Source organism: Leiobunum rupestre, chromosome 6 (assembly GCF_980474605.1).
Source record: "Leiobunum rupestre chromosome 6, qqLeiRupe1.1.hap1, whole genome shotgun sequence".
Taxonomy (NCBI): Eukaryota; Metazoa; Arthropoda; class Arachnida; order Opiliones; family Sclerosomatidae; genus Leiobunum; species Leiobunum rupestre.
In genome coordinates this window covers 50,534,787-50,676,246 of record NC_143389.1, presented here as the reverse complement: position 1 = coordinate 50,676,246, position 141,460 = coordinate 50,534,787, and the positions used below count along the sequence as shown (strand labels likewise).

The 141,460-nt window shown below is 37.7% G+C and overlaps 5 protein-coding genes across 17 annotated transcripts; 1 reads left to right on the top strand and 4 right to left on the bottom strand.

The window, feature by feature from the left end:
* Nucleotides 1–42,150: 42,150 nt before the first annotated feature.
* Nucleotides 42,151–83,777, bottom strand: LOC149941388 (uncharacterized). Of its 2 annotated transcripts, none has more exons than XM_090178449.1 (10): nt 83,759–83,777; nt 63,058–63,109; nt 50,385–50,581; nt 49,251–49,363; nt 49,049–49,164; nt 47,599–47,677; nt 47,325–47,475; nt 44,385–44,505; nt 44,162–44,307; nt 42,151–43,690 (listed from the first exon to the last, which is right to left on the bottom strand). In XM_090178449.1, the coding sequence occupies exons 3-10, from the start codon at nt 50,553–50,555 to the stop codon at nt 43,403–43,405; spliced, it is 1,185 nt and encodes a 394-aa protein (XP_090034575.1). In that variant the 5' UTR covers nt 50,556–50,581; nt 63,058–63,109; nt 83,759–83,777; the 3' UTR covers nt 42,151–43,402. The 2 variants fall into 2 exon arrangements, with proteins under 2 accessions (XP_090034575.1, XP_090034574.1); XM_090178448.1 differs by lacking the exon at nt 83,759–83,777 and adding an exon at nt 80,557–81,016.
* Nucleotides 83,778–86,086: 2,309 nt separating this feature from the next.
* LOC149941387 (tectonic-3-like) lies at nt 86,087–88,903 on the top strand. Its single transcript, XM_090177047.1, has 4 exons — nt 86,087–86,321; nt 86,401–86,622; nt 86,904–87,464; nt 87,530–88,903. Exons 1-4 carry the CDS (start codon nt 86,228–86,230, stop codon nt 88,792–88,794), a joined length of 2,142 nt encoding a protein of 713 aa, XP_090033173.1. The 5' UTR covers nt 86,087–86,227; the 3' UTR covers nt 88,795–88,903.
* A 41-nt stretch (nt 88,904–88,944) lies between these two features.
* On the bottom strand, nt 88,945–94,537 carry und (methionyl aminopeptidase und). Its single transcript, XM_090177048.1, has 4 exons — nt 94,435–94,537; nt 89,842–90,870; nt 89,587–89,782; nt 88,945–89,521 (listed from the first exon to the last, which is right to left on the bottom strand). The coding sequence occupies exons 2-4, from the start codon at nt 90,811–90,813 to the stop codon at nt 89,199–89,201; spliced, it is 1,491 nt and encodes a 496-aa protein (XP_090033174.1). The 5' UTR covers nt 90,814–90,870; nt 94,435–94,537; the 3' UTR covers nt 88,945–89,198.
* Nucleotides 94,538–100,608: 6,071 nt separating this feature from the next.
* On the bottom strand, nt 100,609–122,872 carry HUWE1 (HECT, UBA and WWE domain containing E3 ubiquitin protein ligase 1). 11 transcript variants are annotated; one of them, XM_090180091.1, is made up of 54 exons: nt 122,739–122,872; nt 121,294–121,402; nt 121,136–121,234; nt 120,948–121,067; nt 120,727–120,887; nt 120,588–120,666; nt 120,344–120,532; nt 120,214–120,285; nt 119,958–120,155; nt 119,739–119,889; nt 119,365–119,531; nt 119,009–119,304; nt 118,562–118,788; nt 118,317–118,504; nt 117,983–118,252; nt 117,474–117,773; nt 116,838–117,014; nt 116,398–116,643; nt 115,153–116,337; nt 114,911–115,092; nt 114,669–114,846; nt 114,506–114,601; nt 114,186–114,431; nt 113,772–114,125; nt 113,546–113,713; nt 112,859–113,479; nt 112,632–112,794; nt 112,405–112,563; nt 112,203–112,345; nt 111,883–112,143; nt 111,083–111,815; nt 110,953–111,020; nt 110,843–110,891; nt 110,412–110,788; nt 110,084–110,198; nt 109,881–109,973; nt 109,326–109,672; nt 108,805–109,263; nt 107,954–108,737; nt 107,672–107,893; nt 106,839–107,602; nt 106,603–106,769; nt 105,952–106,200; nt 105,007–105,890; nt 104,361–104,773; nt 103,869–104,049; nt 103,567–103,803; nt 103,255–103,510; nt 102,658–103,193; nt 102,316–102,586; nt 102,020–102,125; nt 101,532–101,831; nt 101,286–101,476; nt 100,609–101,204 (listed from the first exon to the last, which is right to left on the bottom strand). In XM_090180091.1, the coding sequence occupies exons 2-54, from the start codon at nt 121,336–121,338 to the stop codon at nt 101,102–101,104; spliced, it is 14,646 nt and encodes a 4,881-aa protein (XP_090036217.1). In that variant the 5' UTR covers nt 121,339–121,402; nt 122,739–122,872; the 3' UTR covers nt 100,609–101,101. The 11 variants fall into 11 exon arrangements, with proteins under 11 accessions (XP_090036217.1, XP_090036219.1, XP_090036218.1 ...); XM_090180093.1 differs by having other exon boundaries at nt 110,873–110,891; XM_090180092.1 differs by having other exon boundaries at nt 110,953–111,008.
* An 816-nt stretch (nt 122,873–123,688) lies between these two features.
* Nucleotides 123,689–125,364, bottom strand: Alg10 (alpha-1,2-glucosyltransferase Alg10). 2 transcript variants are annotated; one of them, XM_090178526.1, is made up of 5 exons: nt 125,167–125,364; nt 124,908–125,087; nt 124,814–124,844; nt 124,629–124,726; nt 123,689–124,557 (listed from the first exon to the last, which is right to left on the bottom strand). In XM_090178526.1, exons 1-5 carry the CDS (start codon nt 125,344–125,346, stop codon nt 123,721–123,723), a joined length of 1,326 nt encoding a protein of 441 aa, XP_090034652.1. In that variant the 5' UTR covers nt 125,347–125,364; the 3' UTR covers nt 123,689–123,720. The 2 variants fall into 2 exon arrangements, with proteins under 2 accessions (XP_090034652.1, XP_090034651.1); XM_090178525.1 differs by having other exon boundaries at nt 124,629–124,844.
* Between the last annotated feature and the right edge of the window lie 16,096 nt (nt 125,365–141,460).

Genomic DNA, 141,460 nt, shown 5'->3' with positions numbered 1-141,460 from the left:
TAGCCGGTTCTGTACCCTTACGCAGTTTTGTTTCCAAAACACCAATAAAGCGCAACCGCTTTGTCGACATAACTCTTTCCAACTCATGCCACTTCTGCTCACTACCTCCCTGCATGTTTAGGAAGCCAAACCAAAAAAGCTGTTGCCATTGTTCCTTCAGTTTTATATTTCTGCGCTTGCCTCTTTTTCGCTTCTTCCGATTAAAACCTCTAGGGGCTTGTATAGTGACTTTGGCAGTATGATTTGCCTCGTCTACCAACACTGCAATATCCTTCGTGTTTGAACTGGGATATATAATTTTATTTCTTTCGTTGTTGTGATGGTAGGCGTCAAAATTAGAATTAAATCCAAAACATCTATCTTTAATTTGTACTTGAGGGTTATTTGAGCTATATTTAAAATATCCATCGTTAATTTGTGTTTGAGAGCTATCACAGTTAAAATGTCTATCTTCATTTTGTACGCGAGAGTTATCAGAGTTAGAACTGAAGTATCTATTGTTATTTTGTACTTGAGAGTTATCACAATTAAGTATAATTAAAGTATTATCACTTTGGGAGACATAATGCCTATAGTTTTCTTTGGCACTTGAAATACAAGAAGGAATAGAATTTTTATACGAATGTTTGTCAAAGCTTCTGCGGAGAGGTACAGTTTCTCCACATACTGAGGGAATAGTTACTTGCTTATTAAAGGGCAACACAAGTGGTCATGCAGGGGGGAACTATGTTTTCTTCAACAAGCCGTAAGTAGGTTTTCCAAGGATGATTTTATACAGCGCAATTTCGCTCTCACTCGCGAATTTTTCGATTTTCTTCGCTGAGTTAGCTCGCAATCAACGAACCCAGGAATTTATTCCTAGCTTAATTTATTTATTATGGAGAAAAGAACTGGGTTAGTTTCCGAGAGTTGGACTTTGATATTTTCGATTTAACAATGTTGTGGAATAAAATTATTTGTGAATTGAATATTTTTAATAATGGAAGTTGAAACAGTTAGGCCTTGGACGCGGTAAATCTCTGCCGATAGCCTCACATTGGATTAAGAAAATTCAACACCACACACACTCCTATATCCCGTCTCTCTTAAATATTTTAAAACCATGAAGTATCAGTCCCTTTGATATTTTATTTTGTAAGTTTAAATTAACCATGGATCAGAAATTAAACATTTATAATTTCCATATCATTATACCCCGACAGAATATTTATCTTTTTTTATTACATTTATTTTGTAGAAGTTTAGGATCCGATTTGTCGGTAAGCACGGAGACTTCACTTTCCTCGGCCATTTTCGCGACTAAATAATGCATGGATTTTGCGTAAAAACCGCGAGAGGCGCATTTATACAAAATAAATTCGGAAAATATGGTTCTGCTTTTTTTACAGAGGGAAAGGCTATGGCAGATAGCGCATGCGCAGTCGTTCTTTTTATCTTTAAGATAATTTACCCCCTGCATGGTCACTTGCGTTGCCCTTTAAGAGAGTGTGGAGAAAAATAGGTAACTAGGTTGAGGAGGCACCCTGGTGGGCTGTCGGGTGACAGCCCTCTGACCCATTTTTTGATTCAAAAGCCGTTTGTGTGCGAAGGTCTTGTTGTCCTTTACTGTTTTATACCAGCCTGTTCTGATTGGATCGGTGTCGTTTGAGCTGAGAAGCTAATCGCTCAACCAACGGACGGTCGGGTACAAATGCCATGTCTCCTATAGCCTCATTTCTAGCATCTTTCAACTTGCGAAGAGCATGGAGAAGCAAGTCACGATTGGATTCAGAATCAATGCACAATTTTACAGGCTTTTATGCTAACAACTCTAAATGGGAGTGGCTCTTCCATATCAAGTGTACAGCATCCTCAGTCGATTGAAAAATATCTGAATTAACACCAAATGCAATGATATTGTTAGACAAATTATTTAACGAATCTTGCTCTTCTGTCACCAACTTTTTCTCTAACTCTTTAAATTTACTGGTAAGACTTGCTAGAGCTTCTTCATAAGGAGGGGTAATTTTGTCCTTGAGGCGCGCTATCTCTAGCCTTTGAGATTCAAGGTCAACCTGAAGCTTGTTGATCGAAGAATCAACTTCTTTTAGTTTTGAGTCGCATATTTCTGCATTGGTGTTTATCTTAGTATGGACTATATCAATTTGACTGTCTGTATGAGTATGGTTTACCTATATCCCGTCTCCCTTAACAATTTCCCTATCATTATACCCTGACAGTTGGTGTTGTATTTGTAGACCCCTGCTCCACGAACAAGAAGCAATGTTCATACTACAGGGGTGACAGTGTCAAGATGGTAAGATAGTCCTTATCTAATATTTTAGTGGTAATGTAGAGATTCAGTGCATAAATTTGGCGGGAAAAGTTGAGGTGCAGAAGTTAGCGGGGAGCGATTGAAAACCATAATAATTAAGATGAAGTGGCGAGCAAGAATTGGGAAGAGCGTCGTCAGACAGTTGCTACGCATCAGTATCGCTAAAACTGTGGTAGGATGATTCCGAGGAGATATCGTCGATCGGAGCGTGAGCAGAGATGATATCCTCAAAATTAATGATGATCCGTCGCATGAGAGAACGGAAAGGTTTTAGATTGTTCTTAGTGATGAAAACAGTCCCTTGTGGGCTGAGAAAGTGCTTGCGGTGTCCCTCAGTGAGAGGACAGACCGTTAGGTAGTGGGGTGCATCTGCGATCTCCGTACCGCAGTAACAGGAGGGTTCCGCACAGTGCGAAAGGTTAAAAAGATAGGCTGGGAATTTTCCATGCCCACTGAGAATTTGGGTTGTAAAGTAATCAGTGTCAGAGACAAAAGAATCCACTCTGGAAATGAGAGCATGGGTGAACCTGCCCTTGGCAGAGAGGTCCCATTGCTGTTGCCATCGAAGCACAGAAAGATCCCGAAAGATCTTCTGATAGTAAGTTCTGGTCAAAGGTAGGGTGATCGTACGCCCGTCGCCCAGCGCTCATTACCGTGGATACCCACGTGAGCCTTGATCCATGAGAGCTTAACAATATCGATTCCGATAGTCAGAAGTAGGTGCTTAATTGCGTGACCCAATGAACTATCAGACTTTGGGTTACGAACAGATTGAACTGATGAAAGGGAATCAGTAAACAGAGTGACGGGAGCAAGAATCATCTCCTCTTTGACCCAAGTTAGTGCTTGAGAAATGGCAAATAACTCAGCTTGGAAAATATCAGTTTCCTTGTTTAGGTGAAATTGCGCCGAGTAACACTCAGCACCGTGCCAGTAGACCACAAAGGCACAACCGACATTGGAATCGCATTTAGATCCATCGGTGTAGATTTCATAAAATGTACCAGCAGGGTCAGTAGTAGTACAAGGTAGACCGATCCGGCTAGCCGGGTGATCAGTCCATACATCATGAGGGCGGAGCAGATTGCGAGGAGCAACCGTCACGTCGCAGTGAGTAGCTGGTGCGCCAATGTTGAAGAGGCGAAAGATGGAGGCCTCACGACTCGGAACTAAGTCGACTGGCTCCAAACGGGCCAGTACCAAGAGAGCATCCGTAGATATGGTTCTGTAAGCCTTCGTAATGCGTTGCGCAAATATTCGCTGGATTGTTCGAAGTTTCTGGACTAGTTTTATATTGCCAGTTTCTTTCCACTAGGCACCAGGGGCATATACTATTATTATTTCTATCCCACGTTTGTATATCTGTCGTAAAGCGGCCCCAGTAATCCCCCAGGTTTCGTGGGCATACTGGGCAATACTTTGAGTAAGGGCCGCAACTTTTGATTGAACCGCCTTGAGGTGAGGCAACCAGCTTAGCTGATTGTCGATTATGACCCCAAGGAGCTTGATTTGGTGGACATTGGGAAGTGGATCGCCGCCTAAGCGGTAGATCGGTAATCGGTCAGGAGCGCCCAGACCATGAAAGGTCATACAGCCAGCCGTCTCCGGAGAAAAGGTGAGCTTATAAGTTGTGCTCCAATTGTTAAGCAATTCTAGGGCAGTGTTACCATAAGATTCCATATTTCGTCTGGAAAGGGCACGAACCAACAGAGTAGTGTCATCCGCGAACGCTAACGAGTCGCAGGCGTCTGGCAAACGTAATCGATTACGACGTTCCAAAGAACTGGTCCCGCACAGGAACCTTGAGGAACGCCCCTAGTGACAGGGCGGAGAAGTACAGAATCCGTAGTATACTGCAACTTGTCTTTCGGAGAGAAAACTCTCTAAACAGCCATAGATATTGGCCGGGCAATTGGCGTGCTTAAGCCTGTGGAGGATGCCAGGAATCCATACTCTGTCGAATGCGCCCTTGATATCAAGAGATATTAAAGAGACATAATGTCCCGTTGCGATACCCTCCTTAACGGAGGTAACAATAGTGTTCAGAGCATTGGTCGTGGATTTGCCGTGGCAGAATCCGTATTGCGCCTCGTGGATGAGGTCGTTAGTAAAGAGGTGAAAGTAGAGACGTTTAGTAAGAATCTTATCCAGAGTTATCCCCAACACGCATAAGAGACTAATGGGCCGGTAGGACGACGGGTTGGAGGGATCACGACCTGGCTTGAGTAGCAGGATAACGTGAGCGATTTTCCAATCACGAGGAAAGTAATGAAGAGCCAAACATTAAAAAGATTCAGTAAAAGAGTTGGCATAGCTCGAAAGAGTACTAGTACAATTTCAATAGAGAGCCCGTCAAGACCCGGAGCCTTATGTAGTGGCATGGAGTGAATTACTGACTCAAGTTCAGATAAAGTGATAGGGACGTCATCAGACGTGTCCGGAGGCGTGCTTGAATCTAGTCTGATAAACGATTGATCATCAGTTTCGTTAGCAACATTATCGTCGATAAAGAGTGCGCCGAGGATTTCGGCGCATGTGTCATTAGTAGTCTCGGTGAGAGTGCCATCAGGTTTCAACACTGCCTGTAAGGCACCCTTACACCTCAGTTTGTGCTAAGCCATTTTGTAGGGTAAGGTAAATGGATTCTTAGCGTCGACAGCCGAGCAAAAATCTCGCCAGGACGCTTGCTTTGAAGCGTTCATAAGTTTTTTATATATCGCAATTTCTTTATTATAAAGTGTCTTGTTCTGAGCTCGGAGGAGAGGATCATTGATCCTTTGAGCTCGCCTCCGTAGAGCACGAACCTTGCTACGCTGAGTCGTTAACTGCGGGTTCCACCACGGAACAGACTTCAAACTGCGACCACTTTTCGGACGCATGTGCAGGTCGCAAACCTGGCGCGCAGTGGTGGTGTATTCAGATACAAAAGTATCCAGATCCATCGTAGTGGAAATAGGATTATTTTCCAGGCTTTGGAGCGCTACGGTGGCCGAAGCTTGAAAGGCTATCGAATCAACCCTTTTGAGGTTATACTGGTGTTTTCGATATTCGACGTCCAGTGTGGGAACTGTGTCAGAGTGGATTGACCATTGAATGTAGCGATGGTCACTGAGCGAAGGCTCATCCAAGACCGCCCAGTTAAAGATAAGAGGGACGAGGTCGTTGGACGCAATAGTTAAGTCGATCCAACGGGAGCGACCGTTTTGGAAGAAAGTGGAAATGGAGGTACGATCATTTTTAACGTAGAAATCCGTCTGATTTAAAAATTCTATGACGGTATCCCCACGGTAGTCAGAGGGTGCTTTGCGTTGAAATCACCACAAATACATTGCTTAGAGGTACTGTAAGACCGTGAAAGCTCGGTTACTTTGTCCAAAATAGGACAGATGTCCTCAGACGGCGGACAGTATATACTGAAGACAATGAGACTCGTAGAGCCAGTCGCTAGGTGAGCAACAGAAATATGTTTGTCCGTGTAAAGAACCACTACGTCATAGGTAGGGTTAAAAACTGCAATGCCACATTTAGCGTCGGGAGCATGACAGAGACGACAAGCCAAGGGAAAGCCCAAGACCTTCGAATCCCGAACCATAGGTTCCTGGAAGAGTAGAACATCCAATTTGTTGTTGAGGACGAACTCCCTGGCGGCCGCCGTAGCGGCCCGGCAGTGCGCCAAATTAAGCTGGGCGCAATTAATCATCGGAGGTGCTTAAGAGACGAGTTATGGAGAGCTTCCTATTGAGGGGGCTTACCATAATCGGTACGTAATTTTCGGAGTTCGACCTCACGTTTGAAGAGAGGGCAATTGTTATCGACCGATTGATGAGCGGTGCGATACTTAGTATTGCTGGTTTTGTTGTGCTCCGTGCAAGCACGGCAACACTTGGTTTTGGACTTGCAGTCCTTGAAGGAGTGTTCCTCTCCACAGTTATTGCAGAATTGGGTTGCTGAGCCCTTGAGGGGGCAGTCTTTATGCTGATGGCCTATCAAACAACATTTAAAACATTTTGGTACATAAATATATTCCTTGACCGGACAATTAGTCCAGCCAATGAAGATTTTCCCCTTCTCAATGAGGGCCTTGTAGACCTCAGGGGAAGCTTCTAGTACCCAATTAGTGGTACGTCTACCCTGTCCGTAGAGAGGGTATTTCGCTGAAAGATCCTTAGGATCAAAGTTGAGTTCTGGATTTTGTTCCAATAATGAGGGAACAACTTCCGGCAGTTTGATGCTGTTTTCCACTCCAAGGAGTAGGAGTTTGGGCTTCGCCAAGCTGGGTTTGCGCAGCCTGACCTGGTCCTTGAGTACTGGGGAACGCTCCACGGAGTCCCTAAATTTGACGGCGTCCTCCGCAGTAGAGCATTGGACCACCAAAGCGTTACGTCCCTTACGGACTGATTGAATGCTTATACGAGCCGTGCGTGGGTTCAGCTCTTTACGAACGGTGCTCTCAAGGGTGTCAACAGAGACGTTGGCATCTTTGTGGGAGATCAGCACGACGTGGTCGTTGATCACCGTTTTTGGGATAGATTTTGGAGGACGTGGTGCGCAGGGCCGGCGGATAATGTCGGTATGGTGGGTAGAAGTACCCACCCGGAATTGATGTCATCAAAGTCTGTACTGTGGGGATAGAGCCACGGCCATTGTCACAGAATAGCTATGTTTCCACTCTCCTCGAAAAGGTTTTACAAAGAATAATAGAGCCATGCCGCCTACAAAATAATTTGCACAATTTTCCCGGGACTACGTATTTTTCCTATCCCCTCCTTGATGAAGTTAGTACCGGCCACAATTAAAAATTCGTCCCTGAGAGAAGAACCGCTTTCCCGGTTTTTCCCCACCTTCTTCTTCGCCCGATTGTAGGAGTGAGTCCGAGTAACGTTGTGCAGTGAAAATTCAGTTCCTGGTAAGTGGTCAGTGACACTTTTCAGTATAAAAACTGCAGAAGTAAATTTGTAAAATAGGTTATTAAATATTAGCTTTTAATTCTAATGAGACAAGCGTGAATAGTAAAACGCAGTCTTCGCAAAAGGGCAAATCACAACTTAAGCATAGACTTTTGACAAGTTTTTTCATTTCCTTCGCGTCAATCCCCTTTCTATTTCTGAAAATACGGTAAAGACTGACTTATATCGGGAAGTGATGCGGAAGTTAAATACAACACTATCTTTATCTCATGCTTTAAATATCAGTGCTGTTGAAAACTATGCACGCGGAACTGCCCCGATTGAAATAGGTTGAAGTAAATCATCAAAATCAAAATTTAAAAATACATAAAATGACAAAAGCATAATTTTCATAAGTGTATTTAAACGTTAATGTTTGTCGTCATTAGTCTCTTTGTATCAAACATTTATATAAAATAGTTATTAGGTGTTACATTTCTACCTCGTGTTGTGAAGTAGGATTGATAATTGCATACACTATAGCTTTTAGAAGGTAAACGATAGTAAATGTATATTACATATATGATATTACGTTGATTATTCGGTTAGTAGTGGGCTCTAATGTAAGTGTTCAAATAATAAATAACTGATTCTCCCTAAACTGCTTATTTGACACCAAAGCCATAAAGTTTCCATTTATTTTTTAAATAATTGTAATTTAAATAATCGATGCCTAGTTTCAACATCTTCTACCACAAGTTGGGGTAGGAAAAGTACCCACAGTTGTCAGTACTACGTTTTACGTTGTCTCTACCTTTCTATATAATTGAGTTTAAATATTAGTACCCAGATCCTTCAAACATCGTTACACGTAGCCATATGAATTTTAATAGCTACATGAAATCACCCGTCGAAATATTTGGAAAAATTGATGAATCAGTTCATTTCCGAAAAGGCAAAGCGCAGTACAGTTTTTGCATTGCGCAATTAATACTATGTAATAATAAATTTGAATAATACTAAACTTTTGTAGTTTTTACCTCTCTCAATTTCTCTTAATTAGTATTATTATTATCTTTATATGTAGGATAACCCAATAAACCCCCCCACCCTTCGTCTGACTACCCACCCGAGATTAACACGATCCGCCGGCCCTGCGCCCATGTTCATATTGACATCCAATTCGAGGTCGTTAGGATGGCAATTTATATATCAAACGATAAGAAATCAAGTAGCCTCAACAGCTTTTGTATTAGTTTGCCTACCCGAATACACCGATGTGGAACTACTCCGTTACTAGCTCTCAGTAAAATATTCCCCAAAGTGATAAACTTATGGGACAATATTAAAGACTTACGATTTCACCAATGAATGTTTTATGAAACTTAAAACTGAAATAAAGCTAACAAAATATTCAGCTGTGCCAGCAATTTTTTTACGTTAATGAGGCTGAAAGAAACACTTCCAGAAGCACTTTGCTTCCTAAAATTTCTGGAATTTAATAAATATAATATATAGTTATATATCAGGATAGCTAATCCACAAGCGCTTTTTAAACCATCAATGATTTTGTCTTAGTCAAATCAAATAGGATAAATCAATTATTGACCCTACGAACGTGCAGGGCCTGCTTGGTGTTTTGCGGGGCCAGGGTTCGAAATAAACTTGCGGGGTTCTCGACTTTCCGATTTCATAACCCCTATAGCCTTACCCTCCCTTTTACCCCCGTCATTTTATTGATCAAACATTGCACTATTTTAAGTTTCTAACATTGGAAGACATTAATTTTATTTTTCATAGTTCATTTACAGTTGTAACAGTTACCCTTTCAAATTGACATCTAGATCTTTTAGCAGAAAAATCTTTTATTACGTCATCACACTCTAATGATTTCGTCACTTTATTTTCGATTGACAATAAGGCTAGTGATGACAGTCTCTCTTGGCTTATAGTTGATCTTAGATAGTTTTTAATTAATTTCAATTTTGAAAATGATCTTTCTACTGAGGCTACTGAAGCTGGAGTGGTCAACAAAATTTTCAAAGCTATTACAATATTAGGGTACAAATCAACCATGTTATTTTTAGTTATATAATTTAAAGTATCAATAGCTGTGAAGACTGTTACAGGAATAACATCTTTAAACAACTGAAACTCTACAAATAATTCTTCTCCGTCTACATCGTCAATTAACGTCGTTTCAAGATTTCTACAAGAATTTTGTAGATCTTCTTCCGAAATGTTTTTTATTGCACCCCCACCGTATTAAATAAAAAATGCTTTTACCAAAGCAGTTGGAAGGTTGATTTAAGGGGTAGTTCGGATCTATTAAGGCACAGATATTGGAAATGTTTTAGAATTAAAGAGTTATTTTTTTGAATTATTTTAAAAAGCAAAATATATTTCTAAAATAATTTCCATCAATTTTTTCTCACCTTTTATATATTTTAAAAACCTTTCCTTAAATTTGAGCCTTGAAACTGTAACAGTAAACTGAGAAAATTTTAAATTGTAAAGGAGTACGCGTGTTTAGTTCAGAATTATGTATATTCTAATAGAAATATTTAAAATGAATTTTAAAATCGGCCGCCATGGATATAAAATTGGGCTGTGGGATAAAAAATTCGAAAGAAAAAGACATACTACGAGCTGAGTTATGTTGCTTGATAAGGCACCATATTTTTGAAACGCTTATTTTTGGTATAGATTTTCAATGCTATAGACGCAGTGCTTCCATATGCGGGGAATTTTTCCTTTTTCCGGAATTTTTCAACCTTTAAAAACGCTAAAAGGGAATAATTCAATTTAGGAGGGAAAACGAGGAAAACGATGGAAATTTAATAAAGGGTCATTATAAAAGTAATGAAAGTCACGATCTAAATATCTAAAATAATTTTGAGGATATGTTTATGCAAAATTATTCAAATGTAAGTAATTTTGTAATAAATAAAACCTTAAATTTGGATTCATTTTCAGAATTAATCTGAAGGCTCAAATTTAAGGAAAGGGTTTTAAAATATATAAAAGGTGAGAAAAAAATTTATGGAAATTATTTTATAAATATATTTTGCTTTTTAAAATAATTCCAAAAAATAACTCTTTAATTCTAAAACATTTCCAATATCTGTGCCTTAATAGATCCGAACTACCCCTTAAATCAACCTTCCAACTGCTTTGTTAAAAGCATTTTTTATTTAATAGCTGTCCCTTTGCTCTGCCTCACAGGGCATATTTTGCCTAAAATTTATAAATGAAAATAAAAGCCGTAAGCAAGAATGTATTTATTTATACTCAGGGAGAATGAATATGTCGAGATTATTTTTAGCGTTTCTCCAATCCCACCCGTTGGGGCCCCCGGTATTCTCCTCCGCTTTAATAAAATCAAATAATACTGCAATCTCATTGGTTCTTAAAAATTACGTTTTTCGACGCGATTAACGCTGCTGCGAGGACGCACAAAATAAGACCCCCTCCTTTTTTCCTCCCCCCTAGCGTGACGGGGTTAGGGCCTCAACCTGTCCGTCGATAGTCTCGACATATTTATTCTCCCTGAGTATAAATAAATACATTCTTGCCGTAAGTTAGAAAATAAATAGGTTTTATTTTTAAATATATTTTGAACAGACGTTATTATATTTTTTAATGTAATTTAAAATATTGAATGGGGCTGTCGTGAACAGCGAAATAAAAGACGCGAACTTTTCCGACATAAAAACCGATAAACCTTTTTCCTCTTATTTCAAAACAGAACTGGCCGTTAATTTATTTTTACACGCGCAAAATAACACCTTTTTTAACAGCAACCAAAAACTCACTTTCACGCGCGCGTGCGCTATATAAACATTTGAAAACGAATATAGGTAGATGTACTATACAAAATTACGATGTGTACAACCGAACATTCCGCCCGCCTTGAAATAACGAATTTCAAATGAGATAGTAAAAGTCCGAAAAGTTACATTTGCATACATAAATAACCCTTAGTAAACAGTTTGAATACAATTAAAATCAGTCTAGTGGTAACTGGCATAATTTAACTACGGGTCTTTTCAGTGATTTGTCAGAGGTTCTGACAGTTACGACGCGAACTTGATTGTCTTGTCCTGGATGAAGTTCAGTGATTCTTGCCATTCTCCACTTGGTTGGAGGTAAATCTTCATCTTTGAGCAAGACCAAGTCGCCGACTCGTAGATTCGGTTTTGGTGTAGTCCACTTTGGACGTTGTAGAAGGCGAGAGAGGAATTCATTTCGCCAACGGTTCCAAAAGTGCTGCAGTACTTGTTGGCCCAATTGCCAACGTGACAGGCGGTTGACGTTTTCAGAAGTGAGATCGGGTTCGGGTATTGCGGTGAGTGCATCTCCGATTAGGAAATGTCCAGGTGTCAACGCATTGAAGTCGTTTGGATCCGAGCTTAACGCCGTTAAAGGACGTGAATTTAAGCAAGCTTCGATTTGGCAAAGAAGCGTTTGCATTTCTTCAAAGTTTAGAACCATGGTGCCAAGAACTCGTTTCAGATGATACTTGACGGACTTCACCCCGGCTTCCCAGAGGCCTCCAAAATGTGGCGCTGCAGGCGGGTTGAAGTGCCAATTAATTCCTTCGTCTGCGAGCCATCGTGATACTTGATCGTTGTTGTTTGTAGAGACTATGAATTTGATGAATGTTTTCATCTCTCGATCGGCTCCTGTAAAGTTGGTTCCACAGTCGCTGTAAATGTCGGCGCATTTTCCTCGTCGAGCAACAAAGCGTTTCAATGCTGCCAGAAATGCTTCGGTGGTCATGTCACTGACAAGTTCAAGATGAATTGATCTTGTGGTAAAGCAAGCGAAGACGGCAATGTATCCCTTAAACCTGAAGTGACTTCGTCCCTTCATTAGTTTAAGGGTAAATGGTCCTGCGTAGTCGACTCCACACTTCAAAAATGGCCGAGCAGGATTTAGTCTCGCTGGTGGTAAATCGCCCATAAGTTGCTTTACAGTGACTGCCTGCTGTCGTACACATGAAACACATCTTCTGATATGGAAACGTATGGCATCACGAAGACCGACGATCCAATAACGTTTCTGTAAGACAGAAGTTAGTAGTTGAGCACCTCCGTGAAAATGTTTCTCGTGCTCGTGTTGTATTAGAAGTTCTGTTAATTTGCTCTGTCTCGGTAACAGTGCCGGATGCCTTTGTTCGTATGGTAAGTTGGAGTGGCAAAGTCTGCCACCAACTCTAAGAATCCCATCTTGATCGATGTAAGGACGCATCGAAAGGATTTTACTTTTCCGTGGTAATTCTTTGTTTTGTTTAAGGCAAGCTATCTCTTCGTTAAAACTGTTGCTTTGGACGACCCGAATCCAATGGGATAGCGCCTTTTCGTTATCTTCCTTCGATAAAGGTCCAGTAATCCTCAATTCTGTCGCATTTCGCGAATTGAAGACAAAACGTAGAATGTAGGCGGTGATATGAATGAGTTTTTTACGCGCTGAAAATTTGGAAAGGAGCGTGAAATCCATTTGATGATGCGTTACTAACGAAATAATTCGTCTTTCCTCGGATAAACATGCATTTGGCTCTGAGAGTTCATGTAGTTCTTGCGTTGTTGCGGCGAAAATAAGGCACTGCGGTCCATGCCACCAGAGACCATGATTTCCCAGTTCGCTAGCGGATATTCCTCGAGAAGCGCAATCTGCAGGGTTGCTGTCTCCTGAAATGTGATGCCATTGCGCTCTCGGTAGTTTCTCGTGGATTTCTGACACTCGATTGGCTACGAACGTTTTCCAACGTTGCGGTGGAGCTTTCAACCAAGCTAGGACGATTGTTGAGTCCGACCAGCAATGAACATCAGCTATATCCAATCTCAATGACTCCCTGATCAGTTGAATCAGAGAAGCCAAAAGTAATGCACCATATAATTCCAGTCTCGGAAGTGTGATTTGTTTGAGCGGAGCGACTCTTGTTTTCGCAGCGATCAGTTGTATTTTGATTTGTCCGTTGTTATTCACCGTCTTCAGGTATACGGCAGCTGCGTACGCTTTCTCCGATGCGTCACAAAATCCATGCAGGCTAATGTCTGTAGCATTAGCTTGCGAAATGTGCCGTTGAACCGTAATGTTTTCAATTTCTGGTAAATCGGTTCGAAACGACCTCCATTTAGCTTCAAGTGGTTGGGGAAGTTGCTCATCCCAATTCAATTTTAGCTGCCACATTTCCTGTAACATCAGTTTCGCTCGAACGGTTACTGGTGCCAACAGTCCCAGAGGATCGAATATCCTTGCTGTATCCGAAAGAATCGTACGTTTAGTGATTGAACTTCTTGACGCTGGAGAAGTAACCATAAACGAGAAATTATCAGCCGAAGGAGTCCAATATAGGCCGAGAGTCTTGACTGATTCGTCGTTCTCGATGCATAGTGGCTTTTGTAAATCCTTCATGTTGGCTGGTAGTGTATCCAATAATGCAGCTTCATTCGACGCCCATTTCCTTATTTCAAATCCTGCTTGAGATGTAGCTTGAATGATTTCTGACTGAAGTCTTAAAACGTTCTCAATCGATTCGTCTCCTGTCATTAGATCGTCCATGTAGAAGTCATTTTGTAAAGCCGAAGATGCCAACGGAAGTGTCTCTTTCACGTCATGGCCGAGTTGCTTCAAGACTTTAGTTGCTAGGTATGGCGCTGATGCGGTTCCATATGTAACCGTTAGCAAACGGTATTCGAGCAAGGGTTCGTGTGAGTTGTTTCGCCAAACAATTCTTTGAAGATCGGAGTCGTCTGGATGTACTCTAATTTGACGAAACATTTTGGCAAGGTCTGCTTTCATTACAATGCGATGTTGACGAAAGCGAATAAGGAGGTTGACCAAATCATCTTGAAGTTTTGGCCCCACTAGCAGATGATCGTTTAGGGAAACTCCAGTTGTAGATTTGGCAGAGGCGTCGAACACCACACGAACTCTCGTGGTGGTACTGTCTTCTTTGAATACCGCATGATGAGGCACGTAGTAAGATGGATTGGTTTCGATTTTTATTTCATTCGAGGGAATGAGTTCCATATGTCCAAGGGCAATGTATTCCCCCATGAACTTGCGGTACTCCTCATAGAGATTCGGGTTAACACGTAGACGTCGTTCTAAGTGAGAGAATCGACGGATTGCCATTTGTTTAGAATCTCCAAGTTTTGGTGCATCGTTTATCTTTGGTAATCGTACAGTGAATCTTCCTGTAGAGTCACGTGTATGTGATTCTTCAAAGTTCTTTTCACATTGAATTTCTGTTGGAGATAGTATTCTTCGAGGCTGGATGTCTTCTAGCTCCCAAAGATGTTTCAAATCTGCTTCCAATGTACAATGGTGGACCTTTATTTTCGAACTTCTTCCGGCCATCAGCAATGGACCGGAAACTGCCCATCCGAAAAGAGTATTAAAGGCACCTGGAAGACCTTCTTTCCCCTTGCAAATGCCATCTTGTAAGAGCTCTAGATACACGTCAGCACCTAGTAAAATATCCACTTGTCCAGGGCTATGAAAAGTTGGATCAGCAAGTGTTAAGCCTTTCAAGTGTAGACAATTTCCAGGATCGAACGGACTGTTAGGTAAATAATCCGTGACCTTTTTCAGGACGATTGCCTCGACGATGACCTCCGACGTGTTAATGATATTTGACTGAATATTCACCATGACACTGCCTTGAGAGGTGTTCATTCCGGTTGCTCCAATTCCGTCAACTGAGACGTTGAAACGTGTTCGCTTCAATCTTAGTTTCCTCGTGAATTGTTCCGTGATGAAACTGGCTTGAGAACCCGAGTCCAGAAGCGCTCGGGCTGGATAAAGTTGCTCGTCAAGTCCCTTGACTTGGACCATTGCGGTTGCCAAGATAACTTGGGTTGATCCAATTATTTCACGAGATGGGCATGAAACTACACCGGAGGTTGCCTTCGTCTTCGTTAATTCCTTCTCTTGATGTAGAAGTGTGTTATGTCGTGCGTTGCATTTCCTACAATGACCAGATTTGCAGTCATTGCTTTGATGACCGGTTCGTAAGCAATTGAAACACATGGCACTCCTCTTGACCATGTTCCAACGCTCGTCCGAAGATGCATTCAGAAAATTGGTACATTTGTATACAGAGTGTGTTTCGTTGCAAAAGTGACACGTCTCGCTCAGAGCACCATGATGAGACTTTGTACTCGGTCTCTGATGTAATGGAGGCTTCGACTTGATTGCAGTAGTTGTAGGCGGAGCTGCTGCTAAGGCTCTGGCCCGTTGTTCAAGAAATGTAACGAGATCCTCGAAAGTTGGTCTTTCGGTCCCCCTCATGGAAAGTTCCCATTGTCGGCGAGATTCTGAATCCAGTTTTTCCTTTACAAGATGAAGTAGTATGGAGTCCCAATGTTGTACTGGTTCTTTGAGAACCTTGAGCGCCCTTATGCATTCGGCGGTGGTATCGATGAGCGTTCGTAAAGCGGATGAAGATTCTTGGATGACGTTAGTTTGACTGAAGAGACGTTTTACGTGTGCATCGATGATTTCCCGGGTATTGTTGAACCGATTGTTTAAGATATCCCAAGCTTCCAGATAATTAGCGTCAGTTACCGGAATAGATTGAACTAGGAGCGCTGCTTCGTTTCGTAACGATGACTTCAAATACTGAAACTTCTGAGCTCCGGTGAGCGATTCGTTGTTGTGTACGGTGGCCGTGAAGAAATCATGAAATGGAAGCCAATCGACGTAACCACCGCTGAATGATGGAAGTTCCAGCTTAGGTAAACGTACATCACTAGCTGGTCTGACTTGTCTCACTGGAATGTTTGCTGCTCTTTCATTTGATTCAGTGACGAGTAGGATTGTCAGATCTTCGAGTCGAGCGACTAGAGGGTTGTATTCATCTTCGTGATCCGCGAAGTCGTCGTCGTCGGGATCGATATTTGCAACTACGGCATCGTGAACCTCATCCAAGTCTTTCGATAGTTTTTCCACCTTGTCTACATACAGCTTCAAGGCGACGTCAGATAGATTCGTTGCTGTTTGACCCACCGCATTTTCAATCCTGGTGATCTGTCCCTTGATAGCTGCTCTTCTTCTCACCAGAACATCCATGATGACTTATGTTGATTCGTTTACGATCGGGATATGATCGATGGTTTAAACGATTTCCAACGGAGAATCCACGCTAATTTTCACTGTCTCTCACGGAAAGATAGCCGATTCGATGATTAGTTGAGGAACATAATCAAGTTGACGAATGTATCCGGCTCGACGGACCAAAAAATGTCGTGAACAGCGAAATAAAAGACGCGAACTTTTCCGACATAAAAACCGATAAACCTTTTTCCTCTTATTTCAAAACAGAACTGGCCGTTAATTTATTTTTACACGCGCAAAATAACACCTTTTTTAACAGCAACCAAAAACTCACTTTCACGCGCGCGTGCGCTATATAAACATTTGAAAACGAATATAGGTAGATGTACTATACAAAATTACGATGTGTACAACCGAACAGGGGCTGTTCACAAATTACGTAACGTGATAGGGGGGGAGGGGGAGTTTTCGCAAGCGTTACGAATTGTTACGTGGGGGGAGGGAGTGTTCACTAAAATGTTACGTAACCCATCTTATTTTTAATATCGTAGAATAAAATTTTCATCACTTTCATAAACAGTCGCAATTATTAAAAACATAAGCATCTTCATTGGTTATTAAAAGGATTTCATACCCATGGGTATGAAGTGTTGCATAAAAATACAGTTCTAATTTCAAATGTAAATTACAAACAATAAAATTTAGTACCTGATCTTATTGTACTTTATTACCAACATATTAGTTGTTACGTACTATAATAATTTAAGGGGGGGGTCGAAATTTGTTACGTAATTTAAGAAGAGGGGTCTTTCCATTTGTTACTCTTTGTTACGAGGGGGAGGGGGGGAGTCCAAAAAGTGGTTTTTCTGCGTTACGTAATTTGTGAAAAGCCCCAATATTATCTTAAATATTTTACTTAACATTTTGAAATAATGATGATAATTGGTTATGTCAAATTGAGTTTTAATTTCCAATTAAGACTTAGATAACAAGATAATAGGTGTATAACTGGTTCTAGTAAGCAAGTGAAATATGCTAATTTTGGTAAATCTTTCACGTACGTACAGTACACAGACATTGTAAATGAAAATAGCCACAAAGGCAATTAATATGAATATATGTTATATTAAAAAACTAAAAACAATTCTAACGCGCTTAGTGTAAGTAAGCACATTTATAAACAGTACTTGAATGGTGGGTCTCCAGTCCTGTTCTGGCTGTACTACCTTACAACGGTATGGCTCGTACACTACTGATCATAAAATAACAATAATTTCATTACCATACTTCATTACTGTAATTAAAATTCCCAAAATTATTTACACAATGCTAGATGGATACACCTAAATCAAAATTCAATGATTATTTTTTTTAACTCTGTAAAAAATCAGCTGGGTAAAAAAAACTTATGGAAGAGATAAAACAAAATTAAACTAAATTTCACTTTCCACAAAATTCTTTCTGGTACTACAAAATACGTTATTTTTAACCTAGAATATATGATCGGGTTCTACCGGCTAATTTTCCCTACGAAGCAAAGGCTTAACGGTTAAATGTTAATTACTATTCAACTGCAAGTAAATTAATTACAATAATGATAATTTTAACTTAAAAAATTCTTAATTACGTTTAAATAATGAGATTTAAATAAAGTTCCCATAAGAAATGGTTTATTATTTCTTGAATAAAGTGCGAAAAACAACGTTAACTCTAAGACGAACAAAATTTGATTTTTGCATTTTTCCGGGAAACTGGATACGAGCTGATCAGTTGGCCTTCCATGTCAAAAATGGTACACTAACTCATTACAGTACGAAGCTTCTTATCTACAGTCGACTAACTTTCGTTAAATGACGGGATTCTAATACGTTTCTCGCTGAAGTTGACAGTAGCAACAAATCCGTATGACTATCTCTGTACTGTACACCAACGCTGATACATTAATATTCATTGTAGTACTTCCAGACAATAATTGTTGACAGTAAGAATAATCCCGCTAGGCATCCACAATACTGAATCTTGGGCGTGAAAATCGCTTAAAATAAAGTCTTAAAATTTTTAGCGACTCGACTATTAATTATCCTGCGCTTGGCTGTATTAATTTTAGCCATAGGAAATCGCGCTGACCCCTTAAATAAGAATCCAAATACATCTTTGTGCTCTCCGTACAGTTTAAATCTACTTTCCATGGCGGATAACGCGTTATCAACTATTTTTAAAAAATAATTCGTTTTAAATTGAGCCTCACCATTGTAAACAGTTTCATCAGGACCCTCATAACTAAACATTTTCTTTCTTTTTTTTTGTGTCCTAACTTCCCTAACAACTGGTTGAATATCCAATTCTCTTTGGCCTTCTCAACAGCATTAAGAAAACCATTATCCCGATAATTTTGAAAAAAATTACAATTTCTTCTAAATGCTACGTCCATTGCCACTTTTTGGTTTTGCATTAACTTGCTAAGTATATTAACTGTGGTTAACATTTCGTACCAAATAATCAAACTAACGATGAAATCAAAAGACGTAAGTTCTTGAATTAATTAATTTCATTGCCTGTCTTTGACTTTGTGACCTTTCATGCGCTTTAATTCTTTGACTTAAATGAACCCAGTCATCGAAGCCTTTCCCACTAAAAGCCGTCTGAAAATCGCTGAACAACTTACATGGAAAGCAAAACACGGCATTTTGCTTTTTAGAATAAACAATCCACCTCCTCTTGGATGAATCACCGTTTCTTAATTCTCTTTTAAAATACTTGACAGAAAAGCACCGATTTTCAGAGTTTTTTGGAAATTCACAATCATCAATTTGCTTGAGTAGAAGGAAAGTGAGGGTGTGGCGTCAGTCCCGGGTTCGGGTTTGGGTTCGGGATCGGGAACCGGGATTTAAGGGGTGAAATGAGGGTAAAATCGTCGAAAAGTCAATGTATTTATGGTATTCCTCGCGACGATTTGTTTTCCCGTATATCAACATATTATGTCCAGGCCAACTTGTTCATTTATCTACGCTTATCTCGAAAGATACTTGAACGTATATCTTATCAAGTTTTATCGTACGGAATTAGTTGAAATGATGTAAAAAGTGATAACCTGAGTGGGAGATTTCCTGGGGCGCGGATTACCCGGGAGGCGCGGTTAATTTGAATTTAAGAGTGTTTTGACGTTATGGAATATGGGACGCGGTTAACGTGCGCGGATTGGGGCGCGGTTAATTTGAATTTAAAACATGGATTTGAGTGTTTTGACGTCATGGAATATTCGTTGTTAAAGTAGAATGGAAACATTTTTAAACTTCATTTTAACATCATTGTAGAATGCTTGACACTTGAACCTATCTCACGAGTATTTCTTTAAACGAATATAAATACTTAATTAGTGTACTAAGTTACGTTTAAAAGAACCTTTTGTAACAATTCCAATATGTAAATATAGGTATAAGGATTGAAAAAATACTTAAAGTGGTTTTACTGATAAACTCTAAAGGAATTTAACTTTAAAGGGTATCTTAGATTATTGTTTTTAATTTTATTCAAGTTGAAAACGTATTAAGAGTCCTTCAAAGTACTATAAAAGGATTTTATTTACGAACTTAATTCATATTTTCTTCAAACTTTCAATTCGCTTTTATTACTATTTAAATACGGTAAAATATAATTCTTATACACAAATATAGTCAGAAAGATACTATAAAACACTAAAATTAAAATTAAGTTAAATTTGTGTGGATAAGATTTGTAAATATCATTTTGAAACTAATAACTTTCACGCTTTATTTAAGTCAAGCCAATAAAAACAATTACCTATATTTTAAATACGGTAAAATATAAATACATTTCCGATATGTAAATAGGTAGAATAACACTATGAAAAGTTCCTTTTTCTTCTTTTAATACGACAACACACAACTCTGATACGCAAATATATAAAGAAAATAAAAAAAAAATTACTCTACGTTCGATACGTTAAAATACATTTCCGATACACAAATATAGATAAAGAAATACTATAAAATGTAAAAAGGTAGAAAAATACTACACATTAACCATTATGAATTTAAGCTTACAACATCCTTCACGTATAGAGCATAACATATATGTTCAGAGTTAACTTGTTTCCTCGTTATCTTTATCGCATGTGTTTTAAATAGCGTATGGAATAAGTTAAGAATGTACTGAAATGGTGTATGTTTAAACCTCGTAGAATAAAGAGTAAAACATATGTTCAGAGTCGGCTTGATTACTAAAGCGAATAACACAGAGACGTTTCCGGTGTAGTCACGTAGGAAGAAAAATACTACAACACTCTCTATACTCTACATTCAACACGTTAAAATATACTTCAGAAATGCCAATATAGGTAGTAAAATACTACAAAATCTCTATACTTTACCTTCAATACGTTAAATTACATTCCAATATGTAAATATAGAAGGAAAAATACTACAAAAGCCTCTTTTCTTGGCGTTCAATATGTTAAAAAAGATTTCTGAAAGGCAAATGTAGGTAGTAAATACTACAAAATCTCTATACTCTACCTTCAATACGTTAAATTACATTCCAATATGTAAATATAGGTAGTAAATACTACAAAAGCCTCTTTTCTTGGCGTTCAATATGTTAAAATAGATTTCTGAAATGCAAATATAGGTAGTAATTACTACAAAAGCCTCTTACTCTACGTTCAATACGTTAAATTAATGATATGCCTCCGATCGAATCGTTCATTTTTTCCTATTTAAATATACGCATTTAAATTAGAATTGCTTCTAGTGTTCGGCAGTCGATTAATTTTTATCCACAAATTTTCCGATTTATTTAAAAAACGTTGGTAAAAAGAATATCATTTTAACTTATTTAATTGTGTTTTTTACCCAACCAAGCATTTATTTGAATAAAAGTGGTATTTATTTAAATAACCAATAGTTAAATAAAAATTGTTAAATGTTTAAATAATCGAAAGTGAACAAGCCTATTTTTTAAATAAAACAAACAGACTTTAGAGTTGATAAGATTTGTAAATATCATTTGAAACTAATAATTTTCACGCTTTATTTAAGTCAAGCAATTACCTTTTTAAAAATGAAAGAAGTTAAACAATATAAAAATTTGTAAATATTGTAAATATTTTTAGGTAATAAAGAAATTAAGAAATGTTTTAATTAAAATATCTTTCATTTTCTACTACATTTTTAAAAATGAAAGAAGTTTAACAATATAATTATTCTAATATAATTTCAAAATCAGGTATTATTTAAAGTACAAATGCATAATTTAGTGAAGCAATTCTTATTTAAATAATTTTATTTTATTAATTTGTGTATCTGAAATGTATTTATTGAAAAATAAGCGGGTTTTACTATTTATCACGGTTTTATATATATATATATATATATATATATTGGAATTGTTACAAAAGGTTCTTTTAAACGTAACTTAGTACATTAATTTATTTTGGAAGTTCAAAACGTATTAAGAGCCCTTCAGAGTACTATAAAAGGATTTCATTTACAAACTAAATTAATATTTTCTTCAAACTTTCAATTCGTTATAATTTGAATTTAAATGAAAACATCATGGATTATAGGTGCGTAATCTACTATTAGACCGAACGGATTAAAAAAAATACTTAAAGTAAGTGGTTTTACTGATAAACTAAAGGAATTTAACTTTAAAGGGTATCTTAGATTATTGTTTTTAATTTTATTCAAGTTGAAAACGTATTAAGAGTCCTTCAAAGTACTATAAAAGAATTTTATTTACGAACTAAATCCATATTTTAGAAGTTAGTTTGTATGAAATACTTACTAATACCTGAAAAATGGACTTTAGAGTTGATAAGATTTGTAAATATCAATTGAAACTAATAATTTTCACGCTTTATTTAAGTCAAGCAATTACATTTTTAAAAATGAAAGAAGTTAAACAATATAAAAATTTGTGAATATTGTAAATATTTTTAGGTAATAAAGAAATTAAGAAATGTTTTAATTAAAATATCTTTCATTTTCTACTACATTTTTAAAAATGAAAGAAGTTTAACAATATCATTATTCTAATATAATTTCAAAATCAGGTATTATTTAAAGTACAAATGCATAATTCAGTGAAGCAATTCTTATTTAAATACTTTTATTTAATTAATTTGTGTATCTGAAATGTATTAATTGAAAAATAAGTGGGTTTTACTATTTATCACGGTTTTTTATATATATATATATATATATATATTGGAATTGTTACAAAAGGTTCTTTTAAACGTAACTTAGTACATTAATTTATTTTGGAAGTTCAAAACGTATTAAGAGCCCTTCAGAGTACTATAAAAGGATTTCATTTACAAACTAAATGAATATTTTCTTCAAACTTTCAATTCGTTATAATTTGAATTTAAATGAAAACATCATGGATTATAGGTGCGTAATCTACTATTAGACCGAACTAATTAAAAAAAATACTTAAAGTAAGTGGTTTTACTGATAAACTCTAAAAGAATTTTAGAATTTTCTAGAATAGCAAAGTAAAACTAAAACGTAAACCAAGTTTAAAACGAAACTAATAACTGGGAGAAAGGTTGAAGTAAGTAATTTTTTTGATTTTTCGTTTTTTAATTTTTGTGTTCCCTATATTATTATAAACTAAATTAAATATAATTTTTGAAAATTTGTGATAAAAGATCTGCTCCTTCGTGTTTTACATATATTTAAAAACTCGAGATTTTAATGAATTGTTTTCAAAGCATGAAAAATATAGCAGATCCTTTGATTTTAATTGTAGTTAGTACTTAAAGCCAAGTATTTAACAAATTTTGTAACCAAGTAGATGGAGCGCCAGCCCCGTCGGTGCCTCATTTCACATTTCAGACGTCGACGGAGGCTCGGGGCACCATCAGGGCGAGGGCGCGGACGCTGGGGCACGGGCGCCACCCGCGTCTCAATGTCTGACTATCATCTCGCAGTTCCATACTGGGCTATTTGACCATCAAAATGACCAAATACACGTATATTTGAACATTTCCTTGACTACATGACTGAAAAATTGTTTAAAGCTCCATCTACTTGGTTACAAAATTTGTTAAATACTTGGCTTTAAGGCCATCTAAATTAAAGTTAGAAGAAGCTAGACAAAGAGAAATTGTTCTGAAAAATAAAATTAAAGATATAAAAACTAGCCAATAGTATTTCGAATACCAAATAATTCGACGTATTTGTTTTTGAAATAACTAAATAGTTTGCATATTTGTCAAAAAAAAAACTAAAAAAGTAATTGAAATTACTGTTAATTTTACTTGCAATAGTAAAATACTAAACCAAATGTATAATTTATATTTTATTTTATTTAATAAATTTAAACTATAATACTAAACTTTTTCAAAAAAAACTTTTACAAACAAAATTTAAAATACACATTTTTTAAAATTTAACTACACCAGCTCCAAGTCAGCGAGCGACTTTTTTTTTTTAAGTAACTACTAACTACAATTAAAATCAAAGGATCTGCTATATTTTTCATGCTTTGAAAACAATTCATTAAAATCTCGAGTTTTTAAATATATGTAAAACACGAAGGAGCAGATCTTTTATCACAAATTTTCAAAAATTATATTTAATTTAGTTTATAATAATATAGGGAACACAAAAATTAAAAAACGAAAAATCAAAAAAATTACTTACTTCAACCTTTCTCCCAGTTATTAGTTTCGTTTTAAACTTGGTTTACGTTTTAGTTTTACTTTGCTATTCTAGAAAATTCTAAAATTCCTTTAGAGTTTATCAGTAAAACCACTTACTTTAAGTATTTTTTTAATTAGTTCGGTCTAATAGTATATTACGCACCTATAATCCATGATGTTTTCATTTAAATTCAAATTATAACGAATTGAAAGTTTGAAGAAAATATTAATTTAGTTTGTAAATGAAATCCTTTTATAGTACTCTGAAGGGCTCTTAATACGTTTTGAACTTCCAAAATAAATTAATGTACTAAGTTACGTTTAAAAGAACCTTTTGTAACAATTCCAATATATATATATATATATATATATATATATATATATATATATATATATATATATATATATATATATATATATAAAACCGTGATAAATAGTAAAACCCACTTATTTTTCAATAAATACATTTCAGATACACAAATTAATTAAATAAAAGTATTTAAATAAGAATTCCTTCACTAAATTATGCATTTGTACTTTAAATAATACCTGATTTTGAAATTATATTAGAATAATGATATTGTTAAACTTCTTTCATTTTTAAAAATGTAGTAGAAAATGAAAGATATTTTAATTAAAACATTTCTTAATTTCTTTATTACCTAAAAATATTTACAATATTCACAAATTTTTATATTGTTTAACTTCTTTCATTTTTAAAAATGTAATTGCTTGACTTAAATAAAGCGTGAAAATTATTAGTTTCAAATGATATTTACAAATCTTATCAACTCTAAAGTCCATTTTTCAGGTATTAGTAAGTATTTCATACAAACTAACTTCTAAAATATGGATTTAGTTCGTAAATAAAATTCTTTTATGGTACTTTGAAGGACTCTTAATACGTTTTCAACTTGAATAAAATTAAAAACAATAATCTAAGATACCCTTTAAAGTTAAATTCCTTTAGTTTATCAGTAAAACCACTTACTTTAAGTATTTTTTTAATCCGTTCGGTCTAATAGTAGATTACGCACCTATAATCCATGATGTTTTCATTTAAATTCAAATTATAACGAATTGAAAGTTTGAAGAAAATATTAATTTAGTTTGTAAATGAAATCCTTTTATAGTACTCTGAAGGGCTCTTAATACGTTTTGAACTTCCAAAATAAATTAATGTACTAAGTTACGTTTAAAAGAACCTTTTGTAACAATTCCAATATATATATATATATATATATATATATATATATATATAAAAAACCGTGATAAATAGTAAAACCCACTTATTTTTCAATAAATACATTTCAGATACACAAATTAATTAAATAAAAGTATTTAAATAAGAATTCCTTCACTAAATTATGCATTTGTACTTTAAATAATACCTGATTTTGAAATTATATTAGAATAATTATATTGTTAAACTTCTTTCATTTTTAAAAATGTAGTAGAAAATGAAAGATATTTTAATTAAAACATTTCTTAATTTCTTTATTACCTAAAAATATTTACAATATTTACAAATTTTTATATTGTTTAACTTCTTTCATTTTTAAAAAGGTAATTGCTTGACTTAAATAAAGCGTGAAAATTATTAGTTTCAAATGATATTTACAAATCTTATCAACTCTAAAGTCTGTTTGTTTTATTTAAAAAATAGGCTTGTTCACTTTCGATTATTTAAACATTTAACAATTTTTATTTAACTATTGGTTATTTAAATAAATACCACTTTTATTCAAATAAATGCTTGGTTGGTTAAAAAACACAATTAAATAAGTTAAAATGATATTCTTTTTACCAACGTTTTTTAAATAAATCGGAAAATTTGTGGATAAAAATTAATCGACTGCCGAACACTAGAAGCAATTCTAATTTAAATGCGTATATTTAAATAGGAAAAAATGAACGATTCGATCGGAGGCATATCATTAATTTAACGTATTGAACGTAGAGTAAGAGGCTTTTGTAGTAATTACTACCTATATTTGCATTTCAGAAATCTATTTTAACATATTGAACGCCAAGAAAAGAGGCTTTTGTAGTATTTACTACCTATATTTACATATTGGAATGTAATTTAACGTATTGAAGGTAGAGTATAGAGATTTTGTAGTATTTACTACCTACATTTGCCTTTCAGAAATCTTTTTTAACATATTGAACGCCAAGAAAAGAGGCTTTTGTAGTATTTTTCCTTCTATATTTACATATTGGAATGTAATTTAACGTATTGAAGGTAAAGTATAGAGATTTTGTAGTATTTTACTACCTATATTGGCATTTCTGAAGTATATTTTAACGTGTTGAATGTAGAGTATAGAGAGTGTTGTAGTATTTTTCTTCCTACGTGACTACACCGGAAACGTCTCTGTGTTATTCGCTTAAGTAATCAAGCCGACTCTGAACATATGTTTTACTCTTTATTCTACGAGGTTTAAACATACACCATTTCAGTACATTCTTAACTTATTCCATACGCTATTTAAAACACATGCGATAAAGATAACGAGGAAACAAGTTAACTCTGAACATATATGTTATGCTCTATACGTGAAGGATGTTGTAAGCTTAAATTCATAATGGTTAATGTGTAGTATTTTTCTACCTTTTTACATTTTATAGTATTTCTTTATCTATATTTGTGTATCGGAAATGTATTTTAACGTATCGAACGTAGAGTAATTTTTTTTTATTTTCTTTATATATTTGCGTATCAGAGTTGTGTGTTGTCGTATTAAAAGAAGAAAAAGGAACTTTTCATAGTGTTATTCTACCTATTTACATATCGGAAATGTATTTATATTTTACCGTATTTAAAATATAGGTAATTGTTTTTATTGGCTTGACTTAAATAAAGCGTGAAAGTTATTAGTTTCAAAATGATATTTACAAATCTTATCCACACAAATTTAATTTAATTTTAATTTTAGTGTTTTATAGTATCTTTCTGACTATATTTGTGTATAAGAATTATATTTTACCGTATTTAAATAGTAATAAAAGCGAATTGAAAGTTTGAAGAAAATATGAATTAAGTTCGTAAATAAAATCCTTTTATAGTACTTTGAAGGACTCTTAATACGTTTTCAACTTGAATAAAATTAAAAACAATAATCTAAGATACCCTTTAAAGTTAAATTCCTTTAGAGTTTATCAGTAAAACCACTTTAAGTATTTTTTCAATCCTTATACCTATATTTAAATATTGGAATTGTTACAAAAGGTTCTTTTAAACGTAACTTAGTACACTAATTAAGTATTTATATTCGTTTAAAGAAATACTCGTGAGATAGGTTCAAGTGTCAAGCATACTACAATGATGTTAAAATGAAGTTTAAAAATGTTTCCATTCTACTTTAACAACGAATATTCCATGACGTCAAAACACTCAAATCCATGTTTTAAATTCAAATTAACCGCGCCCCAATCCGCGCACGTTAACCGCGTCCCATATTCCATAACGTCAAAACACTCTTAAATTCAAATTAACCGCGCCTCCCGGGTAATCCGCGCCCCAGGAAATCCGCGCACGCGCGCTATCTCCCACTCAGGTTATCACTTTTTACATCATTTCAACTTATTCCGTACGATAAAACTTGATAAGATATACGTTCAAGTATCTTTCGAGATAAGCGTAGATAAATGAACAAGCTGGCCTGGACACAATATGTTGATATACGGGAAAACAAATCGTCGCGAGAAATACCATAAATACATTGACTTTTCGACGATTTTACCCTGATTTCACCCCTTAAATCCCGGTTCCCGATCCCGAACCCAAACCCGAACCCGGGACTGACGCCACACCCTCACTTTCCTTCTACTTGCTTGGGTCCATGTTCGACTAAAAGTAATCTATTCTTACCCGATGACTGAACGAAGTTCTCTCTTAATTCTTCGTGAACCCTATAGTTTTCGTTGTTTATAAGTGTGCCCGTACAATTCCATTTTTCGAAAATTTCTAAAAGCTCATCCTTCTCTTTATCGGCAATTTCTTCATGCTTTCTTTTCATATACTTTCTTCCCATATCTCTATCGAGACTTGTTGATATCTTGACCAGTCGGTTTATTACAAAAATAGTCTTAGATGTATATTAAAATAGGTGAAATGATCCCATAATTTATTTGAATATGAAAAAAATATTTGTCAAAATCACTTATTTTCTAATATAAAAGGGAAATTTGCGGGGCCCCTTAAATTCTAGCTAGCGCGTGGCCGGGTGCGACCGCACCCTTTGCACCCGCATCACGCCGTGTTCAATTACTTTAAAGTTCAAAAAACAGTGAAAGACTTATTTTGGTAATGTAATGGTACCAATCGATTCTTTCTTGAAATTTATAACAGAAACAAATCAGGTTTTTGACACAAGTTTTGATAGCTCTTTCTATTAAATAATATATACGCATACATGTATAAAAAGTGTTCTTTTTTGGAGCGCGCGCTTCCTAATATTTCCTTGTCTGGTGCTTTTTTGCGCGAGCTCGACAAAAACCAAAATATGCGCGCGCTCTCTAACTTTAACTGCACGATGAATCGAACATAGGTCGTTCCTGGGGGCCTATTCTGTAAATATTCGAAATCCAATTTTCGATCGAAAACTACATTTCGAACTTCGATACCTCGACGAATGGTATTCGATAAAGATTTCGAATAAGCATAAATCAATGCAAATTGTCGAAGTCAATACCCATTCGATTTTTTACAGAATCACCCCCTTGGGTTTATTGAATTATTATTTGAAGTTCATACCGAACAATTCCACCCATCTGTCACGGTCCGGCGTCATGCGGTGCAAAGGGTGCGGTCGCACCCGGCCCCGCGCTAGCTAGAATTTAAGGGCCCCCGCAAATTTCACTTTCATATTAGAAAATAAGTGATTTTGAAAAATATTTTTTTCATATTCAAATAAATTGTGGGATCATCTAAAATTTCTAAGAAACCATTAAACGAGCGGGTGACTATTTTTGTAATAAACCGGTCCCGCAGCGTAGTGGGCCAGCGGCCCCCCCCCCCCCCCCGCTGGTTTATCGGTATTTCACACTTTCAAGCATTTAACGGAAAATTCCTGGAAAATCCAGTTATAGATAAGGTAACAATGCAGGTGTCCAATGACCATTTCCAATACAATTTTTTTAGTCGCCATGGCTTAGACTGGTCAAGATGTCAACAAGTCGCGATAGAGATATGGGAAGAAAGTATATGAAAAGAAAGCATGAAGAAATTTCCGATAAAGAGAAGGATGCGCTTTTAAATTTTTTCGAAAAAAGGAATTGTTCTGGCACACTTATAAACAACGAAAACTGTAGGGTTCACGAAGAATTAAGAGAGAACTTCGTTCAGTCATCGGGTGTCGAAGAATATAAAATTGTGTGACCGATTGAATCGTCGTTCGAACGCGTAACTTTGTCACCAATCAAAGTTTCTAGTGGTGATCAAAATTTAGATAACTCAGTTTACTCAGATAAGTGTAACGGCCTATTGGAAGATTCGGTGGTGAAAGTATATCTAAATGATCAGTGTGAAAGGCCAATATTGAATGATAAGAATAGACTACTTTTAGTCGAACATGGACCCAAGCAAATTGACGATTGTGAATTTCCAAAAAACTCTGAAAATCGGTGCTTTTCTGTCAAGTATTTTAAAAGAGAATTAAGAAACGGTGATTCATCCAAGAGGAGGTGGATTGTTTATTCTAAAAAGCAAAATGCCGTGTTTTACTTTCCATGTAAGTTGTTCAGCGATTTTCAGACGGCTTTTAGTGGGAAAGGCTTCGATGACTGGGTTCATTTAAGTCAAAGAATTAAAGCGCATGAAAGGTCACAAAGTCATCGACAGGCAATAAAAAAATGGATAGAAACGGAAAACCATTTGAAAACAGGAAAAACTATAGACGGAAAACTAATCAAAAGTGAATTTTTGAGGTGGAAAAATATATTTAAGAGAATAATAGAAGTTATTTTATTTTTAAGTGAACGCAATTTGGTTTAAGGGGGTCTTGTGACACTTTGTATACGCTTGATAACGGAAACTTTCTTGGGTTAATCGAGCTTCTCGGAAAATTCGATCCTATTAGGTGGTTTTTTTCGCCTGTCCCAGGACAAAAAGTGTAAACTTTTTACCCTAAAACGTTTTATTCGCCTGTTCCCTGGGTAATATTTACCCTGTCCCGAATTTTGTTCGCTTGTTCCAGAGCTCAAACGTTACTCCTCCTCGAAAGGAGGTGTAGAGGGAGTAATCTAGCTTATTTAGAAAATTCATCTGCTTAAATTTCGTTTCACGAAAACATAACGGGTTTTGAACATCTTCACAAGCTTTTAATAACGAATATCCAATTGTTAAATGCTATTTAATGACTTTAATAGTTGCTTGATGACTTAGACCTAAGGTGGTGTCTTGGGTATTAGCTTAGCTGATTATTATTATTATTAAATAAATGAGTCCTATATTGATGATCTCACCACCGGTCGCCATCTTAAAAACAAAACAAATATATAACCTTTAACCTCTAACTAGTCCCTTCTTACTCCAACTCGTTTTTTTCGTCAAGATAGAATTGGAGTAAAATGACGTCATAGGGCTACACTTTTGAACCTGCTCAAAAAACCCAGAACATGCGAAAAAAACCACCTATTATGCAAGATCATTTAGACCGCATTAGCAAAAACAAAAAGAATAAGTTTCCTAACCACTATTTGTCTCATTCAGTTCAGGATGAGCTTATAATGAGTACGGCGAATAAAACCAAAGGAAAAATATTAGAGAACATTAAGTCTGCCAGATATATTTCGATTTTATTAGTTTTTCTTTATGGGAGTGCATCCCGATTTTAGCCATAAGATGTGAAAATTAAGAGCGAGGCTCAGGCTTTAATTCAAGAACTTGCGTCTTTCGATTTCATCGTTAGTTTGATTATTTGGTACGAAATGTTAACCACAGTTAATATACTTAGCAAGTTAATGCAAAACCAAAAAGTGGCAATGGACGTAGCATTTAGAAGAAATTGTAATTTTTTTTCAAAATTATCGGGATAAGGGTTTTCTTAATGCTGTTGAGAAGGCCAAAGAGAATTGGATATTCAACCAGTTTTTAGGGAAGTTAGGACACGAAAAAAAAGAAAGGAAATGTTTAGTTATGAGGGTCCTGATGAAACTGTTTACAATGTTGAGGCTCAATTTAAAGGGGCTCCAAAGTTCGCTGGCAAAATGTGTGTAAAGTCAGTTAAGTGCGAAATTTACGGTTGACTCTGCCCGCCTCTGCCAAGGCTGAGGGAGGGGTTGGGGGGAATGAAAAGCATGCTCAATTTTCTTTTTTTTTGCCACCGAACTTTGGATCCCCTTTAAAACGAATTATATTTTTAAAATAGTTGATAACGCGTTATCCGCCATGGAAAGTAGAATTAAACTGTACGGAGAGCACAAAGATGTATTTGGCTTCTTATACGGTGGGGGTGCAATAAAAAACATTTCGGAAGAAGATCTACAAAATTCTTGTAGAAATCTTGAAACGACGTTAATTGACGATGTAGACGGAGAAGAATTATTTGAAGAGTTTCAGTTGTTTAGAGATGTTATTCCTGTAACAGTCTTGACAGCTATTGATACTTTAAATTATATAACTAAAAATAACATGGTTGATTTGTACCCTAATATTGTAATAGCTTTGAAAATTTTGTTGAAAACTCCAGTTTCAGTAGCCTCAGTAGAAAGATCTTTTTCAAAATTGAAATTAATTAAAAACTATCTAAGATCAACTATAAGCCAAGAGAGACTGTCATCACTAGCCTTATTGTCAATCGAAAATAAAGTGGCGAAATCATTAGAGTTTGATGGCGTAATAAAAGATTTTTCTGCTGAAAGATCTAGATGTCAATTTGAAAAGGTAACTGTTACAACTGTAAATGAACTATGAAAAATAAAATTAATGTCTTCCAATGTTAGAAACTTAAATTAGTGCAATGTTTGATCAATAAAACGACGGGGGTAAAAGGGAGGGTAAGGCTCAGTGGCGTAGCCAGGGGGGCACAGGGGGCACATGCCCCCCCCGAAACGTATGGTCGTACGTACAAATATTTTTATTTTTTCACTTTTTTTTCAATGGTGTGCCCCCCCCCCCCCCGAAACAAAATCCTGGCTACGCCACTGGTAAGGCTATAGGGGTTATGAAATCCGAAAGGCGAGAGCCCCACTAGTATATTTCGAACCCGGCCCCGCAGAACACCAAGCCGGCCCTTCGATTATTGGAGAAAGATGCTGAATGGGAAAGGCAAAACAAACGTTCAAGAAAGCCAAAAATATGAAAACGGCTCTTTCACCAAAGACCTGAGCGGAGCGAGTTGGAAATTAACTGGTTAATTAGGCTTAAGTTAATGATACCCTCACCCCAGCAGAAAAGGAGAAGCGGTGAAAAAGAAATCTGCGTTTCATTTGGAAAAGGAAGAAAACAATACGGCGTATGCCAGTTTGCCACACAACTTGCCCTATGTGGTAGTGCTGCAAAGAAGCTTAAGTCTTTCAAGTTCAGTTTTTTTTTGGCACACAACCCACTTTTATTGTTGATTTTTAAAAGGCGCCCAATGTTAAAACACGGGTCAAATATAATCCCATCCAAAGTCTTAACTCGCGACACGGCAACATAAGTCATTCCGAGGGCAAATTCGTTAGGCCCAATGGCTGCAACTGCTTTCTCCAGAATTAAAGGGGCTCCAAAGTTCGGTGGCAACAAAAAAAGAAAATTGAGCATGCTTTTCATTCCCCCCCCCCCCCCCACTCGGCCTTGGCAGAGGCGGGCAGAGTCAACCGTAAATTTCGCACTTTACTGACTTTACACACATTTTGCCACCGAAATTAGCGGAAGAACCCCTGTTCGTCATAGATAGTGACGACGACGATTTCGTCAATTCAATTCCGTTCGCACTAATGAGTGGAGAAATAGTTGTCAAATGTGGAGAACGGCTCGCCGGAATCGAATCTGAGGTCGAAGCCGACGTAGACGACACCATATATTTCATTTAAAAAAAAAATATGTTAACTTCCGAAAGAAATTTCATTTTAAAAACAAGTTAGCAAGCCAAAATATATCTCTCCTCGGAAGAATTGTCCCTAGTGGTATTAATTTCTCGAGATGACCCTTAAAGATATCTCCGCAATTCAGAGTTATTTACGAGGGGCTGATCACTCCGCGTAATCGGTGTACAGAGCCGTACCTTTGACTGTACTAATGGGATTACGCGTAATGTTTGAAGTCCCTGCCTTTGGCAGTGGTAATCTAAGCGTAATCCGGTGTACAGATTTTCTAAGAGTGGTTAGCCCCTCGGTTATTTACTAAAAACATAATCCCGGTTCAATCCCGCCCGGTATAAAATTTTAATTTCATTTATTCAGAATAATATAAATTAAGTAGTTACTGTTGCGAGTTAGACGTACTAAAACAATGCAAATTGAATTTAACCCTATTTACAGAGCATTATCATTTAAATATAATACGAAGCAAATTTTGTTGAAAGAAATATCTGTATTTTTCTCGCTTACGACATACTTGCCGCATCTTTAACGCTCATTTTATTTCAACACTCGCCTTTGATGAAGATACCGTAGAATAGCTATATTCGACATGTGGTAGTGGACGACTCGTAGACTCCCTGATGACGTTGTGACACATACCGCATGAAAAAGACCAATACCGTCCTATTTTCAATATCATATAATGACTCGCACACCCAGGAAATCAATGACTGCATTAGGAATCGTAGATGTCCAAATATCCACAGCAATAAAAAATGAATTAACAAGAAGCGAAAAACTTACCATTCACAAAGCACAGAAAGCCCCTTGACTAAACGACAGCTCGTATATTAATAAATGACCGTAGACGGAATAGTTAGTGCTCTTTATAAATAAAACAAACGAAGCCAATTGATGAACTGCATTAAACATCTTAATAAGTCGAGAAAACGTTTAAAATAAATTACGAAGTAATGACGACCCAGTTAAAACCCAGACAACTATGTAAACAACTCGATATTTTCTTCATAAATGAACTATTACCCTTGAAAACTAATACGCTAAACACATAATAGAAAAAAAAAGACTGAAAAACGAAATAAATTACAAAAAACTAACGGGTTATACCCTTTAACCATTTTATCTGCTGACTGCGCTAAAACAAGATTTGATCTTTAAATTTTCATACGTAAAATATTTAGACTTTAACAAGTTCACAAAAAATAAAAAACTAAGTTCAATAAACAATATATACAGATATTGTATTCATCCGTTTAGTAAAAAACCCGCCTTATCATAATGGTTCCTTTATTTATTAGATTCCCTAAGGAAGTCAATGGCTCGGCGGTGAACTATTCACATGGTGACAATGCGACCCGAGTTCAATTCCTGATCACCATCAAATTTTACATTAATATACTAAAATATTTAATTAAATATAAGATTAATGTAATTTATAAATATTTAATTAAATATAAGATTAATGTAATTTATAAATATTTAATTAAATATAAGATTAATGTAATTTATAAATATTTAATTAAATATAAGATTAATGTAATTTATAAATATTTAATTAAATATAAGATTAATGTAATTTATAAATATTTAATTAAATATAAGATTAATGTAATTTATAAATATTTAATTAAATATAAGATTAATGTAATTTATAAATATTTAATTAAATATAAGATTAATATAATTTATAAATATTTAATTAAATATAAGATTAATATAATTTATAAATATTTAATTAAATATAAGATTAATATAATTTATAAATATTTAATTAAATATAAGATTAAATATTTAATTAAATATAAGATTAATGTAATTTATAAATATTTAATTAAATATAAGATTAATGTAATTTATAAATATTTAATTAAATATAAGATTAATGTAATTTATAAATATTTAATTAAATATAAGATTAATGTAATTTATAAATATTTAATTAAATATAAGATTAATGTAATTTATAAATATTTAATTAAATATAAGATTAATGTAATTTATAAATATTTAATTAAATATAAGATTAATGTAATTTATAAATATTTAATTAAATATAAGATTAATGTAATTTATAAATATTTAATTAAATATAAGATTAATGTAATTTATAAATATTTAATTAAATATAAGATTAATGTAATTTATAAATATTTAATTAAATATAAGATTAATGTAATTTATCAATATTTAATTAAATATAAGATTAATGTAATTTATAAATATTTAATTAAATATAAGATTAATGTAATTTATAAATATTTAATTAAATATAAGATTAATGTAATTTATAAATATTTAATTAAATATAAGATTAATGTAATTTATAAATATTTAATTAAATATAAGATTAATATAATTTATAAATATTTAATTAAATATAAGATTAATATAATTTATAAATATTTAATTAAATATAAGATTAATATAATTTATAAATATTTAATTAAATATAAGATTAATATAATTTATAAATATTTAATTAAATATAAGATTAAATATTTAATTAAATATAAGATTAATGTAATTTATAAATATTTAATTAAATATAAGATTAATGTAATTTATAAATATTTAATTAAATATAAGATTAATGTAATTTATAAATATTTAATTAAATATAAGATTAATATAATTTATAAATATTTAATTAAATATAAGATTCATATAATTTATAAATATTTAATTAAATATAAGATTCATATAATTTATAAATATTTAAAATGATGTAGAATATATTATAGTACCTAACGTTATAATTTCGTAAAGGACATTGGCCAAAGCGTCGGTGGCTCAGTGGTTAGAGTAAATCTCTTGCACGCAGCAGACCTGGGTTCGATTCCCGGCCGGCGCCAATAACTCGCAAATTGATACTAAGACGAACACCGTGAACAATTGGTGGAAACCCTGCCATTGGACGTTGAGAAGTCGCATAACACTCAGCACTCGGTCCGTCCCAAAAGTCAATAAGAAGAAGTTGAAGAGAAAACGCCCGTGCAAACACAACAGGCTCAACACCCACAACCGTCATAACACGCCCTACACATAAACATTACAATTACGAAATATCCAATCAAACTGAGTTAAAAATGTCGCGACGGTGAGCGTTAACGAAAAAACACCATTCAAACCAAACCCAACCGTCGCACGGTGGTTTTGCCAACCCTTCCACAGTCCTAGCAACTGCGAACGCAGAGATTTCGAGAAACTGTATACGCAATGATTAACCTTTGCACGGAAAATGCGACGATTTTTCTCCAGCCGCTTATCGTGCCTCCCCTTCTTTTCCTAATCCCCCCCCGCACCTTGCGTCGGACAGCAAGATTTATCGGGGATACCCTCCTTTTTCTACCCACCCAGCACCCGACGTCCACGACGATTTTTCTCCAGCCGCTTATCGAGGCTCCCCCTCTCTATACCTACCCACCCAGCACCCGACGTCGGACAGCACCAGATTTTCTCAAACCGCTTATCGTGCCTCCCCTTCTTTTTCTACCCCCCCCCCCGCACCTTGCGTCGGACAGCAATATTTCCGGCGTCGGACAGCAATATTTCCGGCGACGGACAGCAAATTCCCTATCAACTTTCCACAGTGAGAGCTTTGCTCAATCAACTTTCCACAGTGAGAGCTTCGCTCAATAAAATACGAGAGCTCACGTGATTACGTTAGATTCATCGTGCAGTTAAAGTTAGAGAGCGCGCGCATATTTTTTTGTTGAGCTCGCGCGAAAACGCACGAAATATTCGGAAGCGCGCGCTAAAAAATATCACTTTACAGGTTGTCTCAATTTGCTCGATCAGGCCATTTTTCTCAAAATGTATTTATGCTAGGGTTCTGAAATTTTCAGGGTTTATTTGTTAGGTATGGAAGGCTTTGGTTACTAAATTGCAGAAAAATCGAACGATTTTGTGCCGTTTTGGAAAATTTATTTTTTCACCGGTAGGTGTCACGCAAAATGTTTCAATAGAAAAGTAGTAGGGCATAGTCGAAAGTGTAAAAATAATTTTGGTTCGGTTGAAAAGACCTATTTTTCACTGAGTTTGGAGGTCGGGGGGAAAAACAAGTTGTACTAGCAGGCAATAGCCTTTAACGAATTGTAGGTAACATGCATTTCAGTTATAAGATTTCGAAAAATAAACAAATAATAATTAGCCCAAGTGACAAATGTTTTTTAATGACTTCTACAAAATGTTTTCAAAAATGCCACCTTCTGATGCAATGCACAAATATGCACGATGTTGCATATTGCGAAATGCTCCCCGAACCATTTCTGGAGTCACCCGGCGACATGCTTCGATGATTCTTTGTCGTAAATCTTCAACGCTCGTCACAGGTGTTTGGTATACGCAGTAGCGGCGCTAAGGTTTTTTCACAGGTGGGCTAATTATTTTGTGGCCCCTAAGAATTTTGTGGCCCTTACAACCATGGAGTGTAGCTTCACTCCATTTTACAAATTTAGTAACCCCTTATACATTTTTCAGGAAGCGAGAAGAGGTCGTTTTCTTGTTGCGGCTCTCGTCGGGTTTACTGGACCCCTATATGACCTTGTATCCGACCTGGAGGGGACACGTACACGCCCGGGGTATTTCCATAAATTTACTTTCTTTTCTTTCTATTGTCCATTCAACTTTCTCTCAATTTCCGCTCCCTTCCTCCCGAATCTATCTGTTTATGGTCTACTATCTTATTGAGTAAACAAATTGATTTTGAAAGGCAATAAAACAAATTTCTAGAGATAAAGAAAATTCATCAATTAAAATATGTGGCCTCTTAATTATAAATTTGTGGCCGCTTTAATATAAATATGTGGCCCCTCTCAGAAATGCAGGGGGGCTAAAGCCCACTTCAGCCCACCCTTAGCGCCGCTACTGGGTATACGTAGTCCTTTACGAATCCTAAAAGAAAAAAGTCGAGTGGTGTTAGATCAGGGGATCTTGCATGCCAACGAACAGGACCAGTTCTTCCGATCCATCTTCCAGGAAACTCGTCGTTTAGATATGCAACCACGTCACGATATTGGTGAGGTGGCGCCCCATCTTGCTGGGACCAGATGCGTCTGTACTCGGCCAGAGGAATGTTGGATATTTCATTTTGAAGGAACTCCAAGTCGTTTTGACCGTTCCGACGATTTGGCAGGAAGAACGGGCCAATAATTCTGTCACCAGCCCACACATTTAAGCGAAACTGCACTTGGTGGCGGTGAGGAAATCCCCAGTGTGGATTCTCGTAGTCCCACATATGTTGGTTTTGACGGTTGAAAGGCCCATCTCTTCCGAATGAACATTCATCGGACATCAGTAGTTGATCGTGAAAATCCTGGTGTGCGTCAGCTATGAGGAAAAACCAATTGCAGAAGTCGAGTCGGCGCTGTCTATCACCGTCATGCAGTCCTTGGTGAAGTGTCGCTCGATAAGGATGAAAATGGTGTCTTTTGAGTGTTCTCCAAACGTAGTTTCGATCCAACCCTAAGTCAAAGCTGGCAGTCCTGACGCTCGCTCGAGGATAGGCGACGAAGTAGGCAAGTATGGTGTTTTCCATGTCGATATCCTGGAAACCACGACCACGAAACCGCGGATTGATATTACCCCAGTTGTCGAAGTCGCGGACCACTCTAAGAACCGTCGTATGACTTGCTCTGCAGTTGGGAAATCTTCGTCTAAATAACTGACTTACTAGAGTAGCATTACGACGACCTTCTTCGTAAAATAATTCTAGCATATGAGCGCGCTGATCTCGAGTGTAAAGAGGCATACTGGACAACAATCGGCCAAGCTGAGATAATGTTTTAACTTTGAAATGTAAACGCTTTAAATACTACTCGGACAATTGATATTTCACGTTAAAAAACAACAAAAGAAAAATAAGCGTTATTTTTGGTCTACAAATCTTTGTTTGATGATCTTACTCGTAACCACGTCGAAATGGAAGACGCGGTCTTTGTCTACTTTGTCTAATTAGGTGCTGAACGTAATAATTTTCTTTAACAATAACCTTTTGCAGACCTGATTATTAACTACATAGTTGAAAGCATAAGTTCCCTAAAATAAATGTACATGTGTGTTGTGATTATGTACGATTGTTTACGTTAAAGGCTATTGCCTGCTAGTACAACTTGTTTTTCCCCCGACCTCCAAACTCAGTGAAAAATAGGTCTTTTTCAACCGAACCAAAATGATTTTTACACTTTCGACTATGCCCTACAACGTTTCTATTGAAACATTTTGCGTGGCACCTACCGGTGAAAAAATATATTTTCCAAAACGGCACAAAATCGTTCGATTTTTCTGAAATTTAGTAACCAAAGCCTTCCATACCTAACAAATAAACCCTGAAACTTTCAGAACCCTAGCATAAATACATTTTGAGAAAAATGGCCTGATCGAGCAAATTGAGACGCCCTGTATATTATTTTATAGAAAGAGCTATTCAAATCTTCTGGTGCACTTTGATTCAACCAAACAGATCAGATTGACCTGTGATGCGTCACCCGTTGGGATCGGCGTTGTCATGTCACACTTGATCAACGACGAGGAACGAACCATCTCCTTCGCCTCCCGCACACTCTTATCGGCCGAAAAGAATTATTCACAGATCGAAAAAGAAGCACTTTCGTTGGTCTACGGAGTCACCAAATCCCGAGATTACTTATTGGGAAGACGCTTTAAGTTGATCACCGATCATCAGCCGTTGGTCAGTTTACTGTCTGAGAATAAACCAATCCCACAAATGGCGGCAGCGAGATTGCAGAGATGGGTAATAACACTCAGCATACGACTACGAGATTGAATACAAAAAGGGAAGTTGTCACTCTAATGCAGACGCTCTAAGTCGCCTTCCACTGCGAGTTCACCACGACGAGCCACCGTTGCCAACGGAATATGTGCTCTTGATAGATAGAATGAACAATAGTCTTGCGACCATGTCCGACGTGCGCAGAGCGACTGAAAGAGACAAATTCTTGAGTAGAATTTTATCAAACGTAGTCAATGGATGGAAACGTTCTGAACGAGAAGCTTCAGAAACCAAACCATATCACAGCAGACGTAACGAGCTCTCGACCATGCAAGGGGTGCTAATGCTTGGCCAACGAGTAGTAATACCGGAGGGATTCCGTTTGAAAATGCTGGAGCAACTTCACGAAACCCATCAAGGCATAGTGCGAATGAAGTCGCTCGCAAGATCGATGTTCTGGTGGCCAGGAATCGACAAAGAAATCGTTGACTACAGCCAACAATGTGAAACATGTCAGTCAATCGCACCAGAACCCACGAAGACGTATTCATCATGGCCCATAGCTAAATTACCGTGGCAGAGAGTTCATTGCGACTTCGCTGGTCCCATTGGAAACAAACTTCTTTTCATAACTGTCGATTCATACACCAAATGGATTGAAGTAGATGTCGTAGCCACAACGTCTACAGAAACAGTTACTCGTTCCCTACACACCGAGATGGCTCGCTTCGGCATCATTCGCACATTGGTCACGGATAACGAAACTTGTTTCAAGAGTGACCAATTCCAGGAATTCACATCTAACAACGGAATACAGCACATCACTATTGCGCCATACCATCCGCAATCCAACGGCCAAGCCGAAAGAACGGTGCGTACCGTCAAGGTAGCACTCAAGAAGTTATCTGGAAGAAACAACAGCGTCGCGATCGACGTGCTGAACGATGGTCTTCAAACTTTCACCCATGGAACGCTGGAACGAAGACTGTCTTGTATTCTAATGCGCCATAGACGTACACCCTTAACATGTGGAAAATCCCCTGCTGAGCTCATGCTCGGGAGAAACATTATCACTCGCATCGATCTCTGCCATCCTCGAAATCAACTTGTTCATGCCGAAACCCCAACAAGTGAAACCAAATTCCAAGTACCAGATCAAGTATTCATTAGAAACTATTCTCGGGGTTCGAAATGGATCCCTAGGATTGCCAACAAGAGAATCGGCAAGGCGATGTATGAAGTAACCGGCAAGAACAAGACGATGCGCAAACATCAGAATCAACTAAGGCAGCGACACAACGACACAAAGAGTCCGATGACACTACGACAACAGGTGCAACGTCAGACCTGCAAGCCTCATCGCATTGCGAAAATGACTAGTTTCCTACTCCACCATCAGTAGTAGGAAGCTCACAACCCAACATTGACGACGATGTTGCACATCGACAACAGAGAAGTCATTCAATAGCAAAGATCACGCCACGCAAGTCATGCAACCTGATCGTAATGAACCTCGACGATCAACACGATGTCATAAACCAATCGACAGATTAGGACTATAAAAAGGGGGGGGGGGAGTGGTGTTATGTTTGTATATATAACAAAACTAATTCACCTATTTTATTTCTTATCAATTATAATGTTTATCTTATCAGCGGTATATTGTTTATACACGCTGACTATAAATACATCGGGACATTTATTGTAATCCCCATTTGACTGAGTATCATAGTATGGAGACTACACTTCAACTCATCATGTATATATATTGTCATCCATAATGAGCTATTTTACACGTCTTAATCTTGTCGTGGTTATCTTGTTGGAACACAACATTAATCTAAACTAAAATAATATTAATAGCTGCCAGATTTCGCGCTCAAGGGGGGGGGTCACTTCAAAGGGCCAAATCTAATATTATGATTTGACTTAGAACTTAATGAAAGATATTTTTCAAAGTTCCCAAAAGATCCTTAATCCGACTAATTTAAAAATATAACATCAATGTTACCATCGGTATTTACGCATTTTGTAAAAAAAGGTAATTACTAAGACGTGAGCCCCTTAAACGACGTCACTGAAGCTCGCGAAAACATTTACGTTCGTTTCTAATTAGATTTAGGAAGTTGAAATTATGTTAGTTAACGCTACACGGATTTTAGCCAGAGATAGGCGAGCTACGCTCTTAAATGAGCTCCTGACATATTACAAATGAGCAGAGCGCGAGCTTTAAAATATGGTTTTCGCACATCTCGGTTTATAACACGCATTTCCAAGACCTTTTCCCTAAAGTTGCTATTTTCACTTACGGTGTTGCCGCCATGAAAATATTCTTTGGCTTTTCGCTGACCATCTTACCGAACGTTAGATAAGTTTGCTCGGGTGTGAGCGGTTCACCTTTTCCCGTCGATTACTCGATATTTTTTATCATTTAAAAATAAAAATTAGTCAGAAATATTTCGATTAGCTTCGCTAATTTTTATAAGACACTTGTTTTACATATACAAAAGTACAGATAGCGAATAGTTAATTTACTCGAACAGATTAAAAAATTAACGTTTTTCCCTTAACATAATAAAAAGTTTTAATTTCTGAAAATAAAATTTGATTAGGCCTTTTGATTCTACGTGTCCTCTCGGATTAATCCAAGATTCCACGAACTTTATTCTCAAGACTAGAGGGGAAAGAGAAAATAATGAAAAAAAATCTAATTCAAAATAATTCTAATAAACCGCTGATGGCCTGTGGAATGTTTCGTACAATATAAAAATCAAATGGGTCTTAAGTGTAAATCATTAGTACCCGTAAAATATTTTTTTTTAAATGCCGAAAAGTAGTAACACTTTCTTATAATTTAATAAACGGAAGAAAATTCACGAGGAAAGAAAACTAATCCGTGTTAGAAGTCTTTGGTCAATAATTATAGAATTACGGGGATAGAAAAGTGCGGTCACATAGAAGTGAGTAAAATTAAAAACAATTTTAGGACGTTTTCCATTTACGCACTGGGGTCGCCTTCTATTTCTATTTTGAGATTCATTCCAGCCAGAATGTATTTACACCAAAGGAGACTAAATACGCATTGTAACCCTGCCACTCGAATGAAGGGTATTAGCCTAGCTGATATTCAAGACGATTCGCGGCCACCATGCTCTAGTTTTCAACAGCGCCAATCGTCAGTTTAATGGAACGAACGAGATTCCTTGTCGATGTAATTACCATTGAAGGGTAAGCGGGTGCCGGCAGACCGCGAGGATTAATGGGAGACATATTCTTTACGCCTATAGGTATAAATAAATAAATACATTCTGGCTTCCAAGAGCGGTAAAAGGAGAAAACGTCATTAGTCTCGGAAAACATTGTATTGGTAGATTATCGCGGCTGCTGAGCGTCGTATCATTGTTTATTAATTTTATTATTTGTATATTTATCGTAAATTCACTCGTAACTTCAACGGATATAGTTATTGGCACATTGGAAAAGTGTAATTATATTATTATATTAGTTCCAACCCTTAATCCACTCTAAAGCGTCTCTTTCCCGCGATGAAAGAAACGGTGACTTCGTTATTCGGGTGATTTTGTGAAAGTCAAATAGAATCGCAATTGGTATATCATCTCACTAACGCGACTCGTGTATTTTTAGTCTTCCCCCGATTAAGATCTCTGTTGTCAGTCTTTAAAACGAATTTGAATCGGATGGTCCTTTCAAATCCGGGAATTGAAATGTCCGTTGGAATAGTGAGATCCCGGGCCTCCTCGGTGCAACGGCTCCTTGCTGGAATGTTGCGAGTAGCGGCTCCCTGGACGCGAATGGACTATGGCGTAGTGGTCGCTGCCGTTGCTGACGGATCTAGCCGTGGAGTTCAGTGTCGAACCTCCGGAGGCGTACCCGTGCTTATTCAGGGACGTCCTGGATCCGTAATGGGAGCTCGGAGCCCAACCAACCCTGTACGGGTCGTAGTCTTCCATTTCCGATGGTTCTTTCTCTTCAACCTAATTTGTGTAATTCAATTTATTCAGTACGGAACCAGAAAACGTTCAGGGAAAAAAGGGTCAAACATTAAACGCGCGAAAAACTCATTTCGAATATGTTAGAAATGAGTTTCTAACAAATACAAATTTCGAGATAAAAAGAAGGCATGGTATCGTCGTATTTATACAAACAAGTACTCAAGCTTTTAGTTGCGGCTTTCGACGCCATCTTCTAAAATAGCTGACGCTTCGGAAATTTTAATATATCGAGCCATAAAAGTATTAGTTTACCGGTGAAATTTCGTATGTCAGGACATACCACCGTACAATCTAAAAATCAAGATGACAGCCGTTTTCCGAAGGGTTCCACTCCTTCAACGACCGGGAAAATGCTGGTCCTTATTTAACTATCATATCATACGCATTCACGTTGAGTTTTATTTGTCAAATCCTAAAAGGGGGTCGGCTAAACTCCCAAACTCTCGCTCTTACCTCTGTTTTGGTGCAAGTACACGAGAGCGACGAACAGAGGAAAATGTTGACAATGAGCATGACCAGCAGCAAGATAGCCAGGCAGATGCAAAGGCCGATCAACCAGGGGAATCTCCATTCCGTACATTCGGTCAGACCCTCCGCCACTGATTATAATAGGCAAAGAAACGGGGTACTTTCAGATTTCGCGGCTATTAAAGAAACGTATGATTTGCAAACTTACGTATGAATTCCCCGGGTTCGACGACGTAAACCGAAGTCGAAGCGACTAACTGGGCGTCTTCGGTGCTGTTTCTGGTACGAGCCAAAGCCCTCGGAAGAACATCGTTCGAAGAACATATTAACTGAAAAGATAGATGCAAATCATCTTCAAAACGAAGGTGGCGTGTTATTTGGCTCAACTGTTCAAAAGCGTTAAGACGCATTTCGTTAAATGAATTAAATTCAAAGGTCCACGCCAGAGTTTAAACTTTTAGCATTTTCATTTATTTTGGGCGGATTAAACACTTCCGCGAATGTCACGAATACATTTAACGTTTAATTTAGAATAGTGACTTTAAAAAAAATCCCGCCTCTTAGGTACACCAGAAAGTTATAAAATATCTTTTACGAGAGCTCAGTATTCGTCTTCATCTACTGCTAATGTTGTTTGCTCGAAATTCGTTTCTGGTAGTAAAATATGGTGCGAAATACATCAAACTGTGTTTTTCTAAAATGATTACGACTCAAATATGGTATATAAATAAGTGAAGCTACACAGGAAGTAATGTTGAAATTTTATATAGGTGGAGTAATACACGCGGTGAAAAGTGCCTCGAAGCATCAACCTCCATTTTCACAGCCTAGATGGATACTTCTGGAATAATGTAATGTTCCACTAATCGTAATTTTTATCCCCTTGGAACCACCCACGCCATTCGAGGAACGGTAAATAATTACAACGTCAAAGCGATTAAGAGCCAATCCTAAATCGTAATTCCATTTTCTTGTCGCTACAAAAATAACAAGATGTCACGGACATTTCAGTACACACAATCCCCCCGATGTATTAACTATATTTAAAATATTAAATTTAAATTTGAACAAATTTCCAATCATCTTGTACATTAACTTAATAAACTCAAGACGGTATTTTATCGAAAAATAATTTTTTGAGTTACCTGGTTTTGGAAATAAAGTAGCGAAACGTGAACAGGTCAATTTAAATTAATTTATAGACAAACTGAATTTTTCGAGTTGCCTGGTTTTGGAAAAAAGGTAGCTAAACCCGAAAGATGGCGCCTGTATCAATTGGCACGAAATTCAAATATGACAATAGTGCGTTATGCGGGTTGTGGGGTCCCGCGAATTGGCCAGAAATCTCACTTAAAACAAAATTTCTTAATATGCAATCGAAAACGTAGTTCAAAAATGATCAGTACTAACTAAAAATATAATATTCAACCAAAGTCGCTCTTAATTTATAAAAAAATATGTACATTTTAAGGCGAAAATCGCCAAAAATCACTAAAATGGGCAATTGCCCCACTTCCGGGCCCCAGATCTCACAAATCTTAACAATGTCGACGAGGGCATGATATTTCCAATTGATTGACGTCATGGTAGCTCTAACGTACCGCGAGAAATCATGCGAACATCGGCGGCGGCGGCGGCGGACACCATACGTGAAACTAATACACACAAATCCCCCAGGATTGTGTGGAAAAATTAATTAATATATGGCACTCCCGGTCGCGCAGGGCGTGACCGACAAAATTCTATGCGTCATCTCATCTTCAACCATTTTTAAAACTACCCTTCAGCAAAACCAAATCTCGATTTCAGTGTGGTTTAGTCACCTTGAACAAACATTGGGACCAGCTGGGAATTAAAATTACTTTAATTTTATTTTCCAAAAACATCAACTTCTCAGTCTGTGCTAAATATGTCTATGACTAAATAGTAGCGATACATTTTCCAAAAACACGGAAAAGCGTTGAGCCATGCTAGATATTTTTAGCGACTCCCCACTAAATTTTCTAGATCATCCCTAAACTCGCCTTTTCTCCCCGCGAAACCTACACGTATTAACCAGAAGAGAGACTGCACCAGATAAAAAACATGGATATTTCAGATTCGCGTCACGCCTTTGCATTTCAAAACTCTTCTTTTATTTTCTTTTTCCAGTTCTTTTTCACGTTCCATTAGGATTTCCGAGGCACCAGATGAATCATTTCGCGTTATTGGCCAAGCTTTTAATTTTCCTAGATAGTTGAGAATGATTCATCTATTTTGTATAGAGCCACCTAACTTCAATAATTAGCTTTTTTTCTCAATTAGTCAAACACCTCTTTTAATGATTGAAAGTGTTCCGAATTCCGAATATGAATCGGAGTGTATAATTCTACGAATAGGTCAGCGTCCTGTCTCATTAGATTTCGGGACTTCATTCGAGACGTCCTTTTCGGAGAGGGGGATTTCTTAGACCGTAAAATCATTAGAAAATTTATCCCAGAATTTAAGTTTCTTTTGGCCGAGCCCAATTTAACACTTGTTCCATTTCGATTAGAATAGTTAAATACCGATCGGGTTTGCTAGACCCGAATTTAAATTGAGCTAAAATTACGCACCCATGTAATACACTTATAGTTTTTATGGGCGTTTTTATCCAAAGATTCTACCTGGGAAGGATCAGAGGGGCCAGAAATTCGATAAAACCCGTATCGGGGAAATGTCTTCGTATTTTCAATTCAAATTATCCGTCTCTTCCAGGTTTTCACTCATAATTTTAAAATTTTTTACCTGACCTTTTTGATTAAAATTTGTAATTTTGGGTTTTATAGCGAGCTTAGCTCAAACGTTTTTACGCCATTTCTAACATTTTCAAGCTATATAAAATCTGACGCCGCCTACGAACGAAAACATATCAAATCTTAAAATCTTTTCAAAAACCCGAAATATTTGCGGGAAAATCAGTTCAGGATTGGCATTATCACGTTTTAATTTGTATTCTATGAAAGCTTTCTTTCGGGTACCGAACTTCGATGCGAAAATGAATAACAACGCGAAATATTTTTCACGCTTTTGTTCGGCGCAAAAGTACGCTAAAGTCGTAAAATAAAACAGGTCATTTTCGATGGAAAGGGTCTTGGAAGAACGCGTGTCGCGAAATGGGGTGGCTTACCTCTCCGCAGTTGCTCTTGCAGAGCACCACTTGGCATTGAATGTGCACTTTGTTGTTGTTCGGGAAGCGGAAAGTCGAGTATAAGGTCGAATCCGCCGTCGCTTCCGATTGGTTGAATTTGAATTCCGACAGAAATGACGTCACCGGGCACCTAGCGGATTAAAAAAAGGGGGCTTAATACGAAAGGGGCTGATAGGGTTTTTTTTTTCTTTTTTCGCAGTGACGTATCTGGGTGATATCTTGGTAAAATGAATAGAGATTTTCTACGACTTACCCATTAGCGTCAATGAGGGGGACGTCGCTGGTATTTGGGGCGAAACTGAAACAGTTCTTCACTCTGATTCCGTACTGACCTGCGGTTGTTCATCGGGGTGACACGAGCACAAATTAGACAGAGAAGAGTTATTTTTACCGCCGATTTGCCTCGCTTAACAAGTAGAAAATGTAGCGGAGGAATGGCGACTCGGGGGTACTTTAGACCTAGTAACTTCGGGTAATGTTATATATATTAATCGGAATCACAACGCGCAAGCCCCGAAACTTTAGAATTTATATAATAAAGCTACCAAGTCCGAGACTCGTTTGTTGCCGCCAAAGTAGAATCAGAAAAAAATTACGTTAACAACTTGAACTAGACAATTGATATAAATTAAGAGACGAGTATGTTTATGGATAAATTTTAATGGCATGTCAAAGCTAGAGTTGTTTTTTCTACGCGTTCTATGATTAATTGATTGCTATTGCTTTTTTCGTCTTCTAAGAAGACGCTTTGCGTTTTGTAATAGCTATTCGTATACTTATCTGAAGAAAATCGAGCAGTTTACGAACTTTTCGCTCTATGTAAACATATTTTGCCTACATTCTAAAGTTGAGCGCCAAGTAGGGCTGTGCGAGTAGTGGTTTTAGGCCATCAGGTCGGTTATCGAGTATCAAATATTTTTTCATCGAGTATTTGGGTCGAGTAATATTGAAGTCGAGTCGAGTAATAGAGTACTTGATTGAGGGGAACTTTCTCTTATTCGAGTCGAGTAACTAAAAAAACCTTGAGTAATATTTTTAACGAGTCCGGTTATCGAGTACTTGATTAGGAGCTGTTATTTTTCAAGTAATTATGAAATTAAATTTAAATAAAGTATAAAGTAATTTTCAATGCTAAAAAATATTCCTTTAATTTAAATGAACCAGTTTCCACAACTTTGTAGGTACCGTTTATTGTCCCCCAAAAAGCGGTAAAAACCCCTCTTTGCACTTTGAAGCAACGAGAATAGAGAAAGCTAATACTCGACGAGTTTAGAGAGCAGCTTATTCGAGTAATCGGATACCCGAATTTGCAATTTTTTGGTACTCGGTATTCTCCAATTGCTTATTTTAGGTCCAGTTCGAGTACTCGACCTCAAAAGGGTAGAGTACTCGACCTCAAAAAGGTAGAGTACTCGACCTCAAAAAGGCTGAGTACTCGACCTCAAAAAGGCTGAGTACTCGGCCTCAAAAAGGCTGAGTACTCGACCTCAAAAAGGCTGAGTACTCGACCTCAAAAAGGTAGAGTACTCGACCTCAAAAAGGCTGAGTACTCGATGATGTTCGAGTACTCGCACAGCCCTAGCGCCAAGCTAAAACGCCAAACTACCTTTACCCGAACACAATATACGATTATACGTGGCATATTTGAAGTTTACACGAATGATACTTAAAAGAGTGGGTTAAAATGAGAAAAAGTCGCTTACTGTCTGGCTTGGATAATTTGGTTCGCAGGGCGTACTGGTGGCCGTAGACCAGCTCCGTCACCCTTTTACCCGACTCGAGTTCCACAAAGTTTAACGACACCCGGGAAAATTCGTTCCTGGAATCAAATCAATTCGGTCGTTTAGAAATTAGAGTCATTCGCGTCTCGGGCGACCCGGTTGCTTCAGCAGTCTCGTGACGTACCTGGCATTTCGGAAGCCAGAATTTCCGCAACTGACCAGATAAAATTTGTCGTCCGACAATTCCAGAGTCTTATGAACTCTTACCGCTATGGCGATTGACCTTTTCTGCGAACCCTACGCGTGGGTAAAAACGTCAACAGTTATCATTACGGACACCAGAAAAACGTAATATACACCGTCAGAGTCGCTAGTTGTAAGAAACCGCTTCAAATGGAGGCTTGTTTACAGTTAGAAGGGTTTTCATTATAACAATTAATAGGCACGCTAAGAGCGTCTATTTCTGGAGAAAAAACACATTTGACTATTTTTAATTTTCGAAAAATTAAATGATGTTAGAAAATATTTGTTATTGCTAAAGGGTTTCCATAATATTTTCAGCTACGAATTCCCTGACTTTCCCTGTTAACGATGACTATATTTTTTAGAATTTTCCTGACCTTTTTATCTTATTTTATAAATTAATGAATTTCTTTCATTTATATTTTAGTATAAATTTTATGTTTCAACTAAACTTATTTATATTTATTGTAAACGTTTGAATTACAATGTTTAAAAATGACCACAGCGTTTTAGTTATCAAATAATAATTATTTAATTTATCACCGAACTATAGTAAAATTACCTTCACAACATTTCCCAACTTTTTACAAATTCTTAAAATTCCCTGACCTTTAAAGACCATTTTTAAAGTCTCCGGCATCTGAAAACTCTGCACTAACAACAACAATAATAAAATAATTGGGGCGCCAATTTGGATTTCTTTAAAATTTTCACCTCCATTTCTTTAATATGGGGCTACAAAATGGACCCATTTCTTTAAGAAATTGGGTGATAATTTTGGCTATTTATTTTAGGGTTAATTTTATTACCGTTTAGGCTGGATTATCTCAGGGCTGTGCGGGGGGGGGGTAAAACCCCAGGGGCCTGACGGGAAAAGGCCCACAAACAAGCGTCTTAGGGGCCAGGGGCTACACGCAACCCCACCCACGAAAAACTCCTGGCTACGCCACTGCCCATTGCCTTGACCTTCGGAAAGGCCCTCGACGACGTAATTGGCCCCGTGGCCTGAAATGTCTTTGCACGGCCCTGGAAGACCTCACTTATAGCTGGCAACGCGTCGGCGTGTAATAATTACCTTGGTGATGATAACCCCGCAGTAGTCGTCATCTTCGCTGTTGGCCAGTAAACTAATTTTGAGAGTGGTGTTGCGGAAGCCATTGCCGTTAGTCAGACAGGCTTCTTTCCTGTGGTCCCTCGAATGGATGACGCCGTTGAACGGCTCCAGGGTACTGACCGATATGGTCATCACTCCTCGCTCGCATCTCGCCGTTACTAATTTCGCGTGGAAAGAAATAAGATAAAAAAAGATTTATTAAAACAACGGGCGTTATTTTCAAACCGCCTGATTTACGAGCGCCGCTTTATATAAAGAAAACAGCATCCTCCACTAATGTCAATCATTTACGAGGTTAATCTCCGTAGTAACGTCAATTGTTTTCAGACAGAAACACGCCGCAAAATATATCATCACGGAAAAGAAAGGATAATTGTACTTTTCAAGGGAACATTTTTGGCAAATAAACGATGGTGTACGTTACAAATTCACGCTTTGAAGAATGATCGTTCTCGGTGAAACGTCTTTTGTTTCGTTTTTTAAGAAGATAATCGAGCCTTTTTTATTGTTATAACAAACCTTCATTGCCCGAATGCTTTGTGAATATATAGAGCTTCCGGCCGAATAAGGCCATTTTAAAAGAAAAGCGAAATTCCAATATGTACGCGTTGTTCATTCAAACTCGGGGATTAATTACTTCCAAAGAAAAGTGGACCATTGAGAAATTCCGTACGAGCTTTCAAAAAAACTACGCGTTTCTATAATTTTATTCGGGCTCAAATACAAGCTTCTTAAAATGACATCGGAATCCTCACTCGGCCAAAATATCAAGTTCTTTCTGGATTATTATAATTGTACACTTTGTATCCGACCGTAAATAACGTACGAATAACCATAAATATTACGATTCGCAAAGTTATCACCGAACAGGGTTGGCAAGTTTTAAACAAAAGGTTTAAAACAAGTGTTTAAAACACGTTTAAAACAAATATTTTAAACAAACACCAATTTGTTTTAAACGTTTTAAACTATGTGTTTTAAACATGTTTTTTATATGGTAAATTTTCATTGTTTTTTGTAAGATTTTCGTTATTCAATATGAGGGAAAAGGTAGAAAAAATCATTCCAAGGCTCTAAGAAAGGTAAATTGTATTTATAACGGGTAGTTTGATTTAAAGATTCTCTGAAAAGAGCGACTGAAAATCCTCGATATGATTTCATAAATTTCCTACCAGTGCAAAAATCCTACGAGCGCATTGAATTTTGTCTTTTTGTTTAACATCTATTTGTGACATTACCTATGCACGTGATAAAAGTAGGGTTGCTGTTTAGTCGGGTTGTGCCGGGTTTTAAGTAACAAGAAACACGGCCGGTCTGGACAGATCGGGCTAAAACCAACTAGGCGGCACTCCAAGATAAAAATCAAGGGATTTCGGTCCCCTTTCTCGATTTTTTAGAAATTTTATGACGTGATGGAAGTTTTAAGATTATAGAGGTACCTAAAATCTTATTTAATGTAACATTGTTTATTTGTGATGATTTATGACTGCAGACGTGCACATTTCAATAAACCAAAACTAAAAACAATGTGTGGATATTTTCCCTTTTCTTAGTTCTATGCGACCAAAAATTTCAGGATGATAACTATTTTAAAAACCCTACTACGGGTTAGGTAGTATTTGCATGGGGCATCGAAAACCCTAAGGTGGTCAATGGTTGGTCAAAAACGCTTAGCGAAATTCTTGGCTCGTTTAAATAAGCGTGTACTCATTGGTTCTTCTCCCTGTAAGTTTATTTATAATACCATAAGTGGCATAATTACCCTAAGTGTGCCAATAGGAGCCTTTCCCACAGAAAATCTTCAATTTGAGCTTGTTCTAAACAGACCAAAGAACCGTAGGACTCGCGAATTCCGTTCAAGTACTCTATATGGTATTTTTAATGCTCGCGCCGCAGACGCCGCTTCGCCAACACATTACGTAAATTTCGTCACTGGAAAAATGACGTCATTTACGTCAATTTCGTTAAACAAGGTATCATGGAAAAATTCATCTTATTGACACACTTAGGGTAATTATGCCACTTATGATAATACGTTTAATGATACGTAATATTTCTTTAAATGAGTTTACTCGTGATTCATAAGTATAATGATTAGTTTAAAACGTGTTTTAAACATAGTTTTTTATTGTTTATTATGTGTTTTTTATTGTTCGCTTTAAAAACAGTTTAAAACAATTAATCTTGTTTAAAACAATAAAAAACATTGTTTTTGTTCTTTTTAAAAAAAACAAGGATTTTGCCAACCCTGTCACCGAAATGATTTTCTAAGCTATTGTTCGATCAATGTTTGGCTCAAAACAGAGCCCCCTAGTGTCTAAATACGTCCAAGGTCGAATATACAACTACCGAGGACGATAATGTACTTCTCAGTTTGGTTGGGGGTCCAAGTCGGAGCCAGGCGAGAGTGTCATGTCGAAAAAAGAATAGGCAGTGTCATACTTATTGTTATTACGTTACTTAGGGTCTGACGAATATTTGGTCTAAATAACAACGGCATTTATACGCAGAGCAGTAATTACGAGAGACATTCGAAAACGTAGCTAACCTCCGCATGAACTCCAATTACGTTATTCGCGTTGGAAGTGAGAGCGATAGGTGGTTTTTTTTTTTCGATTGTCCCAGGACAAAAAGTGTAAACTTTTTACCCTAAGACGTTTTATTCGCCTGTTCTCGGAGTAAAATTTACCCTGTCCCGAATTTTGTTCGCTTGTTCCAGAGCTCTAAGGTTACACTTTTTACTCCTCCTCGAAAGGAGGTGTAGAGGGAGTAATCTAGCTATGTCGTCCGCTTAAATTTCGTTTCACGAAAACATGACGGGAAACTTTTTATAATAACCTTTAACCTTTAACTACTCCCTTCTTACTCCAACTCGTTTTTTTCCTCATGTCAGAATCGAAGTAAAATGACGTCATATGGCTACACTTTTTAACCTGGTCAAAAAACCCAGAACAGGCGAAAAAAAACCACCTATAGTCGCTTCCAAATGAGAGCGCGTGTTCTAGGCCACAACGCGGAGCCGAAAGATAATGTAATGGCCTTTCGCACTGCCTACGTATCAAAAGAAACGCCAACTTGGAAAGGAACTATAACACGAGCGACACTGCGACATATGTCCTATTAAACCCAGAGGAATTATTTCGGGGCTCCCAAAGAAAGATTTTCCCGCCGTTTTCCAATCTCCCATTCGGTCAATCCAAGTGGATCGTGACGTGCCGGGTTGACCCTTCGGCCACTCCTTCCCGTAATACACAATCGACGGCGTGCCGCACGATCTCCCGCGCGGTTTTGCCGCCAATTCCGGTAATCGGATTGTAGCGGAAGTTCACGAAAAGAAGTTTCCAAATGGATTCCAATTTTTAATATATAGGAAAGGAACATTCCCCAACGCGGACGGAGAAGGTCCGGTGGCAGTCATTCGCTTTCTTTAAAAGGCGAGCCGAATTATGTCGTCGCGGGCCCAACCACTGAAATTTCCAAAGTGGGACCGGCGCAGGAGCGGATCCAGGCCATCAAGTAAGGAGGGGCGATCATGGACATTAAAAAGTCGTCTGCTATTTCTTCACAAATTTAGTTGGCAGGTATTAAAGTAGATGGCGCTATCGTTTCTAAGCTCGAAGCCTATATGGAGCGTGAAAATGTAACGTGGAGCTCTCATTTTCGTTTGCTTAAACGAAGTACTTTCTACAACTAGAAAGTCTAGTATACTCTAGTCTCTCTCTAAAATTTGAAAACACGTAAAGAGTAGATTGAAAAGGCAGAACAAGTAACGTGTTTAGCTGACGCTTTAGGCAGTTAGGAAAGTTTTGTTATGTTTTTTCAAGTATTCTAAGGGGGTCGATCGCCTCCATCGCCCCCCTATGGATCCACCCCTGGACCGGCGATGGGCCTTTATCGTACGGGGCCCCAAAAAGCGTGTTTGTGGCTATTTATTTTTCCTTCGGGCCCCCAGTGGTTTTGACCCCCCCCCGTGCCCGCGCCCCCGGTTTCTCGTCTAACCCAGCGGTTCCCAATTTTTCTTTGCAATGGAACCCTAAATTATCCATCTAATTCTGGTGGAACCCCAACTCATTTTTTTACTTATCTTAGAAGACTCTTGACACAAACAAAGATGGCCGCGCTGCGAAATCTAGGAACCCCTGTGACCTTTCCGTGGGTTTTGTCGCGAGAACCCTTTTTCACGGGAATTAAGATCTCCGATTATGACGTCGGTGGCCTCCTAACACGCGAAATCACCTCGTTAAATTGTTCGAACAAAATAGACGGTTTTAAACCACCCCTCTCGAACGTGGAGGCGAAACTAGTAGGAGTCTCGACGTAGATTTATCGCGTGCAATTTAATCTCCCTCGTTCACGATAGGCCATTTCCAGATTTTCATACGGAAAATTACAGCGTTCTGAAGTGGAAAGATCCAGGTTGAAAAAAGTGGAAAACTCCGACCTGGACAAAAGTGAATTTTTCGGCTAATTTGGTCAAAAAGTGACCAGTAATTTTTTTTACTACAAAAGATAGTCAGATTCTGATAAGCCTTTTTTGTTCTTTGGAAAATATTAATACTAACATTGCTCAGTGTAACCTCGGTGTAAAATAAGTAATATTCAAAATAAAATTTAATAAATTAGTTTTATCTTTTTAAATTAAATTTTCCCTTATTAGCCACTTTTTGCCACTGTATTTTTCTCCAAAAAAGTGGCTTTTTAAGAAAGCTAACTGGAAAATTAGTATAAAATTGCTATAATTATACGAAACTTTTCTATCGTAGGCACTACGTAGATAATTATTATTTCCATTTTATATTAATTTAAAATAAAAAAATGGGTGATAAACAACACCCTTATTTCGTTAAATTATTACTGAAAAATTTAGTTTCGCAATTTTTAAACGCGCCCATCGTGTCACTCTTATAAATGTGAAAAACCGAATACGGTGGTTGCGGCCCTCAAATTACAAAAGTTACGAAAAATAGGCCAATGTGTCACCAAAAAAAAACACTTAAAATTTTACCGTTATTATAATAAATACTAATTTTATCCTCGTTTTTCCCGCATGGGAGTGTTTTTGTGGTATAAAAAAAATGGCGAAAAAGAAAAGTTTAATGGCGACGTCACGGTATTTGGCCAATTTGAAGGTGTTCCGTCCAATTCGAGATTGATCCCCATTTCAAAGAATCAATTAAAGGGACACACCACCGTTTGAATTGAACCAGTTTCCAGAATATGATTGGTCGTATCTGCTACCGACGTAGCCCTTAAAATTGCGCGTTTAATTGACAGTTCTCGGAAAGCGCACTTTTTCTATTTTGCCCCTTTTAAAAAAGTTTTCTAGATTAGATTCGTTTCGTTGTCGCGGCCAAACCGTCGCCGTGAACCTCGTGAAACGCTCGCGAAAGGAAACAATGATATGATTTTTCCGTCTTTTGTTACGAATGCAACAATGAACCGCTTTTCTAGTCGAAAACCGCGAAACACGCGCTCCGAATTACAAACGAAAGAAATAAATAAGGCAAGGTTTGCGAACGAGTTTTTCGCTACTCCGAGATAGAACACTTTTGATATCATTAACGCTGTACTCGCCATGGCTGCTAAGATGCCGGACAGTTTCATTTAGAAATTGCGCCCCATATTCCAATCATTTTAGGGCTTTCGCTTTCAAAAAACTTTTAAATTAACCCCCCCCCCCCCGGGGAAAGACTATAATCCATTACATTTTTGATTACGCTCAGGGTTGTTGACTTACACGATTTCGTATAAAACAAATCGATTAACATTTTATGCCACTTTTTCCTGGGGAAATATATTGATAATTTGAGCGCGTTGGTATTGTAAAATTTAAATTAATCAAAATTATATTTAATTAGTATTTTTCAATTATTTTTCTCTGAATTGGCATTGCTACAGCAACCATTTACCATTTTTGTACATTTTCACGAATCGAAGATGTTTTAAATCGGAGATATTTAAAGAAAACCTTTAATTTAAATGAAAATGATTTAGATCAGACAACCCTGTATATAACCACGTATTACGGTCTTAGTAGGCCAAACCGTGTATTAAAGAATTAAATTTCTTTTATTTAAAAAAAATTGTCCAAGAGGAAAAGTTTGAATGATATAGATTTCGTTGGGTCAAGAGCGTTCTAATCAACCCTTTCCTCACACCTCAAACCGCGAGTCTCTTCACAGCCTCTCAATAAACAATCGAAATGGCAAACTTCCTTTAAGCCGATGAAAAAACGCGCGTGGGACTGTGACCAAAGATAATCTCCCTTTTTTGCGTAAGAAATTTTACGTAATTCGCGATAAAATCCCCTCGAAACTGACACGCTGGTCCAGAGAACGAAGGAATGCGCAAACTTTACGGGCACCCCCGCTTTGCAGGCAACCGCACGCGTTCCCAAAGGAGGAAACAAACGCGTGGAAATGACGAAAGTAGGCCAAAAGTACCCCGAGAGAGAAAGATCGAGGGCCCCTCTTACAATGTTTAATCGTACAATAATATTCTTTAATTGTACATTATATTTGGCGGGCATTCACGACTCGAGACTGATTATCTCTTCGCGTTCATTTTCGTTCTTATTTATCGTCTTATTTACTCCGTCCTAAGACGGACAGAAATCCACGTTTACGAGAAGAAAATGAAACTTTTTCGGTTTTATTATTTTTGAGAGAAAAAGAAATTTGGTGACCCAAATTTTTGGGGAAAACTAGTTGCGATTTTATAAAACACGTTTCGGGCCTTCCTTACGAGACAAAAATCGACCAGTTTTATTAGGAGTTTTCGCGTATTCGATTCAAGGCCTTCTCAACTTCATCGCGTTCTGGGGGGTAAAATTTCCCTTTTAGTAAATTATTCTTTTGAAACAATATGACATTTTCTTTTCGTTTCTATCTTCAGGAATTTGGGTGGTTGGAATTTCTCTACGTATATGGTTCTACACCCATTCCGTTACTGTCATTTTCTAGTAAATAATTGCGTTCATGTCCCTGGTACCGTACACGCCTACATTACGCTTGTTTGTTTAATTATAATGATCGCGCCGTATTATTTAAATCAGAATTAAATTGGGTTGCTTTTATTTTCGTTCCACAAAACATATTGGGGTTTTTTTAAATTAAGTCTCCACTAACACGGTTCATACAATATTTCAAAAATCATTTTCCCTGATATTTCCAGGTTTTCCAGAGTAGTTTTGAATATTTTCCAGGTGTAGTTTTTAAAACAATAGGGGTCTCTAAAATGTTAAAAGCATTACTGTTACACTTTCTAATATAATATAGTCAAGATTGAACGTATGAATTCAATACTATGTAATAATTTCAGTAATACTAAAACAAATTGCGCATAATTTGGAGTTCTCGTAATTATTTTCCCTGATTTTTCAGGATAATTTTCATTTTCCCTGATATTTCCCTGACTTTTTTGCTTTAAATAAATTTCACTGATATTTCCTGGTTTTCACTGATTTCCATGTTTGTATGAACACTGACTATGCTTCGCCCGTTTGAACGTGAACTAGGCTTAGAGTGTAACATTAATCTAAACTAAATTGTAAATCCTTACGCGTATGTAAAATAAAACAATTTTTTTTAATATTAAAAGTACTACAATTAATAGTACCATAATTCTAGAATGTTATTCCGTACATTTGTCTCTTTGACAAATACTTTACTAATCCCGGATAAAACTAATTATAAATTTATGATAGTACTTTAGTAATCACGTACTAATTACGGAACTTTTTTATTTTTACAATAACGTTTATAAACGGGTGTAAGAATTCTTCCACATCTCAATAGGCCTTTCTATAAATTAACGTGGCCTTCTTGTTTACTGTTTTTTTCTAACTTCTACAATGCTTCCCAATCTCTCCCACTAAAGAGAGCGAATGAATTCGTCCATAGGTTTGACTGCACAATTTGAAGAACAAATTGGGCAGTCGTAGCGAATTTATGGAAAGGCCTATTTAGCTAACAAAGTTTAACCGTGAGAATGAAGTTTAATATCGTAATTTGGTTTCGCAAAGAATGCTTCAATTAATTTTATCCCGAGAAACGGCTTTTAGCCAAGGTTGTTAAAACGTAAATGGCCGGTACTATAAATACGGGGTTCATTTCGTCGTATACATCGGCGGGAGTGTAGGCTGGCACCGAGTTGGTCGCGCTTTTCGGGTAAATCAAGGTTGCCGAGATGATTATCATTATACACCGGACACTCTCTGATCGCCCGATACCGGTTCACCCTCTTCCTCACTTACTTAATTGGAGACAAGTATTTATATTTCCCAAGCAAAGACATCGTTATTTAAATACTCCCCGAGCGCGCACCTCGCTTCCGCGGTGTCTGTTTAAGTTACAAATATATCATGTACCTCTTACGAGAGAAGTACTTATAGGCCGTATAAGCAAATGGGAGCGATTTTATCACGACTCATGGACAATGTTAAAATGACATTACGTACAGATATTTACTTATTTCTAAGGCATAGTTCCCTTAGAAAGTCGTTATATGACGTATTACGAAAAGTATTTAGAAAAATCAGCTAATATTATTAGCAATATAGGGAAACGGATACTTTTCTGAAAGTGACGTATTATATACTTCTGGTATAAGCAGCGCCTAGGACGCTTTCCGTTATTGGTCGGCGCGTCACGTTGGTGAACTTTTGGTTTCACCTTGCGCCGGCAGTTAGGAGAGGTTAAACCGGTAGAGATCCGTGTCATTTCCCGGTTTGCGGAGGGGCTCCTCTAGCCGGGAACATCGGCTTTTCTCCTCCGTTTAATTGATTTTTTCGTTAATTACCGCGAATTCCTTTCTTCACGATAATTAGACAACACCTGTTTTCGTTGTCATTAAACCCGTATCAACTGATTGCCCTTCTAAAGGCGAAAATGCGATTCAGGGGCAGGGTAATCAGCGCGTGGTCGTCGTGGAAAGGAACTCGCGGCCAGTGGCGTAGCTAAGACACCCTGGGTCCCCCCGCGAAACTCTTCACGGGGTTTATTCGGTATCTACGAGCGGCAGGGCCAGACTTAGAGATCCTGGGCCCATAGGCAGATAAGGAGTCTGGGCCCCCTTTTCACGCGCTGCATTTACTCTTATCCCTGGAACTAGGCTGTGCCAGAATTTCCCTGATTCAGCGTAGAAGTCTGAGCTCTACGGTTATATTACCAAATAAAAGCTCTTAACTATCGTCGACTAAATACGCGATAATTATGCAACATTGCGATTTAAGGCTGCGTCCGTAAACTGCCAGGCAGATATTTGGTAATTTTAAAACAAAATCTTCTACCTAGGAATTTCTCCAATATAGATTACGATTGATATTATAGTTTTATGCCTTCGAATACAGTAATTACGGTTACTGGAGGGCCCCTTCCAAGGATGGGCCCCTAGGCCACGGCCTAGGTTGGCCTAAGCGGAAATACGACACTGACGAGCGGATATCTAGCATATTATTTGATAGGAATTTAGGGGGCCCCTGTTGCCCTCCTGCATTGCGGGGGCTTTATTTACGCCACTGCTCGCGGCTGCGCTTTCCCTTCCGGTTGATATTCCGCGCCACGCGTTTGATCCTTACAGCGGTATGCCAAAAACTCCAGATGAAAATGAACTTCTACTTAATAATGATTGCCACATTTTTTTTATTTCAACGATAAATTATTTTGTACCAGAAGTTTATCCTTTAAGGAGGAAATAAGTTGTTTTGTGTTTCTGGGGGAAAATAAGAGATGGCGCTGAAACACGTCTCTTGCTGGTGTTGTCAAAAAAATCATTAGGTGGTTTTCTTTCGCCTGTTTTGGGTTTTTGAGCAGGTTAAAAAGTGTAGTCATATGACGTCATTTTTCTTCAATTCTGTCTTGACGAAAGAAACGAGTTGGAGTAAGAAGGGAGTAGTTAATGGTTAAAGGTTATTTACAAAAAGCTTGCCTCGTGTGAAGAGGTCTAAACCGTGGCGTAACGAATTGACGTGGGGCCCAGGGTTGAACGCGAAAAAGGGGCCCCCACCCTAAAAAACTACCCATAAGGGTCAAATTAAACAAGTTAAGTTTATTACTTAATTCTAAACGATTCAGATTTTAGGTAATTTGTTTAAAATTATTACTACACAAAGCATTGAAAGAACTAAGATATTTCGAAAAATTTTTGCCACTGGCAGTGATTCGCCAATTTCCCACCCGGGCCACCCCTTCTTGTACGCGATCGCGATGGGGCCCCCAAAAGGTCGGGAGCCAAGGGAAACCTGTCTGGCAAACCCCGTGTACGGTACGCCACTGGGTCTAAACGAGTCATGTTTGCGTTTATGCAGACGACAAAGCTAGATTACTCCCTCTACACCTCCTTTCGAGGAGGAGTAAAAAGTGTAGCCTTAGAGCTCTGGAACAAGCGAACAAAATTCGGGACAGGGTAAATCTTACTCCGAGAACAGGCGAATAAAACGTTTTAGGGTAAAACTTTTACACTTTTTGCCCTCGGACAGGCGAAAAAAAAACCACCTAATGTACTGTTAAAGTTGACAGCAGCGCGCGCGCGTTTAAAAAACTTATTCGCGCTGAAATATTAGCTCGCGGAATAAAACGATATATACTTTAGCGCGTTACATTTGAATTTTGCAATTTTTTAAGAAAGTAGCGACTTCACGCGTCAGTTAGGATAATTACTGAAAAATACGGTTTTAATTGAATATAAAATGAGTTCCTTGGGCTAGCGGTGTCATTTTCAATCGTAAACTAGATTTATGTCAAACCTATGGAGAGCAGTTTTAATTTTAAAAATTGGTCGCCAATTTCCAAATACTATAGTTTGTAAAATATTTAAAATAAAAATTAAAAATAAGTTCGAATATAAATCTTCAATCATTGACTAGTTAAGGTTTCTAACAAGATTATGCAAAAAACCGAGGTTTAATATCTTTATTAATGTAGAATTAGGGAGTGTCGTAACTTGGATTAATAATAGTCCTATTATTAATCCAAGGTCGTAACAACGTCTTATTTCTAGAGTTATTGCTGACTTCCCCCTTAATAGAAAAGTATCCGCGTAAAACTTGTACCTTCGCAGGCTTAGGGCGGTTCCGAATGGGTGTGAATCATGGCTCAAAATGTACCTCGCTGGACGATGTGAAGCTATTTAAATATTAATAATTCATATGATTTTTCTCTATAATTGCTTTAGGAAATCACTATATTAGCGCGTAAGGAACGTAATATATTTTACTCTGAAATGAGCGGGAGCCCGCGAAGGTACGTGTTTCGAGCGAATAGCATTAGTGCCTCAGTTGTATTTTGGTACAATACCAATACGCAACCCCTCCTAGCTAAGCATTAGAAATTGAACGTAAGTTACGTAATATATTACAGTGTTAAGGTTTCCCCTTTTTTTCTGTCAATTTATAACGTTAGATTAAACTTTAATAACCATTATGATAAAAAGTTGATGTACATAATTCAATTTAAGTTTTTGAGAAAGTTTGCAAACTTAACAGTTTTAAAATAAAATATTAACATTTCTATGGAATTCATTGTAAGTTGTAGCGATTTTTAAATTTATGGTTAAATTCTTATAAAATTTAGGTCCTCGAGATTCTGGGTACCTTTGTGTCGTTGACTTTTTACACAAGGGTACTCTTACATTTTGGGCGGTGTTAAATAATGAAGGGCTCGCCACCACCCTCGCGTTGCAACTCGGCCACCTGAGTTAATGGCTTTAAAAGTCGCTCGATGACTTAGGCCTAAGGTAGTGCCTAGCTGATTATTATTATCTAGTGAGTATTATATAAGCACTATTTTTATGACCACCACTTCTGAACATGTTAGTTTTAAAGAAGTTTAACAACATTTTGATATTTATAATAATCCTAAATGAAAAACCTTCGTACCGCTGACAGTCCGGATATTTTCCGATTGAGACGATGCTAAAAATATCAGACTTTCCGATCCGTTTTTGGGAACGTAACCCGGGCATTCTTTGCTAAATAGGTCAAATAGGGCTAACAACTCGCGAAAACACAATGCCAGAAAAGGTACATAGTTGTAGACAAATTTAACAAATCTCCACCTAAACTTATCAATTATAAATTCGCAACGCTCGTCAAAGCCGGAGAGTTTCTTTTTTAATTAAGCGTTTAATTTCCACAATGAAGACGGCGCTGGTGTATTCAATGAGCCCTTCGCGAATAAGGAACAAAGGCCTAATTGGCCACCCCCATTTCGGGATTAATTAGATTACAAAACGCGCGACGCCTGTCACTGAAGTTACAGAACCACGAGTGAACGTCTTTTAGCCGCGTCGACTCTTCCAGTTAGATGTCGCGGGGATAATGCGGGATTACAATCAAATACGTACTTGAAACGACCGACTTATCTTTTCTCTCAGTCTTGACCCATTTCGGAGCGATATTGAGAAGCCGCTAACCGGAGAGTTTCGGAGACGCGAGTTACGCGTCGAGCCTAGCTCCGAGCGTACCGCCAGATGGTTGCGCAACGCTGATTGAAATTTAAGGGTTATATTTTTTCCTTGGTAAGGAGCGGCACCCAAATTTCGTTATCTCCCTCTCCACGAAGCGTCTTTACCCCCCGGCTGAGCTGCACCCTGACATACGTAATGACGCTATTCGAAGAAAGGATCAAAGACTCACCCGAAGGCGCGAAGTCGGAGGCCTCGTTCTGTTGCTGCTGCTGACCGTCACACTGAAAAATACCAAACAAAGACGCCATTAATATACGCCACTGATAGCCAAAGATTATATTTTTAAGGTTAGCTCGTTTTCATTTATCACGAGCAAATAATATATCTGTTACGAGATAAGTATTAATCGTCTTGTACCGATTAATGAAGAGATAAACGCTTAAACGTTATTCGCTCGAAACACGTACCTTCGCGGGCTGTCATCTAGGAGCCACAAACACACCCCGCACAATGAGAGCGCTCATTTTCGTGCGTACATTTCTCATTGGCTTTAGCGCCTGCCACCCTCGGAAGGGGAAAGTTCAGAATATGTCCGCCCCCCCCCCCCCCCCCGCCCTTGAAACGCTTTGAGAAAAGACGCGCCCAATTAAGGCAAGGCGCGTTCTCCTCGCGTTTGTCGCTGCTAGCCGCCATTGATTTTTCAAAACACGTTTCAAGGCCAAGATAGATATACTACTTTCCTAAGATATCATAAACTTGAACGTATCATTGAATAACTTCGATGCCCAAAAAAAGGAATGCATAAAAACAAACATATTGAAGCCAATATTGGAATAAATCTTCTACCAGCGACATCCGTTCAAATAAACATTTACTATAGCGCTACCAATCGTGTAATGGTGAAACTAAATGGGTGGTAAAATTAAGAGAATAACAAAAAAAAACATTAATTAGAGCGACTATAGGCTGCCTTAATATCCGTCAACTATTTATGTTAAGAAGTAGCGGACAACTTTGGAATTTCAATGTTTTTCGGTGGAACTTGGGGCTATTGCGCAGAGAGAATTTTGAACGAGCAGACAGCTTTCATATATTCAATTTAAAACTCGGTAGGCGGCGATACTTAGGACCAAAATTTAAGCTACGCACGAAACCTATTACGCTCTGAACATTTTATCAGTGACCTTTAAATTTTAGACGCGATCTAATCGAACAGAAACGAAACAAGGCCGTCGCAACCAGCGCAGTCTGACCCTTTTTCGAATCACGCCCACTTATTTACATAATTTGAAAATTCGGGGATGACCTCTCGGGTTGATGAACTCCCGCTTCTATTCGCTATTTCTTCCGTAACTATAGCAACTCGAATGTTAATCCCCCATCTTGCCGATACTTTTTGTACAATGTTTAACAATATTTTATTTAATTTCTTAAAGGGCGACACCGGCGTTCCAATTTTACTAGTTTCCCGCGGGAGACATGAACTCCTGGAATATTGAATATTTCAAACGCTATTGCGTCCCTTTAGTTCAAATTTAATTATCCTTAGTTTTAGTTCAAAATAAGTTCGTGTGAACGACGTTCGGGCGAAACGTATCGGATTTTCAAAAAAAAAATACAAATTTTCTTCGTTACGTTTCTTTCCAATATCTGGAGAAAAATTGATCAAAAACCGTTTCAACCCGTTAAATTGTACGTCTGACGATGGGTCAAATTATTCTACTTTGGAAAGGTATTATTTCTCACTCAGTAGTAAACATTTCAAATCTGTTATCTTCTGTTATTTGGAATTAGGGTTGGCACTTTTTTGATTTTTTTAATAAAAATCAAATTAATTAATTTTATTGAATTTATTGATTTTTATACAATTTATGGCTGTTGAATTAAATTAAAACTTAATTAACATTAATTACTATTTATTATTTTACTTTTCTCAGATTTTCTATGCATTTTAATTATTTAAGAACCTATTTTTTGCCAATTTTTATTCCCCCATGAAAATACATTGTGCGATTTAAATCAACGATTTTTTTAAAAATCATCCGATTTAAATCTTGATTTTAATTACGATTTAAATAAATTTGATTTAAATCAGTCAACCCTATTCGGAATATGCGTTTAAGAAACTCCATCGCCGACCCCGACTAAAATACCACTGTCCGATTCCTATCACTTTATCTACGGTAAAAAAAATGTATAGATGGCAAATTCGGCTTGAAGGCTGGAATTTCTTTTTAAAAAGCCGTACTAACAAATTGAACGATGACATATCGCGGAGCGTCACAAAAGTCTAGTAACCGTTACCACTAATTATAATCGAATTACATTTCGCCGCAAAAACCAAGGCGAGGTACTAGTTAGCGAAGGGATTATTTATAACTGAAGAAAGGGAACGAAACGGGGGTCGTTCTCTTTGAAATGGAAATTAAAATAATTCAATCGTAAATAGTCGTGGAAAAAACACTCGGAACAATGGCACAATTAAAAATCCATAAAGATCGTAATCCGAGCCGGCCGAAATAATCAAAGAAGCAAATCCGTTGACGAGACTATATTTAGAACGCGCGATGCCGTATCATCTCGCCTATCAACCGCTCAATCTAACCATGAATAATTTAAAGAACGAAACCCCTTTGATTCGGAATGCGCGTCTCATTTCGTCTACAAAAACCGCGCGAATAAGGCGCAATTTGGTTGGCCCGCTCGTGATGCCCGTTCTGATAAATGCCTCCAGCCCTCCTCCCTCTTTTGATTCAAGTCCTCTTTCGGAGATCATTTTTTAGAGGTACGAGAACCCGCTTTGGGTACTAGCGGAAGTACATAATCATAAGTACCCATCTCATTCCATGCCGCTAATGCTCTTCTTTCGCAGCGTGACTCAATACGCGTTTCGGAAGATAACATTTCGCGGAGGAGAGAGTTCCTAAGCCTATTACAAAATATTTTTTTAAATAAATTAATAACATTAATCAGCACCACCTTTGGGCCGAGTCATCGAGCGATTTTTAAAGCCATTCATTCGAGTTATATCGCGCGGGAGGGTGGTGACAAGCCCTTCAAGTTTTATGGAAAGGGGAAACGGTAGAACTCGAGGGAAAACCCTTTAACCAGTGGGGAGAAAACGCGCAAACTCAAAGAGTTCTTCACCCAGTGCCACAAGCTGGAATCGAACCCGGCTCCTCTTGCCGCGAGGCGTAAGTGCTACCCACTCCGCCACCCCATCAGTGCCGCGATATCCTATACATAAGGCTGACTAGGCTGAAGGCTAGGAGCCCATGCAACACAAGGGGGAGGGGGTGTTGCGGGGATAAGGGCCCTGCCATGGGTTAATGCGGCACTACATTTTAAAATCCGGGGTGAACCTTTTATCCCAAAATATGAATGAAAAATAAATTGAGTTTACTAAACCTGGTTTTATAAAAGTATCTGAAAATTGTATTCGGTCGCGAAATTGTTCTTTTGTACATCGGGTAGGCGAACTAATACACGTGCTAAATATTCGCCCGTGCTGCGTTGAACGCCTCCGCTGGCTGCTGGGAAAACTGCCTAGATGGAGACTTATCTCGTAAGAGGATATTATAAACGTCTGGTAGTACGCGAGCGCTCCGTAGAATGAGTAAAGTTGTTTAATTTCGATGTGGTGACGAAAGTGGAGGTTACTAGCCCCGTTTTTATAAACATTTCAATTTTAAAGTTACGGCGCTTACAATTTTCTTTCAACGAACACACTGATCGGCTTGACGAATTTTGTCTTCTTACAACGCGAGGTATTGATTAAACAGCAGAGTTATCGACCTAAGCCAAATTTAATTCGTACCGAAACTTTTATATAATAAGAACGAAAACTTTCTAACTTCATTTTTCTCTCACTCGCTCGAGAGCTCGACTCACTCACTCTGTTACTATTATACGAAAGTTTTCATATTATTAAAGAAAGTTTTCGCTCCTATTAATGTTTTCGAGTCTATTCCATACATGTTTTTGTTTTCTATTCCATACATGTTTTTGTTTTCTATTCCATAAATGTTTTTGTTTTCTATTCCATAAATGTTTTTGTTTTCTGTTCCATAAATGTTTTTGTTTTCTATTCCATAAATGTTTTTGTTTTCTATTCCATAAATGTTTTTGTTTTCTATTCCATAAATGTTTTTGTTTTCTATTCCATAAATGTTTTTGTTTTCTATTCCATAAATGTTTTTGTTTTCTATTCCATAAATGTTTTTGTTTTCTATTCCATAAATGTTTTTGTTTTCTATTCCATAAATGTTTTTGTTTTCTATTCCATAAATGTTTTTGTTTTCTATTCCATAGATGTTTTTGTTTTCTATTCCATAGATGTTTTTGTTTTCTATTCCATAGATGTTTCTGTTTTCTATTCCATAAACGTTTTCGTTTCTATTCTATGTTATTGATTATATATAGTTTTCCTGTGTGTCGCCTCATACGTAACAGTTAACGTTGATTATTTATTACATTGGCAAGAGTTTCGAACGCTTCTCGACGCGTTACGTCTCGTTAACAGCGATCTATTTACCTCATTCTACGACTGGAAACAAAATATAGTAAGACCAAAATGTGATAATCTAATATTAGTCGTTTATTTCCGTCATCTTGCGAAGACTCACTTCCTCTACGTCCCACTCTCCCTAATGACGTCACAAGATGAGGGCAACAAAATATTCGCCCCTGACATAACGAATCGATTTATTCAGTTCGCTTCGGATCATGACACGGGTCCGTATATTTAATATACTCAGAAGTTTATATCATAACACTTATGAGAGAAGTATCCATCCAAATATTACCTCCAAAACTGGGCGAGATTTACCACGTGTATTTCTCCTTCTAACGATATCAATTCAAATGTACAAATGATATTTTTGGATAAATACTTATATCAAAACCATATTTGATCCATGTCATAGTTTTAGAAAGTATTTTGGCTTTTACTATTTTTTTAGAAGGAACGTATTTCAGACATATAATATTAACAGGATAGTGGGGTGGCTGAGTGGTTAGCAATTTAGCCTCGCAGCAAGAGGAGCCGGGTTCGATCCCAGCTAGTGGCACTGGGTGAAAATCCGGAACCACTCCTTCTGCGTAGAGTTTGTAAGTTCTCTCCCCACTGGTTAAAGGGGTTTTCCACCGAGATCTTCGGTTTCCCCTTCCCATAAAAACTTGCTGAGGTTAACGGTAAGAATTAGTGTAGGGAGCTGTTGGCTCGCGTGGCACGAAGGGCTTGCCACCACCCTCCTACGCATTGTAACCCGGCCACCTGTTACTTGATCACGCATTGCTTATGTGGTCGAAGGTGGTGCCTTGGGTATTAGCTCGAAAAAAAAAAGTTAGATGAAAACTTACTTCTCCCGTGAGATATATATTATCTACTTCTGATATAGCGAAGTTTATTCGCTTCCGGACGGAACATTTCGTTTCATTTTAAATAAATTTTATTGGAAAGTCGCTTTTTATCTTAGTTGCTATCTGGAGAAATCTCTCAGTAATAACGGAAGTGTGATTTTATTGCCAGTACAGTCGGTTAAAAAAATCTGAATTTTTTTATCTCCGAGTCGTACGATTTATTACCGACTTACGCGTACTGGTTTTCAATTTAAATCTTCCGCTAACTTTCTTTAGCCTTATTAGTCTCCCCAAATCGAGTTTTCTTCCCCAATTTTCAGTTTTAAAAGTGGGACTACTATTTCGAGGATTCTTTAAATGAAAAAGCTCCTTCGCTCAAAGAAGGAATTTTTTTCCGTTAATTTTTGGTCCGGAGAGAAACGTTTAATAAGCATTTGCGCCACTTTCTCGCGCCTGCCGATGATCAATTCGTATTTTCTATTTCTTTTTGGGCAACATTTCCCGACAATAATGACTCCCAAAACGAGTCCCGCAGACCGAAGTTTGCGAAACCTTTGACGTTCTTCGTTTAAAACCATTGTCGCTGCTTCGAGTTATTCAAATCCTCGGTCAGAGGGCTGTAAAAGGGGTAAGACGAATTAGGTGTTTGTGCGAGTACCACCTTCGCAAACTTTACCGCCTCGCCGCCTTCCATCCGGAAGCGCCCACTCAGTTTCGGGGGAATCGAGTGGTATGACCTTCGACGACTCAAACTAGACTGGGCTCCCACACGCTTTTCTATATTATTTGACTATAAACACGCGATAATTCCAAATGATAAAACCCGAGGTATAGCTTTCAGTATTTCGCCCCGGTCATTATAATTTCGCTGTTGAGGTGTTGCGGAATTATTATTTATCTGCCCCGTAGGCTCGCCATTTCTCAGAAACGTTTTACCATAAGTAACGTAATATATAAGTATGGCACTTTCTATTCTTCCGACGCCGATTTGTTTTATTGGTTGTCTGTTTCGCCATTCTCCGCGTGCTTTTATTAGTCTTTGGGATAAATGGTTAATTTCAAGGATCAGCCAAGAGTTATTGAAAATTAAAACAGTAAAATTAACTTTTACTTGGCCAAATATTATTGAATCGGAACGTGAACTTAATTCATGAACACTAGCTTCGTTTCTGCGGGTAATTATTTTCGAATCTGAATCCTTAAGGCGTTTTCAATCGTATTTATCGCCATCACATTCGCCTCTCAACGAAGAGAGTATAAGACGTGAAACGTAGCGCAATCACTTCGTAACAGCCTATCATTCGCAGAAATGGCTCAGCGTCATACTTACGTATATTACGTCACTTATGGCCATACCTAAAAACAGCCGAAATGCGATTGAAATTAATTAAGAAGCGGATAACGTCTTATTGGGGACCATTTGGTGACGAAGATGTACTCGTTATTTTAGTTCAACGTTTTAAAATTAGAAGGGAAAATTTGTTCGACCCCTTTGGCGGATCTTCCTTTCGGTAATAGTAGATTATAAAATGAACAGATACGACTTAATAGCGCGAGTTTCAGTCTCGAATGCCCGGAGGTATTTAAAGGGAGTAGAACCCTCCTTGTTTGGTAGGGTGCGCCATAGCTTCTCTCTTTTCTCGCTCGTGGCGCTAGTCTAGAACGATAGTAGAAACCCCCAATTCTTCTATTAGAATAAGCGTGCCCGCCCTGAAAAGGTTTTCTGACTAGAAACCTTCATTGTTTCATATTTAGTGTTAATTTTTTAAATGCACCGTTAATTTACATATAAACAACAATATCAGAGCTATAAATTAATTATTATCATTATAGTTTGGATTTGTATTCAAATATAATTTCTTCATAATGAGGTACGTGGTTTTAGATTCACGAAACGCGTTCTAGTAGATATGAGAAAATTAAAGCACTGCCAAAGCAGGGATACTTTTAGTGGTATAATTCCTAAACAACCACTGTATTTCACACTAGGTATATCACGTGGTTAGAAAAATGAGGGGAGGGAATTATGTATTGCCAAATTCCTGAAAAGGTTATACTCCCTTTAAACGCGATCAGCCCGAAGTGAATCTGTCATTCGAAACGCCGATTGACGGAATTCGAAACATTTAAATACGAGTACCAGTCCGAGTGTCTAACTTGGTTTCGTTGAATCGCGAACTTGATCTATATTACGAAAAGATAATATCACTCTATCTTTCACTCTTTGGCCCGAAGAAATTAATGGCGTGCCAACCAAACACAAAGCGGCCCATGTATCTTATTATTCCTACTACGTAATGCCTCAAGTCAAAGAACACGACAGCTTAATTTTCTTTTTTATAGCACTTTAGAAAAATAAGAAAATGCCAAACGCGCTACTTGATTAGCTTGTCGCGTAGAAAATATACAAAGGAATAGAAACTTTGCTACAGGGTTTCGGTTAATTTCAATTCGGCGCTTGCTCGTACAGTCGTAGGCGTAAGCTCCGCCTTGAAACGGCCGCCGTAACGTTATTTCACGTCACAGATCACGAGGCCAAGCACCGCACGATCCTGGGATTCGGATAATCACGTGACCACCATGGCTGTGTCATGGCCGACGTGAACTCGTTACCACGGCAACGAAAACATTCCAAATAAACAAACGAGCTAGGAATAAACGGCGCTTAAGTCGTAACATTACAGAAATTAACAGGCCTAAAATGAGTCGAGTTGCTATTCCTTTTCTATATTTTCTGCGGTTGTCGAGAGCGTCGAAAAATTCGCGTTCAAAGCGAACGTAAGACTCGATTCAAACCAGAATATGACTTTTGACATTATATTATTTTCTAGACTTTACACTTTACGTACCAGCGTCGGTTGACGGTGAACGCCTAGAATAAAGCTTACGAAGCAAATGACTCCAACGAATAGACAAATAAAGTAAACGGAAATTCGTGGTTTTGATACTACGGTATTACAAATCCGACGAAATTATTCAAGGTCACGATCCGCGCTCCGAGGAGCTGTCGTTTAGTCGGAATTTAGATTGCGCAAAAGCGTACCTGCCCGGGGCGCTACCAACGATAAAAAGAGAGAAGGCTTTTTGGGAACGACACGGACACGCGTGACGCAACGCGCAGACATTCTGTTCGAATATTTCGTACGAGTACTTGGGAAATTTGTTTACCACCTTCGTGGTCGACTAGAATGGAAGCGTACCGAAGCCCCGAAAAGGGGTGCAGTTTGCGTCGTATCACTTCCGGTCGGGCTGTCTTACGAGATGCCTTTCTCGGAATGAGCGTTCGAAGAAAACACCCGTTACTATCGTCGCCGCCGAGAAGCGTGAAATTTAAACGACAAAAGCGTTTTGGGAGGCCAGCATCAAATTTCCTCATTTAATATTGCCAAACTTTCATCTCTCGCGGTTCCCTAAAATGTAAAACAAAAACATCTAATTATCTACATACCGGCAGGGGCGTAGCGAAGTTTTTAGGTGGGTGGGGGGGATCAATTTTTGGCAACTCAAAGCCTAAAAATTGTCAACTTCATGGAATATATTTTTCACTATCAACTGTCTAATTAAATTAATTTAATAATTTCACTAAAAATCTAAAATAATCAAACATTACTAGTAATTTTTTACGTATTTTTTTAATATACACGTTACGTGATATAAAGATGTAACTAAAGAAGTTCAGTTGTAGTTTTAATTCTTAGAGTTTTTAGTTTAGCCGAAGACTCGATTACTTCCGAAAAGTGGAGGTTATCTTATATGTCCTTTTCGCTACTTATCCGCGTTAAATCATCTAAGCGTTCATCAGCTATCGTAGTTCTTAAGCTATTTTTGACGAAATTTTATTTACTAAATTTTCTCTCATTGCTGGCTACCGAATAACAGCCGTTACAATTAACTTTACCAGTTAAAAAGCCAATTTAAGAATAGTTTTAAGCTCCATAGACTTTTTCAAAATATCCCTCATAGATTTGGCTTCGCCGCAGTTATAAAAGAGAACTTACAAGGAGACTACCCGAGGTATTTATCTTCGATTTGGTTCAAACTCGGTTGGTAAGTAGACCTTCTTGTAACTTGAAAATCCCTAAAAGGGTGGACACGAATGGGCTTTCGTTTTGCCATGGCAACCAAAAATGAAGTGAGCGTGTCCAGCACTATTTTAAATTATTTTCGGAAAACCTGGTGTCAGGTTAAGGCTGCAGCATTCGACCTGTTGTGGTCTAATTTAATGGGAGCTACGAAATCGTTTTCCACGATAATATCTAATTTTGCGGCTAATACTATAGCGCTTTCAACTAGATTATTTTGACCTTCATTGTCTGACGATATTTCCTCCAAGAGTATGACAACATCAACAATGTTTAAATTCGTTGATTCAAGAGCCTCGGTTCAAAGTTCCATTTTTCGTAATACTGTTTTCATGAACATTAAGAAAATAATGAAATCGAAGCGCATCATTTTTTTTGTAAAGTCTAGCTTTGGTTTTCGTTTTCGTATCAAAATTATATGAAGTTGAGATATCCTTTAAAACATCCGTTATAATCTCAAATGAAGTAGAAACTGCTTCGGTGCTTTCGGTCCGAGTAGTCCAACGAGTTTTTGATAAATTTCTCATTTGTAGAGAGTTTTCAATTTCATCAATTTCTTCATCAGTTCTTCCAACATGTTAAACATCACTGAAATTAAAATAGATACGACCAAAAACACAGTTTCAACGATGCTACTACTTTGTCTATGGTAATTAAATAAAAATTAGCGTTGGGAATTTAGTCAGGATAGAATAGAGTTGGAAAAAGGCTCAATATGGATTGGGATTTCGGGACCGTCACCAATGCATCTAGAGGAGCGACACATAATTGAACAAACATTGATATTATATCGTTTGAAATATATTTTAACGAACTGAAGATTCTTGAAATAACAAAGCAAATATCATATTACTACGAAATATAGAAATTCGGTGTTGGTCCATTTGATTGAAAAATATGTGATCGACAGTCGATCATTATACGTTGCAATTGATCGAATCCCATTTGTCATTTGTTTCATAAGATCGAGCCTTCAAATGATCGAATACTATTTGATCGAATTCAAAAGTATTTATAGTACCAGTTGGTATGTTTTTATTTTACCGAATGTCAATATGAAGTGCAGAAGGAATAATGATGGAATAATTCATTGCTTTAACTGTATTAAGCCACAAATTGGAAGAGATTTTTACTTTATACACTATATGACGGAATTTTTTATGACATCGACGATAACGGCCCGTTGTTTTTGATATATATAAATAGGGTCAGGTTGGGTCAGGTTAGGTTAGGTTAGGTTAGGCTGATGTACGCGCGCCGTAGGCGCGTAGGCACCGTTGTATACGAGGGGTCTGACCACGTTCACGGCCCTTCTATTGCTAAAAATTAGGTACAGAGTTCGTTTTTTTAATAGGTCACTGCGCTCAGGTTTTTTTTTCTGTATTAGAGTCTACTGTATCTCATTCTGACTAGATGTTGCCTTTTCGATTTACTCCCAAAAACTAGTAGCTACCCTACAGTAGCTTTCGATCAAATGGAAATTCGATCAAATGTGACCCGTTCGATCATTTGGGAATCGATCAAATAGACTCAAACCAGAAATTCTAAGTTTGCCAACTTTAAGATTGAAATGCCTAGTTTGCCAACTCTGGAAAATGTTCTTAAATTTAACTCCTCGAATTTTCTCCTACAGCCGTTATATGGAATTCTAACGTGATAAGGGCATCTGCAGTAAAACGATTCGTCGAGAATTTACCTTTAAATTCATTAATTATACGGAGTTTTCCCGATTTTTGTTCAATCTAATATCCGGATTTTTCAGGTCTTGCTGGTTGGTATACCAGCGGAGCGAGTGTCCGATCCTTTGAGAACTTAAATACGACTTCATAAAAAACCTCGAAGATAATCGCGTAACCACGAGGCGTGGATGGCAAAGAAAGTTTCGGTTTGAGGTCAAACTCGGAAATTTGACCTTTGCCGCGCGTTATCCTTCCAAATAGCGAGTTTGTATCGGGGATCATGTCTACATTCTGATAATTGCTATCGCCAAATACACGCGCATTCTTCTCTCACGCTATGAGAAATGGGGGGCGAATAACGTACTCTCGGCGGGGTATTTGGAAACCCGGGGGTTCGCGGCGGAGGGATACAAAGGAGAATTAAAGGGAATAAAGTGGACGCCGCGTTTTGTCTCTGCATTAAAATGGAAAAATTATTTCTCGGAGAGAGAGAGAGCCGGTAACACCGGACTGACGGCATTTCATTCGTTTGAATTACGCTCTTATTTTTAGATCGAGCCTACTTTAACGAGTATTTTAAGATGATATGAAAAAAGCGTCCTCCCGTTTTGGGAGGTTTGTAGTCGCGGTTTGAAGTTGATCTGGCCGGCCAAAGTGCCTCGTCAACTCCTACTAGATGAGGTAGGCTCTTGTCGGCACCTTCACCCGAACTTCGTCCGCCAAGAGTCCCGTAGAGTTTAATTTCCACTAGTAAGGTTTCGCGATACGCGCGTAAAAATTATCAACAATGGTACGCGCAAAGATTTTACGGGCGGAATTAAAAACGCGCCGTTTCGAGATTTAGTGGGAAGCGAGTTTAAGACGTATATTACAAGCGTAATTATACTCGGAGGCGAATTTAACGTCATTAACTTTGGAGCGAAGGTGGGGATTTATTTGGATGACGGGGGGGGGCGGGTGTCGAACTCTGGAAGCACTGAATTCAACTCGTTATCCGCATCGGGCCGGTTTACCGAAATTTTAATCGACTTCTTATCATTTGATCAATGTAATTATTATTATCGGGACGCGGCTACTTCGTAATAATTAATCCGCCCGTAGTGATGCGCGCGGATTAATGGGGAAATTTTCGGTTCGTCTTGTTAGGGAATTCAGCGGACCATTTAGTTTCGTCCATTGCCATACTACACATTTTGTATTACCACAATTATATAACTCTTCACAGTGTCGTATCCAGGATTTCATTGCGGGTGCGGTTTGGAAAGGCCATTATATTCTTGAGACTTAAAATAATAATAATAATAATAATAATAATAATCAGCTAGGCTATTACCTATGGCACCACCTTAGGCCTAAGTCATCAGGCGACCTTTGAACCTATTAATTCAGGTGGGCGGGTTACAACGCGTAGGAGGGTGGTGACAAGCCCCGCATGCCACGCGATCGAGCCAACAGCTCCCTACACTTACTATTACCGTTACCGTTACCCTCAACAAGGTTTTATGGAAGGGGAAACCGAAGGTCTCGGTGAAAAACCCCTTAAACCAGTGGGGAGAGAACTTGTAAACTCAATGGAGTTGTTCCGGGTTTTCACCCAGTGCCACAAGCTGGGATCGAACCCGGCTCCTCTTGCTGCGAGGCGAAAGTGCTAACCATTCCGCCACTTAATATTACTTTAATTTGCGCCCCCTCGATCCATTTCGAGGAGGTACCCCCCCCCCCCCTAAATACTTTTTTAAATGGATACTTCTCTCGTAAGATATATAAAATATAAACTTCTGGTATAACGTATTATTCCGGAATGTTATACGCTTTGTAGTTTGGGAGGGAAGGCGTGAACGTAGAAAGCGCATTTCGCGTACAAATTTGCGAAGTCATTTTCCGCGAGTAATTAGCCGCGTCCTATTTACAATGAAATTGTCACGAGGTGTTTAGTTTGAAAATGGGCCTGCGCCGAGGCCATGTACCACAAGTACACTTTGCGAGCACCTCTTTTTAGGGTGGACACTTTCCGTGTATTTATAGACTCTTCTATACTTCTAAAGACAATTTGACGGATGAGCTAACTTTCGAAGAGATTTAGCCCAAATTACGGCGAAAGAAAGCAGACACGACGTCTTAAGTGACGTCGTAATTACCTTTCGCGAGGTTGAAGGCGAACCATTTGGTAACCCTTCCAAAATACCCGACGGGAATTTTACGGAAATTTGAAATTATAACGAAAAAGCGAATCTCATTTAAATAATGAAGCTTTTAACGAATATTCGTAGTTTATCATTTCTATCACTCGAAAAAAAGGTTTTAGGGACGTTTAAAAACTTAATAATTCGTAAATAATTAGAGGGAAGATTCGCGCTAATTACAGACGGCATTCCTTCGAAATCTTCTTTCGTACATTGTATACGCGAAAAACATTAAAAGAATATTTGTTATATCCATTGCCATTGTTGTTAAGATATACGAAACAAAATATTTCGTACTCTTCAAACTCGTTTTCTTTGGCGCACAAAAGCGAAACGAACTAAAAGCCACACTTTCCGGCGTGTTTGAAAGAACGAACTTTAGATTTAAATACGAAACAAATCAATCAAGTACGAACGTTTTAATTTATGACGCCGGCCGTTGGAAAAACAAAATCCGAACTTAACCCGCGGAAAGTTAAGAGTCTTCCAAACAATTAATAACAGATTTCGAAGCCAATTCGTCACGCTAGGAAGAAGGAAACGAAGCGCGAGGAATTTCCATAACGAGTAATCGGATAAAAAAACGCGTAAAACGAGCGTAAGAAAAAGCGAAAAACGACGAGAATTTCGCTTCTGGGGGAGGAAGATCGCGTTTTTCGATTATCGAGGAATCTCCGCGAATGAGAGAAACGCGTTAGTTTCGCTTTGGGATAAATTCTCGCGTTTCGGAGAACGAAATGGGGATACTATAAATATATTTGGCGCTAACAGAGAGAGAGGGAGGGGGCTCAACCGTTAGTTCAGCGTCCTGAAGCGGACATTTCTGGGTCAAACCCGAGACGAGGCAATTTTTGGAAAGGAATAAAACGCTATTCCAAAAATGGGCGCTAACTAGGTCCCGCAACCCCCATTCGCGAACGCGTATCGCGGTAAACGTACAAAAAATACAATGAAAGGTAATTTGGGAGGTTTTTAGCGCCAAGTGTCTAAAATACCTTCTTATAAATTGCGTAAACACCTTCCGCAACTTCGCGTCCGTCTACGTTAGAGCCCCTCGCGTTCTAGAATCGCCGTATCCGTGTCAAAAGCCAAACGAAAGTGACGCCAGCCGTTCTTGGTTTCGAAATTGACAATCGCATTCTATTTTCTACGTTACGACATTGATTCCACCGAGACAGTTAACGATATTGGTCGCGCGCTTTACCCGATTGGTTAGCCCGCTGTCCGGTGACCGCTTAAGACGCATTTTTAACGAGACAGTAAGCACGCGCGTATGAGTGCGTCTCCCGATTTTGTTGGCTGGATATCTGGGGCCTAATTACGATCTTTTTTACGGACGTTCTAGCTCCTACGATTTTCCTATTATCGGCTACGATCGCTTCGGAGAATGTTTCATCACGAATCGCTTGCTTTCTTTGGCGCGATTGTGAGCTTCAATAGCGACCGTTTGTCATTCTCTTCGACGGGGGTTAAAGAACTTTTCGTCTTTTTCAAATGGGTGGTCTTCTTCTTTCGCTTTTGTTTAACCCGCGCGAGGATATACCAAGAAGGATATGTCGAAATCAAATTTGCGCTACTTTTGGCGCGATTGGTCTCGCGACTATAGACGTCTACAAGTGGCGAAATTATCATACTAATATCAAAAGTATATCACGTACTCTCAGCAAAGAAGGCTATGAAAAATGAAACATTTAATTTCGCAAGCTCGGGGTAGTTTACAATGGGTGCCGTTTTATCGCCAAACCGCGGAGGTGTCCACTAGCTCGCCTCGATCAACGAGGTGAAATGTAGGAATTACATTGCGTTGGTTGTAAACCATAATTTCTCGATGTCATAGTCGAGGGGGTAACGCGTTTGTACACCTGATTATTGATTTTCGAAAAACTTTATTTGATTTCTCAAAATATTTTGCTCAGTGGCGCAGCTGAGAACTCAGAGCCCCCCGCAAAAATCTCTATGAGGCCCCCCCCCTTTTTAATTTTTTTTATGGTTAGCGCCCCCCCCCCCCCCTCCGAAGCTCGAGGCCCCCCCCCCCCCCCCCCCCGCGGGCCCTGCGGACCATCAGCTACGCCACTGATTTCGCTGATTGTCAGAGATTTTCTTGAGGGCTGTTTGCCTTTTTCGTGATTACCTACGATTCGTACACCCGATTCCTTCTGAGATTACCCGCTCGAAAATAGTTTTGGTATGAGGTACAATAGCTTCGCACTATTTTTTCTTCCTTGACAAATCAATGGAAGCCGGCGAAAGTACACGTTTCAATCGAATAACATTAGCAGTTTAGAAAGCGTCTTTTTTAAATTAATAATAATTAATAATATTTTAGCATTTTTCACACAGGGTTGCCACAAAATTTTGAGATTCAAATTCCCTGACTATTCCCTGACCATTATAAGAGATTTTCCCTGACTTTTTAAGGCCAATTTTTTATTTTTTATTTGACTTTAATCATAAGTTAATAAATTTAAGTAAAAAGGTTATTGCAATGTTGAAAAAATTAGCCAAGCTTTCAAGGAAATAAATAATAATCATAGAATTTGTCATAGATCTGGTCTAAAAATAACCTTAAAAAAGTGCCAAGATAAAATTTAATTCCCTGACTTTTCCCTAAATTTTTACAAATTCTAAAAATTCCCTGACATTTTCCTGACTTTTTAGGTCCATTCTTAAATTCCCTGACTTTTCCCTGATTTCCCTGACGTGTGGCAACCCTGTCACACTTATCTTCAAATTTCGTACGTGAGTTCGAAGTGTACATCCAACTCTTCGCGAAAGGCTATAGGAGTCCCTTATTGGATATTCTGAAGTGTCAAATTGCGCTGATTTCTCATCACCGCCGCCGTATGAAATGAATCTTTCCTCGCTATTAAAAGCTGATGTTTCGTCTTCTTCCTGTTGATGCCCCTTTCAGCGCGTAATAATAGGCGCGCTCGTTACGGCCACAAAGGCTCTCGTCTCGGAAGGGGAGGGGCCACTCGCGGCAGGGCCGACTTTACGGGCCGCGTACCTTCCGTAGAACGAAACGTCTCGATCGTTTCGAATAAGAACGTAGAAAAAGCGAGTTGGTAATTGGTTCCGAAACGAACGAACAATGCTCCGAAGGTGAAAACCGGAAACTGAGACGACGCAATGTTACCTCCAAACTTTCAATCCCGAATTTTAAATAGAACGAAAGCCGTAAGAAATGTTCGAATCAAAAGCCGCGATTGATCGGAAATGGCCTTTTCTTCGCCCTTATTGGGAGCGATTTTCAGTTCGTCGGGAGAACAATGTGGCCTCCGTTAATTAGATGCGGGAGCCAATTTTCCACGAAAACGCGGTGATCTGTAAACGACTAATTATTTTTCGCCGATTATTATAATATAGATTTGAGGACAAACTCATTTCACGGCGCATAAATTAACGGCTTCTCCGGGATTACATATTGCTATTCTTTATTTTTGAAGAATTATTGTAATAAATAACCGGTTGGTTTGACGCGTGTTTGATTTGGCGTTCGTTTTTCTTTAGAATAATTATTGTTGGTTTCGCGTTCTAGCAAATTAGGAATGAGGCGTTATTTTAAAGAAGCCAAAATCACACACGAGGCGAAGTATAGGTTGATGTCAATAATATTTTTTATTTCCATAGATAAAATAATTCCCCAGTAATGGCGCTCCCTATGGTGAAGTACCACCAGCCGTTGTTATTTTCCAGTGAACTCTACTACGGTCAAAGGCAGGCACGCGATTTAAAAACACTTTATAGCTTTGATGTCTTTATAGTAAAATTTCAGGGTTAATACAGACTTTTCACATCTGAAATCTCAGACTATTCCAAGTTATCCCTGACCAATTTTTACCATTATACCTGTCTTTCTTAGGTAATATTCTTTCTTGGCATGTTCCGTTGTTTTTTTATAGCCAAAAATATCACAAATTAGAAATGCTACCCTTGCCGTGTATAAATACCTGGAGATGCGTGGTTTGGTTGACTATTTAAAATCGCTCAATCAAGGCAGGTATTTAAATAATTTCATCAAATCAAATTACGAAATTCTTTAAATACTGGCCTCATTCCCGATCTTACCCCTCCATTTTGGAGATCCCTGATTGATCCACGTTTTCCAGATTCCGCACGAACCCTGCGTTTTATTCACCAGCTCTACCGAAACGAAAACATCGCAGCCCCGGCCTTCTCGCCGTAGCGCAGTCAAAGCTACCTCATCTATTGCACCCCCTCTTTTCAAAATTCCCGGATTCGCCTCTGGCCGATTAACGATATATAAATCCACTTTTTATGAAACTGAAACCTATTGAACCAATAAATTCCCGAACTGATATCGAAACTACCGTGTACGCTTAAAAGTTAGCTTACCCCTTCCTCGACATTGGCCCCGTATTTTACAAATACCAATAATAACTCGATAAATATCAAAACTTACTCGAGAAAGAAAGACAATCAATATGAAAATCGCAACTTGTTGCCCAGAACAAGGCTTACAATTCCGCCGTGGCATCAAACGCGCACTCATTTTCAGTCCGCCGTCGCCGAGAAGAAAATTTATCCTTTTTTGGCCAAGAGCAGAAACCAAGTTCGGCTCCTTTTTTCACAGTCGTTAAAAACTACTTCTTTAGCTTTAAAATAGTCGATTTCGATTCTATAATGTCGTGAAATCCTTCGGAAAATTGTTTACATCGAACGGGCTTCGACATCAAACGCTCAACGCCAAGTTTTCTTCAAAGTTTTGACAAGTAGCGCCCGTGAGTCGAGGTAACTTTCGGCTTCGGGCCTTTGGGAAAACGCGTTTACGGCGAAAGTTTTATCGACGAGATTTTCGCTATCAAACGGCCACCATAGCTTATACGGTTACCTAACGCGCTGGCTCCGTCGCCAACAACCAGTATTTCAGAAACTGGCTTCTATCGAGATTCAAAAATTCTACCTAGCGATTTCGCGTCTCGCCACCCGCCCTTTGTTTTGCCGTTCCCCCGAATACCCGCACTTTTTTCAACCTTCTTTCTAACGAAATACGTCATTCGTGACGCGCGCTTTTTTCGGGTATCTGACTTTACTTAGTTCCTATTGGCTGATTTCACGATGCTAGTCAGTCTAATTTTTGTTTTCCATCGAGAATTTATACCTGCCTGATGGCGCTTTCTAAGTAGGCCCCGCACTATTTCGTTGTGTGTTTTTTTTACAATTTAATAGGAAATGATCGCAAATATTAGTGTCAGTGATCGTAATTTCAAGGTAAATTACAGGGGCGGAGAAATTTGAAGGAAAATGACATTGAGAGATAAATATTTCTTCGGTGTCTTCGATGTTTAATAGAGTTTGAAATTGAGATTTCGGTGTTTTCTTTAGTTCTAATAGCACTCGTCCCACTTTCTTAGTGTTTTTTTTTTTTGGTGAAACCCGTACCGCAATCTCAGTGACGGAGAAGTTCGAATATGATCCATCGGTGTATTGTTCGAGGGAGAATAAGACGCGCTTAGCAAATATCCCGGATAAGTGACCCGTCCGATTTCGTTGCGTAGGCCCAGAAAAAACGTTTGTTTTCATCAGTCATGAACTCAACCCCTCTTTCGCAGCCCCTTTCTTTATTCGAAATTTCGGCATTCTCAAAACACCCTTCCCAATCGGTTTCCGGTTTGGAATGTTGAGGGCGAAATAGAATCGGATTGTATTCTTAGCTCGCTTCCGTTAAAATTAAAAGTTGCGGAAAATTGCGAGCGGAGTAACGAAGGCTTTCACCGTTCTTTTCCAAAATATATTCCCGATTCCACATCAATATCAAGAGGGGTGGGTTTCGTCACCACGATAAGTAGAGGGGGTAGAAGAAGTCCGGAACGCGTTGCCTGTTATGGACAAGAAGACGAACTCTCGCCAGAGGAAACGCGCGACGTAACCTTCCAATGACAGACCCGTAACTCAACGGTGGCCTCCACTGCCTTTCCCTTTCGCAACCCACATTCAGTGAAAGTTAAAAGCTTTTTTTTCTTCTCCCGTAGATCTAACGTAGAAGACGGGTTCCTAGATGATGGCCTCGTAAAACTATAGCTCGGAGATGGACGTGCGGGCCTGAGGGAAATGCGCACCGGGAGGCGCCTTAAATCTGTTACTTAACGCCGTGTGAAAAGGTGTCTAAACTCATTTTCTGATATTAAAATGGCCGGATATTTGATGGGTGTTCACCAAAAATCTCCAATTTATACCTTTAAATTAGTTATGACGCGCGAATGGTTTCGACCTCAAGATCACAGGGTCCATCTTTCGCGTGTTAGTTTAAAGAAATCCAAAACAAAATTCAGATTTTTTAACGTTATCAAAATGCTCGAAAACTGTCTGTGGAAATTATTCGATCACCGATTATAAAATTTTCCGCTTTAAAGATTATTTGGCGCCCAGTGATATTTTGGTTTTTTAATTTTTGAAGCGCGTATCATTTGCTATTGGTTTCGGAGACTCTTGTCTATAAAACGGGCGAATTATCACGTGATTTCTCCGAAATCAGTACGAAAATGAAGTAATTTTCCCCGCGGGCTGTCTTTTCGTCAATTGACCAGTGGGTTTGTAAGGCTCAAGGCCATCAGCCACGGATGGAGAATTCCGGATTTTGGCATTTCTCAAAGCGAAATGCCGTTATGCTTTATCAAACACCAGCCGCTTCTTTTGTTAGAATTTTTCGTTGCCATTGATCGTGGTCAGAGCCCCTCGCTTCGTCAGCGATGTTACCCCTTTACCTCGTCGCGGAGTTCACGGGCAAGCGTTAATTTAATCAATTTTCTTCGTTTCCCCATTCACCTCCCAACCACCGCGCGCCTTACGTAAACAAGTACCGTCTTAATGATATGGTTTATTAACTTCACCATTGCCATAAGTATAGAAATTATATTCCGTAAGTGTGTCATTTAGTCGAAGCGATTAACCCATAGCTAAGCGGGAGTTGACGTCATACCCCAAACGATAAGCGGCTCACTATGGCGACGGGGACCAGAAGAGACCCGATTAGACCTAATGAATGACTTAGCCCGAAGTTCATCGAAAATTTGAGAGAAATGGCTTTCAGCAACAAATTTCACGCGCTTACGCGAAAAATAATTACGCGCTTATGCCATTACTATTTCTATATGGAACCACTGTACTTAACTGTATTGTTAAATATACGCTCGCCATAACGATCGAAGGTAGGGTTAAGACTTTTTTAAGCAATTTTCTGACCGGAAATGACATTTTTATTAGAACAAAACTGAAGTAGACGAAAATTGCCCATAAAAGCCTACCGGATGCGTCGGAGTTACGCCTTTACGCTTATTTTCTCGTCTTTTTTTCTCGATTTTCCAGATTGATTAACTTTAACTCTTTAGAAAATATTCGTACAAAAGAACCAATGAAGTACGAGAAAAAGAAGAAAGACACATTTTTTAACGATTATGGGCGTAAACGAGTTACGTTTAAAAATTAGTTTTAACGGGTAGCGCGGGTTTCGCAAAATATTTAACGTTACGAGTATAATGAAGTAACACCTTAACAATTAACGCGTTTCCCTAATATAAACTTTGCGTCTTCACCATTGTATAACGACTTACAACGAAAATAAAGTCGCGAGAGAAATAGGAAGTGCCTGACAATACATTTCTTACCCAATTTCAATAGACAACGCTTTTTCAGCAGCGTCACACTTTGCGTCTTAAATTTTGTTTAGAAATTCTCTACGAGAGTTATTTTTTGTCCATTCGAACTGAGATGACTGTTTCTTTGAACGTTCGCGACATGCGCTAGGGGATCAATTCATTTTTTTTGCATTTTATCATAGCGGGCAAAGTCCCCCCCCCCCCCCCGTTTCGTTCAAAAGATCAAATATTTAAAGTTTCGAAAAAGTGAAAAACTGCCCACAGGTTTGCTTTGATGTTTTATATATAAGGGAACTACGCCCAAAAAAGCCGGCTCGCTTCGACTCGCGAACGGTGTGGGTTGTCCGAGGAAGGCCACCATTGGAGGCCATTTACCATTTTCATCTCCCTCCTCCGTCGCTCCATATCATACGGAAAAGATATTCGGATCTGATTATTTGCTTTAGCCGTCCAACATTACGTATATTAAGTAGCAACCGCGAGTCGTCAAAAGATTGATAGTTTTGACACCAAAATTTGCTTTCTTTTTATACATGTATTGTAAAAACTACTCAATATTCAATTAAATAAAACTTAATTCTTTATTTGAAATAATTGGCCGAGCTAACGACGACTTGTTTTGGAGTAATTTTAAAAATGCTGGTTGAGCTCCCCCTAGCGGAGCCGCCCTGTTGTAAAAGGGTTCGTTTTTATACGAAAATCAAATAAAACCATTCGTTCATTCATTTGTAACATACTGGTTGCAGAAAGTAAATAAAAAACCTCTAAAATATTATTTTTTGTATAAAATAGATGACTTAGTATATTTTTTTTAAATAAAGTTTCTTCGTCGTTTAGCGAAGATCAAAGTGTAGTATATTTTCGCATCGGCTGTTAAATACGTTTACCATTAAAATTTTGATTAATGCTCACTCGGCTCAATGATTGTACCTTTAAACAATAGAAATTTTTACGCAAAAGCATCGAAGTTTGTGGCCCCTGTGGATGTTTATGAATTTTCGTTTTTATTCTTGAAATTAACTTTGCGCACCTAAACACAGATAAAAAATATTTTTAAGGGTACTTTCGTTAGTTTTTTTGTGTAGTTTTTATCATTATTTTTGGAGTACTCATATAAATTTCAAAGCTATAAGGCCTCATTTTGACAAACCCGCGGTCATTTTGGAAATGACTATTGTCGTTAAAGGTAGAAGGAACTAAATCGAAAAATGGTCATTGCGCGAATTACCCTTACATTCTGTTAAACCGGGAGGCAGAATTGCGAAAATCGTTGATCAACCATCAACGTGGAAGTGCATAATGGAACTCCCTTTAATGAATTATATTGATTTTCTGAAGATCCAGAATTGAGAAAAGTAACTTATAAATCCCTCCCAAGGACGGAGGCCACTTGCACGTAATGAAATATTTATTTGTCTATTAACTCTATTCTACTTGTCTACGGTGGTGATAATGAGACACGAGAGACTCCATTGGCAATGATATCTCTGTCGCGTGTGTGTGGGTCTGTTTCTGAAGAGGCGCGCTGTATAAAAGGCTCTCTCTGGCGATCAGTTTTAAATAAAGGAGAAAATCTCAGCTTCGGGTGCAAAAACCAACGAAAAATCAATTTTCGCGTGGGTTTTCGTGAAAATAGGTGGGACAACGACCGATATTCCTTTTTTTTGTCGGCGCCTACGTGAAATGTGTTGAATTCTGATTCTGAAACCGCAAAAGCGGGCCTTCTCTACACAAGGTTTTCCTTTAATTTATTTAGGCCGAGCGGTTCTTTCTCAGTTGGAAGAAAAATTTACATTTTCTTTTCGTCGTTTGTTCCCTTCCGTGTTTATTTTCTTGTGCCAAATTGATAAAAACCGAAGTGGGAGTAGTTACGCTGTTACCTGTTATTATCTAGCGTAACTTAAATCTTGGTTCGACTATCTGCCACAAAACCTATTTCGAATTATTTTCCAGCTCCAAAAATAATTTATTCTTAACTACCTCATTAAAATTATAAAAAAAAATGTGGTTAGCCTATAAACCACGCGTTGTTATAAAGTAGGAATCTATTTATCGCCAGTAAGACCATCGGTAATGGTTGTAATAGCAAACACGTTGGGATAATGTTTTCGTGTCAAATTCAGTGGAGCGTGCGACATCTAGGGGATTTGTAAATCCGCGTGTGCTTTTCAAATTTAATTTTTCTAATCATTTTACATAAACTAACATTTAAAAATTATTTAAGGATATTTTCAGTTATTTACAACTTTCAATCTTGTTAATATATAGTGCCTTTCTTGGAGAAAATATCACATTGATCTTGGTATAAAAATATACCCGTTGCCATAGCAACAAGGATGTTTGCGTGCAGCTGTTTCTGCGTTTCAAATGAAATATCTTTATTTCAAAATGGCGTTTTTCTTTTATGAGGTTTCATTTATAGTACCACAGTCGTAAAATGTATAATTTTTCTGACGTAAGTCAATCCACTCTGTATTGATGGCCGAGGTGCATTTTGTTGGACAGTTAGTAGGGGCCGAATCCGAAGGATTTCCTAGCTCAACTCTATTTTGTAAATGGGGTATCACCTACGGTAAGAATTGATATAAGTTTCCACCTTTTTGAGATTATCACAATTAAAAAAAACCATCCAACTCTCCTTCACTGTCTAGGAAGTGGATGGAAATTGCTCGAAGGGTTGATCGAGGGTCAAACTCAAGTTGATAGTCCGGCTGCTGGTCAGAATTGTTATTGGAGTCATCCTATCGATGTGCATTTCGCCACCAAAGGGATTCAAGGGTGGCCCAAATTTTATTTCCAAGTTTGGAATATGGACACGTACGGTCGTTCGGACTTGTGCGGCTATGGCTTTATCCACGCTCCATCGTCTCCCGGTTTGTATCGCTTAAATTGCGTCACTTGGCGTCCTGAAGGCTCGCGCTGGGAAGAATTCAACAAGACATTTTTAGGGGGAAGTATATTGGTTCAAAGCAATCAAGCCATTTATACAGGTAAAGAACGGTGCACTTTGCAAACTGTTTCGGCGGGCTCTGTTCAGTTGGAAATCCATGTTGTCTTGAGGAATTTCCACCAGTTTGGGGTGGAATTTTAAACATTATGCTTAAAGTACTCCTCGCGTTATGTTCCTTGTGTCATTTTATCGTGGTTATGTCAGACTTCAACTCAACCGACAACTTTACATCCATTTCTTACAATGTCACCGGAAACGGAAACTTCATTGAAATCGAATCGTTCGACAACGAGACGCGGAACGATACTGATATTGACGAATCATTTAATGAGTCTTCGATCAGTTCCACGACTACGGAAAAACCCTCGACGACGGCTAGTAAAGAGAAGACCTATTGCCCCTGCGATTATAGCGAAATATGCGACGATAATTGTTGCTGCGACGCCGATTGCATCGTCACAACTTTAAAACATTGCCGACCCGCTAGCGCGCCAGTTTTAGACGAGAGGTACTGCGCCAATTCTAAGCCAAAATATGATCTGTTTTGCGTCGCCTACGATAATTTGCAGCAGCGCCATTACTTTCAGCCAAAAGACATAATCAAGGACCCTAATTTAAAAATTATCAAAGCAAACAACCCGTATTCGTGGAAAGACGACGCCCCATCAATCCAGATCGAAAAGTTGGACCATACAGCTGAAAATATGGAAATGGGTCAGCCACTTTTCGTATCTTTCGCCCAGAAATCGGAACCTGCAAAGTGGTGTAAGTTGAAAACGATACAGCCTCCGAATCTTTCAATTATTAGGGTTAATGGAAAATCTTTGCAGCCTTTCCTGGTTCCATTTTCGATAATTTTTGCGACAGCGAAGAGACTGTTCGATACATGGTAGACAATAGTCTCACCTGTAGTCATCCAGTGGAAGATAGAGCTTCTAGATGCACCCAAGACGGCGTGTTTGACCTTAATCGGTACACCAACTTCACAGTATTATCCACTTTGAAAGAGAACATTAACGGTTCCTACTGCGAATCGGTTCCAAATCTAAATGTGTCTTGCATTTCGGTAACGTTACCCACGAGCTACCAATACCAAAATTTGTTAAACGACGGCTCTTTTACGACGAAGAGCGTATATAACATCACGATACCAAAAACTACATTCGACGGTAAGGTCTGCCACAACGCTGTCTTATCGGTAGATTATCGAATAGTGCACTCCGGAAGTAAAGGAATCGACTCCGTCCATCTGAACTTTGAATTAGGCAGTCTGAACCCCGATCACATAATATCCCAACGTTTCAGAGTTACCTTCGAATACGCCAAAGAAACGATTAATAGGAAAGAGCACTCGGGATATAAAGTGGGGCAGGTGATGGCCATTCGTCGAAATAGCACTTTGAACGAGTCCAAAAGTAATTTTCCTCTGAGGGAATTCCGGACTATCTATCCTAATTTCGCCGGCTTTTGCCAACCGTTGAACACGTCCAAGATGACTGTCAAGTTTGGTGTTAATTTAAACGTGGGTTGTATATTAAAGTCGCCAACAATGCTCAATACAAATAGAGAAACGCATTGCCAGAACTTGCAGACTGACGCTTGGAGACATTTATTTGACCTTGAGAACACGCACGCCATCGGATCGTGGGCCAAATCGGCTCCGTCGAATGGGGAAGATTGGGTTTATATCAAAAGAGAGGGGTTTTCGAATTCCAATAAGCTAATCGATAATCGCGTTTGCCTCGTGGTTTCAACTCTTCGCGTTGTTGTTTTTTACGCCATGACTGGTCAAGTCATAAACCCCCAAGCCAAAGTATTAGCAATGACCGTGACGGCCTCCAGCCAACCCATTATTATGTGTTCTAACGAGTGCCCAGATTTCGACGAAATTGACTTAAAAACTACTGTTTCTTTTAATGATTTGTCTTCTAAACCTGCCTACTCCTTTGGCCACCCGCCCAAAATTAGAGCCAGTTTACCAAGCGACTTTTTCTACCCGTTTTTATCAGCAGCCTCGCGAAAATCTTGCGGAACTCTGGTAACTTTCGTTTATTTTTTGATCTTCTTTCTTTTTTTATATTCTAGGGTTTTATGAATGTTCTACAACTGCTTTGGGTCGAAACCCACTTTATAGATTGGAAGTATACGTCAAACTTGTATTTTACTAATAAATCAGGATTTTCCAATTGACAAATACTTTAGGTTGCTGTGCGTTTTTAAATAAAAATTTCTTCTTTAATACAAATTATTGAAGTCCAAATCATCATTTTTATTTTTCAATATAATTGTGGAAATTTAATCTATCATTATCTTTGAATATTTATACGCAAACAAAAATCATTCAAATAGTAGAAAGATATTTTCGATGTTATTTTTATTTAGACTTGGGTTAATTTTGAATTTAAGAACAGGAAGCTTGGGGTATGATTACAAGATCTTAAGATGGTAGGTTTGGCTCTTACACCATCCATTTTGGTTTACTTGAAAGTTTGTATATGCTTAATAATCATCTCCACGACTGACTACTTCTTTGCAGGTAGGGCGGAGCAAGATAGTATGCTCAAATTGAGCAGTGTAACAACCCTTGATATCACTCAAAGGAGGATATGAATCGATAATTCCCTTGTCACACAGATCCTTAAGAGCCATTAGGTATTTTGTTTGACCCAAACGGTCTAACCATCTTCTACAAAATGCCAAAGTGCCAAAATTCTGATTTATGATATTTAAAAGTTGTTTAGATCTAGCCAATCGAAGGGAAACATGACCAGCGTCAAAATTCTTCATGTAATGGGAGACTTCCATGTCATCATGGACGTAACCTGTATCATGGGTATAACTATATTAAACTTCTTAAAAAATGGTTTTTTTTTATTTAGTTTTATACCTTTGCCAGTACTTCCAAAAGTTTCAATGGCGTAAAATTCGCCCTCTTCCATTTTAGTAGTATCCCCACCCTTCACAATGGGTACAGTCTTACCAGCGTGGATACGATATTGGTCAATTAAATGACCATTCAAGTTGCGAATGGAACGTACTTGATATGTCTTACCATTCAATTCAACTTCGTACGATTCCATAACCTAAAATAAAAATGATCAGAAACAGCTGCGCGTGTGAGAAAGCACTTGTTTCAAGATACCTCTTGTATTGATTGTCCAATATCACAGAGCCTGACATCAATTCCAGCTTCTTTAATTCCTGTGTTAGTAGCATCTCTCACCGCTTCCAAAAGCTTATCATACTTGGGATTGAATGTAAGAGTGAAGGCACAGTCAATTATACGACCCTGAACGTGAGTTCCAAAATCAATTTTGCAAACATCATCATACTGCAAGACTGTAGGGTCACCAGCATTCGGAGTGTAATGAGCTGCGCAGTTATTGAGCGAGCATCCAGTTGGGAAAGCCAAGCCAGATTGTAATCCATTTTCATTAATAAGTTTTCTAGCTGTGCTCTCTAATTCTTCACAAATCTCAATCATGGTTCTTCCAGGTTTCATAACTTTTCTCATGTATTGCCTAGTTTGACGATGGGCTTCAGCGGCTTCTCTGATTTCTTTATAGATTTCTGACGAGCATAACTCAATTTGGCGCTTTTCTTCTATGGTGTAACGATGGTAAGCAGACCTTTCATCATGGGTAGTGACACTTGAATACTCCATTTCTTCTCCCAAAGGAAAGTTTCCATCTGAATATATCTCGCTGATAGGTATGGTAGGTGGATCTGTTTGTTGTTTTGGTCCTGATTTTGGCTTATTTCTTTTTCGTTTCTTTTTATTTGCGCTTTCTGAACCAGTTACTTGTTCACCGTCTACTATTTCTTGCAAATCTGTTGCCTTCATATTTGCATCAGAATCTTTGATTTTATCATTTACATCATTTAGTGTCTGCTTTTTCAACTGGTCCATCACCTCATCTACATCTGGGCTCCCATCTTGAGGACCATCTTTACCAGAAGCCTCTTTCTTCTTCTTTCTTTTCTTTTTTTTCTTTTTGGATACCTCGGCGCCTCCCTTTTCTATTTCCTCATCTGAAACTTCATTAAGATCATCCACAATACCGTTATTTTCATTTTCCACGGAAGCCCCGTGATCTTGAACGACAGCAGCCATTTTTCACAATGGTATGCCGTAAGCATCTACTACTTAAAATAGACTGAACAACATGGCCTTCAAGCATTTTTTTTTATTTTTTTTTATGGACACAACTCGGTGTCGACCCAAGGCCTTAGACACCCGCACACAATAACTGATTAATCAGGGTGAGATAAGTGTAACCATAGATATAGGAAACGTATATAAAAGTCTAGATAAAATATTTCAAAGGGAGTTAATACGGAGGTGACAGCTAGCAGAAACGCGTAAATTTCTGCAGGCTATCGTTATAAGGCGCTATCTATCGGTAAGAAAGCTCGTGCTATCGTCTCCTGCTTAAAAAATTATACTAATGGCGTTTTCCATTGGAGTCCTCTGAGCGCTCCTAAATATAAAACGTGTTCCATTGGGACAAAAAGGGCAACTCCAAAAAGGAGGCACGTCTTCCATTGGCACTGTTGCTCCCTCGCGGATTGATCCGAGCTGCCCCAACTCGAGGGACGGGGCAACCAAAAAAGAGCAATTTTTAAGCAAAGTGACTCCGAGAAAGATTCGTATTCCATTGGGAGGGCTGGAAGTCTAGTCCTCCGCGCACCTAGCGGCGTTCTCCGTGGTAGAGCAATGACGTAGAAGGCAAATCCGGATCACGCTCGGAGCAGTCCCAATGGAAAACGCCATAAAAGTCACCAACAGATGTGTCTAAAGACTACAGCCTGCGGAACGGTCAAGCACTTACGAGGACTCGAGGAGACGACCCGAGGTGGTTCTCACCGATTTTGTTCAAAGTTGGGGGATTGTTAGACCTTGGAGAATAGAACTATTCTCCAAGGTTAGACCTAAATGTAACATGAAACCCGTTAAAGGGAAAAGTTACGCTGGGCTTCCATTTTGCCATGGCAACCAAAAATGTTTTTGACAACATAAAATGAGAAAAAGTCTACGTAAAATAACATGCAAAAATGACAAATTCTAAGTGCCACCTGTGCAAAACTTCAAAAAATAAAAATAAATATTTTTAAAACAATTAACAAAATAGTAAATTTTACATTTTGGGATTACTTTGGAGAAATAGGGGGGAATAAAAACCATTTTGGGTGAACTCGAGCTAATTTGAATAAATAGGTCGAAATTTTAGGTATAATACAAAATATTTGTAAAACTTATGCCGTGATAACTGCCATATATTTTCGCCGATAAATCTGAAAATTTCTACATTACATTATCCGAACGATGTTAACAGATTTCTAGATTTCGATAGAAAAACGACGCCATTTTATAAAATGGCGGATACAAATATAAACCATGGTGCAATAAGTTAGGTAATTTGTATGCGATTAACCTGAGAATTTCTACGTTACATTACCTGCCCGAATGAATTCGTACTATAGATTTTTATAGAAATCCGACACCATTTTGGAAAATGGCGGATATCAATAAAACTCATCGTGCGATAAGTTCCGTAAATATTCGTCGATTAATCAGACATTTTCTACGTTTCATTATCTGCCCGAGTAATTAGCTATATGGGTTTTCCAATAATAATCCGACGCCATTTTGAAATATGGTTGATATAAATATAACTTATGATGCGATAACTGCCGAAATTATTTGTCGATTTACGTGAAATTTTCTACATTACATTATCTGACCGAATAAATAAGCCCCTTACACTGTGATAGAAATCTGGCGCCATTTTACAAAATGGCAGATATCAATATCTCATAATGCGATAACTGCCGAAATTATTTGTCCATTAGTTTGAAATCTGCCGTTTGCAAAATAGCGCATAACAATGTGTCTCTTGATTATTATCAGAAAAATTTTCGGAAAATTTATTTAAAAATCCATGGGTATATTTCGGCAAATTCAAATAATTATGGATAAGTTCTTATATCATTGGGTTAACTGAAATAATTAAGGTTAATTTCACATTAAATTAGGAAAGGAATACATTTAGGTAAATTCGTATAATTTGGGTAAATTGAAATAACATTAAATTAGTTCAAATTACATTGTCGACATTCATATAAATTGGGAGTTACCAATAATTTCCCGAGTTACCAATAATTTCCCGAGTTATCAATAATTTCCCGAGTTATCAATAATTTTCCGAGTTATCTATAATTTCCCGAGTTATCAATAACTTCTCGAGTTATCAATAATTTCCCAAATTACCAAAAATTTTACAATGCCAATTGAACTAATTTAATAATATTTCAATTTACCCAAATTATGCCTAAATGATGAATTTAACCATAATTATTTTCTATTAATAAAATGATTTGGAAACTTACCCAATATTATTGAATTTTGCCGAAATGTTTTAAAATTTACCAATTTTATATGAAGTTTCATGTAATTTTTTTATAACAATAACAATACGGAATTTATCGCACCAAGGGATACATTGATGTGCGTTATTTTAAAAAAACGGCGTATTTCTCTCAAAAGAAATAGGACTAATTTACTCGGTCAGAAATGGAAAATTTCCGAATAGTTGACGAATAATTACGGAACTTCTCAGACATGCGCCATTTTGCAAAATGGCTTCCGAATTCTTTCAAAATAGAAAGGACTTATTTATTCGATCATTTAATGAAACAGAAAAATTTAGATTTATCGTCGAATAATTACGGAACTTAATTATATGACCGTGAGACATTTTGACATCCGCCATTTGCAAAATGGCCTCGAATTTTATTAAAATTAATAGGATTTATTATCTTTAATAGGTAATGTAAAGTAGAAAATTTCAAGTAATTGGACAAATAATTTCGGCAGTTATCGCATTATGATATCTGCCATTTTGTAAAATGGCGTCAGATTTCTATCACAATGTAAGGGGCTTATTTATTTGCACCATGATTTATATTTGTATCCGCCATTTTATAAAATGGCGTCGTTTTTCTATCGAAATCTAAAAATCTGTTAACATCGTTCGGATAATGTAATTTAGAAATTTTCAGATTTATCGGCGAAAATATATGGCAGTTATCACGGCATAAGTTTTACAAATATTTTGTATTATACCTAAAATTTCGACCTATTTATTCAAATTAGCTCGAGTTCACCCAAAATGGTTTTTATTCGCCCCTATTTGTCCAAAGTAATCCAAAAATGTAAAATTTACTATTTTGTTAATTTTTTTAAAAATATTTTATTTTTTATTTTTTGAAGTTTTGCACAGAATTTGTCATTTTCGCATGTTATTTTACGTAGACTTTTTCTCATTTTATGTTATCAAAAACATTTTTGGTTGCCATGGCAAAACGGAAGCCCAGCGTAACTTTTCCCTTTAACGGGTTTCATGTTACATTTAGGTCTAACAATCCCCCAACTTTGAACAAAATCGGTGAGAACCACCTCGGGTCGTCTCCTCGTTAGTACTAAAATGCTAAGAGAGCTCACGCTCTTGGTCACGTGCCTTCCTCGGTGTCTGCTAGGTGTCAATTCCGTATTTTATGTTAGGCTTAGACGCCCCGAAATTTATCTAGACCTTCATATACATTTCTTATATCTATGAGTGTAACGGCCACGCCAACGGGGGAATACGTGGGGACAGGGGTGGAGGCACCCGTGGCGGAAGTATTGGTAGTCGTCCTCACACGGCCATCCACAAACTATGCCTCCCAGACTGGCCTTCAAGCATAGATTACCAACTAGCTTCGTCAAAGGATTTACCTCAAGGCGAAAAAATATGAGATATGTGTTACTAGCTAACGGCACCTAGCGAAAATTATTTTTTTTCTTGACCCACCAAAACCATCAAAAGAAAATTGATATAACTTGAAATCCGCTTCCGCTAGGTGCAGCATTATTATAGGAATGGGGGGGGGGGGGTGGAATTAATACGCGACCGAAAACTATCGCTACGCCCCCTTTGGTTCGCCGGCTTCTTTACCGCAAAATTTAAACCCTTTCTTAGTACTTGGGTTTGTGTACTGGATAAAGTGAATTTAGATTTGTTAACGATTTGTGGATAGTTTAATAAAGCGAGATGCTCCACGAACAATTGCGGTTTATAGTTGAACCCCATTTGAGATTTAGCGCTCAGTAAGTTATTAAATTTAGATTCAAGGAGGTTTAATTTCGAGAACCGTTGTTTTTCAAGATTGTACTTTTAAACTTTTACTGTGTAAATAAAGTAGCTATTTTTATTCTTATTAAAATATACACAGGTGTCTTCAATTTTATATTTTTATCATAATGGATCACACTTATTGTAAAATAATAGTTAAGAAAATAACTAAGGCCCAACAGAAAAAGAAAGATAAAGGTACCTTCCCATTTCAGATACACGGACAATTGCGGTTTATAGTTGAACCCCATTTGAGATTTAGCGCTCAGTAAGTTATTAAATTTAGATTCAAGGAGGTTTAATTTCGAGAACTGTTGTTTTTCAAGATTGTACTTTTAAACTTTTACTGTGTAAATAAAGTAGCTATTTTTATTCTTATTAAAATAAACACAGGTGTCTTCAATTTCATATTTTTATCATAATGGATCACACTTATTGTAAAATAATAGTTAAGAAAATAACTAAGGCCCAATAGAAAAAGAAAGATAAAGGTACCTTCCCATTTCAGATTTTTGTAATTAAAACCACTTGTTATGGCGCTAAAACAATTTACATATTTCTACTAAGCTAAGAAGCTTCGAGCTTAGGAAATATAGCGCCATCTGCCTAACTAACCGTCAACTAAATATGTTAAGAAATAGCAGACGACTTTTGCATTTCTAGGAACTATACTTATACCTAGACGGAGTATTGCAGAATCTCAAGGCACTTGCGTTTTGTGCCCGGTTTTCAGTCCCGCGCGCGTCTCATATGTGTGATATGGACAAAATTCCGTGGCGCCACCAAATCGTTTGGTGGAGAATGGAGAAACTATAAAAAGCGGAAAATTCGAACGCTGGACGCAAAAACGTATTGGCTTACCGAGACTTGTAAAAATTGTTTAATTTACGAAAATATAGTTAGTTTTTGGTAAAATAAAACGCGAAATAAAATATTTAAACTTCAAACAATTGAAAATGGTACAAACTTGTGTGGTTCCCAATTGTAAAAGTCAGTCACCAAAGGAAAAAATACCATTTCACAAGTATTTCTTGTTTTTATCATAACAATTTCAGATCTTTGTTTAAAACCTTGTATTGTCCATTTTTCATAATAAAGATTACCTCAATTTAACTTAAACTTGTGCTCAAAATGGGTTAAGGAAATAAATCGATTGAACTTAATACCCAGAAAGTATCACTTTGTTTGTGGAAAACACTTCAAAGAATCGGATTATCGTGTTGGCAAAAACGCGAAAGATCTCACGCGGAAAATTCTTAAGGACGACTTAATTCCTTCGGTTTTTGCGAGGGAAAAAGGTGAGCTAACATTTAATGAAACTGGGACAAAAGTATATAATTCGGTTTTTAATAATGTTAGTGAAATAGGTATATATACATAATAACCGACTTAGTAGCGGAGCTATAGCAAGCATGAAGCAATGGAAACTTCATCAAATCAAAGATAATTTAAACTTCGTACCCTAGATTCGAAATCACTCTCTCGCGCGTTGCCGATAGCGTTTACCCACTTCCCACCGGAACTCAGAAAAAATTCGCTCCAATGGTGGCGCACTACTGCCATCTAGGGATAGAAACTAATTTTTTTTTGGAAGTTGCGGTGCGTAATTTGACGCGTTTTGCGTTCAACTCGGAAGTTTTAAAACATGATGGACCACAATTATAGCACTAAAAAAGTTTCAAATCGAAAGAAAAAACCTAGACTTACTAAAGGTGAGTAATATAATCTTACAAGAGATTCAAGCATAATTTGACTAAACTTAATAGTTCATTCAATTTCATTTACCATTTTAATAGGGTTCGTGTTTAACATCGACATTCTTAAGGAATATTTGCATGAAATTTTAGAAAATTCTTCAAGATTGGCATCATTACCGAAAGAAGATATTCAAGAACCAGAATTACCATTTGTTAAAGTAAGTTTTTATTGGAAATATATGATTTACAATTAAGCGTGTTTCTATAAATACTCTTGTTTTAAATAAAACAAACCTAGGCCTAAATATGGCGCCTTACCGCAACCGATGGAGCCGATTTTTCTGAGGTCACGTGCCGGAAGAGGGTAAACGCTTCGTAACAAAACCGTGAATGGGAAAGCTCTCAGTATTCGAATCTAGGGTACGAAGTTTAAATTATCTTTGATCAAATGAAGAAACAAAATCTTCTCTTAGAAGCAGGGGCGTACCGAAGAGAGTACGTTTGGTGGGGGAGGTAAGTGAAATTTGCCAAGTAAAAAACAAAGTTTGTCAAGTCGTCTAAGTTTGGATTGTTACGGCAGATTTAAATTTAAATGTTTCATTAAAATTATAATCGGTGGCGCCATCCGCTGTTAGCGGCGGGAACTATATACTATACAATTGATTTAATAGTACTAATGTACCTTGAAAGTTATAGATGGCGCCACCCGTATAATGATAGAGTTGACGGCTGAGTGCGCCGACTGGAAATTTCAGAATTTGTTTCGCGAAACCACGACTACCGAACGCGCCTGTGTCATTCTAGCGGTATTATTCCCAATTCAATGGCGAAAACGGCTCGGCGTCTAGTTATAGTTAGTGAAGCATTTGCGTACTCTCTTTATATATAAAGCGAGATACACGAAGAAGAGAAAAGAGATTGAACGATGCTACAGCAATTTAAAAATCCCATCAAACCCGCTTACTATTTTCTCGTCGTGTATCCCGCTGTAGTAAAAAATAGATACATTTCATCCTGACGAATACTAGTTGTTGTTTAACTGAACTTCTTTGAATAACAGGAATTATTCATACCCAAATATAACATAAACAATTCAAACACTTATTACTGAAATATTAACGTAAGAGCAACCGACACTGTATCACACGGTTTCACACCATATGATCACACGTTATCTTTACCCAACGCAACTTTAGGAATATTGGCTTGTGAAATTTTCACTTTCCTGAAGAATATCACTATAATATTCACGACTTACCTAATTTAGCCTAAATAAAAAAAATTGTAACATCTCCTATAGAAATTAAAACTATTTTTATACATTTTATACAGATTGCCAAATTTAACGTAGAAAATGAACACTGAAATAATAACGAACAACCGATATACTCTATTACGCGTCTAGGGCTTCCACATTTGATGTCTAAAATTTCCCTCTGGCGATAATTTCATTTAAGAAAATATCCCTTTTATCCCATTTTTGGATTGGAAATACCCATTTTTATCCCTCGCTATATTTTGGAGCTTTTAGTACTAATTTATATAAATATTATTATATTATTATTATATTTATATAATTCTGAAAATAATTCCAAATACTAGGTTTTATTTTGTACAAAATTACTTACATTTGAATAACTTTACAGAAATATATCCTCAAAAGTCGCAAATGGATATGTAGATCATGACTTTCATTATTATTTAACGTACTGGAAATATTTTTTACACCTGTGACTCATAACATATCCATGAACTAAATATACATTTAGAATACGACTACAACAGGCTTTGTTATCAGAAAAGCTAAAAAATCCCTCTCTTCCCGCGCTAAGAACACTTTTCACTCATTTCTCCCCCGCGAAATGCCTTTTTCCCTCACTTTTCCCGTATTCCCTCTTAAATTCCATTATTCCCTTTTAGCATTTTGGAAGGTTGAAAAATCCCGGAAAAGGGAAAAAATCCCCGCATGTGGAAGCACAGCCGGTATATAGGGAAAATGACTATTTAAAAAGCTTTTACCACAAGGCTGAACTAAAGTTCCGACACACTAGCTGCCTAGCATAGAAATCAGGTCTTTTAAGTTATACATAAGGAGAAGCAACTACATAGAAATCTCAAACATAATAAATTATTTTAGGGAAGTAAATTGCTGGGAAATTCTAAATGATTTGTTGCAATATCGTTTACCACCAATTTAGGAGTTTTTTTTAATTAACTAACATGTTTCAAAATTTACATTTTGCCAAGTCCACCTCGATTTGCCAACTCTACAAAGCTTTGGGGGGGGCTCCCCCTGCCCCCCCCCCCAAAGGTACGTCCCTGCTTAGAAGAAAATGCACTGGATATTGAGGAAAGATTCGGTCCAACTTCAATTGAATTGTTTAAATTTTTGGGTCAAACAGGACTGAAAAATCAGAAAAAAACAACAATACTCTCAGCTATGACGGTGCATTTCAATTCTCCAAAAGCCTACTATTTCTTAAGAAAACATCTTTGTTTACCTCATCCCAACACACTTTGTAAGAAGCTTAGCGCGCACTCGGCGGTAAAATTCTTACAAGGATGCTGGCGCGTTCATCCCTCCTACTTCGTCTCCCTTCCTATCCTCCTTGGTTGCGCAGTGATAATTTTGAACGAGCAGACAGCTTTCATATATTCAATTTAAAACTCGGTCGGTAGGCGGCGATAATTATGACAAAAATTTAAACTACGCACGAAACCTATAGCGCCATTGAATCGAAAATATGGGTTTTACATTTATTTTGGGCAATATTGAAAAATCCTATACATATTTTTCAATCGTTTGCTTATATATATATATTTTTTTAGAAGCTCGTTATGAGCGATTGTAACGGGTGGGACAATTCAGTCCGCTCGTCCATTTGATTAATCAGGTGCGAGATATGTGTTACGGCCACGCCAACGGGGGATACTTAGGGATAGGGTTGGGACACCCGTGGCGGAAGTATGACAACCACCCGTTGGGTGATTAGTGGTCGTCCTCACACGGCCATCCACAAACTCTGCCTCCCGGACGCCTGGGATTACAGGAGTGAGCCACTACTCCCGGCTGCTTATATTTTGTAAAGTTTATTTAAGAAAAAACGTTCTTTTGACTCTATAATTTGTCTGTAGCAGACGCTAGAATGATGATAGGTGCCAAGGTTCGTCGAGAAAAATACACTATTCGATAGAGAAATAGCTCGGATAGAAGCAACTTCGGGCTACGTAACTGGTCATTTATATTCCTAGCTTCGGTGAAGCCAACGCCGTTACGCCACCTAGACTCGTTTCGCTCGCGGCCAACGAAAACTGAGTGTAGAAATCTACCGGTAGAATTACATCCTTTAACGTAGCTAGATTATTAATCCATGCTTTGAGGAACAAGGTCAAGGAATAAGATGATCGCGCCTTATACGGCTCCATGCAGCAATCGCTTGATCACATCGCGGAGTACGGTGCACGCTGGGGTCTCAACTTTCAGCGACTCAAGTGCCAGTTTATGCTTTTCTCAAAAGCGACCAACATCCCAGGCGATCTCACTCTCGATGGCACTCCCTTAACCAAAGTCCACTCCTATAGGTACCGTGGTGGTATTTTCGACGACAGACTCACATGGAGGCCTCAATCTTCTGCGTACTGTCTCATCGACCGGTTGGGGTGCCAGTAGGGGCGTGCTAAGGCTTTTGTACACCCACCTCATTCGCTCCTCTGCTCGCCTCTTTGGACAAAGTCCAAAACGCTGCTCTACGAGTCATACAAGCTTGGTGTGCCATGGTCTACACCCATTGTCCTGATGGAAGCTGAGGCCGCATTTCCACCGCTGAGTTTTCGTCGCACTCTTTTAGACCTTCATACACTTGCTCCATGTGGCGCAGCGGATACCCCGGCCTTTTATCCTGCTCTTCTGCGGGACAACTTGGGGGGTGGGGTAGCCGTTTAAACTGCGAAATAGTTTCACTCATTGTCAAAAAACTAAGCCTAATAAACAAACTTTTACATTTTTTTATTTTATCCAAAACACAGAAAAACATTTGAAATTTTTTTTATTATAATTAGAAACGTTCCTAGTTTTATTTATCCAACAGAGCAGTAATGGGGAAAATAATTTTGAGCTGGAACAGCTCCGTGTATTCACATATTACCAACATTAATTTTTATGAAAAAGTAGAAGCCAATTTCTGGTAAAAGTAAAAATAATTGAACTTAAATTTTTTGTTAATCTGTCCATTTCTTATTATACACAGTCCACTGTACAAGAGAGAAAAACACTAAATTCTTGCCTTATTTCGAAATCTTAATTTTATACAAGCGCATGTATTTGCAGGAAGAAATTAGGCTAAAATGCTTCCTTCCAATTAAGGATAAATTTTTCTTATATCACTTTTGGGCACTTTTTTTCCAAAAAATTTGCAAGTTTCAGATTCTTCTTCTTAAGTTTCTTTCTTCATTCAGTTTTCACCAAATGTCAATAAAAACAAAAATGAACAAAACACTGCTATTACAAAAACAACTTAAAAAAACTACAAAATTAAGCAAAACCAAAGCCTTCAGAACACTCGTGGATGGCTTTTAATAACATGGAGCGGAGCTTATCATAAGTTTCATAAGCTGGAAGATCCAACTGATTGAAGCTAAAAATAAATAAAAAAGATAATAGAAAGGAATGGAATTAGGTTTAAAGGAATAATTGTTATTCACTAAAAAATATTCACCAAGTATGTGCTGATGGTAACCTATCAGTGGATCTGTCGTCTCTGTGTATTTGAAATTTTTGAATACCATTCATGCCTTCTAATGCGACAAAACCTTGTAAAGGTACTTTCGATGTACCAGTAACAAACTGCAAAAATTTTGCTCTGTCCGCTTGATCAAACGAACGCAATGCCCGCCAAAACCACTGAATCTAAAAACAAGAAAAATATTATTGAATGTTAATGAAGTTTACTTTCAAATGTTACCTGTAAAGAATTAGGTTGATATTTGTGATACTCAGTATGAGCTTTTAAATCGTCTATATCGATATTTGGTAAACCGGAGATTAAAAGTTCTAATTCTTGTTCATTGAATATTGCTATTAAACGTTTGGGGATAATTTCATAAAAGCCTTCTAAGAAAGCATTTAATTGTTTGCGAATTGCTCCAGTCATTTTTTCCTGGCACACATAGCGAACATATTCTTGTTTAGTTTCTTCTGTTACTGGTATGTTACGTCCATTTGCTTTTAGATCCCGTACTTCCGTCACCCCGAACTCTTGAACCTAGAGGCAGATTGAATATAATTAATAGAACTACTGCTAAGCAAAATTTAAAAAGAATCATTGCTTCAAGCTCAGAAAAAAAATGAGTACAAATGAAACTATTATCAAATCAGAAAACAGTCAGAGAGGGCAAGTTCAAATCATCATGGTTAAGTACAATAAGAACACACTATTTTCAAATGAATTACCTCAACACTAAAAGTCAGTTCGTAGCCAAGCTCTGAAACATCATGATCTAGAAGAAAGACCAATCCTTGATAAAATGAATAATCTTCACTTTCCATATCCGTGTATCTGGTATAATAATAACATGGCATTAATATAAAAATCAAACTAACGTCTTTCTGGCACCATTTTAATAAACTCAGGAAATTTGAGTACATTTAACTTGGCTTTCAAATTCACCAAGAATCAGAGAGGGCAAGTTTCTTTCATCACAGTCAATAAGTGTATTTTTTTAAATTTACAAAATTCTCAAACTTACTTGACAAGCTTTCCAAGAATGTGTTTGTAAAATGATCTAGTGAAGTAGCATTCCAAAAGTTTATTGTCATAAACAGCCTTTGCAATGACTCTTCCGACAAATTTGAAGTAACTCAAGTGATTTGAATTGCAATGGGACGAAGGGTTGATCATGTAAGTAACTCTGTCACCAGGTGAGGTTGTAAACAGTGCATACATGGGATTGAATATTTCACGGGATATTATTGTGTACCACTCCCTTAGAAGTCCACCAGCGTCTTGACCCTCTTCACCTATTGTAAATGCACAATTGGGATAAATAAAATGATTAAAATCCTATCTTAACATTATCTTTGGCACTAACCTTCAAATACAATGTAAAATCGATTCTTCCATTCCTCAGGTTGCCTCCTGTGTAACTCTCTAAAAGAATCTTCAAAAACATGCTCTCTTCTAACATGAACTGCCAAATCTTCTCTTCGGGCTCCTTCATCCAATCTCTCTAATTCTTGACGGAAGTACCGTCTTTTCACATCAAAATCAAGTATTCTTGTATGGTCAACAAGAACGGAAAAAGGTCCATCAGCCAATGGTGTTGTGGATTGTCTCAAAATCTGATTCAGAACCATGCGATGAGTTTCAGCAAATTTCAAAAACTTTCGCGTATCTGGTGGAAGGTTCTCGGAATTAGATCCAATTGCTGAACTATCCCAGCTAAGTAGGGTTTGACTATGGCCTGCAGCTGATGCAATGTGCGAGGCAGGTTCAGAGGTTTCTCCAGCTGTGGTAGCATTGGAGGAATTATCTTGGATTCCAGAACTTGGGAGGGGAGATAATGGAGCCATCTCTTGATGAATGTGTGCTAGTTGAGTTTCTCTACTTTCGTGCCGGTATTCCCTTCTGTGAAAAGATAGAACTCAGAATTGAGTAAAAGCTTAACATGACTGAAAAGTATCAAAACCTTTTTCCGGTAGATTTTTCAACTGACGAAGCATGAACCAAGAAGAATGCCTCAACAGCAGATTGCAAAACTAGTACAGCGTGATGATCAGGGGTTTCAGCTAGTTCCACCAAACACTCACTCAAGGTTTCCCATAAATCATCCAAACGTAATTGCTCACTGAGACAAGACATGGTGGGAAGTGGCTCAATTGGTGCAGCTACTTCTTGACTTGAAGCGGCGGCCGCGGTGGTAGGAACAAGATTGGAAGCACCACCTAAAGTTCAAAATATATATATTTGACTTCATTTGTTACACTTGCAAGTTTCAAACCTGAATCCACTTCCATGGGAGCTGCTGCTGCTGCTGCTCGACTGCTTTCCGTAGAGGCGGCAGATCCTGCTAGAATCGTTACACTGTTTTCTATCAGACTTCTTATGGTATCCGGGGCAGATTCGGAGCCAAGTGCAGCGGACGTTTGAGGAATCGAAGCTGTTGAAACTGTCTGGGCATTTGACACAGGGGTATCTGCTGTTCTATTTTGTATGTCTGTGACACCTTGACCAGCATCTTTTTTAAAAATTGTTTTACACAAAATAGATTTCCTTTCAAGCAATAGAAGCTAAAAGACTTACTGTTCCTCCATGATCTTGTTTGGGCCAGCCGAGCAGCTTCCCTGAGTTGAATAATAACTTTAAGCATACGAAGGAAAAAGGCTTGGCTTGAAGTTTTGCTAGTTAACAAAGCCATGGACGGAAGCTGAAGTTCACGACCCACACTGGAACTCTTCACTTTTGTCGGAGCTGTTATTACCACCTATTGAAAAATTAAAAAATAATTAGCTTAAGCATATGTAAAAGATTCTCCAGGACAAGCTATCCACTACAAAACGCATTTTTTCAACGTAACACTTGACTACTATCACCTTTCATTGCAAAAATAAAATTACATCACAGCTCGTCACAAGGCTTTGATTTTTTCAGACTGAGGAGTACAAGATATTTAACCCAATTCCAGTTCATATCCTTCCCCACCACCTCCACCACCACATGGAGATGACAATTTTAGCTATTCTAGAGAATCTTTTAATTGTCTATGGTTTAAGTATAAAAGCACAACAAATTTACCTGGGAGTTAGTAAACCGGTCTTGTATAACACCCTTCTGACTTTTCAGGGATGATGAACCAGCTTCACCAGAGTTATCCTTATCTTGAAGGTCTTCTGAATCTATTCCTTTTTCCACAGCCAATCTACTATTTAGAGCTTGCAATTCACCAATTAAAGCGCGAATATGATGACAAACGACTTTTCCTAGTTGCCTGGCTCCTCCTAATAAGAGGTTAAGAACGGCTTTTCTAGTCCGAGGACACACACGAGATAATCGTAAGAGAAGGGATGTTGCATCTTCCAAACCCTCTTCCGAACAAGATTTAGACGTTAAAACTTCCACAGCTAATTGCAAATGTTGCTCCAAAATAACATTTTCTCTTTCATCTTGTTCATCCTTTATTTTACAAGTGGATGAGGAGGATGTTTTTTCTAAAAAGAGAAAATTTAAAAATGAATATATATATTTATTTATTACAATTAAGGAAATGTCCACAGATCTCATAATCTACATTCATCAAGCGCATTCAATACTGTAGCCCATATCCTCAGGATGGAGGGGGGGGGGATGGAAAAATTAGAATACAAGACTGAAGTCTAGAACCCTCTTATGAGTAACACTGTAATCATAAGACTAATCAATTAAATTATTCAATAGAACTAACCATTTGAGGCACTTGTTCCCGTTTGTGAGAGATGAGTTTGGCTTGATTGAGATCCCAATGGTGGCTCGTTGCTTTGTAATGCTTCAGTTGCCCCTCTTAGCAGCAAGCCATGCATGTCTGACAAATTTGTGGTAGATGATAAAGATGGAGTTGCCGAAACACCACTACCACCAGCTGCTGTCGCAACCGCAGCAGCAGCTGCTGCAGCCACTGTTGAATTGTACAGAATGTGAGAATGAATTCGGCTTAGAGCTCTGTTATGAGGAATGTGGTGCGGCTGTGCAGGATGATGAGTGGGTGGATGATGGGCAGCTTCTTGGTCTGGCAAAGCTAACGAAATGGCCGCGAGCAGATGCAGCAAACGGTCGGTTAGTAAGGAGCTTCTGCGCACAATTGGATGCGAAAGCATTCCAATTAATTGCGATAACGGCGAAGCTTCAAAGTTTTGGTTTTTAATATCGGTCTGGTCATTCAACCCTTGCAAACTGCTTAAAAGTGTCCCACTTGTCCCATTCGCAGATGCCACTGGATTACTCAAACTGAGTAACGTTCCACCAGAGGCACTACCACCACTTGCGCTGTGAGTTCTACCAACCAAATTCTTGCCCTTTCGAGAAGCGCTCAAAGAATCTAGCTTGACTAAAACTTCCCAAAAATCAGTTTCAGGTCTTAAATTTCCCTGAGATGACGGAATAGAAGCACAACCACCAGCACTTGTGGCACTTTTTTGCGACAAATCAAGAGAGTTTCCATCGATTTTACCACAACTAGAAGAGCCACTTTTAGTTCCAGCAGATTTACTGAGCCCATCTTCACGAGTTTTTTCAGGGAGGAAATATACTGGGAAGCTTTTAGCAAGGGATATTAAAGTATCCAAGACATGTCTGATAATGAGAAATTTCCAATTAACAATGCAAAATATAATGAAGAAGACAAAACATATACCTGCAAACAATAGGAGCAGCTTGCGGATGTATACTGATAGTGATAGAATGAGGGGCACTTGTCATCACCGCACTAGGTTGACTAGATAGGTGAGACTGTTTCTCACTAGCAGTTTGTTTTCGTGAGGAAGAAGTAGAGGAAGTACCAGCGGAGCGTTGAATTTGGAAGACATTTGTTCTGCAGCCCAGAGCCGCATCCAAACTAATGGACAGCCAAGACTGTCCTGTGCGGGAACTTGATACATCCATTCTTTCAAAAACAAATAAAGGAACAGTCATGGATAACAAGCTTCAAATGACCATTTTGCAATACACATAATTAAAAACCCTCAGATCTCATAATCTTCAAATCACAGGGCACATTCCAATCTGTCAATCAGACGCAAAAACATTAGAAAATTTAAGAAATTAGCCTCGAGGATAGTAGAGGAGGTAAAAGAAGGTACAGTTTTAAAGAAGAAGCTTGCGCGCGTCGCACAAGGATTTAGTCATAGGTGTTTTGAAGGTTTAGCTACAAGAAAATCTAAAAGGTTTGCGTGCTTAAAGGAGGAAAACATGTCCCGCATCTGGTGACAGCTTAGGAACCCCCTCTAGATGCAATTTGTAATCATGGGGTTTTAAGTCCTCCCAATACTAGAAAAAAAAGGCTTACTTGGAATGAACCACAGCCTCAGAAGGGTGCGAGTGCGAGGTTTTACTGGACTGTTTTTTAGTACCCTTTCCAGGTGGTTCCCAAGAGTGGTTTGGTTGAGATTGGCCCAAAGAAGTGCCATCAGAGGTAAGACAATCTTTGGTTTTCTCAAGCATTGACAACAGGCACTGCAACAAAAACCATGTGCATTAATCCAACAATTAACCATTAGCATAGCTATTACCCTTTATTCTTACCTTAATAACCCACTGACGAGTTGCAGCGTGATAACATAGATTTCTCAAAACTCTGTGTAGTCTACCAGTATTAAGTTTGGGTTCATCAACAAATAGTAGAACAAGTAGACAAGATAGTGCCTCATGATCCAATAGCTGTCGACCTTTTAATCTCAAAGTGCCTGGTAAGGCTGCATTCTGAGCAGCTAAACTGGATCCACCAACTCCACTACTCAAAGCTCTAGATGAAAGAGTGTTCCACATCCATTGACTTCTATGAGGTACAGCTGTTCGCAGAATTCGAGAAAGGGCTGTACCAGCGTGGGTTGAGAAAAATCTCTCATGCATGTGCCTTTGCCTAGTCTCGAGTTCTCTTCTTAGAGTGTGAGCTTCAGCAGCCAGATCAGCAGGTAATAAAGCTAAGAGACTATCATCCATATCAGCTAGAACTTGTTGTCTTAGACCCACAGGCAAAGTTTGAATAAAATTTCCAGGATCTACAGGTGTGTCAGGGTTAGAATTTTGAGCTGCCAAACGTTGCTGTTCAGCTCTTTGTTGGGCTAACACTTCTTCTTGAATGTTTGGAGGTAATGCGGCTAAAAACTCGGGATTAACTTCGGTAAATGAGCTAGGCTCGGCACCAGCAACAGCACTCTGCCCACTAGCAGCTTGAGCTCTTTGCCTTAGCCGTTGAAGCCGCAATTCCTCCGCAATAACTTCTTGTCTAATTTGCTCTGGTAAAGCAGCCAAAAAAGATGGATCCACTCCTTCAGGTATTTCCAAGTCTAGGAAGTAAAAATTAATATTTATTTCTGATAACAATATTTATCTTCAAGAGAAATGGTGCAGTGTACCTCCAAGAATACTTGCAAATTCGGCACTAATACGATTTGCTTGAGCACTTATAGCCGCATTGCAGCTTGATGTTGTGATTGTAGTGACTGCTGAACTTGACTGTTGATTATTTGGGGATTGATTGCTAATTTCACCCAAGGCTTCCAGAGAGTCATTAGCTAGCAGAGTTTGTGAAGTGCTTTTTGTTAAGTCATCCAATGTCTCAGCACTTGCATCTCCTCCTATATCCATTAAAAAACACTTAAAATTTGCACTGAAAATATTTACATTTGATTAAATACCAATTGCGGGTGCAGATTCGGAGCTGGCAACAGAAACCTGGGCAACTGCCTGCTGCTGACCTTGAGTGCTACTTTCATCAACATTCTCAGCACCTTGATTCAAATCGGTAACAGTTTCGGAAGAGCTTGGCCCATTTTCTTCGGGTAGCATTCTTACAGCTCTTGAAACATTAATTCCTTCTTCACTAGTATCCATAGGAGATGAGGTCACTAAAACTCTTTCAAGAGAGTCAAAAGTGTCACTACTTAAAAGCGATTCAAGTTGTGACTCTAAACTGCTACTATTGTCCGTGGTGGGTGCTGCCACATCAGATACGTCTTCAAGCCAACCAGGAGGCGGTGGAGGCATGTTTGACACTGGAATGCGAGAAGCTTGAAGACTATTACCTAGCGAACAGGAGCTCGAGCTAGTCGTTAAGCTGTTGATATTAATGGACGAGCCAGAGTTTGATTCCGATGATGGTTGTAAAGGATGAACTTGGCTAGCAGATGGGTTTACAACTAATGAAGATATCGAGCTGGAGTTACGAGGAGCAACAATCCGAGAAGGTATATTAGAGCTAACAATAACAGGTGTAGTTAATTGATTCGTTGCTGCTAATGCGGCTGTTGAAATTGAGGGCAAGTTCAAAATAGGTCCCATATTCGATAGAGATGAGCTCATTGTTAGGGCTGGTGTCAAAACTTGTTCCACCAAAGAAGCTGCTAATTGTTCAGTAGTCATAACTGTGTTTAAATCTAGGCTAGAATCATTTCCTAAATCACCTCGAGAATCACTAGTAACCTAAAAGTGTAATTAAAACAATTAAGCATTACCAAATCAAATGGAATATTTCCCAATTTCATCATACCTCCATGTCAGTTATGGTTTCTTGAACTGCTAAAGGTGCCGAGGTCGACTCTTGTCCTTGGGTGCTATTGACATTTGCACATGAAGTTATTTCAGCCCTGTGACTCTGCTCGGAACTTTCAGCTACCCCAGCCTCAGGTGTTGAATGAATTAACTTTGAGGCTACCAAAAGAGAGGACTCAGAACGAGGCTTGCGAACTTCAGAACCATGTTTGCCATCAGTTTCTTTTTTCTTTGCATCTTCTTCTTCTTGGATCTTCTTTCTCTTTTCTTTTCTTTCAGCTAATTCTTCATCTCTATACTTTTCTAATACTTTTACAATTCCCGGTTTCAGACCAGTTATACAGTCATGCACAGAATCTCCATCCAATGCCCGTGATTCTTCAGTCCATCTCACTAATGCGGAGGGTATGCTACTAAGAGTTCCTGAACCACTTCCAGATATTAATGTGTTTGTATCCTGGGGATAAAAAATTACATGACAAAAAAAAAAACAAAAACAAAAACAAAAAAGTTCCATACTAATCCAACTTGATCAAAAAGATCATCTTCCGCAGCAAGTATCCTGAAATCACTATTTGCAAAAACCACGCGAGTTTGACCAGCATTTGGATGAGAATTGAAACTGGAGGTCAACTGAAGAATATCTTGTGCTGTATTAGGTCCGAGAAGCCTTTGTAATATAGCTGGAGGATTGGGATGTCTATTGGATCCTGCATAAACATGCCAAGTATAATTTCCTTGAGTTCTATAGCGCTGTCCTCTATTTCTGTGAGCTCTAGATGATAAAGACCCTGGAGCATCTCCATGACGAACTAGTAAAGGATGGGTAGCAGAAACGTTTCCAGGAGCTGGAGGAATGGATGGAGCTAAAAAAATGGATGAATTTAATTTATAAATATTCAATTGTTTGACATTAATCAGTTTGCTGCGCTCAGACAAGTACCCAACAAATTCAGATTAAATGATAAAATTAATTTTGCATTAATATGAGCCAAAAGTTAAATGTACTTAAAAAGTGGCACTCTTTAATGCTGCACACGCGTAAAGAAGACAAGAGTCAAATATTTGGCGTACCAGTACTTTCAGCGGCATTGGCAGTATCCTCGGCAACCATTGGAAATGGAAAAGTTCTAACTCCATCTGCACCACCAAATACAAAAGATGAAGCTGTAAGAAAGTTTAGAACTTTATAGATGATAGCAATCTGATTTGACTGTGTTACAGAACACTGTCAACTCAGGTTGCTGGCAGCCAAGTATTTTGAAATAACCCCTTACTGCTTGGTGGAAAAACATCTTCAAGTTGGAAAAGTATACTGTCATCACGATCTTGGATTCGAAATAAAGCATTTTCCAAATCTTGAAAATGATCATCGGTCTCAAAGTGTGAACCCTATAATATTAGTAACCCCATTACACTTAATATTTAAAACAATCACTATTGAGTGTAACAGCTAGTGCGTAAGCCCAGTGATGAAAGCTTTCAAGCGGGCCATCTTTTAGCTGAATCTTTTTTTTACACTGATTTTGCCATAATATCCAAGCACTCAACAGACACTATGAATATCCAACAGTGTTTAAGATCCTAGGTCAAAAAAAAACTCACTTCCTCCTCATCTTCTTCATCCTCATCTTCAGCATCTTCGCCCTCCTCATCCTCGTGATCATCATCATCGTGTTCACCATCGTCATCTTCGCTGTGAGTTCGCCCAGATTCAGAATTGGAATCCGATTCAGAACTATCCTGATTATCTTCCTCTTCTTCACCAGCTGCTACTTCTTCAAATTCTCGATCATGACGGTTAACAATGGACATTCTGGATGATCTGTGACCTCTTGAATGAGATAGTTGAGAACCTCTGCTTGTTCGACTAGAATGCGACGATCTCTGCGGTCTGTCATCAATATCAGCTTCCATACTAATAACAAGTTCTTGGGAATCGCTGGGAACTGCAGTTGTATTTCCAGGTGCAACCACTTCAGCTAAACCAGTTTCAACTATTATAGAATTGGCTAATATTTGTTCCTCAGAATTACCATGCCGATCCAAAAGTTCATCCATTATACCTTCTAAATCTGCCTCATTCTGTAAATATGGATAAGTTGCTAAGAGCACTTGAGATAATTTAAATGAGACAATACACCACCTGAGTTTGAGTGTTGGTAACAATTGATTCCTCGACAGTGGCTGTTCCATCAGTAGCTGAAAGGAAAACTACTCTTTATTAATTCGTGTCTTTACACAACAAGACACCGGTAACAGTTTAAGACACATACCATCATTGTCCGTGTTGTCAGCACTGTCATCAACAGTAACTTCCACATAAGCATTAGTGGCTTCGGACGTGCCAACTTGGTTATTATGAACACTCGAGCTTTCGGCGCCAACCAACTGTTGGGAAGCTTGGTCTTCGTCCATGGCTTCAGCTATGCCAGCATCTTCAATCACTCCACCGCCACCAGGTGTACTAGCAGTTTTGCCACGAGAAGAATTTTTGGCGCCACCAATTTGGCCTGTTGGTATGTTGACAATGCGGGAAAGTGTCTCCAATGGCTTCAGAGCAGAATTGACGGTAGCCGCCATGTGAGGACTTGACAAATCCAGACTATGGGTGATTCTTGCCAAGTCAGTTACAAGCCCTCGGCGTAGTAAGGCTCTTACAATATTGTTCATGCTATTTTGTTGGTGTCTCAAGCCACTAGCAAGAGACTGGCTTTGAGTAGCCGAACCTGTAACTGTGGACGATAGAGGGCAGCTTTCAATCATAGTTCCAACTAAACCAGTTAACGCCTGTATTCTCAGGTGTTTGTCAGCACTTTCTGGTAAAATTAGAGCTCTATGAAGAGCAGCTTTGACTTCATTGACTAGAGCTGTTTGGGCCTCAGGACAGTGATTTGAAGCGGCTAAAGCAGCTACCAAAACCCTTGCCAAAGCCGAAGTGTCTTTGTCACCAGCAGTCTGACATTGAGGAAGAAGGTTATCCAACAAAAAAGCTAACGCAGTGCAATCCTAGAGATCATAAATTCTCGTAACTGTTTGCATACAATTTTCAAATGTAGAAATTCCAAGAGTTTACCTCTGTAATTAATTCTGACTGCCCGGCATGATAAGAATGTTCATAGACCAATTTAGCAACACCCGCATATGATCGGACTAGTTCAGCCAACAATCTACAAACTGCAGATTTAGGTAGTAACGGTCTAAGCTTCTTATTGGCATCTTCAACTTTGGAGTCTTTAGCGCTGGCATCTTTACTAGTTTTACTCTGACCAGTTCCATCAGTCTCAGCAGCGGTTGATACTTCAATAGCGTCGCCATTTACTTCCAATGTTACAGCCTATAATGTCAACAATTGCTAGTAACAATCCACAAAAATCATAGAAAAACAACAATTACCGCCGAGTCTTCATCATCTTGCTGGAGTAAATCATTCGCACTGCCTTCTCTTAACAGACCACTAGAAGTCTCGCCAATATTTCTAGTTTGAGCGCTACTCGTCTCAGAAGCATTATCAGAGCTTTCTTCTTGATTTCCAATAGCTAAACAGTTTACCATAAACTTGCGAGCTTTAAAAATTTTAAATAAATATATTTTTCACCTTCCTCCGTCTGAACTGGTTTCGCCGTTAAGGCATTAAGAAGATCAAAAATGACTTCTTTAATTACCCCCTCCAAGGGGGGGGTTGGGCTTGATTTAGCAGGTAAGGCTTTCAACATTTGGACAGCTGCTCCACTGAATAGTCTCCCTTCTTCATCATCTGCGTTAACATTTTATTACAGTAAATTGAAAATGTAAATGACTACGAAGTATTTAAAGAAGACATACCCCTTTTAATCATGGATGGCAAAGACACCCTGAGAATGCTCTTTGCAACAGTAGGAAACAATTCTGGATCACGACACGCAGCAGGTCCTAACGTTCTCAATACATAATGCATTTCCTTCGTACCAATAGGAGAATTGTTTCCCAAGGTGGCAGCTCTAACAACCTTAATTAACATTTTAAGTGGCTTATATTTTAGACCACAAAACTAAATTAGTTTTACAACTTACTTTTTCCATCGTATTTTTCAAGGTCTCTGGTTCCTCCAAAATATGCCTTATCAGGAGAGTCGCTAAAGATTGGAAGCCAGTGAAGGAGCAAACTTGGGTTAGGGTCAAAAGTAATTTGGGACCACCCAACTCTGCGAAAGTGGTAGCATGTTCATGCAATCGAGTCAATCTTAAACAACATCTCATTACAGCATGAAGAGTGTCGGATTCATTTACCACACTCAATAGACCCACACACGAGCGAATTAGAATTGAACCTTGCTCGTGTGTTAACCCATTCACTACTCTAATTTCAGTTACACTCTCCATTTGGTCATCCTCTTGGACATTCGATGAGGAAGCGTAATTTAAGGCATCCAGAGAAGCTAACAATTCCCCTGGGAAAAGGACTGGTGTGGTGGGGGCTGTTGCTGATGAAACTGCTACAGTTGTGGGAGATTGAACCAAGCCAACGGATGGCACAACTTCCGTAGACACTGTTGATGGAGCAGTAGAGGTTGTTACGGCATCTTCAGTTTCCATAGCCTTTTCTTTCATTCTGTTGTCCTCCTTTTTCTCCTTCTCTTCCTTGTCATCAACAGTCAACATAATAGGCCTCCAATTACCAGTTTCCTCATTTATCTTTTAAAATTGTTTGACACTTGAGCTAATGCCCAACATTTTTTCGGGGGAAAATTTTCAACTTACTTGAACCATAATGCTAAACTGGACCATGTACCGCCTTCTACCAGCGGTGAACCGGACATTTTGTTCTCCAAGTTTGTAAGCATTGTCAATGGTTTTGTTATTATTAACTGCGTAACTGTTCCACCTACCAGTGCGATCATCAAACCACTTCCATTGTCTTTTGGGGTACTGAGATAACAATTAAAATTTTAAATCAATTAATATGTCTATTATAGGTGAAGTTTACTTTTAAGAGTGGTGCTCTTCTTTTGGAAGCAACCGATGCCTTTTCAAACAAGTCAATTAACAAGACAAGTGGAGCTAGCCACTTGGGTGTAGGGACTTCCTTTGCCAAAATCATACAGTGTTGCACAGAATCAACCAAACGTACTAAAACATCAATACTGTTATATTCTTCTATTAAAGTTGCGCAGGGCATCCTCATTTCCTCAAACAACAGCGTAAAGAGATGTACTCTGACAGCCATTTTCCCGGATTCTGGGGATACAGAAAGTTGCGAAGCCCAATCAACAATAGTTCTAGTGTCAGACATGGTCATTGGGGCAGCTGCTTTGATTAAAATCTCAGAGTTTTCTTGGATCTAATTGAAAACAAAAAAAATTGGCAAATTTATAAAGAGCGTATATAAAACTAGAATTACCTCCATGAGCAGCTGAGTGAGCATTTTCTGCCTCCATTCAATTCCGTTGCGCACAACAACAGCACCAAGAAGGTCACACACTCTATAAACAGTTTCTGGAAGAGTGTCCAAAAGCCTTAAGCAGCCGGGTATCATTCGATCTGTGAAGTCATCAATCATCTCTGTAGCTAATGGCTCTTCATCATCTTGCTTTTCCCTCTCTAGCTCCCTTTGCTCTTCAGCTTTACGTTTGGATTCGTCTTCCTCCTTAGCACGTGCAAAAAGACCAAAGAGCAAGAAATCAATTTAAATCATGGAAAAGGCAGTTTAATTCAACTGACTTGAGTTGAAACCTGTACATTTTCACCCAATGACATGGCGATGGCCCTCATCATCTGATCTTCTTCAGACATTTCCCAATCAGGTCCCAAATTCTGCTGGAATGTAAGATTAAAACATTAATGTACAGAAAGTACGTAAATTGGTAGCGGTAGATAAACTCACAGTTTCAGTCCTGCTAGCAACGAAACTAGGGTGGCTAAGTAATAGATCGGTGGCATGTTCAACAGAGGTAGAATGAAGAAGAGCTTCTGTGGCCATCTCGCGGCAAAAACCCATGTCCATAAGTTGAGTCAAATGCTCTTGGTTAACTCCTTGCTCCTCCAGTTCTTGAGTCATAGGTCTAAAAAATGACAGAAACTCAAGTTTAAGGAAACGTGACTTTTGCCTCTGATTGTAAAACCTACAAAAGTCCCAAATTAGATCTCCCAGAAGCAGCACCAGCTAAAGTCCCAGAGACTGCAGCAGTAACCGCTGTGCTTGAAGCATTTCGGACTACTCCAGCAGCGGCATTTGCCAAAGCCACTGTTGATGAAGTAACACCTAAGCTAGTGCCTGGTTCGGAATCTTTCTCTTTTTTAAGTTTCTCCTTTGAAAAGAAAACCAAGGTATTAAATATGATTAGCTACAGGGTCAAAACACCACATACTTTTATAATAGCTTCCCCTCGAAGCAAATGGCACATAATAGCCAGCATTGACTCTGACATTCTATCGCCATAAACTTTCAATGGTTTTCTATCCCAAAGTTGCATAATAGCGTTGAAAGCCAACTTCTGGGTATGAATTAGGTATAAGATTGGATTGAATGGTACAAATCCTGGTTGGGCTGATTTTGCTGGCAAAGTGTGAGGAGACTCCAATACAGTTTTGGGATTCACCATTTTTTCTAGAAGCATTAACCAAGCATCTAGAAATTCACCAGTACCATCGGGAAGATCAGGGTGTTCAAGTCCTTTATCGATGTCAACTTTTCCTCCGCATGTTAGAGCCCATCGAAATGTACTAAAAAACGCATCTTGCCCTCCGCAAGAAAGGAACTTTTGCAACATTAAATGAAATGGGTATTTCCTCTCGTCAAATAACATTGGTGATGTAAACCCAACTGAACATATGTAAAAAGTTAATCTAAATTTGGGCAATGGTGAGGTGGCAGGTGGTTCCCAAGAAAGGCCAGCTGCTAGGAGTCGGGTTAAAGCTGATGCTACAGCTCTAGCTGCTGGTGTAGGTACAGTCGGAGATGGAGGTATTTGTTGTCCTCTTCTTTGCCTCATTGGAGATCCAACGCAAAGTTTAACAAGAAGTCCAAAGAGTTCTGCGAGAGCTCTGCCAAGCCGGGAGGCGCCGGATAAAAGTGGTTTTATTTGTTTCACTTGAGCTTGTAGCTGAGCTAATTTTCCTTTATTGGCCTTTGCGTCCATATCGCAGCTAGTACTGGCATCGGTGGTTCCATTGCTTACAGTAGCCACTTCATCAACCTCCATAGCAATTGCTGATGTTGATGGTTCGGTACTCAATGCTTCCATGGCAGATGTAACACCATTAGAGCCAAATTCACCAGTAGCCGAAGTCAAGGCGGCTGTACTGTCATTCGAAGCACTTTCTGGGCTCTTGGCTGTTGTAGGACTTGCAACTGATTGATCTTTTGGTGGAACCAGTCTGTCAAGCTGATGTTTACCAAACTGGCAACCAACGGGTAAGGCATTATCACTACACAAAGCTAGAAGAACCGTACTTTCCCACACAAGCGAAGTATACAAACGACTTTGACCCCGCAGCACACTCAAGCCTAATTCAGAGCCCCAATGAGAGATTGAAATGGTTCTAATGTCACTCTGAAACAATAAAAATAATCAATGGTCAGCTGCTTTTAGCGCCACAGCGAACGAACATACCTGTCCCGTTCTGCAAACATGGACAAACATTATGATGTAGGCATGAGCAGCAGCCATAGCGTGAAGTAAAGGTGTGACTTGAGGACTAGCAGTAGCTTCACTAGGATTAGGTGCATTGATAAGTTCCTCTAGAAGGACACTTCCTCCTGGATTCTCTAGAGGCTTGTGAAGGGACTCTAAACTCAGTAACACTTCATTAAGATTGACAAGGCCTTGTTTTAGCACTTGAGGTTCGTGAGCTAGATTCTAAAAAGAATTTTATATTATAAATGGAGCTCAAAAAAGAAAGCATGTAGTAGTGGGAATTCCAGGACCAATTATATACAAAATAATAATCCAACGATGCAAATCACTACAATTAATTTGGCATTTTTTCGAACAGAAAATCCATAATGGAAAAACAGTAGATACAAAATGCACTTTAAAAAAAATCTAATTACCAGGATGGATTTGCACACACTGGCAACCGCTTGACACGCTGGAGTAATGGGAAAATCAACTGGTAAATTAGGTAGACCCAAAATTCCCATTAAAGGCACAAGTCCTTTTTGCTTGATAAACTCCCGACAGTGATCATCCGTAGAGTTGTTGCTTAGAATTGCATCAACAAACCGCATCTAGGTGCAAGATATTTATAAACTTTGAAATAATTTCAGGGTTGCCACAGTTTTTTCACAATCAAATTCCCTGACTTTTCCAGGTTTTCCCTTACTTAATTTGTGCGAAAATTTTGAATTTTTTCCCTTACATTTTAGCAAAGGTTTTTCATTTGCAACCTAACTTAAATTTCCTGATTTTTAGATTAATTTTTAAAATTCCCTGACTTTTCTGATTTTTGACAGATATTCAAATTCCCCGACTTTTCAAGGAATTCCTGGTTTTCCAGGTACCGTGGCCACCCTGAATTTAAAGACCATGTTCTTCAAATTAGACAAAGATATACACAAACATTTTATATCCAACAGCTAATGTCAAGTTTTTACTCTGGCAAACCTTTTATACCAATCAGTTAGGAAAGCAACTAATTGGAGACCAAATAAGAATGCCTTCATTTAAGTTTGCAAATCGTTACTTACCACGTTTAAAATGTAGTCTACCAGTGGGACTGGTGTTTTAGCTTCAACCCCAGAAGCATCTGACGATTGTTTCTCTGAGGAGTTGACCGGTTTCAAGGTCCCGTGAACTGGTTGCGGATGACTAGGTCCCCCAGTTTCATCATCATCTTCATCCTCCTCGTCAGAGGACCCAGCTTCATTAGAAAGGCTGCTTGGATTTCTAGAGTTGGCACCAGTTGATGAAGGAGTATCCGTTTTAGAAACTGGTCTCGAGCATATGAACTTTGGATCTTTGCCCATGGCGCACAACTCTTCCAACAGCTAAACACAAACATTCATTGTAAATACAATTTCACAAGATCATTTGTTTTGGGAAGTTAAGTCAGTTAAATGACAATAATATAAGATAAATAACAGTGCCAACCCAATCTTTAGTTTTGCATCTGAATAATGACAAAAGCCTTGATATCATTTATCGAGACTTTTGGTACAAGATGCCTGTAAATACCTAGAAAATCACAAAATCTTACTTTTACAATGGCTCCCATTGCATCTACTCTTAAGCTGGGCTGGTGTCTCATCAATTCATCCATAGCATTTCCCAGATTACTGGCTGTATCTCCCATGGGATCAGAACTACGTCTCCTCCTCATAGCTGGCAAATAGTCTGGCAATAGGAGGACCTTGAAGAGTCCCTCAAAGGGTTTGCAAGCCACAAAGGCACGAAGTCCTCTAGTATTTAAACAAAGCGCACTGAAAACATTAGGAAGGGCCGCAAGAACTTCTCTGGTAGCTGGAACCTACAATGTCAAAGACATTAAATTTGGCTCAATTGATACTCAAGTATAAGATAAATATATTAACCTCTTTGACTAGTAATGCTTGCAAAAGAACATCAGTAAGATCATTATCTTGTAGGGATGATAATAATGAAGGTTCCTGAAAAACATAAACAGTAACAACGTCAGTGGCCAAGAGGAACAGAGATGGTCCGTAATATTCCGCATTGCTTATGATGTGTTTCAATGACTTGGGTAGCGATCCGTCCATTACTAAACAAAAATACAGGAGCTTTAAATATTGAATGAAAAAGGAAGCCAATAACATACAGTGTCTGATGCTGTCCGAAAAAGCTGGATCTTGAATTGCTTTCTTTAAGAAATTCAACATTGATTTGAGCAGCGCAGCTCTTTGGGGAAAGCATTGAACTCCCTTCCTGGGTTCAGATTCTTCACTCTGACTTTCCAGCATGCTTTGAGAAGCTAACGCCTCTCCCTCAGCGTCAGCAAGTGGAACTGGCCCATATATCCGGTTAGATGTAGATGGTGCATCAATACTGACAAAAGTTTGTATTTATTTATCATGTAATTCAAAAGGTTATCATTGGATGGTAAAATAATAAAGATTTTAGCATAGAATAAAAAATAAATCAATCATCAATAACACCAAAGCTCCAGTCTGAAGAAAAATTTGGCACTACTTGTAAATCACCGTTATAGTAAACAGCTAGACCTCTTTATAATGTGCTTGGTCATAAAGGTGAATAATTTAATTACTTGTTAGCAGTTGAATAATCTGGTGCAGTGTCAACTTCCATTGGCATACTGTTCGAGGCGCTAGTTTCCATGTCACCAATGGCTGGAGCGGATGGCAAGGGTGAGGCGGGTAAAGCTTCCAAAGACACAGATGGTTGCCTAGTTCGATGTCGGATAACAAAAGGCTGTTCTTTGTAGCAAATATCAACTTCAACTTCAAGCCTCTGTATGAAACTAGCCAAACCTCCGTGGGACTGAAAAGCTTGCATATCCAAATTGGTTATCAAATCTATGACCCTAACTGCTCGAGTCACAAACTAAGATGAAACAAATAGTAATTAGTTAAATTAAAATTAAAAAGTACTTCCAATTTTTACAGTAATATGTTCGGGATCAGTTCCTTTCCAATTAATAACTTTCAGTAAAGACTCCATCATTCCGCAAGAAACGAGTGCTTCACCTCCACTTTCATAGCTGGCCAGATGATAGAGAAAAGAAAACAATGCCGTTGCAAATGGCAACGGGAAAGTGGCCATTCCCGGATCTACTCGGAAAATTTTAAAATGTTCAAAAGAATTTTTAAATAATGAACATGTTGCAGATTAATAGATGAAACCACAATGCACTAGGTGGCCTCAGTACTGAAAAAGCTCTTTTATCTAGCAACATTCAACCAGCATGGCCTTTGAATTTGAACAAAGGTAGCCTTCTCAGAGTTGCCACTATTAAAAGAATGTCACAATTTACTCACCCGTCAACGATTGAATGCAATTCCTAACCAGGACGGGAAGAAAACCGTGATACGCTGCTGCGCCAGTTGCATCAATTATCGTATTCAACCTAGGGTTTCTATCCAAATGAATAATAGATGTTAAGGTTCTTAAGGAAGCTGCCTTTATCTCCTATTGAAAATAAAATTTATTTGAATAAAGCCCATAACACTGGAGGAGATATAAGAAAAAGTATTCACTATTAAACTATCATCTTTAAGTTCTAATACGTCAACGAGTTCTTCTATTAAACCAGTGTACAATATTGAACAAGAGTCTTGCACAGCATTACAGTAAACTAATATGGACAAAGCTTGTAGTCTAGCTTGAACACACTGTAGCCTTTTGGTGTGATCCGAAAAGCTATGTGCCAAACGGACATGAGTGAAAAGAAGCATCTAAAAAATACCACGATTAATTAGAACTTCCAGCTAAAATGTTTGGCGGAATATTAACCTGTTTATCTTGTGGAATAGGATAAGTCTCCATTAAATCTTCCATTATTTGAGAAGGATTTTTATCTGGAATCTAATAACATTAAGGCTTATTAGTTCTATTATACTCCCGAAATTACACCAAAACGTACCTGGTCTAAATTTTCTATATGTATACAGCAAACAGTGTTCGAAGGCTGCTTTTTTCCCAGTTTTTCCTCCAAATTTTCCATGTAAAATTCAAAATGGAGAGTGGTTGAACTTTTAGGAAATGTTTTCTTGGCAGAGTTATTAACACAACATTCGGCTAATCCAAAGCCATTCTCTTTACCACCCCAGCTCTGGAAACCAAAAATGTCAAGCTCAAAATTTTGAAATAATCATGAAAAACTTTACTTCCGCCAGATAAGTCAGCCTCGTTAATATTGATTGCCTCCTATCTTGGTTTAAACGAGTGATAAAATTGGACCTTTTACTAAACCAAATTTTTTCATTAGATTTGGGGAAAATAAAGATAATAAAAAAAGATAATTACCTAAATACAAATAACAGATTTAAAACACCCAATACTATTTGCATATCACTTGAAGAAAGGAGCGTAGTAACATGCTCCATCGAGTTATAGAGGTGTCGTGAAAAGCTATGCTCAATTAACAGGGATGTGAAATGAAGTATTTGCAGGAGCAATTCTTTGTTCTGAAAATTAAAGTAGTGAAAATTACCTATACACCACCTAGGTTTATTTCAAAATCTTACTTTTTCTTGGCCTGGGGTATCACATGGCAAGCACCATTGCTTTTCTTTGGTTTTATGACACGCCGTTTCCAAAATGGTATCAAAGAGATCCAACACTTCCACCCAGTGGTACATCTCACACTATTAAAAATATACTTTTCAGGTGTCTAAACTACGAAATATAGTAAAAGTGAACACTTGATTCATACCTTCCCACTGTTCCATGTTTTGATTTTTTTGAGCTCCACAAGTAATTCATCGCTGTTGCAAGATTTGAGCTTTTCAATGATAGGCTTCAAATCTGCAGGCTAAAGATTTATAAAATTAGTTAAAGTAGAAAAAAACTATTAGATAAAAATACCCCCACCACTTCCGAGGAACATTTCTTTAATTTGCTTCTATCAATCTTCATTTTGACTGTTTAAAACTATCAATATCCCAGCATCAAGTGTAATCATCCATGTTCAGAGTAAATCCTGAAAATTTAAGAAAAAATTAAATTTCAATTATGATGTAATACCATCTAATTTATTCACTAAAAATTCTAGAAATGTTTGAAGGGTGGGTTAATCTATTGCATGATGTGTTATTAATGTTTTCACTAACATCAACCTTTACTAAATAAATAGCATGCCCAACAAATCATTCTCCACCATCATTGACATTTGATTGAATATAGTTGCGTTATATCGTTAAGGCACCCTAAAAAGCAGTTTTCCATGGTTTTCATTCAAACAAATTTGCAGGAGTCAAAGTATAACAGTTACCATAGCACAGTTGGAAACCAGAAAGGGACAAGGAACTTAATTTCCAAAATAAGCATTGAACCATCTTCCCCTATTGGGGATATTTTAGACTACAAAAACAAGGTAGCATTTTTAGGAAAAATTTGCTATTACAGTAATTAAATTATAAAAAGTGTAAAAGTATGTAGTTAAGTGGTGCTGATATGGAAAATTGTTAATTCAGTAAATCTTAGTCTTTCAGCTTTTATTCCCTTTTCTTTAAAATAATAGAAGCCAACCAACAATCAAGCATTGACGTCTATATGGGCGGTAATCAAAGGATGTGTAAAGATAAAGGGATACCCATACGAATAAAGAGACAGAAATTAGATGATAATATAACAATTTTAAAACCTATTATATCATCTAATTTCAATCTTTATTGAATCATAACACACTTCTTTAGAAATAAAGACTTACTAGACAATTGTATATTAAACATGTTCACCCCAAAAAGTTAAATGGAACTGGTCCAAAATATAGTGAGAAACTAATCTAATAACATTAAACACTTGACGTTCGTCGCGGAAAGCTAGTTAATATCGGATTAATCCCATAATTTAAAATAATGCAACTATAATTTCGATAAAGAAAAAAATGTCTACAAAGGCTTATGAGATAAAGAGACCACCAGCGAGTACACGCAAGGGGGGAGCTGCAGAGCAAGTCAACTTCCAGGAGATACTGAAAGGAATAAGCGGCAACGGACGAGAGTTTCTAAGCCTTTGTTTTTAAATTGAACAATTTGCCCGATAATTCCGCGATATTAAAAATTTACTTCTTTAATTATTAAGATACTAATCATCAGATGAATCTTAAAACACCAAAATTTACACATAACGGAAACAATGTGCTAGACCAGAAGATTGAATGAAAACCTTAGCGAGATCAGCTTTTGGAAATGAAAATTCATCTAAGGCTTAGGCGCCATTACTCGGCAAAATAATTCTGTGAACGTTCTGATTTTATATTACCAATGAGAAATACTTAAATCACAAAATGAATGAAATTATAAAATAATAATTACCTTATTACAAATTAGATAAATATAACATTGAATATTAAACAAGGCCTATTTCTCAGTAACCCGATTTGTCAAATTTATATACACGTAATGACGATCCGAAAAAATAGTGCGCGTGCAATCGACAATGATCGTCGCCTACTTTATTCGTACAACGACGACCTCTCGAGCCTTTGCGGGCGTCAGCCGCCAGGGGGCAAGCTTTCTGCTCCCGGGCCGAAAGTACTTTTTTAAGGCCATGAACTCGACCTTGGGCCTTGAAAATGAGTGGCGTTCAAAGCGTTGTCTGTGCCAAACAATATCAGCTAGGCTAATACCCAAGGCACCACCTTAAGCCCAAGTCATCTAGCGACTTAAGCCATTAATTCAGGTGGCCGGGTTATACGCTTAGGAGGGTGATGGCAAGCTGTTAACCTCAACAAGTTTTAATGGAAAGAGAAGCCGAAGAACACGGAGAAAACCCCTTGAACGAGTGGGGAGATGTCTCGCAAACTGATTAAATGCAGGAGCAGCTCCAGTTTTCACACAGCGCCACAAGCTGAGATCAATATACTGTGACAAAATAAATCTGGCACCCCCGCTGTGTGTTAAAAATAGCACGTTCACTCAGATACATGTCATTGTACAAACCACTAAATTTTAATCGCGCGCCTTAGACACGCTAAGCGAAAACCAAAGTCGTCATTTGCATAAATTACCTAGAATTTCAATATCTTTTTGGAAATGACAAAATGCAAGTGAAAGGGTCTTTAGTTCCTATGATGATTATAAATAACAGATCGAGTAAAACTAGAACTTACAATAATTTATTGTGTGACTAATCCTACAATATAGGGACGCACATTTACTTGTGGCAATATGGATTGAGGTGTACAAAAAAAATGAAATATATTTACACATTATGTACAAATCACGGTATATTTGGTAGAAAAGGTACACAAATTTGATAGAAATTGAATGTCAAAATTTTTAATTGCATAGCTAATTACCACATAAACCTCTGAACTTCATGGTGACCCTCCCATTTGTAAGGATGTTGAGTAAATAAATAAAATGTAAAGGAGTTAACAAGGAAGTATACTGCTAACTCGGAAAATATTTGAATGTTCGTTCCTAATGGCGTATGAAGCCTAATTAACAAATACGGCAAGATATAATAACGTAATTCTAATAGTTTCTGAGGTACAACAGCTAAAATGAGACACGTTATAAGAAGTACTTTCCAAAGTGCATTTTTGGATTGAAACAGATTTAAAAGTGCCCAAGCCGCATATATGTAACAAGGAATGAACAAATAGCGAAAAGCACTTTTACCCAAGAACCATCTCCATATATAAAAAGTGTAATGGCGGTTATCAGCTATGAGATAGGGGTGTACAAAAGTTAGGTAACGCAGACAAACTGCCATAATCAACATACTGGCCACCACAAAGATTGCATTTTCCACACACCAAGCCCAGAATTTACTCAGTTTAGACACTGTTAATAAATAAGAATTCCCAAATGCCAAAATGAACCCTAAAAAATAAAATAACTGGGGAATGTGACAACAAACTTGGTGCGCCTCCCTATCACCAACAGCTATTCCTTCATTAAAAATAATGAAAGTTGTAAACATTGCTGCCACACTGAGATAACCGCAACAAGATTTCATCATTTCCACTAACATTGTCAGCAACACCTTTTTTTGAGAATGAGGCATTGTTAGCAAAGTCTGAAAAACTTGCGCCAGATATTGTAGACTGCCTTTGGAAACTAAGGTTTTCTTTTTTTCTATTCGCACATGGCTAAGAATAATATCCACCACCTTTTCTCCAGCCATCTGAAAAAATAAGTGCCATGTTAAATATACAGTAAGAAAAGTACTTGGAATGAAAACCAAAATTCCCATACAAAAAAAATCCAAACAATGTTGGTTTGTCTGAAAAAGAGAGACAGGGCTCCAAACGCAGCTGACATCACATTTTGACCATATAAATGATGTAAATATGCTAATAAAACAAAGAATGTTGAGCTGACATCCGTGTAATACAAGAATGAGAAGAAATAAAGAACAGGGAAAAATGAGAGGTTCAGACATGAGAAAATTATTTTGCTGGAGCTTGCATTCTGTAATGAAATTAGTTTGAATCTTTCTGGCAATTAGTAATTAAAGCCAGAAATGTTTTAAACCTGATGAAGTTTTCTACTGATGCTATACATTAAGTACAAATTTCCAACATGGAAGATCACATTAACTAGTCTCAAGTGTAGTATTTCACATAGTTGCAGGTTAAGAATTTTAGTGATTGGGACTAGGAATCCCACGGTTACTATGTACAATCCAGGAGGCGTTGTTATTTTGGCGTCCCACTATTATATAAAATCTTATTAGCTAGCGTTACTAACGTATAGAAAATAATCCAAGGCTTAAATAGAGGTACACAATTACTTCGGTAAACTTTCCGTTACAAAATTTGTGCGCTTGGGGAATATGAAAGATTTCATCCATGTACGGTTTACTTTGAACGGAGTTTACAAAAAATAAAACTAGGAACGAAAACAAAACGAAAAGGAGTATAAACAAAAATAGAAATATGTGAGTGACATGAGTAGAGTTCACTGAAGCCATTTTGTTGCTTTTTCACTTGCTAGCTTTGATCCGTAGCAAGTTGTGAATACAAAAGTACATAGCTACAAAAGTAAACAATTTTGAAAGCACGAAATTTAACAATCTTAAAACCTGGTTGTGATATTTATTTATTTATACAAAAGGCTCCATAAGCTACAGAGTGGGCTTCTCTTGGAGCATCGAGGGAATGGGTAAAAAAGTTCACCCTTATAAAATAGTGTTTTAGTGAGAATGATAATATTGAGTAATACGATTAAGGATAATTTGAGAAAATAAATCTTATGACCAAAAGTGGATATATCCACTTTTGTTATGACTAGTGAAAAGCCAATTAAATTAATGGAGACATATGCTACGTAGATTCAAGATTCAAGATTTGTTTATTGGCCCCATAGAAATCTCATAGGTAACTAGAATGCTGCCGTGTAACTGGCAAATGGGCCAAACGCTGTGGCAGACGATAGCCAGATCTCAGCCAATCAGAGCTCAAAGAGTGGTTCTGCCAAGAATTTAATGTCACCAGAGAGAATGACGTCGCCTATCTCCCGCTATAGTAGCGGATCCAAGGAGGATTATTATCCTCTTTGGCGGAACCACTCTACGGCCTCTCATTGGCTGAAGGTTTAAGGCGAACTGGCGTCAAGATCGGCCGTAGGCGGCAGCATTCTAGTTACCTATGAGATTTCTATGATTGGCCCGTAAAAAATATACAACCCTTTTGTAACAGGGTGGCTCACCTTTATTTAAGGGAGCAAAGCCACGCGTTAGTTAAAGGGCAACACAAGTGACCATGCAGGGGGTAAATTATCTTATAGATAAAAAGAACGACTGCGCATGCGCTATCTGCCATAGCCTTTCCCTCTGTAAAAAAAGCAGAACCATATTTTCCGAATTTATTTTGTATAAATGCGCCTATCGCGGTTTTTACGCAAAATCCATGCATTCTTTAGTCGCGAAAATGGCCGAGGAAAGTGAAGTCTCCGTGCTTACCGACAAATCGGATCCTAAACTTCTACAAAATAAATGTAATAAAAAAAGATAAATATTCTGTCGGGGTATAATGATATGGAAATTGTTAAGAGAGACGGGATATAGGAGTGTGTGTGGTGTTGAATTTTCTTAATCCAATGTGAGGCTAGCGGCAGAGATTTACCGCGTCCAAGGCCTAATGTTTCAACTTCCATTATTAAAAATATTCAATTCACAAATAATTTTATTCCAAAACATTGTTAAATCGAAAATGTCAAAGTCCAACTCTCGGAAACTAACCCAGTTCTTTTCTCCATAATAAATAAATTAAGCTAGGAATAAATTCCTGGGTTCGTTGATTGCGAGCTAACTCAGCCATGGGCCAAATAATGATAAATCCAGGACATGACTCTATGCGAAAAACCCGTCCGACAGCGCTAACACCCGACCACTATTGCCCCCTATTGGGAAAAATGTGCGATCGCGGACCTACGTCACTTTGGGGGCAAATTGTTTAGGGGTAGTTTTCAAAAATAATACACGTGGTCGTCGTAGTAAATATCCTGGAATACTTATTCACAGTTATCATATCTAGTGTGGTTATTAATGTAAGTACTTTTTTTTACGTACTAGGTTCATAATTAGTATAATATATATAATTATATAATATTAAACATATACTTTCCTAGAATCGTTAACATTAATCTAAAAATGAGGGACCAATATGGCAGGATTTTCGAATTACAACCGCCACTTATTTCCGAATTTCGACTTAGTCAACACAAGATGGCGTTCGGGAAACCGGAAATTTCTGCTTGATTTTGCTCCCAATTTTTTTTATTTGTACCTTTTCCCCGCCTTCTAAAATGGCCGCCCGTTACTTTTGGTGGACGACCGATTTAGTACGTATGAAGGTACAAGAGGCATGTCCTGGATTTATCACTATTTGGCCCATGACTCAGCGAAGAAAATCGAAAAATTCGCGAATGAGAGCAAAGAAAACCTACTTACGGCTTGTTGAAGAAAACATAGTTCCCCCCCCCCCTGCATGACCACTTGTGTTGCCCTTTAAACACAAGCAATTAATGATACACAAAAATACAACATAGTTAAGTAAAATAAAAAAGTAGAATAAACAAAGATTTAAGGTTTTAATATGACTATTACGATACTTAAGACTAGAAATGTGTGGTAATTGGGAATTGAAACTATGTCCTGTGGGAGAGAATTCCAGTCGTTAATGACCCCGGAAGAAAAATGGTTTTGGCGCTGGGCAGAGGAGACCCTTGGTTTAGCTATATAATTTTAGGGAGTGACCACGAGTAGAGGAGATATTGATGGAGAAAAAATCGGAAAAGTTCAGGGTTAAATTATTATGTAAAAAATCATAGAGTACGCAGAGGTTGTTAACGCGATGACGAAGGTGGACAGGGTCAATATGAAGACATGGGCCAAATAATGATCATTATTTGGCCCATGATGAAGAGAAGATAAATCCCGCGACAAAAACGTGTAAGAAAAATGACAATTTTATCGAAAAAGTTGTGTTTCGAATATGAAATCTCTTTCATTCTAAATATGTTTTATTTAATAATTTATAAAACATGGGCGCGACAACCCATGTGTCATCAGTTATTTTGTAAAAGATAGTTTCCGAAACTCGCGAAAATGACGCGCGACAGTCTACGAATCTTACAACGAGATTCATAGACGTTCGCGTGTCATTTTGAACTATATCACGAACTGCTAAAACTGTTTAATAATTTGAGGAAAATGGTTTTGCGGCAAAATGAACTCCGCCATTTTGAACGAACCGCGACCGGCCCAAAGGTACACCGCTACCAACTCTTTACAACAAGTCTAACAAAAGTTTAACTCAAATTAATCGTATAGTACGGGTAAAAGAGGGTAGTTCACCGGCAAAATTCGTTCCAGCTTGCAATGTGGCCTAAAAATTCTATTTTGGTGTCTACTTTGAGTATCCGATGAGTCCGCAGCGATGCGGGGTGGACAACACAGATTTGGGGGGGGGGCAGGAGGAGGCAGTTGCCTCCGAAATTTGCTTTCACCTAATTGGACCGTGTTTGGTGATGTTCGGGCCGTGCTTAGGGGGTGGCGAGCCGGGCGGTCGCCCAGGGCCGCTAAAATTTTACCATAGGGATGTATATACCGGAGGGCCGCTACACTCACAATTTTTCAGTTTCGCCCATGCATTTCGCCCGGGGCCGCGAGACCTCTTAGCACGGCCCTGGATGTTCCCGATGGTAAATTTCACCCTGAGTCGAATGCAACCACATGCCCGTAGGATGAACCGTGTCCGAGTTATGGCCGAAGTTGTACTGAATCACGTGCTTTTTTCTCTAATATGAAAAAAAATCCCCAAATGTTAAATTTGGCAATCGGGTCAAGCTGGGTCAAGCTGGGTATCGTTTTTACCTCTCACAGGGGACAAAGTCCCCTAGGAGGAGTTATACAATCACCGTGTCTGTGTGTATGTCTGTCCTGCAAACGCGTTCGCATTTTCCGTGCAAAGGTTAATCATTGCGTACGCAGTTTCTCGAAATCTCTGCGTTCGCAGTTGCTAGGACTGTCGAAGGGTTGGCAAAACCACCGTGCGACGGTGAGCGTTAACGGATTAATTTGGGGTTGGGTTTGGTTTGGATGTTTTTTTTTTCGTTAACGCTCACCATCGAGACAGTTTTAACTCAGTTTGATTGGATATTTCGTTATTGTAATTTTTATGTGTAGGGTGTGAATGTTGAGTTTGTCAAGGACGTATATAAGGGGGGTTTAGGGGGTTCAAACACCCCCCTTAGGACTCGATTCCTTTCTTACGAAAGGAGCGCAGCAGTAAGAAATAAACAGTAAGACGTAAAAATGAATTGAAATATCCGCAACGCAGCACAGTAAAATATTTTAATATATTAATGGAATCATTAATATTATCATTTTCTCGCAAATGTATTAAAATACTTCGTTTGATACACGTGCGGAAATGTCATTGTCACTCGTCCCGAGTTTAGCCAGTACTTTAAATATGCGTTATTGCTAAAGAAAAATCTCGCGTCTGTTGAGTCTGTTGAGTCTGTTGAGTCTGTGTTTGTGTGTTTGTGTTTGTTGTGTTTCTACGGGCGTTTTCTCTTCAACTTCTTCTTATTGACTTTTGGGGCGGACCGAGTGCTGAGTGTTATGGCAACCTCTCAACGTCCAATGGCAGGGTTTCCACCAATTGTTCACGGTATTCGTCTTAGTATCAATTTGCGAATTATTGGCGCCGGCCGGGAATCGAACCCGGGTCTGCTGCGTGTCAGAGATTTACGAAGTTATAACGTTAGGTACTATAATTTATTCTACATCATTTTAAATATTTATAAATTATATTAATCTTATATTTAATTAAATATTTATAAATTATATTAATATTATATTTAATTAAATATTTATAAATTATATTAATCTTATATTTAATTAAATATTTATAAATTATATTAATATTATATTTAATTAAATATTTATAAATTATATTAATCTTATATTTAATTAAATATTTATAAATTATATTAATCTTATATTTCATTAAATATTTATAAATTATATTAATCTTATATTTCATTAAATATTTATAAATTATATTAATCTTATATTTCATTAAATACTTATAAATTATATTAATCTTATATTTCATTAAATATTTATAAATTATATTAATCTTATATTTCATTAAATATTTATAAATTATATTAATCTTATATTTCATTAAATATTTATAAATTATATTAATCTTATATTTCATTAAATATTTATAAATTATATTAATCTAATATTTCATTAAATATTTATAAATTATATTAATCTTATATTTCATTAAATATTTATAAATTATATTAATCTTATATTTCATTAAATATTTATAAATTATATTAATCTTATATTTCATTAAATATTTATAAATTATATTAATCTTATATTTCATTAAATACTTATAAATTATATTAATCTTATATTTCATTAAATATTTATAAATTATATTCATCTTATATTTCATTAAATATTTATAAATTATATTAATCTTATATTTCATTAAATATTTATAAATTATATTAATCTTATATTTCATTAAATATTTATAAATTATATTAATCTAATATTTCATTAAATATTTATAAATTATATTAATCTTATATTTCATTAAATATTTATAAATTATATTAATCTTATATTTCATTAAATATTTATAAATTATATTAATCTTATATTTCATTAAATATTTATAAATTATATTAATCTTATATTTCATTAAATATTTATAAATTATATTAATCTTATATTTCATTAAATATTTATAAATTATATTAATCTTATATTTCATTAAATATTTATAAATTATATTAATCTTATATTTCATTAAATATTTATAAATTATATTAATCTTATATTTAAGTATTTCAATGTAAAATTTGATCGTGATCAGGAATTGAACTCGGATCGCATTGTTACCATGCGGATAGTTCACCGCCGAGCCATTGACTTCCTTAGGGAAAATTTTAAAGTAAAGGAACCATTATGATAAGGCTGGTTTTTTTACTAAACGGATGAATACAATATCTGTGGATATTGTTTATTGTTTTATCTATTGTTTTAGCGTATTAGTTTTCAAGGGTAATAGTTCATTTATGAAGAAAATATCGAGTTGTTTGCATCGTGCTCTTACACTTATGTTGGTCTGGGTTTTTATTTTAAACGTTTTCTTAAATATGAAAATTGAGCCAATACCTCTGGGCTTCTGCATTGATTGCGCTCCAGATTTCTTGCATATACTTATAGCGTTTTCCATTTGATTGCTCGAGATTCGCTCCGAATCTGTCTCTAAAGCAGCGTTCAGACCAGTAGCGGCGCTAAGGTTTTTTCACAGGTGGGCTAATTATTTTGTGGCCCCTAAGAATTTTGTGGCCCCTTAGCCCCTAAGAATTTTGTGGCCCTTAGTGGGAACCTTGGATTGACCATATTTCGCAAAAGTGGTGAAATCGAAAAAACCCAAAATTTTCTAGGAAGCGAGAAGAGCAAGGTCGTTTTATTGTTGCGGCTCTCGTCTACTGGTTCAGACTATGTGAAAATGTTACGTTAGCGTCGGCCGTGTCGTTTCGGTTATGTTGGTCGCGTCGGTTCGTTCATTTCACTGTTCAGAAAGGAACCAACCTCGCACGGAGATTAAAATAAAAGGTGATTGTTCATCCAATCAGAGCTCAGTAATAACGGCGGAAAAATCGAAATAGGCTACAATGGCGACAGATAATAGAAAGGCGCTAATTTTGAATAATAACAATTTACTCGCGGCCTACATGATCAATAGAATTAAAAACCGAAGAAATAGGGAAATTTGGATGAGTGATTTTTACAGTTAGAGAGAAAGATGGAGATTTCCACAATCTTATTCCGACGCGATTGGGTGTTAGAGGTCTGTGCTCCTCCTAGGCCGATGTCTTCCCTGAGTTCCCGCGTTAAAATCCTGAATTGTCTGCTATGAACCTTTTGACCTTTAAACAGAGACGCCATCTAGGCAATCCGCAACGAAATGAAAAAATGTAAACGACACGCGCGAAAATTTAAAGCCTCTGTTGAGAAGTCTGAACGGTGTAAGAAATCGAAAGAACCGACACGATCGACGCAAACGTCATATTTTCACCTAGTCTGAACGCTGCTTTACGTCATAGATCTCGCCCCAATCGACTAGAGTAAAACCGCAAATGGAACATAACATTAACATAATTATTTCCGTGCTTTGTTGTTTTTCAGCTGCTAGTAATATTAATTTTCGCGTCTTGGTCTGCCATTTTGCCAACAAAACTAAAAGGAACACGCAAAAATTTGCTCCGATCTCGATCTCGATCCGTTGATCTGTCAAAATCGACAGATCAGTTTTGGGCGATCCTGGAGCACCCGAGAGTGGGAAATGTAACACGCGAAACTTGATCGGAGCAGATCCGAGCACGCAAATGGAACATAAATGGAAAACGCTATTATTGGCCCTTTTAAATGTTAGCGCAAATGGGCAGTCTGGGGGATTCCTCTTCTATAGCGATGAACCACCGAAAAGCCATTAGAAAGTTTCCGGCTGAACTATCAGACATCATTTGGGTCATTCCATATGATTTCGACCAATCATGTCACCATGGGTCAATCGATTTTTTTAAAAAATTTAAACACGGATAGATTTGTCTAAAAAACGGTGATATCCAAGGTTTTAGCTGAAAATATTAAGAAGTTTTAGAATAAACACAGTTTAACCGAAACCCCACATTTTTTGGTATAGCGTACCTCGATTTCAGTACCCCTTCGCTTAAAGCTTAATAACTTTTTATATATAAATTTTATTTAAACATAATTAGACAATCTTACACATTTCAGCAAGGGAAATTCAGAGGCGAAGACTATATAGTACTAACTGTAATTGCTACCAAGTTATTTGATGTCAAAATGAAAATTTTTATTTTTGGGGGTCTCATTCGAGGGGTTATAGGGTCATGTTGGAGATTGAAAACACGAAATATAAATACACTATTAGATAGCTCTAGAAAAGAGCTTTAAATAAGCTCTTAAAAAAGGGGGGTATTTTCTTGTTTTTGTTTGATAAATCAAAAAATATTTTCTTGAAATTCAACACTTGAAATTTTATATTTTTTCAATCATACCAAAAATGGTTTAAATCTTTTAGAAATTATTACTACGTATTTAACGATGTGTGATAAATAATGCTCGAATATTTTCTAAATCATAATCTTTAAAGGATCTAGCTCTGGAAGCAGTCGCTGTAGGCGTTGAAATCAGTCGCAAAATCAAGTTAAGAGGTACATGGCATTTGTCGTCCCGCTTAGGCCATGACAGACTGTTAACTTATGTATATATTTTTCAACCCTTAATTTTGAGCCTTGCTTATTGTAAAATGGTATCACGAGAGATCATACCATGGAGGGGTATCTGTAGCTCTGAGCGATTTGCGGGAAACTTTTTGGATACCAAGAGCGAGACAATTGGTAAAGTCACAAATTAAACAATGCTTAATTTGTCAAAGACTTCGTGCCCAGTCAGAAGCGATGATAGATGCACCGTTACCGATGGACCGAATTACCCAAGCCGCACCCTTTGAGCGTACAGGCATCGACTTTGCCGGCCCAATACATACCAAAGCACAGAGAACTACAGACAAGTCCTACGTAGCTATCCATTAGAAATGGTATCTGATCGTTCAGCCGGAAACATTCTAATGACTTTTTGGAGGTTTATCGCTAGAAGAGGAATCCCCCAGACTGCCCTGACTGACAATGCGCTAACATTTGAAAGGGCCAATAAGGATTTGCAAGAAATCTGGAGCGCCATCAGAAGCCCAGAGGTATTGGCTCAATTTTCAAATTTAAGAATTAATTAACGCCATGGGGAACGCTTGTTGCTGCCGTAAAGGTGAAAATTTTCCATTATTTTAACAAGCACTATATAAACAGTGACTTCACTGACTTGCAAGTTCTGGCTCTCGAAAATATTACTTCTTGGAGATTTCCTGGGAGGATGATTTTACGAACAACTTATAGGACTGACTAAAATCACGGCCACTGACCTTCGTTTACAATGACCATCAGGAGCCCTCCGCGCTGACACCAGGGCACTTTCTTACTGAAGGACTACTAACCTCGTTACCGTCGAGGACCAAAAGCGACATAAGACCCAAAAGTGTGTCAACTCTACCTTTGCGCCCATTAAAATATTTCCTGAGAGCTAGTCTCACAATAGACATAATTATTTCCGTGCTTTGTTGTTTTTCATCTGCTAGTATAACCTACTAGTTGCAATAGTACTAGCAACGTTATATTTAGTCTATGGTCTGGCCCGATTTTATCTCTTCAACCGATTTATTCTCCCGTAGACTAAAGCAGCGTTCAGACTATGTGAAAATATTACGTTAGCATCGTTCGTGTCGTTTCGGTTATGTTGGTCGCGTCGGTTCGTTCATTTCACTGTTCAGAAAGGAACCAACCTTGCACGGAGATTAACATAAAAAGTGATTGTTCATCCAATCAGAGCTCAGTAATAACGGCGGAAAAATTGAAATAATTTTTTTCCACCTCTGATTGGTTATAGTATTTCGATGGTTCTAAAGGTCGCCACTACCTAGAGTCAGCGCTGATGAGGCATAAGGCTATATGCCTGCTATGAACTTTTTGAGCGCAACGAAATGAAAAAATGTAAACGACACGCGCGAAAATTTAAAGTCTCTGTCAGTGGCGGATTTACACATTTCCCAAAAGGAGGCTGTTCACATTTTGCCGTCCTTACCTTTACAATTGTCAGTTCCCATTTTTTTTTACAATACAACAACTTGGTTAAAATTGCACAGGAAATAGTCTTTGGGTATATTTTTTTTAATAAAAAAACGACTTTTATTGCCTTATTTACGAGTGGCCCTTCATTCCACGCGAGCTTACCGTCAGCTCCCTACACTCATAGCCGGCTGTATTAGAGAAGGCCGGGAAATCTCGGCGGTTGAAAAAATATTTACTGGCACACGGCCAGACCCCAACCGCCGATAGATGGTGCTTATTGGAGTAGGAAATATTTAATGATGTCAGTGCTTTTTGATTTTTACAATTTTTCTTCCACGGTGAGCGTCTGCTAGCTAGGCGGCGGTGTCAGCTGTCTAATTGTTATAAGTACCGACAAAAAAATGTAAGTACAGTTTTGTAATAATTCGTTTCATAATGTAATATTTATCTTCCTTTTTTGAGATTATACCGAGATATTTTTTTCATTGTTATGTAAACTATAAGAAAAAGCCTTTATCTAGAAAATATCTTAAACTTTAAATTAAGGTTTGTGATATGTGATTTTGTAAATCAAAAACAAATGTTCTTATTTTTAAAGTACAAAGTTCCTGTCCCTAGAATGGGCTTAAAGTTTAATATAATAGCGAAAAAGCTGCATATGCTAAAACTTTATAAAGAAATAATAAATTCCTTAAAAATTAAATGGTTTTATTAAAATAAGTTCAAAATAAAATTATTTTGTTTCATTATTTAAGTAGAACAACACTAACAATATGATAGACGAAAATAGTATTCCTAAATGGGTTTCAAATAGCTTGTTCAAAAACTTACAGGAAAGATAAATATATATAATATTTGAATCGCGCGCCTTTAGTTACTACTCCAATAAGTACCATCTAGCGGCAGGAAAAAATTACTCATGTCGCCGCCTCCGAAAATTCTATTTCCTGGCCTTCTCTAATACAGCCGGCTATGCTACACTTAACCGTTAAACTCCGCAATTTTCAGGGTTTTAAAAAAAAACGCGGGTTTTTTGTATGGGTTTTTTTATTTCGAACCCTGCTTACAAACAGTTAAAAAAAATACAAATTGCATGAAGCTATGAAAGTTCTTACAATACCTAAAGTGCACATGTGATACTGATTAAGCTTTTTTAATTTTTAAGAGAATAAAATTGTTTACACGTGTTTGAATTTTCGGTAAAGAATATAGATAATAACTACAAAGGTGTTAAAAATATATTTTAGTTTAGTTTTACTTTCGGGCGTTTCGGTTATGTAAAATTTTCGATTTCGAAGGTTAATTCGATATGAATAGTGAATAAACTTGGTTAACAATAACAAATACCTATATATATCAATGCCATGTAAAATTAATGCCATAATAAAAAATACAGAAAATAAAAAACTTACAAATTTAAACGTCAGTGTTAATAGCCGCCTGACTCAGGAAACAAAATTCGTATTTGGAATCTTCGATAATACTAATACAGATGCATTTATATTTATTATTTAATTTATTTATTATTTATATTTAACTCCGTAACTTAATTTTTTAACGTGTATCAGATACATTTTGCAGGATAAATGTTTCTATTTTTTAAATTAAATTAAAACAACTTCCCAACGCTGCCACTGCGCCAACTAAAAAAATTTGCTTACCTAATAGTCCTAGAATTTTTTGCGCCCCAAAAAACCCTGGCGCCCGTACGCAGTTGCGTACCCTGCGTACCCTATTTCGCCGCCCCTGACCAGTTACTATAGTTGGACTTGTATGACAGGGGGTAGTGTAAAATATATTGTCCGCAATTTTGCTCTCTTCTCACTCATACAAAGTACAGGCAGAGACGCAGAATCCGATTACTGGTTGTGGGCCGGGAACTGGATGTCTTAGCATAGAACTTAGAGAACTTATATAAATTTGCGGTACGTTGAATGAACAATGAAATTGAAAGTCACCGGAAAATTTCTTGTAGACTTCTTTAGTTGCAAGACATCAGAAAACCGGCTAAAAAAATTCGGTCCCCAAATTTGCCGCCCCTAAAATCTGCCGCCCTAGGCTCCAGCCTTTTCAGCCTTATGGTAAATCCACCACTGGTCTCTGTTGAGAAGTCTGAACGATGTAAGAACTCGAAAGAACCGACACGATCGACGCAAACGTAATATTTTCACATAGTCTGAACGCTGCTATACGTTCTAAAACGCCCCACTCGGCGGCGCTGAAGTGGAGGAAATTTCAAATTTTGATGACGTATTTTCCACCCCCTTCTCCCAAACCCTCTTTTTACTTCGCGACAAGCTTTCATTAAGCCGGGAGTAATGGCGTACTCCTGTAATCCCAACATAGAAATAGAAATTAGACTAGAAGCACTGCCCTTTCCGCCAATCCCAAGGGAAACAGGTGAGCTAGAAGGCTGACATTAGGGTGGAATCGCATTGTACGCGCCATCTGACAAACGCATTAAACATTGTCGCCATGGCTACGACGCGAATTTCGAAGAGGGAAAAAAAGGCGATCCACTGCGCATCACGTCTTGCACAGCGGCGGTCTTTTCGTGTTTAAATTTTTGCGTCTAAAATCATATCCGCAAAAATGGTTAAAAACTGCGCTTTTTCACATTGTAAAGAGACAAGAGATCTGGGAAAGAAATAAAATTATCATTTCATAAATATATAATATTATAGTAAATATTTTATAATAATCTCGGAATAAGAGTTTTTTTACACTAAGATTTCCTCTGAGAAATTATGAATTACTACTAAAATGGGTTTTAGCGGTAAATCGCGAAAATTGGACTCCATCTTCAATTACTTCATATGACTTTGTGTGTAGTAAACATTTTCTGCCGGATGAAATTTACTTTCAAAATGGAAGGCACCATTTGAAAGCAAATGCTGTACCTACACAAGTAAAAATTACCCTATACATTCTGAAATAAACAACTAACTGCAATATGAATAATTTCTTTATTAAAACAAGAATTTGAAAGAGCTCCCAAAAATATCTATTCCAGAACAAAGCATATTTACATCCTTTAGAGTATGCCAAATTATTGATTTTAGTAATTGTTATTTAGTTTCCCTATTTATCAGAGGTTATTTCAGAAAACTTACGGAAACCACTCAATTTGACTTGACTAATACCAGAAGGAGATAAAGGGGAAGGATGACACAAGGGTTCTCTACTGTAACGGCAGTCCGACCAACCTCAAAAAGGCGCGAAAATATGGCGGGAGTACACACTTTTTCAAACCAATTTACTCCCAAAAAAAAACGTAGTCCCGAGAGATCTCCGCGGTACAATTCCGCCTTGTTGTCTCTGCTTAAGTCGACTCGAGTAACTGGACGATGTAGACTTTGTTTGTTTGGAAACCTGGAGGTATGCATTTTATCTCAGATTTTAATTAAAACTATTAATAGTTTTGACTATTACCTTTTAAAGTAGTATTTGTTTATAATTAAATTATTTAAACTGGAAACTAAGGACTAGTTTGGGTCAGGATCAAAGTTAGAAAATTAGTTATTAAACAAGGCTTACCGAATCGTTTAGTTTCCTCTTTTTACTATCGCTTTCCCGAACTTTAAAGCCGTCTGTTTGCACGTATTTACTTAAACATTTAACTTGACTTGGCTTTATATTAACTTGGGTAGATTTAAACCTTTTACCCCGCGAAATTAAATCAACTTGAACAGATTTACTAAGATTCGCCGCCATAGCAATCTATTTTCGCGTCTTTCGCGACGTCAGTGAGTCACGTGAGATGACGATTCTGACGACATCGTATGTCATCATTACGGCATACGCTTGTCAGCCAATTAGAAAAATCACGAAATTCGAGGTTGGTCGAACTGTTGTTACACTCGTAAAGCATTATAGCATATGGGCAGTGCCATCCTTCCCCTTTATCTCCTTCTGCTAATACTGATGCTAGTTTAAAAGACACCGAAATCAAGATTTTGGAATCTCATGTAGGCATATTTTAAACCACGCTGAAATAATTAAAATTTAGTTAAACTGTGATGGTTTGTGGTATTTCAGACTTACAATGATTGCGCAAAGTTACCGTGTGACTTTAAAGGGCAACGCAAGTGGTCATGCAGGGGGGGGGGAACTATGTTTTCTTCAACAAGCCATAAGTAGGTTTTCCAAGGATGATTTTATACAGCGCGAAAGCCTTATTCTCCTTGGTGTAGCCATGTGGCGCAATTTCGCTCTCATTCGCGAATTTTTCGATTTTCTTCGCTGAGTTAGCTCGCAATCAACGAACCCAGGAATTTATTCCTAGCTTAATTTATTTATTATGGAGAAAAGAACTGGGTTAGTTTCCGAGAGTTGGACTTTGATATTTTCGATTTAACAATGTTGTGGAATAAAATTATTTGTGAATTGAATATTTTTAATAATGGAAGTTGAAACATTTAGGCCTTGGACGCGGTAAATCTCTGCCGATAGCCTCACATTGGATTAAGAAAATTCAACACCACACACACTCCTATATCCCGTCTCTCTTAAATATTTTAAAACCATGAAGTATCAGTCCCTTTGATATTTTATTTTGTAAGTTTAAATTAACCATGGATCAGAAATTAAACATTTATAATTTCCATATCATTATACCCCGACAGAATATTTATCTTTTTTTATTACATTTATTTTGTAGAAGTTTAGGATCCGATTTGTCGGTAAGCACGGAGACTTCACTTTCCTCGGCCATTTTCGCGACTAAAGAATGCATGGATTTTGCGTAAAAACCGCGAGAGGCGCATTTATACCAAATAAAATCGGCAAATATAGTTCTGCTTTTTTACAGATAGCGCAGTCGTTCTTTTTATCTATAAGATATTTTACCTCCCTGCATGGTCACTTGCGTTGCCCTTTAAGGGTGACATGGTAGATGTAGTAGATTCTTGAGATTTTTATGATTTTCCTAAAGCTGTTTAAATAACTTAATATAATGTCAGATAAATAAAAAAAAGTTTTTAATACGTGGCCTACGATCTGTTTTATGTTATTCCACGTGACCATATTTACTTATTTGGTTTAAATTGTTTCTATGAGATGGCGCGACTATCGCGATTCCACTCTGATGGCAGCCTTCTAGCTGGTACGTCCCCTCCCAATCCAATCGTGCTTCTAGTCTAATTTATATTTCTATGAATCCCAAGCGTCTGTAAGGCAGAGTTTGTGGATCGCCGTGTGAGGACGACCACCAATCCCCCAACGGGTAGTCGGAATACTTCCGCCACGGGTGTCCCCACGTATCCTTCCGTTGGCGTGGCCGTTACACATATATCGCCCTGATTAATCAGGTGGACGAGCGGACTGAATTTGTCCCACACGTTACAATTCCGAATAAAAAAAGAAGGTCTCATTAAACATTATACCGTACTGACACACTTTTGGGTCTTATGTCGCTTTTTTAGGACGTATTCAAAACAAGATGACGTTTTCTCGAACCGTCAAAAATTGACTCGTCGTCTTAAATATCGTCAACAACTTCTAAATCGCGTCTGGCAGCGCTGGCACAAGGAATATCTCCGAGAACTTCGAATAGCAAATGAAAGAAAACCAGCTAAGACAAGTTGGCAAGCCAAAATATACCTCTCCTCGGAAGAATTGTCCCTAGTGGTATTAATTTCTCGAGATAACCCTTAAAGATATATCTCCGCAATTTAGAGTTATTTGTTAAAAATATTAACCCATTTCTATCCCGCCCGGTATAAAATTTTAATTATAATTAAAATAATTGAGACGAAACGACCAATTTTAATTTATTCAGAATATCATAAGTTAAGTAGTTACAACAGTAAGTTAGACGTACTATAACAATGCACAATTGAATTAAACCCTTTTACAGAACAAGTTTATCAGTTAAATATAATACGAAGCAAATTTTAATGAAAGAAATATCTACAGAGGCTTTTTGGAATTACTCGCTTACGAAATACTTGCCGCATCTTTAACGCTCATTTTATTTCAACACTCGCCCTTGATGAAGATACCGTAGATATCTGGTAGTGGACGACTCGTTCACTTCCTGTTGACGTTGTGACACATACCACATGAAAAAGACCAATGCCGTCCAATTTCCAATATCATATAATGACTCGCACACCCAGGAAATCATTGACTGCGTTAGAAATCGTAGATATCCAAATATCTACACCAAATATATTTACAAGAAGCAAAAACCTTACCATCAACAAAGCACAGAGAGCCACTTGACTAACCGCCAGCTCTTAAAGCAATAAACGTTAAATTATCGTCTTTGAATTAACACAACTATATATAGGTCATTAATAATACCCGTAAATAAATAACAAAAAACTAACAAAGTGGACCACCCACAGGGTCTACCCTTTAACCCTCTTATCTCGGCTGACTGCGCTAAAACAAGATTTAACCTTTAAAATTTCATTCGTAAAAAAACCAGATTAGGCCTTCATAAATTCATTAATAAAAAAAGACTTTATTACCTATTATGCTTACGATGCGCGTCTTAATTTCAGTGAACCTAAGCAGCTATCGGTGGTTCTGTGGTAGAGCGCTCGACTGCCAAACCGAATGGTCTGGGTTCGAAACCTGGGTGGCGCATTTGTTTTTAATCAATAGAGAAACGCTAAATTAGAATTTCTTCGATGCAATAATTTCAATTTCAATTCTATTTCAATTAAACCAAAATTTCGTACTCTATTAAATACGCTTCCGATAAAGCTGAAGGTCTAATTTTCAATAAGGCGTAACAAGTGTCGGTGGTTCTGTGGTAGAACGTCCGCCTGTCAAGCAGGAGGTCTCGGGTTCAAATCCCGCCCGATGCGATCGCAAATTGATAC

Bases quoted from the DNA above. Each gene is read 5' to 3' on its own strand.
- und (XM_090177048.1), bottom strand. From the start codon at position 90,813: ATGGCTGCTGTCGTTCAAGATCACGGGGCTTCCGTGGAAAATGAAAAT. The intron at 89,783-89,841 runs GTATCTTGAAAC...TTTTTATTTTAG, and splicing joins TTGGACAATCAATACAAGAG to GTTATGGAATCGTACGAAGT. The intron at 89,522-89,586 runs GTATAAAACTAA...CCCATGATACAG, and splicing joins TTTTGGAAGTACTGGCAAAG to GTTACGTCCATGATGACATG.
- LOC149941387 (XM_090177047.1), top strand. From the start codon at position 86,228: ATGGCCGAGGTGCATTTTGTTGGACAGTTAGTAGGGGCCGAATCCGAA. The intron at 86,322-86,400 runs GTAAGAATTGAT...TTCACTGTCTAG, and splicing joins TAAATGGGGTATCACCTACG to GAAGTGGATGGAAATTGCTC. The intron at 87,465-87,529 runs GTAAGTTGAAAA...AAATCTTTGCAG, and splicing joins ATCGGAACCTGCAAAGTGGT to CCTTTCCTGGTTCCATTTTC.
- HUWE1 (XM_090180081.1), bottom strand. From the start codon at position 121,338: ATGAAGATTGATAGAAGCAAATTAAAGAAATGTTCCTCGGAAGTG. The intron at 119,305-119,364 runs GTAAAAATTGGA...GTTTCATCTTAG, and splicing joins CTGATCCCGAACATATTACT to TTTGTGACTCGAGCAGTTAG. The intron at 101,477-101,531 runs GTAACATTTGAA...TCTTGTTTTTAG, and splicing joins ATCAACCTAATTCTTTACAG to ATTCAGTGGTTTTGGCGGGC.
- Alg10 (XM_090178525.1), bottom strand. From the start codon at position 125,346: ATGGCTTCAGTGAACTCTACTCATGTCACTCACATATTTCTATTTTTG. The intron at 125,088-125,166 runs GTAATTGTGTAC...TTTATATAATAG, and splicing joins GTAACGGAAAGTTTACCGAA to TGGGACGCCAAAATAACAAC. The intron at 124,558-124,628 runs GTATGGGAATTT...TTATTTTTTCAG, and splicing joins ACATTGTTTGGATTTTTTTT to ATGGCTGGAGAAAAGGTGGT.
- LOC149941388 (XM_090178448.1), bottom strand. From the start codon at position 80,646: ATGAGTGCGCGTTTGATGCCACGGCGGAATTGTAAGCCTTGTTCTGGG. The intron at 49,364-50,384 runs GTAATTATTACA...ACCCACGCGTAG, and splicing joins GCGGGGTTATCATCACCAAG to GGTTCGCAGAAAAGGTCAAT. The intron at 43,691-44,161 runs GTAAGAGCGAGA...TACACAAATTAG, and splicing joins GTACTTGCACCAAAACAGAG to GTTGAAGAGAAAGAACCATC.